The 124155-nt window shown below is 44.5% G+C and overlaps 1 protein-coding gene and 1 long non-coding RNA gene across 2 annotated transcripts; both read right to left on the bottom strand.

Annotated features, from left to right (window-relative positions):
- Window positions 1–8507: 8507 nt before the first annotated feature.
- Window positions 8508–11138, bottom strand: LOC118964991. Its single transcript, XR_005052341.1, has 2 exons — window positions 10716–11138; window positions 8508–10624 (listed from the first exon to the last, which is right to left on the bottom strand). It is a non-coding gene; the product is annotated as an uncharacterized LOC118964991 (long non-coding RNA).
- A 1971-nt stretch (window positions 11139–13109) lies between these two features.
- LOC110519138 (tumor protein p53-inducible protein 11-like) lies at window positions 13110–120808 on the bottom strand. The gene is made up of 7 exons (XM_036981634.1): window positions 120687–120808; window positions 66805–66967; window positions 47410–47468; window positions 36333–36381; window positions 29469–29559; window positions 24153–24254; window positions 13110–13297 (listed from the first exon to the last, which is right to left on the bottom strand). The coding sequence occupies exons 2-7, from the start codon at window positions 66931–66933 to the stop codon at window positions 13140–13142; spliced, it is 588 nt and encodes a 195-aa protein (XP_036837529.1). The 5' UTR covers window positions 66934–66967; window positions 120687–120808; the 3' UTR covers window positions 13110–13139.
- Window positions 120809–124155: the final 3347 nt, after the last annotated feature.

Genomic DNA, 124155 nt, shown 5'->3' with positions numbered 1-124155 from the left:
AGTGATGTCAGGCAGGGCATTAAATACCACAATACAATCGTCCAATCACCTCCAACGTACACAGATGGTACATACAGCATGGCGCTATACTTGTGGTTCAATGGGCTGCTGTGTTCTATCACGGTAATGTAGGATTGTATGAAATGGTCCAGGACAGGGCTCTCTGGTCCCTACAATGGAGAACTGTCTGTTCTGTCTGTCTGTCTGTCTGTCTGTCAGTCAATACACACTACTGAACAGGCCTCAGGTTCCTCTAGAGCAGAGTTGTTCATCAGCTGTGTGTCTTTACCACCCTGTCAGAGAGCCTAACAGCCACGAGGGTATTTGTAACGAGTCCCTCATCTCATCAGTGACCTCTTCTCCCTCTCTCGCTCCTCTTCTCCCTCTCTAGCTCCTCTTCTCCCCCCTCTCGCTCCTCTTCTCCCTCTCTCGCTCCACTTCTCTCTCTCTCGCTCCTCTTCTCCCTCTCTCGCTCCTCTTCTCCCTCTCTAGCTCCTCTTCTCCCCCCTCTCGCTCCTCTTCTCCCTCTCTCGCTCCTCTTCTCCCTCTTTCGCTCCTCTTCTCCCTCTCTCGCTCCTCTTCTCCCCCTCACGCTCCTCTTCTCCCCCTCTCGCTCCTCTTCTCCCCCTCTCGCTCCTCTTTTCCCCCTCTCGCTCCTCTTTTCCCCCTCTCGCTCCTCTTCTCCCCCTCTCGCTCCTCTTCTCCCTCTTTCGCTCCTCTTCTCCCTCTCTCGCTCCTCTTCTCCCCCTCACACTCCTCTTCTCCCCCTCTCGCTCCTCTTCTCCCCCTCTCGCTCCTCTTCTCAGACAGATTATTTCACTTATAATTCACTCTATCACAATTCCAGTGGGTCAGAAGTTTACATACACTAAGTTGACTGTGCCTTTTAACAGCTTGGAAAATTCCAGAAAATTATATGGCTTTAGAAGCTTCTGATAGGCTAATTGACATCATTTGAGTCAATTGGCTAATTGACCTTTAAATTGGAGGTGTACCTGTGGATGTATTTCAAGGCCTACCTTCAAACTCAGTGCCTCTATGCTTGACGTCATGGGAAAATCAAAAGAAATCAGCCAAGACCTCAGAAATAAAATTGTAGACCTCCACAAGTCTGGTTCATCCTTGGGAGCAATTTCCAAACGCCTGAAGGTACCACGCTCATCTGTACAAACAATAGTACGCAAGTATAAACACCATGGGACCACGCAGCCATCATACCGCTCAGGAAGGAGACGCGTTCTGTCTCCTAGAGATGAACCTACTTTGGTGAGAAAAGTGCAAATCAATCCCAGAACAACAGCAAAGGACCTTGTGAAGATGCTGGAGGAAACAGGTACAAAAGTATCGATATCCACAGTAAAATGAGTCCTATATCGACATAACCTGAAAGGCCACTCAGCAAGGAAGAAGCCTCTGCTCCAAAACCGCCAGAAAAAGCCAGACTATGATTTGCAACTGCACATGGGGACAAAGATCGTACATTTGGAGAAATGTCCTCTGGTCTGATGAAACAAAAATATAACTGTTTGGCCATAATGACCATTGTTATGTTTTGAGGAAAAAGGGGGAGGCTTGCGAGCGGAAGAACACCATCCCAACCGTGGAGCACAGGGGTGGCAGCATAATGTTGTGGGGGTGCTTTGCTGCAGGAGGGACTGGTGCACTTCACAAAATAGATGGCATCATGAGGGAGGACAATTACGTGGATATATTGAAGCAACATCTCAAGACATCAGTCAGGAAGTTTAATCTTGGTCGCAAATGGGTCTTCCAAATGGACAATGACCCCAAGAACACTTCCAAAGTTGTGGCAAAATGGCTTAAGGACAACAAACTCAAGGTATTGGAGTGGCCATCACAAAGCCCTGACCTCAATCCTATAGAAAATATGTGGGCAGAACTGAAAAGGCGTGTGCGAGCAAGGAGGCCTACAAACCTGACTCAGTTACACCAGCTCTGTCAGGAGAAATGGGACAAAATTCACCCAACTTATTGTGGGAAGCTTGTGGAAGGCTACACAAAACTGTTTGACCCAAGTTAAACAATTTAAAGGCAATGCTACCAAATACTAATTGAGTGAATGTAAACTTCTGACCCACTGGGAATGTGATGAAAGAAATACAAGCTGAAATAAATCACTCTCTCTACTATTATTCGGACATTTCACATTCTTAAAATAAAGAGGTGATCCTAACTGATGTAAGAGAGGGAATTTGTACTAGGATTCAATGTCAGGAATTGTGAAAATGTATTGTAATGTGTATGTAAACTTTTGACTTCAACTGTTGGCAGTGTCCCAAATTGTGCCCTATTCCCTCTAGTGAATAGTTCACTACTTTTGACCAGAGCACTATGGGCCCTGGTCAACACTAGTGCACTAAATAGGGAATAGGTTACCATTTGGGATGCAGGCTTAAGTCATTTTCCCCCCATAGTGACCTCTATGCCCTCTCTGTCTTACTCATAGAAACAGAGTTCTACTAACATTCTAGAATTCCATGTGTTACTCATAGAAACAGAGTTCTACTAACATTCTAGAATTCCATGTGTTACTCATAGAAACAGAGTTCTACTGACATTCTAGAATTCCACGTGTTACTCCTCCTAGTGACAGTGACCTTCGACGGCATCGTACTGGCAGAGATCGTGGTGTATTCAATCCCACTACTCCAGATTCTCCACTTGCAAACTTCCTGCCATTGATTTAAAAGTATTGCATTGGTGGAAGAATTGGCTGGAGGGAGTTTCCGCCATTGTTAAATCCATGTTTTACAGAGATCGTGGTGTATTCAATCCCACTACTCCGGATTGTTAAATCCATGTTTTACAGAGATCGTGGTGTATTCAATCCCACTACTCCGGATTGTTAAATCCATGTTTTACAGAGATCGTGGTGTATTCAATCCCACTACTCCAGATTGTTAAATCCATGTTTTACAGAGATCGTGGTGTATTCAATCCCACTACTCCGGATTGTTAAATCCATGTTTTACAGAGATCGTGGTGTATTCAATCCCACTACTCCGGATTGTTAAATCCATGTTTTACAGAGATCGTGGTGTATTCAATCCCACTACTCCGGATTGTTAAATCCATGTTTTACAGAGATCGTGGTGTATTCAATCCCACTACTCCGGATTGTTAAATCCATGTTTTACAGAGATCGTGGTGTATTCAATCCCACTACTCCGGATTGTTAAATCCATGTCTTACAGAGATCGTGGTGTATTCAATCCCACTACTCCGGATTGTTAAATCCATGTTTTACAGAGATCGTGGTGTATTCAATCCCACTACTCCGGATTGTTAAATCCATGTTTTACAGAGATCGTGGTGTATTCAATCCCACTACTCCAGATTGTTAAATCCATGCGAGAAAATGTGCAAATTAATACTTTGGGTGAAGAGAGAATCAGGACGCAGCCTTTCTCTCCCTGCTCTCCCACTAGGGAACTTCTGTTGAGACTTAATGAACAGAAACACGACCATACTACCACACAGTCTAGTGTTGTGATGCCGGGAATAAAACAAAAACATTGTCCCGGGGCCTCCCGAGTGGAGCAGCGGTCTAAGGCACTGCGCTAGAGGCGTCACTACAGACCCGAGTTCGATCCCGGGCTGTATCACAACCGACCGTGATCGAGTGTCCCAATGAGCAGCACACAATTGGCCCAGCGTCGTCTGGGATAAGGGAAGGGTTTGGGCAAGGGGGCGGAGCTTTACTTGGCTTATCGCCCTCTAGCAACTCCTAGTGGCGGGCCGGGCACCTGCAGGCTGACTTTGGTTGTCAGTTGAACAGTGTTTCCTCCAACACATTGGTGCGGCTGGTTTCCGGGTTAAGCGGGCAGGTGTTAAGAAGGTGATTTGGCGGGTGATGTTTCGGAGGACGTATGACTTGACCTTGACACACACACACACACACACTCTCTCTTAGTTCCATCAGGACACTTTACTTTGTGAGGAAAGGGGCCTTTCCTGTACCGGAAACATAGGTAATAAAACATACAGAGGAGGGAGTCGTTACTGTATTACCCATGGAGGGAGTCATTACTGTATTACCCCTGGAGGGAGTCATTACTGTATTACCCCTGGAGGGAGTCATTACTGTATTACCCCTGGACTGTTGCTGGAGGGAGTCATTACTGTATTACCCATGGAGGGAGTCATTACTGTATTACCCATGGAGGGAGTCATTACTGTATTACTCCTGGAGGGAGTCATTACTGTATTACCCCTGGAGGGAGTCATTACTGTATTACCCCTGGACTGTTGCTGGAGGGAGTCATTACTGTATTACCCATGGAGGGAGTCATTACTGTATTACCCCTGGAGGGAGTCATTACTGTATTACCCCTGGACTGTTGCTGGAGGGAGTCATTACTGTATTACCCATGGAGGGAGTCATTATTGTATTACCCCTGGAGGGAGTCATTACTGTATTACCCCTGGAGGGAGTCATTACTGTATTACCCCTGGAGGGAGTCATTGCTTTATTACCTCTGGAGGGAGTCATTACTGTATTACCCCTGGAGGGAGTATTACTGTATTACCCCTGGAGGGAGTCATTACTGTATTACCCCTGGAGGGAGTCATTACTTTATTACCCCTGGACTGCTGCTGGAGGGAGTCATTGCTGTATTACCCCTGGAGGGAGTCATTACTGTATTACCCCTGGACTGCTGCTGGAGGGAGTCATTGATGTATTACCCCTGGAGGGAGTCATTACTGTATTACCCCTGGAGGGAGTCATTACTGTATTACCCATGGAGGGAGTCATTACTGTATTACCCCTGGAGGGAGTCATTACTGTATTACCCCTGGAGGGAGTCATTACTGTATTACCCCTGGACTGTTGCTGGAGGGAGTCATTACTGTATTACCCATGGAGGGAGTCATTACTGTATGACTCCTGGAGGGAGTCATTACTGTATTACCCCTGGAGGGAGTCATTACTGTATTACCCCTGGAGGGAGTCATTACTGTATTACCCATGGAGGGAGTCATTACTGTATTACCCCTGGAGGGAGTCATTACTGTATTACCCCTGGACTGTTGCTGGAGGGAGTCATTACTGTATTACCCATGGAGGGAGTCATTATTGTATTACCCCTGGAGGGAGTCATTACTGTATTACCCCTGGAGGGAGTCATTACTGTATTACCCCTGGAGGGAGTCATTACTGTATTACCTCTGGAGGGAGTATTACTGTATTACCCCTGGAGGGAGTCATTACTGTATTACCCCTGGAGGGAGTATTACTGTATTACCTCTGGAGGGAGTCATTACTGTATTACCCCTGGAGGGAGTCATTACTTTATTACCCCTGGAGGGAGTCATTGCTTTATTACCCCTGGACTGCTGCTGGAGGGAGTCATTGCTGTATTACCCCTGGAGGGAGTCATGACTGTATTACCCCTGGACTGCTGCTGGAGGGAGTCATTGATGTATTACCCCTGGAGGGAGTCATTACTGTATTACCCCTGGAGGGAGTCATTACCTTATTACCCCTGGAGGGAGTCATTACTGTATTACCCCTGGAAGGAGTCATTACTGTATTACCCCTGGAGGGATCATTACTGTATTACCCCTGGAGGGAGTCATTACTTTATTACCCCTGGAGGGAGTCAATGCTTTATTACCCCTGGAGGGAGTCATTGCTGTATTACCCCTGGAGGGAGTCATTGCTTTATTACCCCTGGACTGCTGCTGGAGGGAGTCAATGCTTTATTACCCCTGGAGGGAGTCATTGCTTTATTACCCCTGGACTGCTGCTGGAGGGAGTCATTTCTGTACTACCCCTGGAGGGAGTCATTACTGTATTACCCCTGGACTGTTGCTGGAGGGAGTCATTACTGTATTACCCCTGGAGGGAGTCATTACTTTATTACCCCTGGAGGGAGTCATTGCTTTATTACCCCTGGACTGCTGCTGGAGGGAGTCATTGCTGTATTACCCCTGGAGGGAGTCATTACTGTATTACCCCTGGACTGCTGCTGGAGGGAGTCATTGATGTATTACCCCTGGAGGGAGTCATTACTGTATTACCCCTGGAGGGAGTCATTACTTTATTACCCCTGGAGGGAGTCATTACTGTATTACCCCTGGAGGGAGTCATTACTGTATTACCCCTGGAAGGAGTCATTACTGTATTACCCCTGGAGGGATCATTACTGTATTACCCCTGGAGGGAGTCATTACTTTATTACCCCTGGAGGGAGTCAATGCTTTATTACCCCTGGAGGGAGTCATTGCTGTATTACCCCTGGAGGGAGTCATTGCTTTATTACCCCTGGACTGCTGCTGGAGGGAGTCAATGCTTTATTACCCCTGGAGGGAGTCATTGCTTTATTACCCCTGGACTGCTGCTGGAGGGAGTCATTTCTGTACTACCCCTGGAGGGAGTCATTACTGTATTACCCCTGGACTGTTGCTGGAGGGAGTCATTACTGTATTACCCCTGGACTGCTGCTGGAGGGAGTCATTGCTGTTACCCCTGGACTGTTGCTGTAGGGAGTCTTTACTGTATTACCCCTGGAGGGAGTCATTACTGTATTACCCCTGGACTGTTGCTGGAGGGAGTCATTACTGTATTACTCCTGGAGGGAGTCATTACTGTATTACCCCTGGAGGGAGTCATTGCTGTATTACCCCTGGACTGCTGCTGGAGGGAGTCATTACTGTATTACCCATGGAGGGAGTCATTACTGTATTACCCCTGGACTGTTGCTGGAGGGAGTCATTATTGTATTACCCCTGGAGGGAGTCATTACTGTATTACACCTGGAGGGAGTCATTACTGTATTACCCCTGGAGGGAGACAGTGTGTTGACCATTATACAGAGGAGAAGAGGCGAGAGAGAGAGACAGTGTGTTGACCATTATACAGAGGAGAAGAGGCTAGAGAGAGAGACAGTGTGTTGACCATTACACAGAGAAGAGAGGTGAGAGAGAGAGAGACAGTGTGTTGACCATTACACAGAGAAGAGAGGTGAGAGAGAGAGAGAGAGACAGTGTGTTGACCATTATACAGAGGAGAGAGAGAGAGAGAGACAGTGCGTTGACCATTATACAGAGAAGAGGTGAGAGAGACAGTGTGTTGACCATTATACAGAGAAGAAGAGGTGAGAGAGAGAGACAGTGTGTTGACCATTATACAGAGAAGAGAGAGAGACAGTGTGTTGACCATTATACAGAGGAGAGAGAGAGAGAGACAGTGTGAGGACCATTACACAGAGAAGAAGAGGTGAGAGAGAGAGACAGTGTGTGGACCATTATACAGAGAAGAAGAGGTGAGGGAGAGAGACAGTGTGTGGACCATTATACAGAGAAGAAGAGGTGAGAGAGAGAGACAGTGTGTGGACCATTATACAGAGAAGAAGAGGTGAGGGAGAGAGACAGTGTGTGGACCATTATACAGAGAAGAAGAGGTGAGGGAGAGAGACAGTGTGTGGACCATTATACAGAGAAGAAGAGGTGAGAGAGAGAGACAGTGTGTTGACCATTATACAGAGAAGAAGAGGTGAGGGAGAGAGACAGTGTGTGGACCATTATACAGAGAAGAAGAGGTGAGGGAGAGAGACAGTGTGTGGACCATTATACAGAGAAGAAGAGGTGAGAGAGAGAGAGAGACAGACAGTGTGTGGACCATTATACAGAGAAGAAGAGGTGAGAGAGAGAGACAGTGTGTGGACCATTATACAGAGAAGAAGAGGTGAGGGAGAGAGACAGTGTGTGGACCATTATACAGAGAAGAAGAGGTGAGGGAGAGAGACAGTGTGTGGACCATTATACAGAGAAGAAGAGGTGAGAGAGAGAGACAGTGTGTTGACCATTACACAGAGAAGAAGCGGTGAGAGAGAGAGAGAGACAGACAGTGTGTGGACCATTACACAGAGAAGAAGAGGTGAGAGAGAGAGACAGTGTGTTGACCATTATACAGAGAAGAAGAGGTGAGAGAGAGAGACAGTGTGTTGACCATTACACAGAGAAGAAGAGGAGAGAGACCCATCCAGACATTAACTCTAAACATAACAACATCACCCTCTGGAGGCGAACTACTGCACAACAGGGCTGTGTTCAACAGGGCACAACAGGGCTGTGTTCAGCAGGGCACAACAGGGCTGTGTTCAGCAGGGCACAACAGGGCTGTGTTCAGCAGGGCACAACAGGGCTGTGTTCAGCAGGGCACAACGGGGCTGTGTTCAGCAGGGCACAACAGGGCTGTGTTCAGCAGGGCACAACAGGGCTGTGTTCAGCAGGGCACAACAGGGCTGTGTTCAGCAGGGCACAACAGGGCTGTGTTCAGCAGGGCACAACGACGTGGAGTGTTCAGCAGGGCACAACGACGTGGAGTGTTCAGAAGGAAATAGATGACGTTTAAATCAAAACAGGAATAACAGACAATAGGAATAACTTGGAGATAAGAACTGTTGAGTCTTGAGAAGTTAGAGCATCGCCTGGGCATAACGAGACCACACAAAGAAAAACAGCCACGGGAAAGAAAATAGATTTATTTATTGTTGTTCTGTCTATACATATACAGCATGTGTCTACCTTTATGGCACAATGTACATTTAAAATAGACCCCAACAATAACACGTCATCACATTTCCTAAAGCATTGATGCCGTTCGTGATGACAAATCCACCGTGGTCCCAAACACACTGAAAGATAAGAGACGTGCCTGGATGCAGAGACAGTAAACTTCCTCTATTCTAATATAAGAGATATTCAAATGGCTTGGTGTTCAGGGAAAGTTAAAATCAGGTGTGATACTATACCCCCACCCCCCCCCCCCCCCCAAAAAAAACTACATCTCTGTAGAAGTGTCAAAACAACTTTTTTATTTATTTATTTAAAGCACGTCAGATCCCAACGTGTGACACAAAGTGTCCTAAACCTTCTGTTGTTTTCTGAAGAACGCTTCTAGTATGTTCTCTCTACCTCGATGCAGAAGCAACGGCCCAGTTTCCACGACCCAAAAGCTTAAGTACATCACGATTTTTTAAAAATGTACCTTTTTGATGCACTGCTGGAACATAAAATACCTGTTGAGTGGGAGGATTAAACTGAAACATTGTCCTGATTGATTCGTTTTCCTTGTGTCACATTATCCCAGACTGAAGAATTATCCTTCAGTCAGTCCAGCAAAAAAACATAAACACATGGAAGAATGTTTGAGTCTTACAAAACAAAACCAGTGTTATTGTCCTTTAATACATCATATATTAGTACAGAACAAAACCAGTGTTATTGTCCTTTACTACAACATATATTAGTACAGAACAAAACCAGTGTTATTGTCCTTTAATACAACATATATTAGTACAGAACAAAACCAGTGTTATTGTCCTTTACTACAACATATATTAGTACAGAACAAAACCAGTGTTATTGTCCTTTAATAGAACATATATTAGTACAGAACAAAACCAGTGTTATTGTCCTTTAATACAACATATATTAGTACAGAACAAAACCAGTGTTATTGTCCTTTAATACAACATATATTAGTACAGAACAAAACCAGTGTTATTGTCCTTTAATACAACATATTTGTACAGAACAAAACCAGTGTTATTGTCCTTGAATACAACATTTATTACTACAGAACAAAACCAGTGTTATTGTCCTTTAATAGAACATATATTAGTACAGAACAAAACCAGTGTTATTGTCCTTTAATACAACATTTATTACTACAGAACAAAACCAGTGTTATTGTCCTTTAATACAACATATTTGTACAGAACAAAACCAGTGTTATTGTCCTTTAATACAACATATATTACTACAGAACAAAACCAGTGTTATTGTCCTTTAATACAACATATATTAGTACAGAACAAAACCAGTGTTATTGTCCTTTAATACAACATATTTGTACAGAACAAAACCAGTGTTATTGTCCTTTAATACAACATTTATTACTACAGAACAAAACCAGTGTTATTGTCCTTTAATACAACATATATTAGTACAGAACAAAACCAGTGTTATTGTCCTTTAATACAACATATTTGTACAGAACAAAACCAGTGTTATTGTCCTTTAATACAACATATATTACTACAGAACAAAACCAGTGTTATTGTCCTTTAATACAACATATATTAGTACAGAACAAAACCAGTGTTATTGTCCTTTAATACAACATATATTACTACAGAACAAAACCAGTGTTATTGTCCTTTACTACAACATATATTACTACAGAACAAATCCATCAGGGAACGCAAAGGGAAAAAACTGACATGAGCGTTTCTTATTGGACAGGTAAGTACCCCACTGTTTCACTCTGGTTTTTTTTCTTCTGTTTTGCACCAATATGAACATGACCCAGACCAACATGAAACAGGACATTAGACAACAGTAGTCGTTCTCTGAGCCAGACCTACATGAAACAGGACATTAGACAACAGTAGTCGTTCTCTGAGCCAGACCTACATGAAGGAGGACATTAGACAACACTCTCTGAGCCAGACCTACATGAAACAGGACATTAGACAACAGTAGTCGTTCTCTGAGCCAGACCTACATGAAGGAGGACATTAGACAACACTCTCTGAGCCAGACCAACATGAAGGAGGACATTAGACAACAGTAGTCGTTCTCTGAGCCAGACCTACATGAAGGAGGACATTAGACAACACTCTCTGACCCAGACCTACATGAAGGAGGACATTAGACAACAGTAGTCGTTCTCTGAGCCAGACCTACATGAACAGACAAAGCTGTGTGTCTTAAAATACATATCTTGTACTGCCAATTAAAGTATGTTCACTCTCTACACACAAGTTCTGCCCCCAACCCGGGGTTCCCCAAACAGGCTTATACAAGTTCTACATGACTCACGGGACTTGGTATCTACAGAAGAGACAGTCTGAAAACAACACTGTTCTCTGTCTGCAGGTACATGTTCAGTAACTAGCACGTGTATTTACGTGTCTTGTAATATGTGGCATATCGCAAAATACAATCACCTTATTATTTGGCAATCAGATTTAAAAAGATCCTTTTCTAAACAAAATGAAACCAGAGCTTTATCTGTGAACACAATGGATTTAAGTGGTTGGGGCTGTCTCAACGAAACTGGGATCGAAGTGTGCATGAAAAATGGCACCCTATTATCCCCTATATGGTGGTGCTACTATAGACCAGAGCCCTATTCCCTATATAGTGGTACTACTATAGACCAGAGCCCTATTCCCTATATAGTGGTACTACTATAGACCAGAGCCCTATTCCCTATATAGTACACTATTCTAGACCAGAGCCCTATTCCCTATATAGTGGTACTACTATAGACCAGAGCCCTATTCCCTATATAGTGGTACTACTATAGACCAGAGCCCTATTCCCTATATAGTGTACTACTATAGACCAGAGCCCTATTCCCTATATAGTGCACTACTTCTGAACAGTCCTATGTGGGGTAAGTAATAGGGGGCCATTTGGGCAGCGTGAGCACCAAGCAGTCACGTTGACTGGAGTGCTGCTTTGGAGGCACAATCTAAAGGTTGGGTTTTATCTAAACAGACCGTCAAGGGGCAATCTGCAGTTGAAACAATAACAACGTGTCCACCCCACCACTGTTTTGGTTAAAAGCTGAGGGATGGGGTTGGAGATTTGTAAACACTCTCAAATTCATAAGACAGAGTTATGGATGCAAGGACTGACCATCCATGATATCAAATTGATAGTTCTAACACTGTTTGGGGAGAGGGGGTATAATCAGAACTATGTGTATGGTTCTGGGTCTAATCAGAACTAGATCTATGGTTCTGGGTCTAATCAGAACTATGTGTATGGTTCTGGGTCTAATCAGAACTGTATCTATGGTTCTGGGTCTAATCAGAACTGTATCTATGGTTCTGGGTCTAATCAGAGCTGCTAGATCTATGGTTCTGGGTCTAATCAGAACTAGATCTATGGTTCTGGGTCTAATCAGAGCTGCTAGATCTATGGTTCTGGGTCTAATCAGAACTGTATCTATGGTTCTGGGTCTAATCAGAGCTGCTAGATCTATGGTTCTGGGTCTAATCAGAGCTGCTAGATCTATGGTTCTGGGTCTAATCAGAACTGCTAGATATATGGTTCTGGGTCTAATCAGAACTAGATCTATGGTTCTGGGTCTAATCAGAGCTATATATATGGTTCTGAGTCTAATCAGAGCTAGATCTATGGTTCTGAGTCTAATCAGAGCTAGATCTATGGTTCTGAGTCTAATCAGAGCTATATCTATGGTTCTGAGTCTAATCAGAGCTATATATATGGTTCTGAGTCTAATCAGAGCTATATCTATGGTTCTGAGTCTAATCAGGGCTATATCTATGGTTCTGGGTCTAATCAGAGCTGTTATATCTATGGTTCTGGGTTTAATCAGAGCTGCTATATCTATGGTTCTGGGTTTAATCAGAGCTGTTATATCTATGGTTCTGGGTTTAATCAGAGCTGCTATATCTATGGTTCTGGGTTTAATCAGAGCTGCTAGATATATGGTTCTGGGTTTAATCAGAGCTGCTATATCTATGGTTCTGGGTTTAATCAGAGCTGCTATATCTATGGTTCTGAGTCTAATCAGAACTAGATCTATGGTTCTGGGTCTAATCAGAGCTGTTATATCTATGGTTCTGGGTTTAATCAGAGCTGCTAGATCTATGGTTCTGGGTCTAATCAGAGCTGCTAGATCTATGGTTCTGGGTCTAATCAGAGCTGCTAAATCTATGGTTCTGGGTCTAATCAGAGCTATATATATGGTTCTGGGTCTAATCAGAGCTGCTATATATATGGTTCTGGGTCTAATCAGAGCTATATATATAGTTCTGGGTCGAATCAGAACTAGATCTATGGTTCTGGGTCTAATCAGAGCTATATCTATGGTTCTGGGTCTAATCAGAGCTATATCTATGGTTCTGGGTCTAATCAGAACTGCTATATCTATGGTTCTGGGTCGAATCAGAACTAGATCTATGGTTCTGGGTCTAATCAGAACTGCTATATCTATGGTTCTGGGTCGAATCAGAACTAGATCTATGGTTCTGGGTCTAATCAGAACTGCTATATCTATGGTTCTGGGTCTAATGAGAACAATGTGTATGGTTCTGGGTCTAATCAGAACTATGTATATGGTTCTGGGTCTAATCAGAACTATGTGTATGGTTCTGGGTCTTCTTGGTCCTGCGACCCAGGTGGTAGTAGTAGAGGAGTGTGATGATGAGGAAGAGGACTTCACTGAGGAGGAGGAGGATGGCAGAGTTTGACATCAGACCCAGCTCCACGAGGGTGATGCTGGTCACTGCAACGAGAGAGAGAGAGAGAGAGAGAGAGAGGAGAGAGGAGAGAGAGAGAGAGAGGAGAGGGGAGAGAGAGGAGAGAGGGGAGAGAGGAGAGGAGAGAGAGAGAGGGGAGAGAGGAGAGGGGAGAGGGGATAGAGAGAGAGAGAGGAGAGGGGAGAGAGGAGAGAGAGGAGAGGGGAGAGAGAGAGAGAGAGGAGAGAGAGGAGAGAGAGGAGAGAGAGGAGAGAGAGAGAGGAGAGGGGAGAGAGAGGGGAGAGAGAGAGGGGAGAGGAGAGAGAGAGAGAGAGAGGAGAGGGGAGAGAGAGGAGAGAGAGGAGAGGGGAGAGAGAGAGAGAGAGGAGAGAGAGGAGAGAGAGGAGAGAGAGGAGAGAGAGGAGAGAGAGGAGAGAGAGAGAGAGGAGAGGGGAGAGAGAGAGGGGAGAGGAGAGAGAGAGAGGAGAGAGAGAGGAGAGAGAGAGGAGAGAGAGAGGAGAGAGAGAGGAGAGAGAGAGGAGAGAGAGAGGAGAGAGAGGAGAGAGAGGAGAGAGAGGGGAGAGAGGGGAGAGAAGAGGGGAGATAGAGGAGAGAGGAGAGAGGAGAGAGGAGAGTGGAGAGTGGAGAGTGGAGAGTGGAGAGGAGAGAGAGGACACACATTTTACAACTAGGGTTAAGTGCCTTGCTCCAGGGCACAACGGACTGAATTTACACCTCGTCGGCTAAGGGTTTCATAACCAGCGGCCTTTCAGCTACTGGCCCAATGCTTTTAACCGCCAGGCGTGTTTCCCAACACTGATATATAGGGGACATCTGGGATGCAGCCTATACAAATGTAATGTGTTATACTGATACAGAGGGGATATTTAGGGGACATCTGGGTAATGTAATGTGTTATACTGATACAGAGGGGATATATAGGGGACATCTGGGTAATGTAATGTGTTTTACTGATACAGAGGGGATATATAGGGGACATCTGGGTAATGTAATGTGTTATACTGATACAGAGGGGATATATAGGGGACATCTGGGTAATGTAATGTGTTATACTGATACAGAGGGGATATATAGGTGAGGACTGGGTAATGTAATGTGTTATACTGATACAGAGGGGATATATAGGTGACATCTGGGTAATGTAATGTGTTTTACTGATACAGAGGGGATATATAGGGGACATCTGGGTAATGTAATGTGTTATACTGATACAGAGGGGATATATAGGGGACATCTGGGTAATGTAATGTGTTATACTGATACAGAGGGGATATATAGGGGACATCTGGGTAATGTAATGTGTTATACTGATACAGAGGGGATATATAGGGGAGGACTGGGTAATGTAATGTGTTATACTGATACAGAGGGGATATATAGGGGACATCTGGGTAATGTAATGTGTTTTACTGATACAGAGGGGATATATAGGGGACATCTGGGTAATGTAATGTGTTATACTGATACAGAGGGGATATATAGGGGACATCTGGGTAATGTAATGTGTTTTACTGATACAGAGGGGATATATAGGTGACATCTGGGATGCAGCCTATACAAATGTAATGTGTTATACTGATACAGAGGGGATATATAGGGGACATCTGGGTAATGTAATGTGTTTTACTGATACAGAGGGGATATATAGGGGACATCTGGGTAATGTAATGTGTTATACTGATACAGAGGGGATATATAGGGGACATCTGGGTAATGTAATGTGTTATACTGATACAGAGGGGATATATAGGGGACATCTGGGTAATGTAATGTGTTATACTGATACAGAGGGGATATATAGGGGACATCTGGGTAATGTAATGTGTTATACTGATACAGAGGGGATATATAGGGGACATCTGGGTAATGTAATGTGTTTTACTGATACAGAGAGGATATATAGGTGACATCTGGGATGCAGCCTATACAAATGTAATGTGTTATACTGATACAGAGGGGATATATAGGGGACATCTGGGTAATGTAATGTGTTTTACTGATACAGAGGGGATATATAGGTGACATCTGGGATGCAGCCTATACAAATGTAATGTGTTATACTGATACAGAGGGGATATATAGGGGACATCTGGGTAATGTAATGTGTTTTACTGATACAGAGGGGATATATAGGGGACATCTGGGATGCAGCCTATACAAATGTAATGTGTTATACTGATACAGAGCCATCAGAAAGTATTCAGACCGCTTGACTTTTTACACCTGTTGGTGGGTTAAAGCATTCTAAAATGGATTAAATCGTCCCCCTCCTCTCATCAATCTACACACAATACCCCATAATGACATCACAATACCCCATAATGACATCACAGTACCCCATAATGACATCACAATACCCCATAATGACATCACAGTACCCCATAATGACATCACAGTACCCCATAATGACAAAGTAAACACAGGTTTTTAGAAATTGTTGCTAATTAATAATATATATATACAGTGCCTTGCGAAAGTATTCGGCCCCCTTGAACTTTGCGACCTTTTGCCACATTTCAGGCTTCAAACATAAAGATATAAAACTGTATTTTTTTGTGAAGAATCAACAACAAGTGGGACACAATCATGAAGTGGAACGACATTTATTGGATATTTCAAACTTTTTTAACAAATCAAAAACTGAAAAATTGGGCGTGCAAAATTATTCAGCCCCCTTAAGTTAATACTTTGTAGCGCCACCTTTTGCTGCGATTACAGCTGTAAGTCGCTTGGGGTATGTCTCTATCAGTTTTGCACATCGAGAGACTGACATTTTTTCCCATTCCTCCTTGCAAAACAGCTCGAGCTCAGTGAGGTTGGATGGAGAGCATTTGTGAACAGCAGTTTTCAGTTCTTTCCACAGATTCTCGATTGGATTCAGGTCTGGACTTTGACTTGGCCATTCTAACACCTGGATATGTTTATTTTTGAACCATTCCATTGTAGATTTTGCTTTATGTTTTGGATCATTGTCTTGTTGGAAGACAAATCTCCGTCCCAGTCTCAGGTCTTTTGCAGACTCCATCAGGTTTTCTTCCAGAATGGTCCTGTATTTGGCCCCATCCATCTTCCCATCAATTTTAACCATCTTCCCTGTCCCTGCTGAAGAAAAGCAGGCCCAAACCATGATGCTGCCACCACCATGTTTGACAGTGGGGATGGTGTGTTCAGCTGTGTTGCTTTTACGCCAAACATAACGTTTTGCATCGTTGCCAAAAAGTTCAATTTTGGTTTCATCTGACCAGAGCACCTTCTTCCGCATGTTTGGTGTGTCTCCCAGGTGGCTTGTGACAAACTTTAAACAACACTTTTTATGGATATCTTTAAGAAATGGCTTTCTTCTTGCCACTCTTCCATAATGGCCAGATTTGTGCAATATACGACTGATTGTTGTCCTATGGACAGAGTCTCCCACCTCAGCTGTAGATCTCTGCAGTTCATCCAGAGTGATCATGGGCCTCTTGGCTGCATCTCTGATCAGTCTTCTCCTTGTATGAGCTAAAAGTTTAGAGGGACGGCCAGGTCTTGGTAGATTTGCAGTGGTCTGATACTCCTTCCATTTCAATATTATCGCTTGCACAGTGCTCCTTGGGATGTTTAAAGCTTGGGAAATCTTTTTGTATCCAAATCCGGCTTTAAACGTCTTCACAACAGTATCTCGGACCTGCCTGGTGTGTTCCTTGTTCTTCATGATGCTCTCTGCGCTTTTGACGGACCTCTGAGACTATCACAGTGCAGGTGCATTTATACGGAGACTTGATTACACACAGGTGGATTGTATTTATCATCATTAGTCATTTCGGTCAACATTGGATCATTCAGAGATCCTCACTGAACTTCTGGAGAGAGTTTGCTGCACTGAAAGTAAAGGGGCTGAATAATTTTGCACGCCCAATTTTTCAGTTTTGGATTTGTTAAAAAAGTTTGAAATATCCAATAAATGTCGTTCCACTTCATGATTGTGTCCCACTTGTTGTTGATTCTTCACAAAAAAATACAGTTTTATATCTTTATGTTTGAAGCCTGAAATGTGGCAAAAGGTCGCAAAGTTCAAGGGGGCCGAATACTTTCGCAAGGCACTGTATATATTTTAAACGGACATATTACATTTACATCAGTAATCAGACCTTTTACTCAGTACTTTGTTGAAGCACCTTAGGCAGCGATTACAGCCTTGAGGCTGGGGTATGAATTTACAAGCTTGGCACACCTGTATTTGGGAGGTTTCTCCCATTCATCTCTGCAGATCCTCTCAACCTCTGTCAGGTTGGATGTGGAGCGTCTCTCCAGAGATGTTTGATCCGGTTCAAGTCCAGGCTCTTGCTGGGCCAATCAAGGACATTCAGAGACTTGTCCTGAAGCCCCTCCTGCATTGTCTTGGCTGGGTGCTTAGGGTCGTTGTCCTGTTGGAAGGTGAACCGTAAGCCCAGTCTGAGGTCCTGAGAGCTCTGGAGCAGGTTTTCATCAAGGATCTCTCTGTACTTTGCCCCGTCCATCCTTGCCTCAATCCTAACTAGTCTTCCAGTCGCTGCCGCTAAAAATCATCCCTACAGTATGATGCTGCCACCATCATGCTTCACCGTAGGGATGGTGCCAGGTTTCCTCCAGATGTGACGCTTGGCATTTAGGCCAAAGAGTTCAATCTTGGTTTCATCAGACCAGAGAATCTTGTCTTTAGGTGCCTTTTGGCAAACTCCAAGCGGGCTGTCATGTGCCTTCTACTGAGGAGTGGCTTCCGTCTGGCCACCCAACCATAAAGGCCTGATTGGTGGAGTGCTGCAGAAATAGTTGTCCTTCTGGAAGGTTCTCCCATCTCCACAGAGGAACTCTGGAGCTCTGTCAGAGTGACCATCAGGTTCTTGGTCACCTCCCTGACCAAGGCCCTTCACCGATTGCTCAGTTTGTCAGGGCGGCCAGCTCTAGGAAGAGTCTTGGTGGTTCCAAACTTCTTCCATTTAAGAATAATGGAGGCCAGCTGTGTTCTTGGGGACCTTAAATGCTACAGAAATGTTTTGGTACCCTTCCCCAGATCTGTGCCTCGACACAATCCTGTCTCTGAGCTCTACGGACAATTCCTTTGACCTCATGGCTTGGTTTTTGCTCTGACATGCAGTGTCAACTGTGGGACCTTATATAGACAGGTGTGAGGGCCTTTCCAAATCATGTCCAATCAATTGACTTTACCACAGTTGGACTCCAATCAAGTTGTAGAAACATCTCAAGGATGATCAACGGAAACAAGATGCACCTGAGCTCAATTTCGAGTCTCATAGCAAAGAGTCTGAATACTTATGTAAAGAAGGTATTTCAGTTGAATTTGTTATAACATTTGCAAAAATGTTCTAAAAACCTGTTTACGCTTTGTCATTATGGGGTATTGTGTTTAGATTATTTTCAATGACGGCCTAGTAACAGTGGGTTAACTCCCTGTTCAGGGGCAGAAAGACAGATTTTTACCTTGTCAGCTCGGGGATTTGAACTTGCAACCTTCCGGTTACTAGTCCAACACTCTAACCACTAGGCTACCCTGCTGCCCCTCCACTCTAACCACTAGTCTACCTGCTGGTTACTGACCCAACTCTCTAACCACTAGACTACCCTGCCGCCCCATTGTGTTTAGATTGGTAAGGATTTTTTTTTATGAATCCATTTTAGAATAAGGCTTTATAACGTAGCAAAATGTAGAAAAAGTCAAGGGGTCTGGAATACCTTCTGAAGGCACTGTATATGTGATCATCTGGACCACTAGATGGAACTTCACTCTCAGTCAATTCAATTGAATTCAAAGGGCTTTACTGTCATGGGAAACACATGTTTACATTGCCAAAGCAAGTGAAATAGATAAACAAAACAATCAAAAATGAACAATAAACATTACACTCACAAAATTTCAAAATGTCATATTATAATGTCTATATAGAGTGTTGTAACGATGTGCAAATAGTTAAAAGTACAAAAGGGGAAAATAAATAAACATAAATATGGGTTGTATTTACAATGGTGTTTGTTCTTCACTGGTTTGACCTTTTCTCGTGGCAACACCCTCATCCTGCAGTTCACTTCATATCAAGCATCTCAGAGCAGGAGTACTGATCTAGAATCAGATCCCTCGTTGTCTCTGTGATCTTACTCATAACACTCTAAAAAAGGTTAAACTGATCCCAGATCAGCAGTCCTACTTTGACACAGTACATACGGCTCCTGGTCCCCTCGTCCATGTAATGTTATTCATTACAATCTAAAAGGTTAAACTGATCCCAGATCAGCAGTCCTACTTTGACACAGTACATACGGCTCCTGGTCCCCTCGTCCATGTAATGTTATTCACTACAATCTAAAAGGTTAAACTGATCCCAGATCAGCAGTCCTACTTTGACACAGTACATACTGGTCCCCTCGTCCATGTAATGTTATTCATTACAATCTAAAAGGTTAAACTGATCCCAGATCAGCAGTCCTACTTTGATACAGTACATACTGGTCCCCTCGTCCATGTAATGTTATTCACTACAATCTAAAAGGTTAAACTGATCCCAGATCAGCAGTCCTACTTTGACACAGTACATACGGCCCCAGACTTCCCTTCAGTCGACACCGCAGGACTGAACAGAGATTGACGTTCCACTGATGTGTGAATGTCTCTTATTGAAGTATTAGAGGAGACGGGAGGAGATAACATGGACTCTCAGTCCCTCCCTAAATACACACTACTGTTACTGAGGGAGGAGATAACATGGACTCGCCTGGACTCTCAGTCCCTCTCTAAATACACACTACTGTTACTGATCATAGACACTACTGTTACTGATCATAGACACTACTGTTACTGATCATAGACACTACTGTTACTGAGGGAGGAGATAACATGGACTCTCCTGGACTCTCAGTCCCTCTCTAAATACACACTACTGTTACTGATCATAGACACTACTATTACTGATCATAGACACTACTGTTACTGATCATAGACACTACTGTTACTGATCATAGACACTACTGTTACTGATCATAGACACTACTGTTACTGAGGGAGGAGATAACATGGACTCTCCTGGACTCTCAGTCCCTCTCTAAATACACACTACTGTTACTGAACATAGACACTACTGTTACTGATCATAGACACTACTGTTACTGATCATAGACACTACTATTACTGATCATAGACACTACTATTACTGATCCTAGACACTACTATTACTGATCATAGACACTACTGTTACTGATCATAGACACTACTGTTACTTATCATAGACACTACTATTACTGATCATAGACACTACTGTTACTGATCATAGACACTACTATTACTGATCATAGACACTACTATTACTGATCATAGACACTACTATTACTGATCCTAGACACTACTGTTACTGATCCTAGACACTACTGTTACTGAACATAGACACTACTGTTACTGATCCTAGACACTACTATTACTGATCATAGACACTACTATTACTGATCATAGACACTACTGTTACTGATCATAGACACTACTGTTACTGATCATAGACACTACTGTTACTTATCATAGACACTACTGTTACTGATCATAGCCACTACTGTTACTGATCATAGACACTACTATTACTGATCATAGACACTACTGTTACTGATCATAGACACTACTGTTACTGATCATAGACACTACTGTTACTGATCATAGACACTACTGTTACTGATCATAGACACTACTGTTACTGATCATAGACACTACTGTTACTGATCATAGACACTACTGTTACTGATCATAGACACTACTGTTACTGTAACCAACTGATCATAGACACTACTGTTACTGATCATAGCCACTACTGTTACTGATCATAGACACTACTATTACTGTAACCAACTGATCATAGACACTACTGTTACTGATCATAGACACTACTGTTACTGAACATAGACACTACTATTACTGATCATAGACACTACTGTTACTGATCATAGACACTACTATTACTGATCATAGACACTACTATTACTGATCCTAGACACTACTGTTACTGAACATAGACACTACTGTTACTGATCCTAGACACTACTATTACTGTAACCAACTGATCATAGACACTACTGTTACTGATCATAGACACTACTATTACTGATCATAGACACTACTATTACTGATCATAGACACTACTGTTACTGAACATAGACACTACTATTACTGATCATAGACACTACTATTACTGATCATAGACACTACTGTTACTGATCATAGCCACTACTGTTACTGATCATAGACACTACTATTACTGATCATAGACACTACTGTTACTGTAACCAACTGATCATAGACACTACTGTTACTGATCATAGCCACTACTGTTACTGATCATAGACACTACTATTACTGATCATAGACACTACTGTTACTGATCATAGACACTACTATTACTGATCATAGACACTACTGTTACTGATCATAGACACTACTGTTACTGTAACCAACTGATCATAGACACTACTGTTACTGATCATAGACACTACTGTTACTGATCATAGACACTACTGTTACTGATCATAGACACTACTATTACTGATCATAGACACTACTGTTACTGTAACCAACTGATCATAGACACTACTGTTACTGATCATAGCCACTACTGTTACTGATCATAGACACTACTGTTACTGATCATAGACACTACTGTTACTGATCATAGACACTACTGTTACTGATCATAGACACTACTGTTACTGATCATAGACACTACTGTTACTGATCATAGACACTACTGTTACTGATCATAGACACTACTATTACTGATCATAGACACTACTATTACTGATCATAGACACTACTGTTACTGATCATAGACACTACTGTTACTTATCATAGCCACTACTGTTACTGATCATAGACACTACTATTACTGATCATAGACACTACTGTTACTGTAACCAACTGATCATAGACAATCCTGTTACTGATCCTAGACACTACTGTTACTGTAACCAACTGATCATAGACAATCCTGTTACTGATCATAGACACTACTATTACTGATCATAGACACTACTATTACTGATCATAGACACTACTATTACTGATCATAGACACTACTATTACTGATCATAGACACTACTGTTACTGTAACCAACTGATCATAGACACTACTGTTACTGATCATAGACACTACTATTACTGATCATAGACACTACTATTACTGATCATAGACACTACTATTACTGATCATAGACACTACTATTACTGATCATAGACACTACTGTTACTGATCATAGACACTACTATTACTGATCATAGACACTACTGTTACTGATCATAGACACTACTATTACTGATCATAGACACTACTGTTACTGATCATAGACACTACTATTACTGATCATAGACACTACTGTTACTGATCATAGACACTACTGTTACTGATCATAGACACTACTGTTACTGATCATAGACACTACTGTTACTGATCATAGACACTACTATTACTGATCATAGACACTACTATTACTGTAACCAACTGATCATAGACACTACTATTACTGATCATAGACACTACTGTTACTGATCATAGACACTACTATTACTGATCATAGACACTACTATTACTGATCATAGACACTACTATTACTGATCATAGACACTACTATTACTGATCATAGACACTACTGTTACTGATCATAGACACTACTATTACTGATCATAGACACTACTGTTACTGATCATAGACACTACTATTACTGATCATAGACACTACTGTTACTGATCATAGACACTACTATTACTGATCATAGACACTACTGTTACTGATCATAGACACTACTGTTACTGATCATAGACACTACTATTACTGATCATAGACACTACTATTACTGATCATAGACACTACTGTTACTGATCATAGACACTACTGTTACTGATCCTAGACACTACTGTTACTGATCATAGACACTACTATTACTGATCCTAGACACTACTGTTACTGATCATAGACACTACTATTACTGATCATAGACACTACTATTACTGAACATAGACACTACTATTACTGATCATAGACACTACTATTACTGATCATAGACACTACTGTTACTGATCAGACACTACTGTTACTGATCATAGACACTACTGTTACTGATCCTAGACACTACTGTTACTGATCATAGACACTACTGTTACTGTAACCAACTGATCATAGACACTACTGTTACTGATCATAGACACTACTATTACTGATCATAGACACTACTGTTACTGATCATAGACACTACTGTTACTGATCATAGACACTACTGTTACTGATCATAGACACTACTGTTACTGATCATAGACACTACTGTTACTGATCATAGACACTACTATTACTGATCCTAGACACTACTGTTACTGATCATAGACACTACTGTTACTGATCATAGACACTACTATTACTGATCATAGACACTACTGTTACTGTAACCAACTGATCATAGACAATCCTGTTACTGATCATAGACACTACTATTACTGATCATAGACACTACTATTACTGATCATAGACACTACTGTTACTGTAACCAACTGATCATAGACAATCCTGTTACTGATCATAGACAATCCTGTTAGTGATCATAGACACTACTATTACTGATCATAGACACTACTATTACTGATCATAGACACTACTGTTACTGATCATAGACACTACTGTTACTGATCCTAGACACTACTATTACTGATCATAGACACTACTATTACTGATCATAGACAATCCTGTAACCTACAGATCGTTTGTAAAGAACAACTCCGATGACATGTTCCAAACATAAACCAATAGGAGAAGCCCAGTGCATCCTTACTGCACAGTCGTTAGTTGGTGTTGTTAGTAAATGGATATTAGGACAGAACAACGGATCCCTCACCCAGGAACTGGACAGACAAGAGGCAGGCCTCGGTCAGCAGGGTCCACTGGATAATGGCCTTCTCTGCTGTGTACAGACCTTTCCACATGATCAATGAGACACCTGGTGGGGGGGGGGAGAAAAGAAAAGAGAGAGAGAGAGAGAGAGAGAGAGAGAGAGAGAGAGAGAGAGAGAGAGGGAGAGAGAGGAGAGAGAGAGAAGAGAGAGAGAGAAGAGAGAGAGAGAAGAGAGAGAGAAGAGACAGAGAGGAGAGAAGAGACAGAGAGAAGAGACAGAGAGAAGAGACAGAGAGAAGAGACAGAGAGAGACAGAGAGAGAGACAGAGAGAGAGACAGAGAGAGAGACAGAGAGAGAGAGAGGAGAGAGAGAGAGAGAGAGGAGAGAGAGAGAGACAGAGAGAGAGAGAGAGAAAGAGAGAGAGATGAGAGAGAGAGAGAGAGAGAGAGAGAGAGAGAGAGAGAGAGAGAGAGAGAGAGAGAGAGAGAGAGAGAGAGAGAGGAGAGACAGAGAGAGACAGAGACAGAGATGTTTAGCATTAGGGTGAGGACTACAGTCGTCTAGTGTGTAGCCAGCCTTCTAAAACCCTGTTGTCTCGATCATTCCACTACCGGAAGTACTGTGAGAGGTCTGGGTTTCCGAGGTCAGGTCCACATCGGTTCACATCAGAACGGATCCAGACAACCAGATCTCTCAGATACTAATTCCTTCCTTCCTGGAAGTGGCTGGATTTTAACACTGTACTAGAGTAGGGCGGACATCCTGTCCATCAGGAAGTAGTGAGCCCTTCTGATGACCCCAGCCTACACAGAGCCTTGGATAGATACAGTATAATACTATATTTAGAACTATATAGTACATCTGTGGCTCTGCTCCAACCAAGGCTGTTACTGAACAGACAGTAGAGGAACTGTGTCGATGTTCCAAAAGGCACCCTATTCCCTATTAGTGCGCACTACTTTCAACCAGAGCTCTATGGAACCTGGACAAAAGTAGTGCACTATAAAACATGGAATAGGGTGCCATTTGGGACGAACACTGTATCTTCACCCCTTGTTTCCTACAGCTTTCCGCTGTTAAGGGATTATCCTCTCTTCCTTCCTGTCTTTCTCAGTCGGGTTCCGCCTTCCATCCATCCATCCCTCTATCTCTCTCTCCCTCAGAGGGGGACTGTACAGTCACGCCTTGCTGTACTCAAATGCACTCACTCATCATGTAATACTGTAAAACATGGCAGACTGAATTACAAACCTCTTCATACCCTGTGACAAAAACTATTAAAGTAGTCATGATTATTACCATCTTATTTAGCTAGGTAAGCCCTCAGCTGGTTCTACCTGTTATTTAGCTAGGTAAGCCCTCAGCTGGTTCTACCTGTTATTTAGCTAGGTAAACCCTCAGCTGGTTCTGGTCTTACCTGTTATTTAGCTAGGTAAACCCTCAGCTGGTTCTACCTGTTATTTAGCTAGGTAAACCCTCAGCTGGTTCTGGTCATACCTGTTATTTAGCTAGGTAAACCCTCAGCTGGTTCTACCTGTTATTTAGCTAGGTAAACCCTCAGCTGGTTCTGGTCCTACCTGTTATTTAGCTAGGTAAGCCCTCAGCTGGTTCTGGTTCTACCTGTTATTTAGCTAGGTAAACCCTCAGCTGGTTCTGGTCCTACCTGTTATTTAGCTAGGTAAGCCCTCAGCTGGTTCTGGTCCTACCTGTTATTTAGCTAGGTAAGCCCTAAACTGGTTCTGATCCTACCTGTTATTTAGCTAGGTAAGCCCTCAGCTGGTTCTGGTCCTACCTGTTATTTAGCTAGGTAAGCCCTAAACTGGTTCTGATCCTACCTGTTATTTAGCTAGGTAAGCCCTCAGCTGGTTCTGGTCCTACCTGTTATTTAGCTAGGTAAGCCCTCAGCTGGTTCTGGTCCTACCTGGTATTTAGCTAGGTAAGCCCTCAGCTGGGTCTGGTCCTACCTGTTATTTAGCTAGGTAAACCCTCAGCTGGTTCTGGTCCTACCTGTTATTTAGCTAGGTAAGCCCTAAACTGGTTCTGGTCCTACCTGTTATTTTAGCTTTGTAAACCCCCAGCTGGTCCTCCCTGGTATTTAGCTAGGTAAACCCTCAGCTGGTTCTGGTCCTACCTGGAATTTCGCTAGGTAAGCCCTAAACTGGTTCTGGTCCTACCTGTTATTTAGCTAGGTAAGCCCTAAACTGGTTCTGGTCCTACCTGGAATTTCGCTAGGTAAGCCCTAAACTGGTTCTGGTCCTACCTGTTATTTAGCTAGGTAAGCCCTAAACTGGTTCTGGTCCTACCTGTTATTTTAGCTTTGTAAACCCCCAGCTGGTCCTCCCTGTTATTTAGCTAGGTAAACCCTCAGCTGGTTCTGGTCCTACCTGTTATTTAGCTAGGTAAGCCCTAAACTGGTTCTGGTCCTACCTGTTATTTTAGCTTTGTAAACCCCCAGCTGGTCCTCCCTGGTATTTAGCTAGGTAAACCCTCAGCTGGTTCTGGTCCTACCTGGAATTTCGCTAGGTAAGCCCTAAACTGGTTCTGGTCCTACCTGTTATTTAGCTAGGTAAGCCCTAAACTGGTTCTGGTCCTACCTGGAATTTCGCTAGGTAAGCCCTAAACTGGTTCTGGTCCTACCTGGTATTTAGCTAGGTACACCCTCAGCTGGTTCTGGTCCTACCTGGAATTTCGCTAGGTAAGCCCTAAACTGGTTCTGGTCCTACCTGGTATTTAGCTAGGTAAGCCCTCAGCTGGTTCTGGTCCTACCTGGTATTTAGCTAGGTAAGCCCTAAACTGGTTCTGGTCCTACCTGTTATTTAGCTAGGTAAGCCCTAAACTGGTTCTGGTCCTACCTGTTATTTAGCTAGGTAAACCCTAAACTGGTTCTGGTCCTACCTGGTATTTAGCTAGGTAAACCCTAAACTGGTTCTGGTCCTACCTGTTATTTAGCTAGGTAAACCCTCAGCTGGTTCTGGTTCTACCTGGTATTTAGCTAGGTAAACCCTAAACTGGTTCTGGTCTTACCTGTTCCATCTAAAAGGCGACACAAAGTGAGATTCCATGACATAATGTGTTCTCATTGTGATCTGGAGATGAACATGTTTGATGTATAATTGAATAAGGTTATATAGCAGGGGGTCTTTTCAGCCCAGTTAAATAGATGCGTTTCTTTACCGGCAGGAAAACCCCCTCTAGACATCTGGACGTTGTCCTCTTATCATACCTGGTCCTTCTTTCTGGGCCAACAAGTCACTCAACACGAACTACAGGATCCAGAATGCATTGCTTCATGTCCTCACTTTAACACTGTTCATCAACGACAAGTGTACTCTACCCTAGAGGAGTTAGTCAGGAACTCGACAGGACCATTAAATATTAAGAAGTACAGATGTTGAATCATTAATAGCTGGTGAGACGGAGCGGTTTCCTTGGCAGAGAAGTGACAGTAGACAGGCCTTACTGAGTAGTGCTCCTTCATAGTCTGATACTGTCACAGTAGACAGCCCTTACTGAGTAGTGCTCCTCCTCCCTAGAGTCTGATACTGTCACAGTAGACAGCCCTTACTGAGTAGTGCTCCTCCTCCCTAGAATCTGAGACTGTCACAGTAGACAGCCCTTACTGAGTAGTGCTCCTCCTCCCTAGAATCTGAGACTGTCACAGTAGACATCCCTTACTGAGTAGTGCTCCTCCTCCCTAGAATCTGAGACTGTCACAGTAGACAGCCCTTACTGAGTAGTGCTCCTCCTCCCTAGAGTCTGATACTGTCACAGTAGACAGCCCTTACTGAGTAGTGCTCCTCCTCCCTAGAATCTGATACTGTAACAGTAGACAGCCCTTACTGAGTAGTGCTCCTCCTCCCTAGAATCTGATACTGTAACAGTAGACAGCCCTTACTGAGTAGTGCTCCTCCTCCCTAGAATCTGAGACTGTCACAGTAGACAGCCCTTACTGAGTAGTGCTCCTCCTCCATAGAGTCTGATACTGTCACAGTAGACAGCCCTTACTGAGTAGTGCTCCTCCTCCATAGAGCCTGATACTGTAACAGTAGACAGCCCTTACTGAGTAGTGCTCCTCCTCCCTAGAGTCTGATACTGTCACAGTAGACAGCCCTTACTGAGTAGTGCTCCTCCTCCATAGAGCCTGATACTGTCACAGTAGACAGCCCTTACTGAGTAGTGCTCCTCCTCCCTAGAGTCTGATACTGTCACAGTAGACAGCCCCTACTGAGTAGTGCTCCTCCTCCATAGAGTCTGATACTGTCACAGTAGACAGCCCTTACTGAGTAGTGCTCCTCCTCCCTAGAGTCTGATACTGTCACAGTAGACAGCCCTTACTGAGTAGTGCTCCTCCTCCCTAGAATCTGATACTGTAACAGTAGACAGCCCTTACTGAGTAGTGCTCCTCCTCCATAGAGTCTGATACTGTCACAGTAGACAGCCCTTACTGAGTAGTGCTCCTCCTCCATAGAGCCTGATACTGTAACAGTAGACAGCCCTTACTGAGTAGTGCTCCTCCTCCCTAGAGTCTGATACTGTCACAGTAGACAGCCCTTACTGAGTAGTGCTCCTCCTCCATAGAGCCTGATACTGTCACAGTAGACAGCCCTTACTGAGTAGTGCTCCTCCTCCCTAGAGTCTGATACTGTAACAGTAGACATCCCTTACTGAGTAGTGCTCCTCCTCCATAGAGCCTGATACTGTCACAGTAGACAGCCCTTACTGAGTAGTGCTCCTCCTCCATAGAGTCTGATACTGTCACAGTAGACAGCCCTTACTGAGTAGTGCTCCTCCTCCCTAGAGTCTGATACTGTCACAGTAGACAGCCCTTACTGAGTAGTGCTCCTCCTCCCTAGTCTGATACTGTCACAGTAGACAGCCCTTACTGAGTAGTGCTCCTCCTCCCTAGAGTCTGATACTGTCACAGTAGACAGCCCTTACTGAGTAGTGCTCCTCCTCCATAGTCTGATACTGTCACAGTAGACAGCCCTTATTGAGTAGTGCTCCTCCTCCATAGAGCCTGATACTGTAACAGTAGACAGCCCTTATTGAGTAGTGCTCCTCCTCCATAGAGCCTGATACTGTAACAGTAGACAGACCTTACTGAGTAGTGCTCCTCCTCCCTAGAGTTGGATACTGTCACAGTAGACAGCCCTTACTGAGTAGTGCTCCTCCTCCCTAGAGTCTGATACTGTCACAGTAGACAGCCCTTACTGAGTAGTGCTCCTCCTCCCTAGAGTCTGATACTGTCACAGTAGACAGCCCTTACTGAGTAGTGCTCCTCCTCCCTAGTCTGATACTGTCACAGTAGACAGCCCTTACTGAGTAGTGCTCCTCCATAGAGTCTGATGGAGATCCTGGTGGTCCTGAGCTCAAACACAAACTCATAGAGCTGACTGGGGAACACTAGAGCCTGTAGAGACAGACAGGGAGGAAGAGAGAGAGAAAGAAAGAGAGAGAGGGGAAAGAGGTGGGAGAGAGGGAGGGAGGGAGAGAGAGAGGGGACAGAGGAGGGAGAGAGAGAGAGGGGACAGAGGAGGGAGAGAGAGAGAGGGGACAGAGGTGGGAGAGAGAGAGCGAGAGGGGAAAGAGGTAGGAGAGGAAGAGAGGTGGGAGAGAGGGAGGGAGGGAGAGAGAGAGGGGACAGAGGAGGGGGAGAGAGAGAGGGGACAGAGGAGGGAGAGAGAGAGAGAGGGGACAGAGGTGGGAGAGAGAGGGAGGAGAGAGGAAGAGAGAGAGAGGTGGGAGAGAGAAGAAGAGCTCAGTGTTACAGATGCTGTAAAATAATAATAACAACATTGTATAATAAGGCTTTTGATAGACCCAGAGACACTTGACAACCCATCCAGCAGTAGTGTCTTCTGTCCTGGTTCTGGGTTCACCGGGGTTACAGGCTTTTCCCCCCCAACCAGGTAACAACACTCCTGATTCAACTAATCAACAAGACCTTGATGAGTCAAATCAGATGTTGTTGTTGTTAGTGTGGGGCTGGAGAACAAGCCTGCACACCCGGTCCATTCCCCAGGACCAAGATGGAACCATGAGGTCAAAGGAATTGGACTGGGAGATTTCTATACAGTACAGCAGAGGTTGACTAATGTACACTACTTACCAGTAAGGCTATGGTTTAGTCCAGTTGACTAGTGTACACTACTTACCAGTAAGGCTATGGTTTAGTCCAGTTGACTAGTGTACACTACTTACCAGTAAGGCTATGGTTTAGTCCAGTTGACTAATGTACACTACTTACCAGTAAGGCTATGGTTTAGTCCAGTTGACTAGTGTACACTACTTACCAGTAAGGCTATGGTTTAGTCCAGTTGACTAATGTACACTACTAAGGCTATGGTTTAGTCCAGTTGACTAGTGTACACTACTTACCAGTAAGGCTATGGTTTAGTCCAGTTGACTAGTGTACACTACTTACTATTAAGGCTATGGTTTAGTCCTGTCATGTACTGTCATGTTGTGTCTTGTCTCTGTCCTTTCCCTTCACCCTGTCTCCCTCTGCTGGTCGTTGTTAGGTTACCTTTTCTCCCCCGCTTTCCCCCAGCTGTTCCTTGTCTCCTCTAACTACCCATTCACCCCGTTTCCCACCTGTTCCCTTTTTCCCTCTGATTAGGTCCCTATATCTCTCTCTGTTTCTGTTCCTGTCCTTGTCGGATTCTTGTTTGTTGTGTTTCATGCCTGAGCCAGACTATCGTCATGTTTGCTGTAACCTTGTCCTGTCCTGTCGGAATCTGCCGGTCTATCTGAGCCTACCTATGTTTGGTTATTAAAGAAGCTCTGTTTAAGTTAGTTCGCTTTTGGGTCCTCATTCACTCACCATAACAGAAGAATCCGACCAAGAATGGACCCAGCGACTTCGGATCCTCTCCACTCAGCCGTCGGGATCCAGGGAGCGATGCTAGGCAGACACGAGCAGGAAGTGTCTGCTGCTCGACATGCCGTTGAGACCCTGGCCACCCAAGTCTCCAACCTCACAGAACAGGTTCACCATCTCCGCCTCGATCCACCGGCCACTTCCAGGGCTTTCGAATCTCCGGAGCCCAGAATCAATAACCCGCCGTGTTACTCTGGGGAGCCCACTGAATGCCGCTCGTTCCTCACCCAGTGTGATATTGTGTTTTCTCTCCAGCCCAACACTTACTCCAGGAGCACTGCTCGTGTCGCCTACGTCATATCTCTCCTTATTGGACGGGCTCGTGAGTGGGGCACGGCAATCTGGGAGGCAAGGGCTGAGTGTACTAACCAGTATCAAGACTTTAAGGAGGAGATGATACGGGTTTTTGATCGATCTGTTTTTGGGGAGGAGGCTTCCAGGGCCCTGTCTTCCCTATGTCAAGGCAATCGATCCATAACAGACTACTCTATTGAGTTTCGCACTCTTGCTGTCTCCAGTGGCTGGAACGAGCCGGCCTTGCTCGCTCGTCTTCTGGAGGGTTTCCGCGCAGAGGTAAAGGATGAGATTCTCTCCCGGGAGGTTCCTTCCAGCGTGGATTCCTTGATTGAACTCGCTATTCGCATTGAGCGACGGGTTGATCTTCGTCACCGAGCTCGTGGAAAGGAGCTCGCGCTCTCCGTCGCCTCCCTCTCCGCATCACTACCATCTTCCTCTGCCGGCTCGGGTGCTGAGCCCATGCAGCTGGGAGGTATCCGCATCTCGACTAAGGAGAGGGAACGGAGAATCACCAACCGCCTCTGTCTCTATTGCGGTTACGCTGGTCATTTTGTCACTTCATGTCCAGTAAAAGGCCAGAGCTCGTCAGTAAGCGGAGGGCTACTGGTGAGCGCTACTACTCCTGTCTCTCCTTCAAGATCCTGCACTACCTTGTCGGTCCATCTACGCTGGACCGGTTCGTCAGCTTCCTGCAGTGCCTTAATAGACTCTGGGGCGGAGGGCTGTTTTATGGACGAGACCTGGGCTCGGGAACATGACATTCCTCTCAGACAGTTAAAGGAGCCCACGGCCTTGTTCGCCCTGGATGGTAGTCCTCTCCCCAGGATTCAGCGTGAGACGCTACCTTTAACCCTCACTGTTTCTGGTAATCATAGTGAAACCATTTCTTTTTTAATTTTTCGTTCACCTTTTACACCTGTTGTTTTGGGCCATCCCTGGCTAGTTTGTCATAATCCTTCCATTAATTGGTCTAGTAATTCTATCCTCTCCTGGAACGTCTCTTGTCATGTGAAATGTTTAATGTCTGCTATCCCTCCTGTTTCCTCTGTCTCTTCTTCACAGGAGGAGCCTGGTGATTTGACAGGGGTGCCGGAGGAATATCACGATCTGCGCACGGTGTTCAGTCGGTCCAGGGCCACCTCTCTTCCTCCACACCGGTCGTATGATTGTAGTATTGATCTCCTTCCGGGAACCACCCCCCCCCCGGGGTAGACTATACTCTCTGTCGGCTCCCGAACGTAAGGCTCTCGAAGATTATTTGTCTGTAGCTCTTGACGCCGGTACCATAGTCCCCTCCTCCTCTCCCGCCGGAGCGGGGGTTTTTTTTGTCAAGAAGAAGGACGGGTCTCTGCGCCCCTGCATAGATTATCGAGGGCTGAATGACATAACAGTGAAGAATCGTTATCCGCTTCCTCTTATGTCTTCAGCCTTCGAGATCCTGCAGGGAGCCAGGTTTTTCACTAAGTTGGACCTTCGTAACGCTTACCATCTCGTGCGCATCAGGGAGGGGGACGAGTGGAAGACGGCGTTTAACACTCCGTTAGGGCACTTTGAATACCGGGTTCTTCCTTTCGGCCTCGCTAACGCTCCAGCTGTCTTTCAGGCATTAGTCAATGATGTCCTGAGAGACATGCTGAACATCTTTGTTTTCGTTTACCTTGACGATATCCTGATTTTTTCACCGTCACTCCAGATTCATGTTCAGCACGTTCGACGTGTCCTCCAGCGCCTTTTAGAGAATTGTCTTTTTGTGAAGGCTGAGAAGTGCACTTTTCATGCCTCCTCCGTCACATTTCTCGGTTCTGTTATTTCCGCTGAAGGCATTAAGATGGATCCCGCTAAGGTCCAAGCTGTCATTGATTGGCCCGTCCCTAAGTCACGCGTCGAGCTGCAGCGCTTTCTCGGCTTCGCGAACTTCTATCGTCGTTTCATCCGTAATTTCGGTCAGGTGGCAGCTCCTCTCACAGCCCTTACTTCTGTCAAGACGTGCTTTAAGTGGTCCGTTTCCGCCCAGGGAGCTTTTGATCTCCTCAAGAATCGTTTTACATCCGCTCCTATCCTTGTTACACCTGACGTCTCTAGACAGTTCGTTGTCGAGGTTGACGCGTCAGAGGTGGGCGTGGGAGCCATCCTTTCTCAGCGCTCCCTCTCTGACGACAAGGTCCACCCATGCGCGTATTTTTCTCATCGCCTGTCGCCGTCGGAACGTAACTATGATGTGGGTAACCGCGAACTGCTCGCCATCCGGTTAGCCCTAGGCGAATGGCGACAGTGGTTGGAGGGGGCGACCGTTCCTTTTGTCGTTTGGACTGACCATAGGAACCTTGAGTACATCCGTTCTGCCAAACGACTTAATGCGCGTCAGGCGCGTTGGGCGCTGTTTTTCGCTCGTTTCGAGTTCGTGATTTCTTATCGTCCGGGCTCTAAGAACACCAAGCCTGATGCTTTGTCTCGTCTCTTCAGTTCTTCAGTAGCCTCCACTGACCCCGAGGGGATTCTCCCTGAGGGGCGTGTTGTCGGGTTGACTGTCTGGGGAATTGAGAGGCAGGTAAAACAAGCGCTCACTCACACTCCGTCGCCGCGCGCTTGTCCTAGGAACCTTCTTTTCGTTCCCGTTCCTACTCGTCTGGCCGTTCTTCAGTGGGCTCACTCTGCCAAGTTAGCCGGCCACCCTGGCGTTCGGGGTACGCTTGCTTCCATTCGCCAGCGTTTTTGGTGGCCCACCCGGGAGCATGACACGCGTCGTTTCGTGGCTGCTTGTTCGGTCTGCGCGCAGACTAAGTCCGGTAACTCTCCTCCTGCCGGCCGTCTCAGGCCGCTTCCTATTCCCTCTCGACCGTGGTCTCACATCGCCTTAGATTTTGTCACCGGACTGCCTTCGTCAGCGGGGAAGACTGTTATTCTTACGGTTGTCGATAGGTTCTCTAAGGCGGCTCATTTCATTCCCCTTGCTAAGCTTCCTTCTGCTAAAGAGACGGCACAAATCATCATCGAGAATGTTTTCAGAATTCATGGCCTTCCGTCAGACGTCGTTTCGGACAGAGGTCCGCAATTCACGTCTCAATTTTGGAGGGAGTTTTGCCGTTTGATTGGGGCTTCCGTCAGTCTCTCTTCCGGCTTTCACCCCCAGTCTAACGGTCAAGCAGAACGGGCCAATCAGACTATTGGTCGCATCTTACGCAGTCTTTCTTTTCGTAACCCTGCGTCTTGGTCAGAACAGCTCCCCTGGGCAGAATACGCCCACAACTCGCTTCCTTCGTCTGCGACCGGGCTATCTCCTTTTCAGAGTAGCCTCGGGTACCAGCCTCCGCTGTTCTCATCTCAGTTCGCCGAGTCCAGCGTCCCCTCCGCTCAGGCTTTTGTCCAACGTTGCGAGCGCACCTGGAAGAGGGTCAGGTCTGCACTTTGCCGTTATAGGACGCAGACTGTGAGGGCTGCTAATAAGCGTAGAACTAAGAGTCCTAGATATTGTCGCGGTCAGAGAGTTTGGCACTCCACTCAGAACCTTCCCCTTAAGACGGCTTCTCGCAAGTTGACCCCGCGGTTCATTGGTCCGTTCCGTATTTCTCGGGTCATTAATCCTGTCGCAGTTCGACTTCTTCTTCCGCGATACCTTCGTCGCGTCCACCCGGTCTTCCATGTCTCCTGCATCAAGCCCGTCCTTCGCGCCCCCGCTCGTCTTCCCCCCCCCCCCCCCATCCTTGTCGAGGGCGCACCCATCTACAGGGTCCGTAGAATTTTGGACATGCGTCCTCGGGGCCGTGGTCACCAGTACCTCGTAGATTGGGAGGGGTACGGTCCTGAGGAGAGGAGTTGGGTTCCCTCTCGGGACGTGCTGGACCGTGCGCTGATCGAGGATTTCCTCCGTTGCCGCCAGGTTTCCTCCTCGAGTGCGCCAGGAGGCGCTCGGTGAGTGGGGGGGTACTGTCATGTACTGTCATGTTGTGTCTTGTCTCTGTCCTTTCCCTTCACCCTGTCTCCCTCTGCTGGTCGTTGTTAGGTTACCTTTTCTCCCCCGCTTTCCCCCAGCTGTTCCTTGTCTCCTCTAACTACCCATTCACCCCGTTTCCCACCTGTTCCCTTTTTCCCTCTGATTAGGTCCCTATATCTCTCTCTGTTTCTGTTCCTGTCCTTGTCGGATTCTTGTTTGTTGTGTTTCATGCCTGAGCCAGACTATCGTCATGTTTGCTGTAACCTTGTCCTGTCCTGTCGGAATCTGCCGGTCTATCTGAGCCTACCTATGTTTGGTTATTAAAGAAGCTCTGTTTAAGTTAGTTCGCTTTTGGGTCCTCATTCACTCACCATAACAGTCCAGTTGACTAGTGTACACTACTAAGGCTATGGTTTAGTCCAGTTGACTAGTGTACACTACTTACTATTAAGGCTATGGTTTAGTCCAGTTGACTAATGTACACTACTTACTATTAAGGCTATGGTTTAGTCCAGTTGACTAATGTACACTACTAAGGCTATGGTTTAGTCCAGTTGACTAATGTACAGTACTTACCAGTAAGGCTATGGTTTAGTCCAGTTGACTAGTGTACACTACTAAGGCTATGGTTTAGTCCAGTTGACTAGTGTACACTACTTACTATTAAGGCTATGGTTTAGTCCAGTTGACTAATGTACACCACTTACCAGTAAGGCTATGGTTTAGTCCAGTTGACTAATGTACACTACTTACCATTAAGGCTATGGTTTAGTCCAGTTGACTAATGTACACTACTTACCAGTAAGGCTATGGTTTAGTCCAGTTGACTAGTGTACACTACTTACTATTAAGGCTATGGTTTAGTCCAGTTGACTAATGTACACCACTTACCAGTAAGGCTATGGTTTAGTCCAGTTGACTAATGTACAGTACTTACCATTAAGGCTATGGTTTAGTCCAGTTGACTAATGTACACTACTTACCATTAAGGCTATGGTTTAGTCCAGTTGACTAATGTACACTACTTACCAGTAAGGCTATGGTTTAGTCCAGTTGACTAGTGTACACTACTTACTATTAAGGCTATGGTTGTGAACAGAACAGCAGACATGAGAATCCATATCCTAGACAGAAAACACAGAAGAAAGACATAAATACATTGTATTGATCAGAAACACAGGAGAGGAATAAACACAGATATTGATCATCAGAAACACACTAGACAGAGCTCAGAGAACAATGGGAATCCATTGGGCTATTCAGGACGCAGACAGAGAGAGACTGATCCAGCTGCATGTACTTCATCCTGTATTCTCCCACAGTACAACTATCATATCAAATAGGTAACAGGAAGTAACTGCTGAATATTCTGTCTGTTGATGGTTCTATAAAGATACTATATTCTGTTGATGGTTGTATGAGGATCCTATATTCTGTTGATGGTTGTATGAGGATCCTATATTCTGTTGATGGTTCTATAAGGATCCTATATTCTGTTGATGGTTCTATAAGGATCCTATATTCTGTTGATGGTTCTATAAGGATCCTATATTCTGTTGATGGTTGTATGAGGATCCTATATTCTGTTGATGGTTGTATGAGGATCCTATATTCTGTTGATGGTTCTATAAGGATCCTATATTCTGTTGATGGTTGTATGAGGATCCTATATTCTGTTGATGGTTCTATAAGGATCCTATATTCTGTTGATGGTTCTATAAGGATCCTATATTCTGTTGATGGTTCTATAAGGATCCTATATTCTGTCTGATGGTTCTATAAGGATCCTATATTCTGTTGATGGTTGTATGAGGATCCTATATTCTGTTGATGAGGATCCTATATTCTGTTGATGGTTGTATGAGGATCCTATATTCTGTTGATGGTTGTATAAGGATCCTATATTCTGTTGATGGTTCTATAAGGATCCTATATTCTGTTGATGAGGATCCTATATTCTGTTGATGGTTCTATAAGGATCCTATATTCTGTTGATGAGGATCCTATATTCTGTTGATGGTTCTATAAGGATCCTATATTCTGTTGATGGTTGTATGAGGATCCTATATTCTGTTGATGGTTGTATGAGGATCCTATATTCTCTTGATGGTTGTATGAGGATCCTATATTCTGTTGATGGTTGTATAAGGATCCTATATTCTGTTGATGGTTGTATGAGGATCCTATATTCTGTCTGATGGTTCTATAAGGATCCTATATTCTGTTGATGGTTGTATAAGGATCCTATATTCTGTTGATGGTTGTATGAGGATCCTATATTCTGTTGATGGTTCTATAAGGATCCTATATTCTGTTGATGGTTCTATAAGGATCCTATATTCTGTTGATGGTTCTATAAGGATCCTATATTCTGTTGATGGTTGTATGAGGATCCTATATTCTGTTGATGGTTGTATGAGGATCCTATATTCTGTTGATGGTTGTATGAGGATCCTATATTCTGTTGATGGTTGTATGAGGATCCTATATTCTGTTGATGGTTGTATGAGGATCCTATATTCTGTTGATGGTTGTATGAGGATCCTATATTCTGTCTGATGGTTCTATAAGGATCCTATATTCTGTTGATGGTTGTATAAGGATCCTATATTCTGTCTGATGGTTGTATGAGGATCCTATATTCTGTTGATGGTTCTATAAGGATCCTATATTCTGTTGATGGTTCTATAAGGATCCTATATTCTGTTGATGGTTCTATAAGGATCCTATATTCTGTTGATGGTTGTATGAGGATCCTATATTCTGTTGATGGTTGTATAAGGATCCTATATTCTGTTGATGGTTGTATGAGGATCCTCTATTCTGTTGATGGTTCTATAAGGATCCTATATTCTGTTGATGGTTCTATAAGGATCCTATATTCTGTTGATGGTTCTATAAGGATCCTCTATATTCTGTTAATGGTTGTATGAGGATCCTATATTCTGTTGATGGTTGTATGAGGATCCTCTATATTCTGTTAATGGTTGTATGAGGATCCTATATTCTGTTAATGGTTGTATGAGGATCCTATATTCTGTTGATGGTTGTATGAGGATCCTATATTCTGTTGATGGTTGTATGAGGATCCTATATTCTGTTGATGGTTGTATGAGGATCCTATATTCTGTTGATGGTTGTATAAGGATCCTATATTCTGTTGATGGTTCTATAAGGATCCTATATTCTGTTGATGGTTGTATAAGGATCCTATTCTCTTCACACTACAACAACCATATGAAAGGGCCTACTGGTGGTAGAGAATGTAAGCCTACCAAATGGCACACCTCTTCCCTTATCAAGTACACTACTTTTGAACAGGGTTCTTGTAAAAAAATAAATAATAGTAGTGCACTATATAGGGAATAGGGTGCCATTTGGGACACATAGGAAGGAACTAAATGACAGAGTACATCTAATGTCTGCTACCTGTCTGTATAATGAATCTTCTGTAAAGATCACAACACCTTTTTATGTCTGGCTGCTGAGAGCAGTAAACACTGGCAGCATCCCAAACGGAAACCTATACCCTACATAGTCCCTTTGGGCCCAGGTCTAAAGGAGTGCACTATATATGGACTAGGGTGGCATCGGGCCTGGAGTCAGTGGACATTCATTTTCCTTTCATGTCCTGCTTCTCCATCACTCCCACTTTGATGTGTACACTTTCCATTACCTTAGTAAGGGAGAGGGGGGGGGGGGGGGGGGTACGGCCGGCGAGACATTTATAAAAATGTATTAAATATGATTATATTTGAGTTAAGATTTTTGGCCTAAAATGACTCATTCCATGATATACAAACATCCCCCACTAGATGGCGCTGTAGCCTGGTAACGTGCACTGTATTTCAGCCTACAGTCGGATTCAGAATGCGCTCAGTCATCGTGGCCACTTCATTGCTTGACGACTTTTGATGTGAAAAATAAGTGCCGCGAAAATTGGGACTCTGAATGTTGTATATTTAAAGAAAAATGGACAGCAACATTTACATCTTTTTTTTTATTACTAATATTGGACATAAGGCGGTATTGTCTGATATGCCAAGAAAGTGTTGCCATTTTTAAGGAATATAATCTCAAATCGTCATTTTTCAAGCAAGCATGCTAACTACGCTAGCTATCTGTCCTCTCAGGAACTAGCCAGGAAATAGCCAAAACTTAAAAGCCCAACTAAATCCGTTTACAAAAACGGTACTCTACTCCAGCCTCCGTAACTAAGGCAACCTACGTAGCGGCACATACAAATATAGTACAGCAAACCTTTTACTGAAGGGGAGTCTGTGGTGGAGACTGCTGGTATAATTTTGTCCTGAGAAAAAAAGCCAATTTGAGAAAATTAGCTTATCACTCAGAACCATCACCAGGCGCGTGTGGCAGTGATAGGGGAGGAGCTCATCTCCGAGTTGAAGAAAGAAAGAAAGAAAAGCAGATGGCTTTGATGAGATATGTATGAGAGTAGTGACATCAGAGACACCGCTCCACTTTACACGTTCCTCAGAGGAATTAAAAGAGAACTTTTGAGGTAACAAGAGGAACTTCTTGTGATGGAATCAATGATGGGAACAACCAGGGGGCTCTGACTTTTATGACAGGGTATCTTGTCTGCATGGGGGGGGGGGGGGGGGGGGGGGGCGGATGAATCTACCGTGGAGAAAACTGACAAACGTCACAACAGATGGATCACCAAATCTAACCGGTAAAAACATTGGGCTACTAAAAAGATTATAAAAGACAAAGTAAAAGAAGAAATATTGATATACACTGCTCAAAAAAATAAAGGGAACACTTAAACAACACAATGTAACTCCAAGTCAATCACACTTCTGTCAAATCAAACTGTCCACTTAGGAACCAACACTGATTGACAGTACATTTCACATGCTGTTGTGCAAATGGAATAGACAACAGGTGGAAATTATAGGCAATTAGCAAGACACCCCCAATAAAGGAGTGGTTCTGCAGGTGGTGACCACAGACCACTTCTCAGTTCCTACGCTTCCTGGCTGATGTTTTGGTCACTTTTGAATGCTGGCGGTGCTTTGACTCTAGTGGTAGCATGAGACGGAGTCAACAACCCACACAAGTGGCTCAGGTAGTGCAGCTCATCCAGGATGGCACATCAATGCGAGATGTGGCAAGAAGGTTTGCTGTGTCTGTCAGCGTAGTGTCCAGAGCATGGAGGCGCTACCAGGAGACAGGCCAGTACATCAGGAGACGTGGAGGAGGCCGTAGGAGGGCAACAACCCAGCAGCAGGACCGCTACCTCCGCCTTTGTGCAAGGAGGAGCAGGAAGAGCACTGCCAGAGCCCTGCAAAATGACATCCAGCAGGCCACAAATGTGCATGTGTCTGCTCAAACGGTCAGAAACAGACTCCATGAGGGTGGTATGAGGGCCCGACATCCACAGGTTGGGGGTTGTGCTTACAGCCCAACACCGTGCAGGACATTTGGCATTTGCCAGAGTACACCAAGATTGGCAAATTCGCCACTGGTGCCCTGTGCTCTTCACAGATGAAAGCAGGTTCACACTGAGCACGTGACAGACGTGACAGAGTCTGGAGACGCCGTGGAGAACGTTCAGCTGCCTGCAACATCCTCCAGCATGACCGGTTTGGCAGTGGGTCAGTCATGGTGTGGGGTGGCATTTCTTTGGGGGGCGGCACAGCTCTCCATGTGCTCGCCAGAGGTAGCCTGACTGCCAGTAGGTACCGAGATGAGATCCTCAGAACCCTTGTGAGACCATATGCTGGTGCGGTTGGCCCTGGGTTCCTTCTAATGCAAGACAATGCTAGACCTCATGTGGCTGGAGTGTGTCAGCAGTTCCTGCAAGAGGAAGGCATTGATGCTATGGACTGGCCCGCCCGTTCCCCAGACCTGAATCCAATTGAACACATCTGGGATATCATGTCTCGCTCCATCCACCAACGCCACGTTGCACCACAGACTGTCCAGGAGTTGGCGGATGCTTTAGTCCAGGTCTGGGAGGAGATCCCTCAGGAGACCATCCGCCACCTCATCAGGAGCATGCCCAGGCATTGTAGGGAGGTCATACAGGCACGTGGAGGCCACACACACTACTGAGCCTCATTTTGACTTGTTTTAAGGACATTAAATAGCCAGAAATCTTGCTTGTTTGTAGGTGACCTAATACTTATTTTCCACCATAATTTGCAAATAAATTCATAAAAAATCCTACAATGTGATTTTCTGAATTTTTTTTCTCATTTTGTCTGTCATAGTTGAAGTGTACCTATGATGAAAATTACAGGCCTCTCATCTTTTTAAGTGGGAGAACTTGCACAATTGGTGGCTGACTAAATACTTTTTTGCCCCACTGTATATACATATAGTATGTGGCCCTTCAATTGGCTTCAAAAAGTCAACGTGGCCCTTGAGCCAAAAGGTTTGCCCACCCTGCCTTAACTAAACCACTATACCACTTCATTACCTTAGACTATACCACTATACCACTATATTACCTTAGACTATACCACTTCATTACCTTAGACTATACCACTATACACCTCATTACCTTAGACTATACCACTATACCACTTCATTACCTTAGACTATACCACTTCATTACCTTAGACTATACCACTTCATTACCTTAGACTATACCACTATACCACTTCATTACCTTAGACTATACCACTACATTACATTAGACTAAACCACTATACCACTTCATTACCTTAGACTATACCACTATACCACTTCATTACCTTAGACTATACCACTATATTACCTTAGACTATACCACTTCATTACCTTAGACTATACCACTATACACCTCATTATCTTAGACTAAACCACTATACCACTTCATTACCTTAGACTATACCACTATACCACTACATTACATTAGACTAAACCACTATACCACTTCATTACCTTAGACTATAACACTATACCACTTCATTACCTTAGACTATGACACTTCATTACCTTACACTATACCACTATACCACTTCATTACCTTAGACTATACCACTACATTACATTAGACTAAACCACTATACCACTTCATTACCTTAGACTATACCACTATACCACTTCATTACCTTAGACTATACCACTATACCACTTCATTACCTTAGACTATACCACTATACCACTTCATTACCTTAGACTATACCACTATACACTTCATTACCTTAGACTATACCACTATACCACTTCATCACCTTAGACTAAACCACTATACCACTATACCACTTCATTACCTTAGACTATACCACTATACACTTCATTACCTTAGACTATACCACTATACCACTATACCACTTCATTACCTTAGACTATACCACTATACACTTCATTACCTTAGACTATACCACTATACCACTTCATTACCTTAGACTATACCACTACATTATCTTAGACTAAACCACTATACCACTTCATTACCTTAGACTATACCACTACATTATCTTAGACTAAACCACTATACCACTTCATTACCTTAGACTATACCACTATACCACTACATTACATTAGACTAAACCACTATACCACTTCATTACCTTAGACTATACCACTATACACTTCATTACCTTAGACTATACCACTATACCACTATACCATTTCATTACCTTAGACTATACCACTATACACTTCATTACCTTAGACTATACCACTATACCACTATACCACTTCATTACCTTAGACTATACCACTATACCACTATACCACTTCATTACCTTAGACTATACCACTATACACTTCATTACCTTAGACTATACCACTATACCACCTCATTACCTTAGACTATACCACTATACACTTCATTACCTTAGACTATACCACTATACCACTATACCATTTCATTACCTTAGACTATACCACTATACACTTCATTACCTTAGACTATACCACTATACCACTATACCACTTCATTACCTTAGACTATACCACTATACCACTATACCACTTCATTACCTTAGACTATACCACTATACACTTCATTACCTTAGACTATACCACTATACCACCTCATTACCTTAGACTATACCACTTCATTACCTTAGACTATACCACTTCATTACCTTAGACTATACCACTTCATTACCTTAGACTATACCACTATACACTTCATTACCTTAGACTATACCACTATACCACTTCATTACCTTAGACTATACCACTATACACTTCATTACCTTAGACTAAACCACTATACACTTCATTACCTTAGACTAAACCACTATACCACTTCATTACCTCAGACTATACCACTATACACTTCATTACCTTAGACTAAACCACTATACCACCTCATTACCTTAGACTATACCACTTCATTACCTTAGACTATACCACTTCATTACCTTACACTAAACCACTATACCACTACATTACCTTAGACTATACCACTTCATTACCTTAGACTATACCACTTCATTACCTTAGACTATACCACTTCATTACCTGACTATACCACTATACACTTCATTACCTTAGACTATACCACTATACCACTACATTACCTTAGACTAAACCACTATACCACTTCATTACCTTAGACTAAACCACTATAACACTATACCACTTCATTACCTTAGACTATACCACTACATTACCTTAGGCTATACCACTATACCATTTCATTACCTTAGACTATACCACTATACACTTCATTACCTTAGACTATACCACTATACCACTTCATTACCTTAGACTATACCACTATACCACTATACCACTTCATTACCTTAGACTATACCACTATACACTTCATTACCTTAGACTATACCACTATACCACCTCATTACCTTAGACTATACCACTTCATTACCTTAGACTATACCACTTCATTACCTTAGACTAAACCACTATACCACTTCATTACCTTAGACTATACCACTATACACTTCATTACCTTAGACTAAACCACTATACCACTTCATTACCTTAGACTATACCACTATACACTTCATTACCTTAGACTAAACCACTATACCACCTCATTACCTTAGACTATACCACTATATTACCTTAGACTATACCACTATATTACCTTAGACTACACCACTTCATTACCTTAGACTATACCACTTCATTACCTTAGACTATACCACTTCATTACCTTAGACTATACCACTATACACTTCATTACCTTAGACTATACCACTATACCACTATACCATTTCATTACCTTAGACTATACCACTATACACTTCATTACCTTAGACTATACCACTATACCACTTCATTACCTTAGACTATACCACTATACCACTATACCACTTCATTACCTTAGACTATACCACTATACACTTCATTACCTTAGACTATACCACTATACCACCTCATTACCTTAGACTATACCACTATACACTTCATTACCTTAGACTATACCACTATACCACTATACCATTTCATTACCTTAGACTATACCACTATACACTTCATTACCTTAGACTATACCACTATACCACTATACCACTTCATTACCTTAGACTATACCACTATACCACTATACCACTTCATTACCTTAGACTATACCACTATACACTTCATTACCTTAGACTATACCACTATACCACCTCATTACCTTAGACTATACCACTTCATTACCTTAGACTATACCACTTCATTACCTTAGACTATACCACTTCATTACCTTAGACTATACCACTATACACTTCATTACCTTAGACTATACCACTATACCACTTCATTACCTTAGACTATACCACTATACACTTCATTACCTTAGACTAAACCACTATACACTTCATTACCTTAGACTAAACCACTATACCACTTCATTACCTCAGACTATACCACTATACACTTCATTACCTTAGACTAAACCACTATACCACCTCATTACCTTAGACTATACCACTTCATTACCTTAGACTATACCACTTCATTACCTTAGACTATACCACTTCATTACCTTACACTAAACCACTATACCACTACATTACCTTAGACTATACCACTTCATTACCTTAGACTATACCACTTCATTACCTTAGACTATACCACTTCATTACCTGACTATACCACTATGCACTTCATTACCTTAGACTATACCACTATACCACTACATTACCTTAGACTAAACCACTATACCACTTCATTACCTTAGACTAAACCACTATAACACTATACCACTTCATTACCTTAGACTATACCACTACATTACCTTAGGCTATACCACTATACCACTATACCATTTCATTACCTTAGACTATACCACTATACACTTCATTACCTTAGACTATACCACTATACCACTTCATTACCTTAGACTATACCACTATACCACTATACCACTTCATTACCTTAGACTATACCACTATACACTTCATTACCTTAGACTATACCACTATACCACCTCATTACCTTAGACTATACCACTTCATTACCTTAGACTATACCACTTCATTACCTTAGACTAAACCACTATACCACTTCATTACCTTAGACTATACCACTATACACTTCATTACCTTAGACTAAACCACTATACCACTTCATTACCTTAGACTATACCACTATACACTTCATTACCTTAGACTAAACCACTATACCACCTCATTACCTTAGACTATACCACTATATTACCTTAGACTATACCACTATATTACCTTAGACTACACCACTTCATTACCTTAGACTATACCACTTCATTACCTTAGACTATACCACTTCATTACCTTACACTAAACCACTATACCACTACATTACCTTAGACTACACCACTTCATTACCTTAGACTATACCACTTCATTACCTTAGACTATACCACTTCATTACCTTAGACTATACCACTTCATTACCTGACTATACCACTATACACTTCATTACCTTAGACTAAACCACTATACCACTTCATTACCTTAGACTATACCACTATACCACTTCATTACCTTAGACTATACCACTATACCACTTCATTACCTTAGACTATACCACTTCATTACCTTAGACTATACCACTTCATTACCTGACTATACCACTATACACTTCATTACCTTAGACTATACCACTTCATTACCTGACTATACCACTATACACTTCATTACCTTAGACTAAACCACTATACCACTTCATTACCTTAGACTAAACCACTATAACACTATACCACTTCATTACCTTAGACTATACCACTTCATTACCTTAGACTATACCACTTCATTACCTTAGACTATACCACTTCATTACCTTACACTAAACCACTATACCACTACATTACCTTAGACTACACCACTTCATTACCTTAGACTATACCACTTCATTACCTTAGACTATACCACTACATTACCTTAGGCTATACCACTATAACACTATACCACTTCATTACCTTAGACTATACCACTATGATCAATACACTTCAGGGGGGGGGGGGATCCTAGATCAGGAATCTTACTCTGAGATGTTTGTTATATACAATCTCCGGTCTTACCTGAGGACTAATCACTACAGTAGATCAGGAATCTTACTCTGAGATGTTTGATACATACAATCTCTGTTCTGACCTGAGGACCAATGACTACAGTAGATCAGGAATCTTACTCTGAGATGATTGTTATGTACAATCTCCGGTCTTACCTGAGGACTAATCACTACAGTAGATCAGGAATCTTACTCTGAGATGTTTGATACATACAATCTCTGTTCTGACCTGAGGACCAATGACTACAGTAGATCAGGAATCTTACTCTGAGATGTTTGTTATATACAATCTCCGGTCTTACCTGAGGACTAATCACTACAGTAGATCAGGAATCTTACTCTGAGATGTTTGATACATACAATCTCTGTTCTGACCTGAGGACCAATGACTACAGTAGATCAGGAATCTTACTCTGAGATGTTTGTTATATACAATCTCCGGTCTTACCTGAGGACTAATCACTACAGTAGATCAGGAATCTTACTCTGAGATGTTTGATACATACAATCTCTGTTCTGACCTGAGGACCAATGACTACAGTAGATCAGGAATCTTACTCTGAGATGTTTGTTATATACAATCTCCGGTCTTACCTGAGGACTAATCACTACAGTAGATCAGGAATCTTACTCTGAGATGTTTGTTATATACAATCTCCGGTCTTACCTGAGGACTAATCACTACAGTAGATCAGGAATCTTACTCTGAGATGTTTGTTATATACAATCTCCGGTCTTACCTGAGGCCTATTGGCTCTCGTACGCCAAACCTCATCTGATTTCCGAGCATCTGACTGATCTGTAAGACGAATAGAAAACACAATACATCTTGATTTAATAAACCATTTAAACATTCTACAAGCAAAGGGACTCATGAGCCCAACGTCGAGCACTTGGTGACAACTGTTTCTGCTGAAAGTGCTATTCAAATATACACTGATTGATGGACTTGCCTTTAACACGGCAACAAACAGTAATACCACTGTTATCTCTTCACTATTCAATATCCCTTTCAGCTCACGTCGACAGGGTGGAACCCCAGCTAGTAAGGGTCAGGGTTCAGCTGGAGAGACAGAGACAGTAACAGAGACAGAGTAACACAGGCAGAGTAACACAGGCAGAGAAACACAGGCAGAGAAACACAGGCAGAGTAACACAGGCAGAGTAACACAGGCAGAGTAACACAGGCAGAAAAACAGAAACACATGTAGAGTAACAGAGAAACACAGACAGAGTAACAGAGAAACACAGGCAGAGTCACAGAGTAACACAGGCAGAAAAACATGCAGAGTAACAGAGAAACACAGGCAGAGTAACAGAGAAACACAGGCAGAGTAACAGAGAAACACAGGCAGAGTAACAGAAACACAGGCAGAGAAGCACAGGCAGGGTAACAGAGAAACACAGGCAGAGTAACAGAGAAACACAGGCAGAGTAACAGAGAAACACAGGCAGAGAAACACCGGTATAGTAACACAGGCAGAGTAACAGAGAAACACAGGCAGAGAAACACAGGCAGAGTAACACAGGCAGAGCAACAGAGAAACACAGGCAGAGTAACAGAGAAACACAGGCAGAGAAACACAGGCAGAGTAACAGAGAAACACAGGCAGAGTAACACAGGCAGAGTAACACAGGCAGAGTAACAGAGAAAAACAGGCAGAGTAACAGAGAAACACAGGCAGGGTAACACAGGCAGAGTAACACAGGCAGAGTAACACAGGCAGAGTAACAGAGGAACAAAGGCAGAGTAACAGAGGAACACAGGCAGAGTAACAGAGAAACACAGGCAGAGTAACAGAGAAACACAGGCAGGGTAACAGAGGAACACAGGCAGGGTAACAGAGGAACACAGGCAGGGTAACATAGACACACAGGCAGAGTAACACAGGCAGGGTAACAGCGAAACACAGGCAGAGTAACACAGGCAGTAAGAGAGACAGTAACAGAGTATTGGAACCAGGGACTGTAGTGACGCCTCTTGCACTGAGATGAGGTGCAGTATCCTAGAAAGCTGCGCCACTGGGGAGCCCAGGGTTCTCTCCATCCCTGATACAATCTAATACACCTGGTACAGGTCCCCTCCACCCCTGATACAATCTAATACACCTGGTACAGGTCCCCTCCACCACTGGTACAATATAATACACCTGGTACAGGTCCCCTCCACCACTGGTACAATATAATACACCTGGTACAGGTCCCCTCCACCCCTGATACAATATAATACACCTGGTACAGGTCCCCTCCACCCCTGATACAATCTAATAGACCTGATACAGGTCCCCTCCAACCATGGTACAATCTAATAGACCTGGTACAGGTCCCCTCCACCCCTGGTACAATCTAATAGACCTGGTACAGGTCCCCTCCACCCCTGATACAATCTAATAGACCTGATACAGGTCCCCTCCAACCATGGTACAATCTAATAGACCTGGTACAGGTCCCCTCCACCCCTGATACAATCTAATAGACCTGATACAGGTCCCCTCCACCCCTGGTACAATCTAATAGACCTGATACAGGTCCCCTCCAACCATGATACAATCTAATAGACCTGATACAGGTCCCCTCCACTCCTGATACAGGTCCCCTCCACCCCTGATACAATCTAATAGACCTGATACAGGTCCCCTCCAACCATGATACAATCTAATATACCTGATACAGGTCCCCTCCACTCCTGATACAGGTCCCCTCCACCCCTGATAAAATCTAATATACCTGGTACAGGTCCCCTCCACCCCTGGTACAATCTAATAGACCTGATACAGGTCCCCTCCACCCCTGGTACAATCTAATAGACCTGATACAGGTCCCCTCCACCCCTGGTACAATCTAATAGACCTGATACAGGTCCCCTCCACCCCTGGTACAATCTAATAGACCTGATACTGGTCCCCTCCACCCCTGATACAATCTAATAGACCTGGTACAGGTCCCCTCCACCCCTGGTACAATCTAATAGACCTGGTACAGGTCCCCTCCACCCCTGATACAGGTCCCCTCCAACCATGGTACAATCTAATATACCTGATACAGGTCCCCTCCACCCCTGATACAATCTAATAGACCTGGTACAGGTCCCCGCCAACCATGATACAATCTAATAGACCTGATACAGGTCCCCTCCACCCCTGATACAATCTAATAGACCTGATACAGGTCCCCTCCACCCCTGATACAGGTCCCCTCCACCCCTGGTACAATCTAATAGACCTGATACAGGTCCCATCCACCCATGGTACAATCCAATAGACCTGATACAGGTCCCCTCCACCCATGGTACAATCTAATAGACCTGATACAGGTCCCCTCCACCCATGGTACAATCTAATAGACCTGATACAGGTCCCCTCCACCCATGGTACAATATAATAGACCTGATACAGGTCCCCTCCACCCATGGTACAATCTAATAGACCTGATACAGGTCCCCTCCACCCCTGATACAATCTAATAGACCTGATACAGGTCCCCTCCAAGCATGATACAATGTAATAGACCTGATACAGGTCCCCTCCACCCATGGTACAATCTAATAGACCTGATACAGGTCCCCTCCACCCCTGATACAGGTCCCCTCCACCCCTGGTACAATCTAATAGACCTGGTACAGGTCCCCTCCACCCCTGGTACAATCTAATAGACCTGGTACAGGTCCCCTCCACCCCTGATACAATCTAATAGACCTGATACAGGTCCCCTCCACCCCTGGTACAATCTAATATACCTGATACAGGTCCCCTCCACCCCTGGTACAATCTAATAGACCTGATACAGGTCCCCTCCACCCCTGATACAATCTAATAGACCTGGTACAGGTCCCCTACAACCCTGGTACAATCTAATAGACCTGATACAGGTCCCCTCCACCCCTGATACAATCTAATAGACCTGGTACAGGTCCCCTCCACCCCTGGTACAATCTAATAGACCTGATACAGGTCCCCTCCACCCCTGATACAATCTAATAGACCTGATACAGGTCCCCTCCACCCCTGGTACAATCTAATAGACCTGATACAGGTCCCCTCCACCCATCGTACAATCTAATAGACCTGATACAGGTCCCCTCCACCCCTGGTACAATCTAATAGACCTGATACAGGTCCCCTCCACCCATGGTACAATCTAATAGACCTGATACAGGTCCCCTCCACCCCTGATACAATCTAATAGACCTGATACAGGTCCCCTCCAACCCTGGTACAATCTAATATACCTGATACAGGTCCCCTCCACCCCTGGTACAATCTAATAGACCTGATACAGGTCCCCTCCACCCATCGTACAATCTAATAGACCTGATACAGGTCCCCTCCACCCGTGATACAATCTAATAGACCTGATACAGGTCCCCTCCACCCCTGGTACAATCTAATACACCTGGTACAGGTCCCCTCCACCCCCTGGTACAATCTAATATACCTGGTACAGGTCCCCTACAACCCTGGTACAATCTAATAGACCTGGTACAGGTCCCCTCCACCCCTGGTACAATCTAATAGACCTGGTACAGGTCCCCTCCACCCCTGATACAATCTAATAGACCTGATACAGGTCCCCTCCAACCATGGTACAATCTAATAGACCTGGTACAGGTCCCCTCCACCCATCGTACAATCTAATAGACCTGATACAGGTCCCCTCCACCCGTGATACAATCTAATAGACCTGATACAGGTCCCCTCCACCCCTGGTACAATCTAATACACCTGGTACAGGTCCCCTCCACCCCCTGGTACAATCTAATATACCTGGTACAGGTCCCCTACAACCCTGGTACAATCTAATAGACCTGGTACAGGTCCCCTCCACCCCTGGTACAATCTAATAGACCTGGTACAGGTCCCCTCCACCCCTGATACAATCTAATAGACCTGATACAGGTCCCCTCCAACCATGGTACAATCTAATAGACCTGGTACAGGTCCCCTCCACCCCTGATACAATCTAATAGACCTGGTACAGGTCCCCTCCACCCCTGGTACAATCTAATAGACCTGGTACAGGTCCCCTCCACCCCTGGTACAATCTAATAGACCTGGTACAGGTCCCCTCCACCCCCTGGTACAATCTAATAGACCTGGTACAGGTCCCCTCCACCCCTGGTACAATCTAATAGACCTGGTACAGGTCCCTTCCACCCCTGGTACAATCTAATAGACCTGGTACAGGTCCCCTCCACCCCTGATACAATCTAATAGACCTGATACAGGTCCCCTCCAACCATGGTACAATCTAATAGACCTGGTACAGGTCCCCTCCACCCCTGATACAATCTAATAGACCTGGTACAGGTCCCCTCCACCCCTGGTACAATCTAATAGATCTGGTACAGGTCCCCTCCACCCCTGGTACAATCTAATACACCTGGTACAGGTCCCCTCCACCCCCTGGTACAATCTAATATACCTGGTACAAGGTCCCCTACAACCCTGGTACAATCTAATAGACCTGGTACAGGTCCCCTCCACCCCTGGTACAATCTAATAGACCTGGTACAGGTCCCCTCCACCCCTGGTACAATCTAATAGACCTGATACAGGTCCCCTCCAACCATGGTACAATCTAATAGACCTGGTACAGGTCCCCTCCACCCCTGATACAATCTAATAGACCTGGTACAGGTCCCCTCCACCCCTGGTACAATCTAATAGACCTGGTACAGGTCCCCTCCACCCCTGGTACAATCTAATATACCTGGTACAGGTCCCCTCCACCCCCTGGTACAATCTAATAGACCTGATACAGGTCCCCTCCACCCCTGGTACAATCTAATAGACCTGATACAGGTCCCCTACAACCCTGGTACAATCTAATAGACCTGATACAGGTAACCTCCAACCATGATACAATCTAATACAACTGGTTCCTGCTGTCTTCGTCCCCTGGTCTGCTCTACCCTTTTAAAAAGGGCCCATCTGCAGTTGAAACAGTAACAAAGTGTACTGTTTCGGTAAGAAGAATGAGGGACGGGGCTGGAGAAAAGTACCTCCTGTCAAATGCGTAGCCCGAGCTGTGGATGCAGGGACTAACCTGATCGTTTTGAGTCTATACGACGTTTGTTTACATTAACTTTGTCCACCAACATCGGAGTAAAACAAGCTTGTATTTTGGGTTGAACTTTGGGCTGATGAGGCATTTATAAAAGTTATGTTCTTTTACGAATCAATGGGTACATGTCATTAACAATGGGTACATGTCATTAACAAATGGGTACATGTCATTAACAATGGGTACATGTCATTAACAATGGGTACATGTCATTAACAATGGGTACATGTAATTAACAAATGGGTACATGTCATTAACAAATGGGTACGTGTCATTAACAATGGGTACATGTCATTAACAATGGGCACATGTCATTAACAAATGGGTACGTGTCATTAACAAATGGGTACATGTCATTAACAATGGGTACATGTCATTAACAATGGGCACATGTCATTAACAATGGGTACATGTCATTAACAATGGGCACATGTCATTAACAATGGGTACATGTCATTAACAATGGGCACATGTCATTAACAAATGGGTACATGTCATTAACAAATGGGCACATGTCATTAACAATGGGTACATGTCATTAACAATGGGTACATGTCATTAACAAATGGGTACGTGTCATTAACAATGGGTACATGTCATTAACAATGGGCACATGTCATTAACAATGGGTACATGTCATTAACAATGGGCACATGTCATTAACAAATGGGTACATGTCATTAACAAATGGGTACATGTCATTAACAATGGGTACATGTCATTAACAATGGGCACATGTCATTAACAATGGGTACATGTCATTAACAATGGGCACATGTCATTAACAAATGGGTACATGTCATTAACAAATGGGTACATGTCATTAACAAATGGGTACATGTCATTAACAATGGGTACATGTCATTAACAATGGGTACATGTCATTAACAATGGGTACATGTCATTAACAAATGGGTACGTGTCATTAACAAATGGGTACATGTCATTAACAATGGGTACATGTCATTAACAATGGGCACATGTCATTAACAAATGGGTACATGTCATTAACAAATGGGTACATGTCATTAACAATGGGTACATGTCATTAACAATGGGTACATGTCATTAACAAATGGGTACATGTCATTAACAATGGGCACATGTCATTAACAATGGGTACATGTCATTAACAATGGGCACATGTCATTAACAAATGGGTACATGTCATTAACAAATGGGTACATGTCATTAACAATGGGCACATGTCATTAACAATGGGTACATGTCATTAACAAATGGGTACATGTCATTAACAATGGGCACATGTCATTAACAATGGGCACATGTCATTAACAATGGGTACATGTCATTAACAAATGGGTACATGTCATTAACAATGGGTACATGTCATTAACAATGGGTACATGTCATTAACAATGGGCACATGTCATTAACAATGGGCACATGTCATTAACAATGGGTACATGTCATTAACAAATGGGTACATGTCATTAACAATGGGTACATGTCATTAACAATGGGTACATGTCATTAACAATGGGCACATGTCATTAACAATGGGCACATGTCATTAACAATGGGCACATGTCATTAACAATGGGCACGTGTCATTAACAAATGGGTACATGTCATTAACAATGGGTACATGTCATTAACAATGGGTACATGTCATTAACAAATGGGTACATGTCATTAACAATGGGTACATGTCATTAACAATGGGTACATGTCATTAACAATGGGCACATGTCATTAACAATGGGCACATGTCATTAACAATGGGCACGTGTCATTAACAATGGGCACGTGTCATTAACAAATGGGTACATGTCATTAACAATGGGTACATGTCATTAACAATGGGCACATGTCATTAACAATGGGTACATGTCATTAATGTATACGTTCACAATGGATGTAGCAACACTATTGAAAGTCAGGTCCAAAACCCCCAGCATGCATCTCTATCTGACTGGGCTAAATCACTTCTTTAGTCAATCTTCTCCTCCCATTTCCTCCATAATGTTTATTTCCAGATTTGGTGCCTGATATAACTCTGATATCAGGGATATCAGAGTATTTCTCAAGAGCCACGTGAGGAGATTCAGACACAGTAGACGGAGGGATCCAGGATTGACGTGATATCCTCACAATAGGTTGTGAGGCTGAGACAGAAAATAGTGAACAGGAAGTGGCACAAACAGTAAAAAAAATATCAAACTCTCTTGTGGACATGTTCACACACCCGTTCGTTATATATAAATTTATTTACGATGAGGTTTGCAGCAAAGTATAATACCACATTTGTTTTATTTAATTTAAACGTTTATTTAACTAGGCAAGTCAGTTAAAGAAACAAATTCTTATTTACAATGACGGCTTACACCCCGGCCAAACACGGACGACGCTGGGACAATTGTGTGCCGCCCCTATGGGACTCTCAATCACGGCCCGGTTGTGATACAGCCTTGATACGTGACTTGGAAGGGTGAGAAAAATGAAATGGTGTGTGTTGAAAAGGGCCCCATCTCTCACAAAATAGAAGGAAACACAATAGAGGTTTTGGCCTGAAATAAGAGCCAAGAACATCTCCAGCTCTCAGACAGAGAGAAGAACTACAGCATGTCAAAAGCCATGTGTCCCCAAAGTCAAATACATGTATTGTAGGCCTATCTGGGTGACTAACTATATTGTAGGCCTATCTGGGTGACTAACTATATTGTAGGCCTATCTGGGTGACTGAATATATTGTAGGCCTATCTGGGTGACTAACTATATTGTAGGCCTATGTGGGTGACTAAATATATTGTAGGCCTATCTGGGTGACTAAATATATTCCAGGCCTATCTGGGTGACTGAATATATTGTAGACCTATCTGGGTGACTAAATATATTCCAGGCCTATCTGGGTGACTGAATGTACTGTAGGCCTATCTGGGTGACTGAATATATTGTAGACCTATCTGGGTGACTAAATATATTCCAGGCCTATCTGGGTGACTGAATATATTGTAGACCTATCTGGGTGACTGAATGTACTATAGGCCTATCTGGGTGACTGAATGTACTGTAGGCCTATGTGGGTGACTGAATGTATTGTAGGCCTATCTGGGTGACTGAATGTATTGTAGACCTATTGTAGACCTATCTGGGTGACTGAATATATTGTAGACCTATCTGGGTGACTGAATGTATTGTAGACCTATTGTAGACCTATCTGGGTGACTGAATATATTGTAGACCTATCTGGGTGACTGAATGTATTGTAGACCTATCTGAGTGACTGAATGTATTGTAGACCTATCTGGGTGACTGAATGTATTGTAGACCTATTGTAGACCTATCTGGGTGACTGAATATATTGTAGACCTATCTGGGTGACTGAATGTATTGTAGACCTATCTGGGTGACTGAATGTATTGTAGACCTATCTGGGTGACTGAATGTATTGTAGACCTATCTGGGTGACTGAATGTATTGTAGACCTATCTGTGTGACTGAATGTATTGCAGGCCTATCTGGGTGACTGAATGTATTGCAGGCCTATCTGGGTGACTGAATGTATTGTAGACCTATCTGGGTGACTGATGGATTCTGACAAGTGAAACAGACTGTCTGGAAAACAACGTCACGTTTTCAGCCCGTATGATTGAGAGCAGAGAGTTGACTGTGACAGGCAACACGGTTGCCTTGGCTACCTGGGTCTTTAACACTCAGGGGTTCTATGTTCCTCTGGAGCGAAGGAGGCGCACGTGGTCGAACGCACGTTAGTTTGCAATTTCATCTTGTAAAAAAAAACTGGCGCACTTGCATTTTCCAGCCTTTAACGCTGGTTCGGAAACCCATCTGTCTAATATCAGCTTCTGCTGAGGTGGGACAGGTACAAATATGAGATATCTCCTGAAGATATATATATATATATTTCAGTCAGCGCAACTAGAGATATTTAAGAACGACTAACGGCGGGTCTTAGCGGTAACCGGGTGTTACGCCAGTCGCAGGCCCACTGCCTTACGTTCCTCACAGATGTTCTATTAAAACATCCCCCCCCCCCCCCCTTTTCATTCATATATTGGGACATTATGTTTGTCCAGCATCTGGGAAAAGGTTTGGAGTCATCGTTGTGCGACGCCCACTGCATGAAAGGTGTCAGTGACCCGTCGGAAGCCTGTTCGCGATCATCAGGTTATTTAAACAGACGTCTTATTGTGTTTAGTTCTTCCTCTGTTTGACCCAACTGTCAAATCTGTCCGTGGTGCTGAATCCACTTGTAAAGGCCTCAACTGAAAGCTTCGTTAAATAGTACCCGCAAAACACCAGTCTCAACGTCAACAGTGAAGAGGCGACTCCGGGGTGCTGGCCTTCTAGGCAGAGTTGCGAAGAAAAAGCCATATCTCAGACTGGCCAATAAAAAGTAAAGATTAGATGGGCAGAAGAACACAGACACTGGACAGAGGAACTCTGCCTAGAAGGCCAGCATCCCGGAGTCACCTCTTCACTGTTGACGTTGAGACTGGACAGAGGAACTCTGCCTAGAAGGCCAGCATCCCGGAGTCACCTCTTCACTGTTGACGTTGAGACTGGACAGAGGAACTCTGCCTAGAAGGCCAGCATCCCAGAGTCGCCTCTTCACTGTTGACGTTGAGACTGGACAGAGGAACTCTGCCTAGAAGGCCAGCATCCCGGAGTCGTCTCTTCACTGTTGACGTTGAGACTGGACAGAAGAACTCTTCCTAGAAGGCCAGCATCCCGGAGTCACCTCTTCACTGTTGACGTTGAGACTGGACAGAGGAACTCTGCCTAGAAGGCCAGCATCCCAGAGTCACCTCTTCACTGTTGACGTTGAGACTGGACAGAGGAACTCTGCCTAGAAGGTCAGCATCCCGGAGTCGTCTCTTCACTGTTGACGTTGAGACTGGTGTTTTGCGGGTACTATTTAACGAAGCTGCCAGTTGAGGACTTGTGAGATGTCTGTTTCTCAAACTAGACACTCTAATGTACTTGTCCTCTTGCTCAGTTGTGCACCGGGGCCTCCCACTCCTCTTTCTATTCTGGTTAGGGCCAGTTTGCGCTGTTCTGTGAAGGGAGTAGTACACAGCGTTGTACGAGATCTTCAGTTCCTTGACAATTTGTCACATGGAATAGCCTTCATTTCCCAGAACAAGAAGAGACTGATGAGTTACAGAAGAAAGTTTTGTTTCTGGCCATTTTGAGCCTGTAATCGAACCCACAAATGCTGATGCTCCAGATACTCAACTAGTCTAAAAAAAAAAGGCCAGTTTTATTTCCTTCTTTAACCAGAACAACAGTTTTCAGCTGTGCTAACATAATTGCTATAAGGGTTTTCTAATGACCAATTAGCCTTTTAAAATGCTAAACTTGGGTTAGCTAACACAACGTGCCATTGGAACACAGGAGTGATGGTTGCTGGTAATGGGTCTCTGTAGATATTATTCATTCATTTTGTATTATTACATTTTTTTATCTGTCGTTTCCAGCTACAATAGTCATTAACAATGTCTACACTGTATTTCTGATCAATTTGATGTTATTTTAAACGGACAACAAATTTGCTTTTCTTTCAAAAACAAGCACATTTTAAAGTGACCCCACATTTTTGGAACGGGTAGTGTATAAATATTTTGGGTTTAAGTTGGTTGAGTGCCTTCTAGTCCTTTCCTAATCGAATGCATTTGCACTGTTGAGGAAGGGCAGTAGGGTATCTCACTGTATCGTTACACCCTCTGTGTTCTGTGTTCTGTGACAAAACAAACTCAGATTGTGTCATAAAGACTTGATCTCCAGAAATATTTCAATAATAATTATATAACGAATCCAAAAATCGCACCATGCTGACAGAGCATGAATATTCCTCCCAAAACTGTGTTCAGCATTTCATTTATTTATTAATACCTGTTGTGGTATTAGAGAGAGAGAGAGAGACAGAGAGACAGAGAGGGAGAGAGGGAGAGATCCAAAGAGAGGCAGAGCAGAGCAGAGGTCAGGATCAGAGCTCCTGCATTTTTCAGCATTTTCTTTAAAAAAGATAGGTTAGGAGTTAGATAAACTTGGATTTTTTGTCAGGAACACATACTGGATTCTACCCTCTTCAACATAACCCCTACTTCAAATCAAAACTTAAAACCTACAACCTCATTTTGGACGGAATTACGGAATCACCTGGAAAGTTCACAACAACCAAGGATTTTTTACCCTATACAGCAAATTCTCTGGAAAACAACAGAAACCTGAAAACACCATCCAACCTGGAACTGAGTGAGTAATGTTTAGTCTGAAACAATATTTTATTTCCAAAAGCCAAGAAGAAAAATACACAACATTACTTTATAAGGACTGAATTCTAACATAATTCTGCCAAGCTTGATACAGCTTCAACTAGCACTGACGTGTCAAGTGAGAGGTGTCAAAGCTCATTAGCCCAACAATGGCAGGAGAGTCACACAGTCTACCCCAACCAAATGGAGAGGCCTTAGAAGCTCCCTCCCGCTGTTCAGAGGTAATTAAAATACAGTACCCTTTGCATGTAAAGAATGATAAGGCAAGAAAAGACCACAAGAAGAAGCTCCTTATGGGAAATCAAGAGACACTTTTTGCTGACTATTACAAAAATGGGAACATCAGCAACCTCATCTTCCACACAAACCATCCCCTGGCATGGCACAGTGCTATATTAGCACACTACCCCTTTGTTACGAGAGGGGGGATTAACGAGGGGTGGAAACTCAGAATACTTGATAACGAGGACTCTGAGTTAAGTAATATAAATATCTATAAATCCGGATCAGTAATGGTACAGAATAACCACAAACAGTTTCAGCTGGACTTTCACCTAATCAAAGAATTAGCCCAGCAGGAGAAGCTCTGCCTTGATAATGATACCCCCACACAGAGCGGGTCAGACCAGACCTCTTCATTATGTAACCCCACAGATGAGCAACCCCCAGTGGAGAGTCAACCTCCCAGCACAGATTACCACTCCCTCATTGAAATGAAGGACAAATTCACCCAGCTGGAGGTAAGACAGGTGGAGCTGGAACAGCAGGTGATTACACTTCAGTCAGCGCAGACCCAGACAACAGTCCAGCACAACAACAGCCCCTTAACCAGACCCGGAGAGCTGGAGGTGGACAGAGACATATCTGCACTTTGGACAGTGGTGAGACAAATACAACAGGAGAAAGAGGAGCAGAACAGAGCACTAGAGGAGAGTATCAGACTGCTGGTGGAGGAGAGGTTGAGGGGGATGGAGGAGAAGTTGATGGGGACGGCGTGTGACAGAGAACAACCCACTAGAGAGGTGGCCACCCCCACAGAGAAGCCAGCAGAACAGCCCACTTCAGCACCCAACAAAAGTCTCGACACCACAGCAGAACAGTCCACACCAGACCCTGAACATAGAGTCGACACCACAGCAGAACAGTCCACACCAGACCCTGACCATAGAGTCGAAATCACAGCAGAACAGACAAATGAAGAACCCCAAGCCCAGAGGCTCTCACCCCCTCTGAGCACCCCCCCTGTCAGCCACCCTGATAGCCCTTTTGACAACCCCCCCACACCCACTGAGGACAAACACAAGACACAGATTGTACTACTTATGGACTCAAATGGGAAATATATAGAAGAAAAAAAACTTTTTCCCAAACACAGTGTGTCTAAACTCTGGTGTCCAAACACCCAGCGTGCCCTCGACCTTCTGTCTGAGGCCAAACTAGGCTCACCCAGCCACATAATAATACACACAGGCACAAACGACCTGAGAGCACTGCAGGAAAGAGTGGCCACAGCACTGAAGAGAGTGATTGAAAAGGCTTCTTCTACTTTCCCCAACGCACAAGTGGTTATCTCCACCCTGCTACCACGAAAAGACTTCCACCCTGCCACAATACAGCGGGTAAATGCAAGTATTTCCCGTGACTGTGCCTCAAAACCAAACGTTTTCCTGGCCCACCACTCCACCCTGGACTTGAACAGCCTCTATGACCAGGTCCACCTCTACAAGGCAGCAGTGCCCACCTTTGCCCGAACTCTAAAGGACATCGCTCTCAAACGTATCCCCAACACTTCACACAGGAGCAACAGATCAATAGACACCCCATCCAGACCAGCGAGACACCCTCCCAGATCTGCAGGACCCCCCCCTGGACCTACACATAGAGGACCCACGCCAAGAGGAATTACATCCAGACCACAGTACACCCAGACACATCCACACCCCCACCCCAACCAATCAACACCCCCCCACGTCAACCATGCCCACACCCCATTTAGGCCCACCCAGGTCAGACCTATGCCACTCCTGCCCACCCCATGCACCCCACCCCCGCAAAGAGGGCCTCAACATGGAAGCCACACATACGCCCAGGTAGTGAGCGGGAAAACAGTCCCAACCCCCACTCTCACACTCGCCGAAGCCAATGGCATGTACCAGATGCTCAGCAGGCTCTGCTCACACTTACTGGCCTGAGGCCAAACCACGACCAACAACATTGGACACTTCATGGAACACAAAGCCTTCACTATATTATCATGGAATATCCAAGGCCTGAGGTCATCTGCCTTTGGCCTAAAGAGCAGAAACCCGGACTTCACCAAAGAAATCGGTAATACAGACATTGTCATCCTGCAAGAAACCTGGTATAGAGGAGACGGACCCACTGGTTGCCCTCTAGGTTACAGAGAGCTGGTAGTCCCATCCACCAAACTACCAGGTGTGAAACAGGGAAGGGACTCAGGGGGTATGCTAATTTGGTATAGAGCAGACCTAACTCACTCCATTAAATTAATCAAAACAGGAACATTTTACATTTGGCTAGAAATTCAAAAAGAAATTATCCTAACAGAGAAAAATGTCCTCCTGTGTGCTACCTATATCCCCCCACTAGAATCCCCATATTTTAATGAAGACAGCTTCTCCATCCTGGAGGGGGAAATCAATCATTTCCAGGCCCAGGGACATGTACTAGTCTGTGGCGACCTAAATGCCAGAACCGGACAAGAACCTGACACCCTAAGCACACAGGGGGACAAACACCTGCCTGGAGGTGACAGCATTCCCTCCCACATATGCCCCCCTAGGCACAACTATGACAACATAACCAACAAAAACGGGTCACAACTCCTGCAGCTCTGTCGCACGCTGGGTATGTACATAGTCAACGGTAGGCTTCGAGGGGACTCCTATGGTAGGTACACCTATAGCTCATCTCTTGGCAGTAGTACTGTAGACTACTTTATCACCGACCTCAACCCAGAGTCTCTCAGAGCGTTCACAGTCAGCCCACTGACACCCCTATCAGACCACAGCAAAATCACAGTCTACTTAAACAGAGCAATAATCAATCATGAGGCATCAAAGCCAAAGGAACTGAGTAACATTAAGAAATGCTATAGATGGAAGGAATGCAGTTTGGAAACCTACCAAAAAACAATTAGGCAACAACAAATTCAATCCCTTTTAGACAATTTCCTGGACAAAACGTTCCGCTGTAATAGTGAAGGTGTAAACTTGGCAGTAGAAAATCTTAACAGTATATTTGACCTCTCAGCTTCCCTATCAAATCTAAAAATCTCAAATAGAAAACCGAAGAAAATTAACAATAATGACAAATGGTTTGATGAAGAATGCAAAAATCTAAGAAAGAAATTGAGAAACCTGTCCAACCAAAAACATAGAGACCCGGAAAACCTGAGTCTACGCCTTCACTATGGTGAATCACTAAAACAATACAGAAATACACTACGGAAAAAGAAGGAACAGCATGTCAGAAATCAGCTCAATGCAATTGAAGAATCCATAGACTCTAACCACTTCTGGGAAAATTGGAAAACACTAAACAAACAACAACAAGAAGAATTATCTATCCAAAATGGAGATGTATGGGTAAACCACTTCTCCAATCTTTTTGGCTCTATAACAAAGAACAAAGAGCAAAAACATATACATGATCAAATAAAGATCTTAGAATCATCTATTAAAGACTACCAGAACCCACTGGATTATCCAATTACATTGAATGAGTTACAGGACAAAATAAAAACCCTCCAACCCAAAAAGGCCTGTGGTGTTGATGGTATCCTCAATGAAATGATCAAATATACAGACAACAAATTCCAATTGGCTATACTAAAACTCTTTAACATCATACTTAGCTCTGGCATCTTCCCCAATATTTGGAACCAAGGACTGATCACCCCAATCCACAAAAGTGGAGACAAATTTGACCCCAATAACTACCGTGGAATATGTGTCAACAGTAACCTTGGGAAAATCCTCTGCATTATTATTAACAGCAGACTCGTACATTTCCTCAATGAAAACAATGTACTGAGCAAATGTCAAATTGGCTTTTTACCAAATTACCGTACAACAGACCATGTATTCACCCTGCACACCCTAATTGACAACCAAACAAACCAAAACAAAGGCAAAGTCTTCTCATGCTTTGTTGATTTCAAAAAAGCCTTCGACTCAATCTGGCATGAGGGTCTGCTATACAAACTGATGGAAAGTGGTGTTGGGGGTAAAACATACGACATTATAAAATCCATGTACACAAACAACAAGTGTGCGGTTAAAATTGGCAAAAAACACACACATTTCTTCACACAGGGTCGTGGGGTTAGACAGGGATGCAGTTTAAGCCCCACCCTCTTCAACATATATATCAACGAATTGGCGCGGGCACTAGAAAAGTCTGCAGCACCCGGCCTCCCCCTGCTAGAATCCGAAGTCAAATGTCTGCTGTTTGCCGATGATCTGGTGCTTCTGTCACCAACCAAGGAGGGCCTACAGCAGCACCTAGATCTTATGCACAGATTCTGTCAGACCTGGGCCCTGACAGTAAATCTCAGTAAGACCAAAATAATGGTGTTCCAAAAAAGGTCCAGTCACCAGGACCACAAATACAAATTCAATCTAGACACTGTTGCCCTAGAGCACACAAAAAACTATACATACCTTGGCCTAAACATCAGCGCCACAGGTAACTTCCACAAAGCTGTGAACGATCTGAGAGACAAGGCAAGAAGGGCATTCTATGCCATCAAAAGAAACATAAATTTCAACATACCAATTAGGATTTGGCTAAAAATACTTGAATCAGTCATAGAGCCCATTGCCCTTTATGGTTGTGAGGTCTGGGGTCCGCTCACCAACCAAGACTTCACAAAATGGGACAAACACCAAATTGAGACTCTGCACGCAGAATTCTGCAAAAATATCCTCCGTGTACAACGTAGAACACCAAATAATGCATGCAGAGCAGAATTAGGCCGATACCCACTAATTATCAAAATCCAGAAAAGAGCCGTTAAATTCTACAACCACCTAAAAGGAAGTGATTCACAAACCTTCCATAACAAAGCCATCACCTACAGAGAGATGAACCTGGAGAAGAGTCCCCTAAGCAAGCTGGTCCTGGGGCTCTGTTCACAAACACAAACACACCCTACAGAGCCCCAGGACAACAGCACAATTAGACCCAACCAAATCATGAGAAAACAAAAAGATAATTACTTGACACATTGGAAAGAATTAACAAAAAAACAGAGCAAACTAGAATGCTATTTGGCCCTAAACAGAGAGTACACAGCGGCAGAATACCTGACCACTGTGACTGACCCAAAATTAAGGAAAGCTTTGACTATGTACAGACTCAGTGAGCATAGCCTTGCTATTGAGAAAGGCCGCCGTAGGCAGACATGGCTCTCAAGAGAAGACAGGCTATGTGCTCACTGCCCACAAAATGAGGTGGAAACTGAGCTGCACTTCCTAACCTCCTGCCCAATGTATGACCATATTAGAGAGACATATTTCCCTCAGATTACACAGATCCACAAAGAATTCGAAAACAAATCCAAATTTGAAAAACTCCCATATCTACTGGGTGAAATTCCACAGTGTGCCATCACAGCAGCAAGATTTGTGACCTGTTGCCACGAGAAAAGGGCAACCAGTGAAGAACACACACCATTGTAAATACAACCCATATTTATGCTTATTTATTTTATCTTGTGTCCTTTAACCATTTGTACATTGTTAAAACACTGTATATATATATATAATATGACATTTGTAATGTCTTTACTGTTTTGAAACCTCTGTATGTGTAATGTTTACTGTTAATTTTTGTTGTTTTTCACTTTATATTTTCACTTTGTATGTTGTCTACCTCACTTGCTTTGGCAATGTTAACACATGTTTCCCATGCCAATAAAGCCCTTGAATTGAAATTGAATTGAATTGAATTGAGAGAAACAGAAAACAGATAGAGAAACACAGAGAGAGATGGAGAGCGAGAGAGAGAGAGAGAGATGGAAATACAGAGAGAAACAGAAAACCGAGAGAAACAGAGAGAGAGAGATGGAGAGAAAGAGAGAAACACAGAGAGAGATGGAGAGAGAGAGAGAGATGGAGATAAACAGAGAGAGAGAAAAACAGAGAGAAACAGAGAGAGAGAAACACAGAGAGAAATGGAGAGAAACACAGAGAGAGTGTATTTACGTGCAGCGATAGAGGTGAGGTGACATGGAGTCAGGTGTTTGAAGCCTGATCAAAGGCCATCTCTGTACACAGAGAGCCATCTGCTGTGTCTGCTGTTGACACTATGAACATGTGTCCATGCTATCAAATTCACTTTCAAAGGCTGTCTCTACAAGCAAGGCCCCTGGATTGAATTCTACACCAAGTCTCCATGTCTGCTATGACTCTAACATGCAGACCACACCGCTCGCGTCGCAAAACACGTTATTCAAATCACTGCACCCACACTGCTCGCGGTGCGTCTGCGCGCTGCAAGTCCGGCCTCTCCCCTCTCCTCATTGGTTTTTAGGAGCATATCTCCACGTGGGTGATTGAAAGATGAACTGAGGTGGGTTGTAGTAATGCACCGTAAAGTTGGTTGCCAACCGCCAAGAAAAGAAAATGTTTGCCTTCAGGAAGTATCCACACCCTTTGACTTATTTCACATTGTGTTACAGCATGAATTCAAAATATAATACTTTCTACAAATATGTATTATACTAATCTACACACAGAAGACCCAGTAATAACAAAGTGAACACGTTTTTTATACATCTTTTGCACATTAATTTTAGAAACACCTTTGGCTTTTAAAGATTAAAGCTGTGAGCCTTTTAGTCTCCTGGCTTGTGCAACATTTGCCCATCATTCTTTTTTTCAAATTCTTCAAGCCAAATGTCAAATTGGTTGTTGATCATCGCTAGACAACCATTTTCAGATCTTATCGTAGATTTTCAAGTAGATTTAAGCGAAAACTGTAACTTGGTCACTCAGGAAAACATTCACTGTCTTCTTGGTAAGCAACTCTCTTTTTTTTTTATCCTGAAAAACTCCCCAGTCCTTAACAAAAAGCATGCCCATTACATGATGCAGCCACCACTATTTTATTCAGAACAAAACGTTGATTTCTTTGCCACATTTTTTTGCAGTATTACTTTAGTAACAGGATGCATGTTTTGGAATATTTTTATTATGTACAGGCTTCCTTCTTTTCACTCAATTTGGTTAGTATTGTGGAGTAACTACAATGTTGTTGATCCATCCTCAGTTTTCTCCTATCACAGCCATTAAACTCTAACTGTTTTAAAGTCACCATTGGCTTCATGTTGAAATACCTGAGCAGTTTCCTTCCTCTCCGGCAACTGAGTTAGGAAGGACGTCTGTAACTCTGTAGTGACTGGGGTGTATTGATACACTGAGTTAGGAAGGACGTCTGTATCTCTGTAGTGACTGGGGTGTATTGATACACTGTCATGTTAAAAACACTATTATTACATAGTGAGTCCCATGTAACTTATTATGTGACTTGTTAAGCATATTTTTACTCCTGAAGTTATTTAGGCATTTAAGCTTTTCATTTTTCTATTAATTCGTAAATATTTCTAAAAACATAATAACACTTTTACATTCTGGGGTATTGTGTGTAGGCCAGTGACCCAACGCCCTGCCAAAAAATCTAAATTTGATCCATTTTAAATTCAGGCTGTAACACTACAAAATGTGGGAAAAGAAAATGGGGTGTGAATACTTTCTGAAGGCCCTGTAGAATCAGCATACTACTGACCTTCGACCTGTGTATCTCTCCGTCATCGTCCTCTCCTCCGACGCCCAGTATCTTCCTGGTCTTCAGCCGGCTCACCAGATCTGTCTGGCTGTGTTTCTTCATCAGAGGGGGTTGGGGTTTGCTGCTCATAGCTGATAGGGGGGGCGGTTACGACCTATGACTCCTAAAAAACACAAAAATCAGAAACTTTGTCCAAAAATGATGCAGAAAAAATTAATCCATGCTTTTGTTACTTCTAGGTCAATGCTCTACTTTCTGGATACCCGGATAAAGCACTAAATAAACTTCAGTTAGTGCTAAATACGGCTGCTAGAATCCTGACTAGAACCAAAAAATGTGATCATATTACTCTAGTGCTAGCCTCCCTACACTGGCTTCCTGTTAAGGCAAGGGCTGATTTCAAGGTTTTACTGCTAACCTACAAAGCATTACATGGGCTTGCTCCTACCTATCTCTCTGATTTGGTCCTGCCGTACATACCTACACGTACACTACGGTCACAAGACGCAGGCTGGAAGCAGGGCTTTCTCCTATAGAGCTCCATTTTTATGGAATGGTCTGCATACCCATGTGAGAGATGCAAACTCGGTCTCAACCTTTAAGTCTACTGAAGACTCATCTCTTCAGTGGGTCATATGATTGAGTGTAGTCTAGCCCAGGAGTGAGAAGGTGAACGGAAAGGCTCTGGAGCAACGAACCACCCTTGCTGTCTCTGCCTGGCCGGTTCCCCTCTCTCAACTGGGATTCTCTGCCTCTAACCCTATTACAGGGGCTGAGTCACTGGCTTACTGGTGCTCTTTCATGCCATCCCTAGGAGGGGTGCGTCACTTGAGTGGTTTGAGTTACTGACGCGATCTTCCTGTCTGGGTTGGCGCCCCCCCCTTGGGTTGTGCCGTGGCGGAGGTCTTTGTGGGCTATACTCAGCCTTGTCTCAGGATGGTAAGTTGGTGGTTGAAGATATCCCTCTAGTGGCGTGGGGGCTGTGCTTTGGCAAAGTGGGTGGGGTTATATCCTTCCTGTTTGGCCCTGTCCGGGGGTATCATCGGATGGGGCCACAGTGTCTCCTGACTCCTCCTGTCTCAGCCTCCAGTATTTATGCTGCAGTAGTTTATGTGTCTGGGGGCTAGGGTCAGTTTGTTATATCTGGAGTACTTCTCCTGTCTTATCCGGTGTTCTGTGTGAATTTAAGTATGCTCTCTCTAATTCTCTCTTTCTTTCATGTCTCAGGACTACCTGGCATGATGACTCCTTGCTGTCCCCAGTCCACCTGGCCGTGCTTCTGATCCAGTTTCAACTGTTCTGCCTGTGGCTATGGAATCCTGACCTGTTCACCGGACGTGCGACCTGCCCCAGACCTGCTGTTTTCAACTCTCTAGAGACAGCAGGAGTGGTAGAAATACGCTTAATGATTGGCTATGAAAAGCCAACTGAGGTGCTGATTTGCTGCACCCTCAACAACTCCTGTGATTATTATTATTGGACCATGCTGGTCATTTATGAACATTTGAACATCTTTGCCATGCTCTGTTGTAATCTCCACCCGGCACAGCCAGAAGAGGACTGGCCACCCCACATAGGAAGAAACCTAGAGAGGAACCAGGCTAGGTTTTAGCCTTTCTAGGGAGTTTTTCCTAGCCAACGTGCTTCAACACCTGCCTTGCTTGCTGTATATATTTTTAAACCAGAATATTCAGTTAATATTGCCTGCTAACATGAATTTCTTATAATTAGGGAAATTGTGTTATGTCTCTTGCGTTCCGTGCAAGCAGTCAGGGTATATGCAGCAGTTTGGGCCGCCTGGTTCGTTGTGAACTGTGTGAACACCTTTTCTTCCTGACAAAGACCGTAATTAATTTGCCATAATTGTATATAATTATGACATAACATTGAAGGTTGTACAATGTAACAGCAATATTTAGACATCGGGATGCCACCCGTTAGATAAAATACGGAACGGTTCCGTATTTCACAGAAAGAATCAATGACCAAAGGCTCGTATTTCTGTGTGTTATTATGGTATAATTAAGTCTATGATTTGATAGAGCAGTCTGACTGAGCGGTGGTAGGCAGCAGCAGGCCTGTAAACATTCATTCAAACAGCACTTTTGTATGTTTGCCAGCAGCTATTCGCAATGCTTCAAGCATTGAGCTGTTTATGACTTCCAGCCTATCAACTCCCGAGATTAGGCTGGTGTAACCGATGTGAAATGGCTAGCTAGTTAGCGGGGTGCACGCTAATAGCGTTTCCAATCAGTGACATCAATCGCTCTGAGACGGAGTAGTTGATCCCCTAGCTCTGCAAGGGCTGCAGCTTTTGTGGGGCGATGGGTAACGATGCTTCAAGGGTGGCTGTTGTCGATGTGTTCCTGGTTCGAGCCCAGGTAGGGCCGAGGAGAGGGACGGAAGCTATACTGTTACACTGGCAATACTAAAGTGCCTATAAGAACATCCAATAGTCAAAGGTTAATGAAATACAAATGGTATAGAGGGAAATAGTCCTATAATTCCTATAATAACTGCAACCTAAAACTTCTTACCTGGGAATATTGAAGAGCTTTCATATTCTGTTCATGTTCATGTTCTGAGCAAGGAACTGAAACGTTAGCTTTCTTACATGGCACATATTGCACTTTTACTTTCTTCTCCAACACTTTGTTTTTGCATTATTTAAACCAAATTGAACATGTTTCATCATTTATTTGAGGCTAAATTGATTTTATTGATGTATTATATTATGTTAAAATAGGTGTTCATTCAGTATTGTTGTAATTGTCATTATTAAAAATAAATAAAAATCGTCCGATTAATCGGTTATCGGCTTTTTTTTGGGTCCTCCAATAATCGGTATCGGCGTTGAAAAATCATAATCGGTCGACCTCTATATAATACTACCATGGATTTATGTGCAGAGAGAAATGGATCAATCTGGAGTGTTTGTCTGTGTAATCCTAAATAGAGCCCAACCCAACTCCACATAAGGCTGTGTGTGTGTCAGTGCTTTCTGTAAAACAGAGCCAGAGAGAGGAGTTGTTTCACGCTTCAGTCTGATCTCTCTCTGTCATCAAACCGTCTCCATACAAAGCAAGTATCAGCCTGTTTCCACTCCTAGAATAACAGAGGACCTACAACACATATCTACAGCTGGAGACATCTCATCTGTCATCAGATTCCCTCTGGAAAGCCAATAACACCGTGTTTACATCAGAACAACAGGTAGCAGCATAACTACCATGGAGTTATTAGGGAAAACAAAGCTTGTATTTACTAAAGTAAAATGTTTACATCAGGACAACAGGTAGCAGCATAACTACCATGGAGTTATTAGGGAAAACAAAGCTCGTATTTACTAAAGTAAATGTTTACATCAGGACAACAGGTAGCAGCATAATGTGGTAGGTGGTAGGCAGCAGGGAGTTATTAGGGAAATCAAAGCACGTATTTACTAGAGTAAAATGTTTACATTTTGATATTTATTTATTTAACTAGGCAAGTTAGTTAAGAACAAATTTCTTATTTTCAATGACGGCCTAGGAACAGTGGGGTTAACTGTCTGATCAGGGGCAGAACGACAGATTTGTACCTTGTCAGCTCGGGGGTTTGAACTTGCAACCTTCCGGTTACTAGTCCAACGCTCTAACCACTAGGCTACCCTGCCGCTCCATCAGGACAACGGGTAGTTATTAGGGAAAACAAAGCTCGTATTTACTAAAGAAAAGTTCTCATTTCAATAATCCATGTTCAGTACCATTACCGATGGGGAAAGTATTTTTGGAGACTGGGGGATGTTTATGAGAGTGGGCCTGAGGTAAATGTTCAGTACTATTACCGATGGGGAAAGTCTTTTTGGAGACTGGGGGATGTTTATGAGAGTGGGCCTGAGGTAAATGTTCAGTACTATTACCGATCGGGAAAGTCTTTTTTTGAGACTGGGGGATGTTTACGAGAGTGGGCCTGAGGTAAATGTTCAGTACTATTACCGATGGGGAAAGTATTTTTGGAGACTGGGGGATGTTTACGAGAGTGGGCCTGAGGTAAATGTTCAGTACTATTACCGATGGGGAAAGTATTTTTGGAGACTGGGGGATGTTTACGAGAGTGGGCCTGAGGTAAATGTTCAGTACTATTACCGATGGGGAAAGTCTTTTTGGAGACTGGGGGATGTTTATGAGAGTGGGCCTGAGGTAAATGTTCAGTACTATTACCGATGGGGAAAGTCTTTTTGGAGACTGGGGGATGTTTACGAGAGTGGGCCTGAGGTAAATGTTCAGTACTATTACCGATGGGGAAAGTCTTTTTGGAGACTGGGGGATGTTTATGAGAGTGGGCCTGAGGTAAATGTTCAGTACTATTACCGATGGGGAAAGTATTTTTGGAGACTGGGGGATGTTTACGAGAGTGGGCCTGAGGTAAATGTTCAGTACTATTACCGATGGGGAAAGTCTTTTTGGAGACTGGGGGATGTTTACGAGAGTGGGCCTGAGGTAAATGTTCAGTACTATTACCGATGGGGAAAGTATTTTTGGAGACTGGGGGATGTTTATGAGAGTGGGCCTGAGGTAAATGTTCAGTACTATTACCGATGGGGAAAGTATTTTTGGAGACTGGGGGATGTTTACGAGAGTGGGCCTGAGGTAAATGTTCAGTACTATTACCGATGGGGAAAGTCTTTTTGGAGACTGGGGGATGTTTACGAGAGTGGGCCTGAGGTAAATGTTCAGTACCATTATCAATGGGGAAAGTCTTTTTGGAGACTGGGGGATGTTTACGAGAGTGGGCCTGAGGTAAATGTTCAGTACCATTATCAATGGGGAAAGTCTTTTTGGAGACTGGGGGATGTTTACGAGAGTGGGCCTGAGGTAAATGGATTGTAAACCAACCTTGAACTGCTTCTCAACGAGACGAAGGAAGGATTTTTAAAAAAGGTTTCAAGTGCATGGAGTTGCTTGAATGGTTATGGAAACTGTTGTAATTCCAAAATGTAATTAGATTGTACCGTGAATGATGAAAGGAGTGTTTCTTCTTTCTTCTAGGAGACGTTTCTAGATTACTCAGAGTAAACCTGCCCTTTAGGCTCTGTGTCTTTTCAACCCTGAACACATACGAGAACAAGCCTCTGGTCACGCTCCAAATACTGGTTCCCCTGCCTGGTTTCATTTAGAACACACACACACACACACACACACACACACACACACACAGAGAGCCCATGCAATATGCATGTCCCTGAATCCACCCAGATCAACGCTGACCTTTCAGCTGAGCGGAAACAGTAGTTGCCATGGTGTCGAGGGCGGTATGTGTGTGTGGCTTGGGAACAGAGGATTTGACACATTAAAGATTAGGCCTAAAAAAAATCTAAATGTTTTTCTCTTCTTAGTATAATTTAGTATAGCTGTTGTTTTAGTATTCGTTTTTCATACAGGAAGACGTCGTTATGGTCCTGATGTTTTCCAGAAGTTCATCTGACCGACTTCAGTCAGACTTCCTGGGTCGGCAGCCGTGTTTAAACAGCAGCAGGAGGTTAATGACCAGATTACTGCCAACCTGTTTACTCCGGGTCAAGGTGCCAATGGCAGTGGGACTGCCCGTTACCAAGCAACCACAACCAAGGAAAAAAAGGGAACGCAGCACTCGTTCCTGTCCTCCGTACCCTCTTTCCTCCCTGACCCCCATGTACCCTATTTCCTCCCTGACCCCCATGTACCCTCTATCCTCCCTGTCCCTCATGTACCCTCTATCCTCCCTGTCCCACCCCCCCGTACCCTCTTTCCTCCCTGCCCCCCCCCCGTACCCTCATTCCTCCCTGCCCCCCCCCGTACCCTCTTTCCTCCCTGATCTCCCCCCCCCCCCCCCCCCCCCAATACACCATGACCCCCTTGTACCCTCTGACCCACCCCCCCCCCCCCCCCCCCCCTCCCCTCTTTGCTGTAGTAACTACTAACACTGGGGTCTTTAGTGAAATGATTGATCCATCAGGGAAATGGCTGTTAGTCCATGGATCATTACACCTAAAGAGGATCCATGTGGACTCTCAGAATGGGACAATATATTGACCTAATGGCTGTGAAGGAGTCCCATATGGCGCCCTATTCCCTATATAGTGCACTAATTTTGACCAGGGCCTAATAGGACTCAGGTCAGAAGTAGTGCACTATATAGGGGCCCAGTTGGGACGTACCATGTACACAGACTGTAAACAGACTGCCATTAGTTGGTTCAGCAGTGTGACGTATAGCCACTACCACCCAGCCATACTGTATGGAAAATAGAAGGCTGCAATAGCTTGTATCCCAAATAGCACCATATCACCTATAAAACTAAACTGCCATTATCCAATGCAGTGCACTATAAAGAGAAAAGGGTGCTATTTGGAACACAGCCACTGGTTTAGTACACAAGCCACTGGTTTAGTACACAGCCACTGGTTTAGTACACAGCCACTGGTTTAGTACACCAGCCACTGGTTTAGTACACCAGCCACTGGTTTAGTACACCAGCCACTGGTTTAGAACAGAAGCATATTAATAATGCCCATCTAAACGCATGTTAGTGTTGAGCCGTCCAACGCACCTTGGCCTCCCGAGTGGCGCAGCGGGTATGAGAGCAGGAACATCTGGATACCACCCCACACACCCACACCTGATTATAAACACTAGCTGCAGGTAGGGAGGTTGGAAGGCAGAGAGGAAGGGAGGTAGGGAGAGAAGGGAAGGAGACAGAGAGGGAGGGGAAGGAGGTAGGGAGGGGAGGGGAGGCAGAAAGGGAGGGGTAGGAGGCAGAGAGGGAGGGGAGGGAGGTAAGGAGGGGAGGGAGGCAGAAAGGGAGGGGAAGGAGGTAGGGGAAGGGGGTGAGGAAGAGGAGGGAAAGAGGGACTGCAGGTGAATCTCCTCTTGAAACAGAGTGAAATCTGGGACCAATGACATCTCATAAACGTATGACTGACTGAAGAGGCATCTTTCTGGGTGAAGTGAATCAAACCCACGACCCTGGCCTTGATGCCTTTATCCATTCAGTCCATGTGACCCCAGACGGAATCAAACCCACGACCCTGACCTGGCTAACGCCTCGCGCTTACCAACAAAGCTACACAGGAGCACTGCTGAATCCAGGGATTGACTACAGTGAGTGTGATAGAAGAGTTGCCACACAGTTCCACACTTCGGCCTAATGGGTTTGGCATATGAATATTTGGTCCATTAATATGATCCATTAACAATGCATTTTCACTGTGAATTTATTTTTTAACAAAACTAATGCATTTTCACTCTGAATGTCTTGCTTAGAAAGTCTCCTGCCCCTCTACCTAACTTAAATCAATGGGTTTTTAGATGGAGAGGCTAGCCAGGGCTCCAGATATACCACTTTATATCACATCTCAGTATGTCATTTTTCATCTCAGTAGGTCTCCTGTATGCTGCATGACGATGTCGCCACTCCTATTTGCCATAGCTTCTTCAATCTATGCCTATTAGAAAGTGTATGCCCTCAGGCCTGGAGGGAAGCTAAAGTTATTCCCCTACCTAAGAATAGTAAAGCCATTTTACTGGCTCAAATAGCCAACAAATCAGCCAGTTACCAACCCTTAGTAAACATTAGGAAAAAACATGGTGCTTGACCAAATACAATGCTATTTTACTGTAAACAAATTGACAACAGACTTTCAGCACGCTTAAAGGGAAGGACATTCAACAAGCACAGCACTTACACAAATCACTGATTGGCTGAGAGAAATTGATGACAAGAAGATTGTGGGGACTGTCTTGTTAGACATTTTACTGTGGCTTATGACATTATGGATCATAGTCTGCTGAAGGAAAGGGGTAAAGAAAGCTTTTGTTCGGGCGCCAGGCAGGTATTAACCATGCCGAAAGGAAAAGAGTAGACTAGAGAGAACCACTACCAGACCCACACACATCAGCAGAAGAGACTGCCTAGAGTGTAGCCTGTTTACCAGATAGCCAGTGGAGAGAAAAAATAATACACACCATTTAAAACCCACATCACAGCACAGGGGTAACCCCAACAAGATTACCTCATACAATAATACTAATACTAATAATGGCAGAGCAATTCAACAGCAACTTCATACAAGAACGAACCCAGTCATCAACATAGGATTTGCAATAATCTGTATTATTTTCTAGTGGATGAGTGCAGAGGGTATGAATGTGGGGGGTGTTCATCGACACAACAAAGGCCTTAAAAATGTCCACAGTCTTCTCGGCCACATGTCATTAGTACACCTCAATACAGTTCACATAACAATACACAACTTGCAAGCAACCTCCCTTTTAACTGAAATGTCCAAATACTTCTGGCAGGGCAATAATAGTCCAGCTCTAATGAACTTCAATAGGAAGTGCATTGGAAAAATAGAGAGTCTGTGGCAGGGTAAAGCACTGGAACGATAGAGGGAAGAGAAAAAGAGAAAGAGAGATCTTAGCTGTGGTCTTCAGGCGTGCAGGTGTACTGTCTGACTGTCCGATGGTTTGTTGGTTTGTATGTTAAAGCTTCGCAACAATGTTGCTACTAATCCATGCGATCCATAACGGGCGCGGTCCCAAACGAAAACAACCACGACCTAGAGCGATTACACCGATGATTGAGTTAAACACTCTATAAACTCCACACGCTGAAAACAAACAAAACTTCTGCAGCACAGCACACACAATCAAACTGTCGCGCCACCAAAGAGCCCCCCCCCCAAAGAGCTGAACGAGCTCTCTTTATTTTCTCCTTCCTTACTGCTCATGCGCTCTTAAAGTGGCAGTGCACGGTGAAGGCTCCGTGCAGATTCCGCCACAAACGTATGTGTCATGGCTTTACACCCTCTGCTATAATGTGGATAAAGAGTTACCGGTCTAACAGAACACAGAGGGTGTTCTTTAATGGAAGCCTCTACAACATAATCCTGGTAGAATCAGGAATTCCCCAGGGCAGCTGTCTAGGCCCCTTAGTTTTTAAAATCTTTACTAATGACTTAGGTAAAGCCAGTGTGTCTATGCATGCAAATTGGTTGCAAGGAAGAAGTTAGTCCTAAATATTTCTAAAAACTAAAAGCGTTGTATTTGGGACAAATCATTCACTAAACCCTAAACCCTAACTCTTGTAATAAATAATGTGGAAATTGAGCAAGTTGAGGTGACTAAACTGCTTGGAGTAACCCTGGATTGTAAACTGTCTTGGTCAAAACATACTGATACAACAGTAACTGAAATGGGGAGAAGTCTGTCCATAATAAAGCGCTGCTCTGCCTTTTATAAACAGCACTATCAACAAGGCAGGTCTTACAGGCTCTAGTTTTGTCACACCTGGACTACTGTTCAGTCAGCTGCTACAAATTGTAAAAAATTACAATTGGCACAGTACTACATAGAGCCATGACTACATGGAACTCTATTCCACAGTACTACATAGAGCCATGACTACATGGAACTCTATTCCACAGTACTACATAGAGCCATGACTACATGGAACTCTATTCCACAGTACTACATAGAGCCATGACTACATGGAACTCTATTCCACAGTACTACATAGAGCCATGACTACATGGAACTCTATTCCACAGTACTACATAGAGCCATGACTACATGGAACTCTATTCCACAGTACTACATAGAGACATGACTACATGGAACTCTATTCCACAGTACCACATAGAGTCATGACTACATGGAACTCTATTCCACAGTACTACATAGAGCCATGACTACATGGAACTCTATTCCACAGTACTACATAGAGACATGACTACATGGAACTCTATTCCACAGTACTACATAGAGCCATGACTACATGGAACTCTATTCCACAGTACCACATAGAGTCATGACTACATGGAACTCTATTCCACAGTACCACATAGAGACATGACTACATGGAACTCTATTCCACAGTACTACATAGAGCCACGACTACATGGAACTCTATTCCACAGTACTACATAGAGACATGACTACATTGAACCTTATTCCACATCATGTAACTGATGCAAGAGGTAGAATCATTTAGAAAACAGATAAAAATACACCTTATGGAACAGCGGGGACTGTGAAGAGACACACACAGACACACATACACATGATAAGACATACACATGGATGTTGTGTTGTAGATATGTGATAGTAGAATAGTGGCCAGAGGGAATACACAATGTGTTGTAGATATGTGATAGTAGAGTAGTGGCCAGAGGGAACACAATGTGTTGTAGATATGTGATAGTAGAGTAGTGGCCAGAGGGAACACAATGTGTTGTAGATATGTGATGGTAGAGTAGTGGCCAGAGGGAACACAATGTGTTGTGAAAAGTCTTATGAAATGTAATGTCAGGTATTATTTTAAAACTGCACAGAACTGCCTTAATGTTGCTGGACCCCAGGAAGAGTAGCTGCTGCCTTGGCATTCAAATGGCATTCGGTTAGTCTGCTCTGCTGGCCATTCAGTCAGTCTGCTCTGCTGGCCATTCAGTTAGTCTGCTCTGCTGGCCATTCAGTCAGTCTGCTCTGCTGGCCATTCGGTTAGTCTGCTCTGCTGGCCATTCGGTTAGTCTGCTCTGCTGGCCATTCGGTCAGTCTGTTCTGCTGGCCATTCAGTCAGTCTGCTCTGCTGGCCATTCGGTTAGTCTGCTCTGCTGGCCATTCAGTTAGTCTGCTCCGTTGGCCATTCAGTTAGTCTGCTCTGCTGGCCATTCAGTTAGTCTGCTCTGCTGGCCATTCGGTCAGTCTGTTCTGCTGGCCATTCGATAGAGTCTGCTCTGCTGGCCATTCGGTCAGTCTGCTCTGCTGGCCATTCGGTCAGTCTGCTCTGCTGGCCATTCGGTCAGTCTGCTCTGCTGGCCATTCGGTCAGTCTGCTCTGCTGGCCATTCGATAGAGTCTGCTCTGCTGGCCATTCAGTTAGTCTGCTCTGCTGGCCATTCGGTCAGTCTGCTCTGCTGGCCATTCAATAGAGTCTGCTCTGCTGGCCATTCGGCCAGTCTGCTCTGCTGGCCATTCGGTCAGTCTGCTCTGCTGGCCATTCGATAGAGTCTGCTCTGCTGGCCATTCAGTTAGTCTGCTCTGCTGGCCATTCGGTCAGTCTGCTCTGCTGGCCATTCGATAGAGTCTGCTCTGCTGGCCATTCAGTTAGTCTGCTCTGCTGGCCATTCGGTCAGTCTGCTCTGCTGGCCATTCGGTCAGTCTGCTCTGCTGGCCATTCGATAGAGTCTGCTCTGCTGGCCATTCAGTTAGTCTGCTCTGCTGGCCATTCAGTTAGTCTGCTCTGCTGGCCATTCAGTCAGTCTGCTCCGCTGGCCATTCGGTCAGTCTGCTCTGCTGGCCATTCGGTCAGTCTGCTCCGCTGGCCATTCGGTCAGTCTGCTCTGCTGGCCATTCAGTTAGTCTGCTCTGCTGGCCATTCGGTCAGTCTGCTCCGCTGGCCATTCGGTCAGTCTGCTCTGCTGGCCATTCGGTCAGTCTGCTCTGCTGGCCATTCGGTCAGTCTGCTCCGGTGGCCATTCGGTCAGTCTGCTCCGGTGGCCATTCGGTCAGTCTGCTCTGCTGGCCATTCGGTCAGTCTGCTCTGCTGGCCATTCAGTTAGTCTGCTCTGCTGGCCATTCGGTCAGTCTGCTCTGCTGGCCATTCGGTCAGTCTGCTCCGCTGGCCATTCGGTCAGTCTGTTCTGCTGGCCATTCGGTCAGTCTGCTCTGCTGGCCATTCGGTCAGTCTGCTCTGCTGGCCATTCGGTCAGTCTGCTCTGCTGGCCATTCGGTCAGTCTGCTCTGCTGGCCATTCAGTTACCTATTCTCTGTCTCACACCAGTGGACAGGGTTAATCCACACACAGTATCAGCACCTTTTCTCTCTCACTAACACTGTCACACTTCACTCTCCTCAGAGAGCCTTCAAAACCGGTCAGAATAACAGGTCTGCCAAGCACCACCATCCTGGCAGACACCTTGTGATTCACCTGACAACATTACCAACACCTCAGAGAAATAGAGAGACAGAGAGAGAGAGGGAGAAGGGGACAGAGACAGAGAGAGGGAGAGGGAGAAAGAGACAGAGACAGAGAGAGGGAGAGAGAGAGAGAGAGAGAGTCAAAGAGAGACTTTACCAGAGAGAGAGAGATAGATATGAAAAGAGAGAGAAATGAAAAAAGAGAAATAAAGAGAGAGACATGGAGAGATAAAGAGAGCGAGACAGAGAGAGGAGAGGGAGAACAAGATCAAGAGAGAGAGAGACAGAAAGTGAAAGAGAGTGCCACGGAGAGAGAGATGCCACACAGCACTACACAGTCACTAAATGACTCTCAACAGGTTTGTCAAGTGGCAGAACTAGCAGCACTTGAATTGATAAGTCCTACTGTCTGTGAATGATAAAGACCTTGGTAAAGGGCAGTGACGACACAACGACTAGCCGAAGCAGAGATCAGAAGTATTTTAGTTGGTCCAATTCTAACCCACATTCACACGGATAGGTCGGTAGTAATGTACACAGAGTGGACAAAATATTAGGAACACCTGCTCTTTCCATGACATAGCTTCACCTGGTCAGTCTATGATCCCTTATTGATGTCTCTTGTTAAATCCACTTCAAAATCAGTGTAGATGAAGGGGAGGAGACAGGTGGTTAAAGAAGGATTTTTAAGTCTTGAGACATTTGAGACATGGATTGTGTATGTGTGCCATTCAGAGGGTGAATGGACAAGACAAAATATTGAGGTGCCTTTGAACAGGGTATGGTGGTAGGTGCCAGGTGCACTGGTTTGTGTCAAGAACTGCAACGATGCTGGGTTTTTCACGCTCAACAGTTTCCTGTGTGTATTGAGAATGGTCCACCAACCAAAGGACATCCAGCCAACTTGACACAACTGTGGGAAGCATTGGAGTCAACATGGGCCAGCATCCCTGTGCAAGGCTTTCAACACCTTGTAGAGTCCCTGTGGAAGGCTTTCAACACCTTGTAGAGTCCCTGTGGAAGGCTTTCAACACCTTGTAGAGACCCTGTGGAAGGCTTTCAACACCTTGTAGAGTCCCTGTGGAAGGCTTTCAACACCTTGTAGAGTCCCTGTGGAAGGCTTTCAACACCTTGTAGAGTCCCTGTGGAAGGCTTTCAACACCTTGTAGAGACCCTGTGGAAGGCTTTCAACACCTTGTAGAGTCCATGCCCCGACAAAGTGAGGCTGTTCTGAGGACAAAAGGGAGGAAGGTGTTCCTAATGTTTTGTACACTCAGTGTTGATGTCCACACTATGAGGTTGGAATAATACCGTGAAGTGTAAAAATGATGAAAATGCCCTTTTAGTTTAAGTGCTGTTTGAGTATGGGATGGAGTTCTGGTCGGCCCGGTAACATCCTCTTTAACCACGATGAGACCAGGCTGTTTGAGTCTGGGATGGAGTTCTGGTCGGCCCGGTAACATCCTCTTTAACCACGATGAGACCAGGCTGTTTGAGTCTGGGATGGAGTTCTGGTCGGCCCGGTAACATCCTCTTTAACCACGATGAGACCAGGCTGTTTGAGTCTGGGATGGAGTTCTGGTCGGCCCGGTAACATCCTCTTTAACCACGATGAGACCAGGCTGTTTGAGTCTGGGATGGAGTTCTGGTCGGCCCGGTAACATCCTCTTTAACCATGATGAGACCAGGCTGTTTGAGTCTGGGATGGAGTTCTGGTCGGCCCGGTAACATCCTCTTTAACCATGATGAGACCAGGCTGTTTGAGTCTGGGATGGAGTTCTGGTCGGCCCGGTAACATCCTCTTTAACCACGATGAGACCAGGCTGTTTGAGTCTGGGATGGAGTTCTGGTCGGCCCGGTAACATCCTCTTTAACCACGATGAGACCAGGCTGTTTGAGTCTGGGATGGAGTTCTGGTCGGCCCGGTAACATCCTCTTTAACCATGATGAGACCAGGCTGTTTGAGTCTGGGATGGAGTTCTGGTCGGCCCGGTAACATCCTCTTTAACCACGATGAGACCAGGCTGTTTGAGTCTGGGATGGAGTTCTGGTCGGCCCGGTAACATCCTCTTTAACCACGATGAGACCAGGCTGATGGAGTTCTGGTCGGCCCGGTAACATCCTCTTTAACCATGATGAGACCAGGCAGATGGAGTTCTGGTCAGCCCGGTAACATCCTCTTTAACCATGATGAGACCAGGCTGATGGAGTTCTGGTCGGCCCGGTAACATCCTCTTTAACCACGATGAGACCATGCTGTTTGAGTCTGGGATGGAGTTCTGGTCTGCCCGGTAACATCCTCTTTAACCACGATGAGACCAGGCTGATGGAGTTCTGGTCGGCCCGGTAACATCCTCTTTAACCACGATGAGACCAGGCTGTTTGAGTCTGGGATGGAGTTCTGGTCGGCCCGGTAACATCCTCTTTAACCACGATGAGACCAGGCTGTTTGAGTCTGGGATGGAGTTCTGGTCGGCCCGGTAACATCCTCTTTAACCACGATGAGACCAGGCTGTTTGAGTCTGGGATGGAGTTCTGGTCGGCCCGGTAACATCCACTTTAACCACGATGAGACCAGGCTGTTTGAGTCTGGGATGGAGTTCTGGTCGGCCCGGTAACATCCTCTTTAACCACGATGAGACCAGGCTGTTTGAGTCTGGGATGGAGTTCTGGTCGGCCCGGTAACATCCTCTTTAACCATGATGAGACCAGGCTGATGGAGTTCTGGTCGGCCCGGTAACATCCTCTTTAACCACGGTGAGACCAGGCTGATGGAGTTCTGGTCGGCCCGGTAACATCCTCTTTAACCACGATGAGACCAGGCTGATGGAGTTCTGGTCGGCCCGGTAACATCCTCTTTAACCATGATGAGACCAGGCTGACGGAGTTCTGGTCGGCCCGGTAACATCCTCTTTAACCACGATGAGACCAGGCTGTTTGAGTCTGGGATCGAGTTCTGGTCGGCCCGGTAACATCCTCTTTAACCATGATGAGACCAGGCTGATGGAGTTCTGGTCGGCCCGGTAACATCCTCTTTAACCACGATGAGACCAGGCTGTTTGAGTCTGGGATGGAGTTCTGGTCGGCCCGGTAACATCCTCTTTAACCACGATGAGACCAGGCTGTTTGAGTCTGGGATGGAGTTCTGGTCGGCCCGGTAACATCCTCTTTAACCACGATGAGACCATGCTGTTTGAGTCTGGGATGGAGTTCTGGTCTGCCCGGTAACATCCTCTTTAACCACGATGAGACCAGGCTGATGGAGTTCTGGTCGGCCCGGTAACATCCTCTTTAACCACGATGAGACCATGCTGTTTGAGTCTGGGATGGAGTTCTGGTCGGCCCGGTAACATCCTCTTTAACCACGATGAGACCACGCTGTTTGAGTCTGGGATGGAGTTCTGGTCGGCCCGGTAACATCCTCTTTAACCATGATGAGACCAGGCTGATGGAGTTCTGGTCGGCCCGGTAACATCCTCTTTAACCACGATGAGACCAGGCTGTTTGAGTCTGGGATGGAGTTCTGGTCGGCCCGGTAACATCCTCTTTAACCATGATGAGACCAGGCTGATGGAGTTCTGGTCGGCCCGGTAACATCCTCTTTAACCACGATGAGACCATGCTGTTTGAGTCTGGGATGGAGTTCTGGTCGGCCCGGTAACATCCTCTTTAACCACGATGAGACCAGGCTGTTTGAGTCTGGGATGGAGTTCTGGTCGGCCCGGTAACATCCTCTTTAACCACGATGAGACCAGGCTGTTTGAGTCTGGGATGGAGTTCTGGTCGGCCCGGTAACATCCTCTTTAACCATGATGAGACCAGGCAGATGGAGTTCTGGTCAGCCCGGTAACATCCTCTTTAACCATGATGAGACCATGCTGATGGAGTTCTGGTCGGCCCGGTAACATCCTCTTTAACCATGATGAGACCAGGCTGATGGAGTTCTGGTCGGCCCGGTAACATCCTCTTTAACCACGATGAGACCAGGCTGTTTGAGTCTGGGATGGAGTTCTGGTCGGCCCGGTAACATCCTCTTTAACCATGATGAGACCAGGCTGATGGAGTTCTGGTCGGCCCGGTAACATCCTCTTTAACCACGATGAGACCAGGCTGTTTGAGTCTGGGATGGAGTTCTGGTCGGCCCGGTAACATCCTCTTTAACCATGATGAGACCAGGCTGATGGAGTTCTGGTCGGCCCGGTAACATCCTCTTTAACCACGGTGAGACCAGGCTGATGGAGTTCTGGTCGGCCCGGTAACATCCTCTTTAACCAAGATGAGACCAGGCTGTTTGAGTCTGGGATGGAGTTCTGGTCGGCCCGGTAACATCCTCTTTAACCACGATGAGACCAGGCTGTTTGAGTCTGGGATGGAGTTCTGGTCGGCCCGGTAACATCCTCTTTAACCATGATGAGACCAGGCTGTTTGAGTCTGGGATGGAGTTCTGGTCAGCCCGGTAACATCCTCTTTTACCACGATGAGACCAGGCTGTTTGAGTCTGGGATGGAGTTCTGGTCGGCCCGGTAACATCCTCTTTAACCATGATGAGACCAGGCTGATGGAGTTCTGGTCGGCCCGGTAACATCCTCTTTAACCACGGTGAGACCAGGCTGATGGAGTTCTGGTCGGCCCGGTAACATCCTCTTTAACCACGATGAGACCAGGCTGATGGAGTTCTGGTCGGCCCGGTAACATCCTCTTTAACCATGATGAGACCAGGCTGACGGAGTTCTGGTCGGCCCGGTAACATCCTCTTTAACCACGATGAGACCAGGCTGTTTGAGTCTGGGATCGAGTTCTGGTCGGCCCGGTAACATCCTCTTTAACCATGATGAGACCAGGCTGATGGAGTTCTGGTCGGCCCGGTAACATCCTCTTTAACCATGATGAGACCAGGCTGTTTGAGTCTGGGATGGAGTTCTGGTCGGCCCGGTAACATCCTCTTTAACCATGATGAGACCAGGCTGACGGAGTTCTGGTCGGCCCGGTAACATCCTCTTTAACCACGATGAGACCAGGCTGTTTGAGTCTGGGATCGAGTTCTGGTCGGCCCGGTAACATCCTCTTTAACCATGATGAGACCAGGCTGATGGAGTTCTGGTCGGCCCGGTAACATCCTCTTTAACCATGATGAGACCAGGCTGTTTGAGTCTGGGATGGAGTTCTGGTCGGCCCGGTAACATCCTCTTTAACCATGATGAGACCATGCTGATGGAGTTCTGGTCGGCTCGGTAACATCCTCTTTAACCACGGTGAGACCAGGCTGATGGAGTTCTGGTCGGCCCGGTAACATCCTCTTTAACCACGGTGAGACCAGGCTGATGGAGTTCTGGTCGGCTCGGTAACATCCTCTTTAACCACGGTGAGACCAGGCTGATGGAGTTCTGGTCGGCCCGGTAACATCCTCTTTAACCACGGTGAGACCAGGCTGATGGAGTTCTGGTCGGCCCGGTAACATCCTCTTTAACCACGATGAGACCAGGCTGTTTGAGTCTGGGATGGAGTTCTGGTCGGCCCGGTAACATCCTCTTTAACCATGATGAGACCAGGCTGATGGAGTTCTGGTCGGCCCGGTAACATCCTCTTTAACCACGGTGAGACCAGGCTGATGGAGTTCTGGTCGGCCCGGTAACATCCTCTTTAACCATGATGAGACCACGCTGTTTGAGTCTGGGATGGAGTTCTGGTCGGCCCGGTAACATCCTCTTTAACCACGATGAGACCAGGCTGATGGAGTTCTGGTCGGCCCGGTAACATCCTCTTTAACCATGATGAGACCAGGCTGTTTGAGTCTGGGATGGAGTTCTGGTCGGCCCGGTAACATTCTCTTTAACCACGATGAGACCAGGCTGATGGAGTTCTGGTCGGCCCGGTAACATCCTCTTTAACCATGATGAGACCAGGCTGTTTGAGTCTGGGATGGAGTTCTGGTCGGCCCGGTAACATTCTCTTTAACCACGATGAGACCAGGCTGATGGAGTTCTGGTCGGCCCGGTAACATCCTCTTTAACCATGATGAGACCAGGCTGATGGAGTTCTGGTCGGCCCGGTAACATCCTCTTTAACCGTGATGAGACCAGGCTGATGGAGTTCTGGTCGGCCCGGTAACATCCTCTTTAACCATGATGAGACCACGCTGATGGAGTTCTGGTCGGCCCGGTAACATCCTCTTTAACCACGATGAGACCACGCTGTTTGAGTTCTGGTCGGCCCGGTAACATCCTCTTTAACCATGATGAGACCAGGCTGATGGAGTTCTGGTCGGCCCGGTAACATCCTCTTTAACCACGATGAGACCAGGCTGATGGAGTTCTGGTCGGCCCGGTAACATCCTCTTTAACCATGATGAGACCAGGCTGATGGAGTTCTGGTCGGCCCGGTAACATTCTCTTTAACCATGATGAGACCAGGCTGATGGAGTTCTGGTCGGCCCGGTAACATCCTCTTTAACCACGATGAGACCAGGCTGATGGAGTTCTGGTCGGCCCGGTAACATCCTCTTTAACCATGATGAGACCAGGCTGATGGAGTTCTGGTCGGCCCGGTAACATCCTCTTTAACCACGATGAGACCATGCTGATGGAGTTCTGGTCGGCCCGGTAACATCCTCTTTAACCATGATGAGACCAGGCTGATGGAGTTCTGGTCGGCCCGGTAACATCCTCTTTAACCACGATGAGACCATGCTGATGGAGTTCTGGTCGGCCCGGTAACATCCTCTTTAACCATGATGAGACCAGGCTGATGGAGTTCTGGTCGGCCCGGTAACATCCTCTTTAACCATGATGAGACCAGGCTGATGGAGTTCTGGTCGGCCCGGTAACATCCTCTTTAACCATGATGAGACCAGGCTGTTTGAGTCTGGGATGGAGTTCTGGTCGGCCCGGTAACATCCTCTTTAACCACGATGAGACCAGGCTGTTTGAGTCTGGGATGGAGTTCTGGTCGGCCCGGTAACATCCTCTTTAACCATGATGAGACCAGGCTGTTTGAGTCTGGGATGGAGTTCTGGTCGGCCCGGTAACATCCTCTTTAACCATGATGAGACCACGCTGTTTGAGTCTAGGATGGAGTTCTGGTCAGCCCAGTAACATCCTCTTTAACCATGATGAGACCAGGCTGATGGAGTTCTGGTCGGCCCGGTAACATCCTCTTTAACCATGATGAGACCAGGCTGATGGAGTTCTGGTCGGCCCGGTAACATCCTCTTTAACCACGATGAGACCACGCTGTTTGAGTCTGGGATGGAGTTCTGGTCGGCCCGGTAACATCCTCTTTAACCGTGATGAGACCAGGCTGATGGAGTTCTGGTCGGCCCGGTAACATCCTCTTTAACCGTGATGAGACCAGGCTGTTTGAGTCTGGGATGGAGTTCCGGTCGGCCCGGTAACATTCTCTTTAACCACGATGAGACCAGGCTGTTTGAGTCTGGGATGGAGTTCTGGTCGGCCCGGTAACATCCTCTTTAACCATGATGAGACCAGGCTGATGGAGTTCTGGTCGGCCCGGTAACATCCTCTTTAACCACGATGAGACCATGCTGTTTGAGTCTGGGATGGAGTTCTGGTCGGCCCGGTAACATCCTCTTTAACCACGATGAGACCAGGCTGTTTGAGTCTGGGATGGAGTTCTGGTCGGCCCGGTAACATCCTCTTTAACCATGATGAGACCAGGCTGTTTGAGTCTGGGATGGAGTTCTGGTCGGCCCGGTAACATCCTCTTTAACCACGATGAGACCAGGCTGTTTGAGTCTGGGATGGAGTTCTGGTCGGCCCGGTAACATCCTCTTTAACCATGATGAGACCACGCTGTTTGAGTCTAGGATGGAGTTCTGGTCAGCCCAGTAACATCCTCTTTAACCATGATGAGACCAGGCTGATGGAGTTCTGGTCGGCCCGGTAACATCCTCTTTAACCATGATGAGACCAGGCTGATGGAGTTCTGGTCGGCCCGGTAACATCCTCTTTAACCACGATGAGACCACGCTGTTTGAGTCTGGGATGGAGTTCTGGTCGACCCGGTAACATCCTCTTTAACCGTGATGAGACCAGGCTGATGGAGTTCTGGTCGGCCCGGTAACATCCTCTTTAACCATGATGAGACCAGGCTGATGGAGTTCTGGTCGGCCCGGTAACATCCTCTTTAACCACGATGAGACCACGCTGTTTGAGTCTGGGATGGAGTTCTGGTCGGCCCGGTAACATCCTCTTTAACCGTGATGAGACCAGGCTGATGGAGTTCTGGTCGGCCCGGTAACATCCTCTTTAACCGTGATGAGACCAGGCTGTTTGAGTCTGGGATGGAGTTCTGGTCGGCCCGGTAACATTCTCTTTAACCACGATGAGACCAGGCTGTTTGAGTCTGGGATGGAGTTCTGGTCGGCCCGGTAACATCCTCTTTAACCATGATGAGACCAGGCTGATGGAGTTCTGGTCGGCCCGGTAACATCCTCTTTAACCACGATGAGACCATGCTGTTTGAGTCTGGGATGGAGTTCTGGTCGGCCCGGTAACATCCTCTTTAACCACGATGAGACCAGGCTGTTTGAGTCTGGGATGGAGTTCTGGTCGGCCCGGTAACATCCTCTTTAACCATGATGAGACCAGGCTGATGGAGTTCTGGTCGGCCCGGTAACATCCTCTTTAACCAAGATGAGACCAGGCTGTTTGAGTCTGGGATGGAGTTCTGGTCGGCCCGGTAACATACTCTTTAACCGTGATGAGACCAGGCTGTTTGAGTCTGGGATGGAGTTCTGGTCGGCCCGGTAACATCCTCTTTAACCATGATGAGACCAGGCTGTTTGAGTCTGGGATGGAGTTCTGGTCGGCCCGGTAACATCCTCTTTAACCACGATGAGACCATGCTGTTTGAGTCTGGGATGGAGTTCTGGTCGGCCCGGTAACATCCTCTTTAACCACGATGAGACCAGGCTGTTTGAGTCTGGGATGGAGTTCTGGTCGGCCCGGTAACATCCTCTTTAACCATGATGAGACCACGCTGTTTGAGTCTAGGATGGAGTTCTGGTCAGCCCAGTAACATCCTCTTTAACCATGATGAGACCAGGCTGATGGAGTTCTGGTCGGCCCGGTAACATCCTCTTTAACCATGATGAGACCAGGCTGATGGAGTTCTGGTCGGCCCGGTAACATCCTCTTTAACCACGATGAGACCACGCTGTTTGAGTCTGGGATGGAGTTCTGGTCGACCCGGTAACATCCTCTTTAACCGTGATGAGACCAGGCTGATGGAGTTCTGGTCGGCCCGGTAACATCCTCTTTAACCATGATGAGACCAGGCTGATGGAGTTCTGGTCGGCCCGGTAACATCCTCTTTAACCACGATGAGACCACGCTGTTTGAGTCTGGGATGGAGTTCTGGTCGGCCCGGTAACATCCTCTTTAACCGTGATGAGACCAGGCTGATGGAGTTCTGGTCGGCCCGGTAACATCCTCTTTAACCGTGATGAGACCAGGCTGTTTGAGTCTGGGATGGAGTTCTGGTCGGCCCGGTAACATTCTCTTTAACCACGATGAGACCAGGCTGATGGAGTTCTGGTCGGCCCGGTAACATCCTCTTTAACCATGATGAGACCAGGCTGATGGAGTTCTGGTCGGCCCGGTAACATCCTCTTTAACCATGATGAGACCACGCTGATGGAGTTCTGGTCGGCCCGGTAACATCCTCTTTAACCACGATGAGACCACGCTGTTTGAGTCTGGGATGGAGTTCTGGTCGGCCCGGTAACATCCTCTTTAACCATGATGAGACCACGCTGATGGAGTTCTGGTCGGCCCGGTAACATCCTCTTTAACCATGATGAGACCAGGCTGATGGAGTTCTGGTCGGCCCGGTAACATCCTCTTTAACCATGATGAGACCAGGCTGATGGAGTTCTGGTCGGCCCGGTAACATCCTCTTTAACCACGATGAGACCAGGCTGATGGAGTTCTGGTCGGCCCGGTAACATCCTCTTTAACCATGATGAGACCAGGCTGATGGAGTTCTGGTCGGCCCGGTAACATCCTCTTTAACCACGATGAGACCATGCTGATGGAGTTCTGGTCGGCCCGGTAACATCCTCTTTAACCATGATGAGACCAGGCTGATGGAGTTCTGGTCGGCCCGGTAACATCCTCTTTAACCACGATGAGACCATGCTGATGGAGTTCTGGTCGGCCCGGTAACATCCTCTTTAACCATGATGAGACCAGGCTGATGGAGTTCTGGTCGGCCCGGTAACATCCTCTTTAACCATGATGAGACCAGGCTGATGGAGTTCTGGTCGGCCCGGTAACATCCTCTTTAACCATGATGAGACCAGGCTGTTTGAGTCTGGGATGGAGTTCTGGTCGGCCCGGTAACATCCTCTTTAACCACGATGAGACCAGGCTGATGGAGTTCTGGTCGGCCCGGTAACATCCTCTTTAACCAAGATGAGACCAGGCTGTTTGAGTCTGGGATGGAGTTCTGGTCGGCCCGGTAACATACTCTTTAACCGTGATGAGACCAGGCTGTTTGAGTCTGGGATGGAGTTCTGGTCGGCCCGGTAACATCCTCTTTAACCATGATGAGACCAGGCTGTTTGAGTCTGGGATGGAGTTCTGGTCGGCCCGGTAACATCCTCTTTAACCATGATGAGACCACGCTGTTTGAGTCTAGGATGGAGTTCTGGTCAGCCCAGTAACATCCTCTTTAACCATGATGAGACCAGGCTGATGGAGTTCTGGTCGGCCCGGTAACATCCTCTTTAACCATGATGAGACCAGGCTGATGGAGTTCTGGTCGGCCCGGTAACATCCTCTTTAACCACGATGAGACCACGCTGTTTGAGTCTGGGATGGAGTTCTGGTCGGCCCGGTAACATCCTCTTTAACCGTGATGAGACCAGGCTGATGGAGTTCTGGTCGGCCCGGTAACATCCTCTTTAACCGTGATGAGACCAGGCTGTTTGAGTCTGGGATGGAGTTCCGGTCGGCCCGGTAACATTCTCTTTAACCACGATGAGACCAGGCTGTTTGAGTCTGGGATGGAGTTCTGGTCGGCCCGGTAACATCCTCTTTAACCATGATGAGACCAGGCTGATGGAGTTCTGGTCGGCCCGGTAACATCCTCTTTAACCACGATGAGACCATGCTGTTTGAGTCTGGGATGGAGTTCTGGTCGGCCCGGTAACATCCTCTTTAACCACGATGAGACCAGGCTGTTTGAGTCTGGGATGGAGTTCTGGTCGGCCCGGTAACATCCTCTTTAACCATGATGAGACCAGGCTGATGGAGTTCTGGTCGGCCCGGTAACATCCTCTTTAACCAAGATGAGACCAGGCTGTTTGAGTCTGGGATGGAGTTCTGGTCGGCCCGGTAACATACTCTTTAACCGTGATGAGACCAGGCTGTTTGAGTCTGGGATGGAGTTCTGGTCGGCCCGGTAACATCCTCTTTAACCATGATGAGACCAGGCTGTTTGAGTCTGGGATGGAGTTCTGGTCGGCCCGGTAACATCCTCTTTAACCACGATGAGACCATGCTGTTTGAGTCTGGGATGGAGTTCTGGTCGGCCCGGTAACATCCTCTTTAACCACGATGAGACCAGGCTGTTTGAGTCTGGGATGGAGTTCTGGTCGGCCCGGTAACATCCTCTTTAACCATGATGAGACCACGCTGTTTGAGTCTAGGATGGAGTTCTGGTCAGCCCAGTAACATCCTCTTTAACCATGATGAGACCAGGCTGATGGAGTTCTGGTCGGCCCGGTAACATCCTCTTTAACCATGATGAGACCAGGCTGATGGAGTTCTGGTCGGCCCGGTAACATCCTCTTTAACCACGATGAGACCACGCTGTTTGAGTCTGGGATGGAGTTCTGGTCGACCCGGTAACATCCTCTTTAACCGTGATGAGACCAGGCTGATGGAGTTCTGGTCGGCCCGGTAACATCCTCTTTAACCATGATGAGACCAGGCTGATGGAGTTCTGGTCGGCCCGGTAACATCCTCTTTAACCACGATGAGACCACGCTGTTTGAGTCTGGGATGGAGTTCTGGTCGGCCCGGTAACATCCTCTTTAACCATGATGAGACCAGGCTGATGGAGTTCTGGTCGGCCCGGTAACATCCTCTTTAACCGTGATGAGACCAGGCTGTTTGAGTCTGGGATGGAGTTCTGGTCGGCCCGGTAACATTCTCTTTAACCACGATGAGACCAGGCTGATGGAGTTCTGGTCGGCCCGGTAACATCCTCTTTAACCACGATGAGACCACGCTGTTTGAGTCTGGGATGGAGTTCTGGTCGGCCCGGTAACATCCTCTTTAACCATGATGAGACCAGGCTGATGGAGTTCTGGTCGGCCCGGTAACATCCTCTTTAACCATGATGAGACCACGCTGATGGAGTTCTGGTCGGCCCGGTAACATCCTCTTTAACCATGATGAGACCACGCTGATGGAGTTCTGGTCGGCCCGGTAACATCCTCTTTAACCATGATGAGACCACGCTGATGGAGTTCTGGTCGGCCCGGTAACATCCTCTTTAACCATGATGAGACCACGCTGTTTGAGTCTGGGATGGAGTTCTGGTCGACCCGGTAACATCCTCTTTAACCATGATGAGACCAGGCTGATGGAGTTCTGGTCGGCCCGGTAACATCCTCTTTAACCACGATGAGACCACGCTGTTTGAGTCTGGGATGGAGTTCTGGTCGACCCGGTAACATCCTCTTTAACCATGATGAGACCACGCTGTTTGAGTCTGGGATGGAGTTCTGGTCGGCCCGGTAACATCCTCTTTAACCATGATGAGACCACGCTGATGGAGTTCTGGTCGGCCCGGTAACATCCTCTTTAACCATGATGAGACCAGGCTGATGGAGTTCTGGTCGGCCCGGTAACATCCTCTTTAACCATGATGAGACCACGCTGATGGAGTTCTGGTCGGCCCGGTAACATCCTCTTTAACCATGATGAGACCAGGCTGATGGAGTTCTGGTCGGCCCGGTAACATCCTCTTTAACCATGATGAGACCACGCTGATGGAGTTCTGGTCGGCCCGGTAACATCCTCTTTAACCATGATGAGACCAGGCTGATGGAGTTCTGGTCGGCCCGGTAACATCCTCTTTAACCATGATGAGACCACGCTGATGGAGTTCTGGTCGGCCCGGTAACATCCTCTTTAACCATGATGAGACCAGGCTGATGGAGTTCTGGTCGGCCCGGTAACATCCTCTTTAACCACGATGAGACCACGCTGTTTGAGTCTAGGATGGAGTTCTGGTCAGCCCAGTAACATCCTCTTTAACCATGATGAGACCAGGCTGATGGAGTTCTGGTCGGCCCGGTAACATCCTCTTTAACCATGATGAGACCAGGCTGATGGAGTTCTGGTCGGCCCGGTAACATCCTCTTTAACCACGATGAGACCACGCTGTTTGAGTCTGGGATGGAGTTCTGGTCGGCCCGGTAACATCCTCTTTAACCATGATGAGACCAGGCTGATGGAGTTCTGGTCGGCCCGGTAACATCCACTTTAACCATGATGAGACCACGCTGTTTGAGTCTGGGATGGAGTTCTGGTCGGCCCGGTAACATCCTCTTTAACCATGATGAGACCACGCTGTTTGAGTCTGGGATGGAGTTCTGGTCGGCCCGGTAACATCCTCTTTAACCATGATGAGACCAGGCTGATGGAGTTCTGGTCAGCCCAGTAACATCCTCTTTAACCATGATGAGACCAGGCTGATGGAGTTCTGGTCGGCCCGGTAACATCCTCTTTAACCATGATGAGACCACGCTGTTTGAGTCTGGGATGGAGTTCTGGTCGGCCCGGTAACATCCTCTTTAACCATGATGAGACCACGCTGATGGAGTTCTGGTCGGCCCGGTAACATCCTCTTTAACCATGATGAGACCAGGCTGATGGAGTTCTGGTCGGCCCGGTAACATCCTCTTTAACCATGATGAGACCAGGCTGTTTGAGTCTGGGATGGAGTTCTGGTCGGCCCGGTAACATCCTCTTTAACCATGATGAGACCACGCTGTTTGAGTCTAGGATGGAGTTCTGGTCAGCCCAGTAACATCCTCTTTAACCATGATGAGACCAGGCTGATGGAGTTCTGGTCGGCCCGGTAACATCCTCTTTAACCATGATGAGACCAGGCTGATGGAGTTCTGGTCGGCCCGGTAACATCCTCTTTAACCACGATGAGACCACGCTGTTTGAGTCTGGGATGGAGTTCTGGTCGGCCCGGTAACATCCTCTTTAACCGTGATGAGACCAGGCTGATGGAGTTCTGGTCGGCCCGGTAACATCCTCTTTAACCGTGATGAGACCAGGCTGTTTGAGTCTGGGATGGAGTTCCGGTCGGCCCGGTAACATTCTCTTTAACCACGATGAGACCAGGCTGTTTGAGTCTGGGATGGAGTTCTGGTCGGCCCGGTAACATCCTCTTTAACCATGATGAGACCAGGCTGATGGAGTTCTGGTCGGCCCGGTAACATCCTCTTTAACCACGATGAGACCATGCTGTTTGAGTCTGGGATGGAGTTCTGGTCGGCCCGGTAACATCCTCTTTAACCACGATGAGACCAGGCTGTTTGAGTCTGGGATGGAGTTCTGGTCGGCCCGGTAACATCCTCTTTAACCATGATGAGACCAGGCTGATGGAGTTCTGGTCGGCCCGGTAACATCCTCTTTAACCAAGATGAGACCAGGCTGTTTGAGTCTGGGATGGAGTTCTGGTCGGCCCGGTAACATACTCTTTAACCGTGATGAGACCAGGCTGTTTGAGTCTGGGATGGAGTTCTGGTCGGCCCGGTAACATCCTCTTTAACCATGATGAGACCAGGCTGTTTGAGTCTGGGATGGAGTTCTGGTCGGCCCGGTAACATCCTCTTTAACCACGATGAGACCATGCTGTTTGAGTCTGGGATGGAGTTCTGGTCGGCCCGGTAACATCCTCTTTAACCACGATGAGACCAGGCTGTTTGAGTCTGGGATGGAGTTCTGGTCGGCCCGGTAACATCCTCTTTAACCATGATGAGACCACGCTGTTTGAGTCTAGGATGGAGTTCTGGTCAGCCCAGTAACATCCTCTTTAACCATGATGAGACCAGGCTGATGGAGTTCTGGTCGGCCCGGTAACATCCTCTTTAACCATGATGAGACCAGGCTGATGGAGTTCTGGTCGGCCCGGTAACATCCTCTTTAACCACGATGAGACCACGCTGTTTGAGTCTGGGATGGAGTTCTGGTCGACCCGGTAACATCCTCTTTAACCGTGATGAGACCAGGCTGATGGAGTTCTGGTCGGCCCGGTAACATCCTCTTTAACCATGATGAGACCAGGCTGATGGAGTTCTGGTCGGCCCGGTAACATCCTCTTTAACCACGATGAGACCACGCTGTTTGAGTCTGGGATGGAGTTCTGGTCGGCCCGGTAACATCCTCTTTAACCATGATGAGACCAGGCTGATGGAGTTCTGGTCGGCCCGGTAACATCCTCTTTAACCGTGATGAGACCAGGCTGTTTGAGTCTGGGATGGAGTTCTGGTCGGCCCGGTAACATTCTCTTTAACCACGATGAGACCAGGCTGATGGAGTTCTGGTCGGCCCGGTAACATCCTCTTTAACCACGATGAGACCACGCTGTTTGAGTCTGGGATGGAGTTCTGGTCGGCCCGGTAACATCCTCTTTAACCATGATGAGACCAGGCTGATGGAGTTCTGGTCGGCCCGGTAACATCCTCTTTAACCATGATGAGACCACGCTGATGGAGTTCTGGTCGGCCCGGTAACATCCTCTTTAACCATGATGAGACCACGCTGATGGAGTTCTGGTCGGCCCGGTAACATCCTCTTTAACCATGATGAGACCACGCTGATGGAGTTCTGGTCGGCCCGGTAACATCCTCTTTAACCATGATGAGACCACGCTGTTTGAGTCTGGGATGGAGTTCTGGTCGACCCGGTAACATCCTCTTTAACCATGATGAGACCAGGCTGATGGAGTTCTGGTCGGCCCGGTAACATCCTCTTTAACCATGATGAGACCAGGCTGATGGAGTTCTGGTCGGCCCGGTAACATCCTCTTTAACCACGATGAGACCACGCTGTTTGAGTCTGGGATGGAGTTCTGGTCGACCCGGTAACATCCTCTTTAACCATGATGAGACCACGCTGTTTGAGTCTGGGATGGAGTTCTGGTCGGCCCGGTAACATCCTCTTTAACCATGATGAGACCACGCTGATGGAGTTCTGGTCGGCCCGGTAACATCCTCTTTAACCATGATGAGACCAGGCTGATGGAGTTCTGGTCGGCCCGGTAACATCCTCTTTAACCATGATGAGACCACGCTGATGGAGTTCTGGTCGGCCCGGTAACATCCTCTTTAACCATGATGAGACCAGGCTGATGGAGTTCTGGTCGGCCCGGTAACATCCTCTTTAACCATGATGAGACCACGCTGATGGAGTTCTGGTCGGCCCGGTAACATCCTCTTTAACCATGATGAGACCAGGCTGATGGAGTTCTGGTCGGCCCGGTAACATCCTCTTTAACCATGATGAGACCACGCTGATGGAGTTCTGGTCGGCCCGGTAACATCCTCTTTAACCATGATGAGACCAGGCTGATGGAGTTCTGGTCGGCCCGGTAACATCCTCTTTAACCACGATGAGACCACGCTGTTTGAGTCTAGGATGGAGTTCTGGTCAGCCCAGTAACATCCTCTTTAACCATGATGAGACCAGGCTGATGGAGTTCTGGTCGGCCCGGTAACATCCTCTTTAACCATGATGAGACCAGGCTGATGGAGTTCTGGTCGGCCCGGTAACATCCTCTTTAACCACGATGAGACCACGCTGTTTGAGTCTGGGATGGAGTTCTGGTCGGCCCGGTAACATCCTCTTTAACCATGATGAGACCAGGCTGATGGAGTTCTGGTCGGCCCGGTAACATCCACTTTAACCATGATGAGACCACGCTGTTTGAGTCTGGGATGGAGTTCTGGTCGGCCCGGTAACATCCTCTTTAACCATGATGAGACCACGCTGTTTGAGTCTGGGATGGAGTTCTGGTCGGCCCGGTAACATCCTCTTTAACCATGATGAGACCAGGCTGATGGAGTTCTGGTCAGCCCAGTAACATCCTCTTTAACCATGATGAGACCAGGCTGATGGAGTTCTGGTCGGCCCGGTAACATCCTCTTTAACCATGATGAGACCACGCTGTTTGAGTCTGGGATGGAGTTCTGGTCGGCCCGGTAACATCCTCTTTAACCACGATGAGACCACGCTGTTTGAGTCTGGGATGGAGTTCTGGTCGGCCCGGTAACATCCTCTTTAACCATGATGAGACCACGCTGTTTGAGTCTGGGATGGAGTTCTGGTCGGCCCGGTAACATCCTCTTTAACCATGATGAGACCACGCTGTTTGAGTCTAGGATGGAGTTCTGGTCAGCCCAGTAACATCCTCTTTAACCATGATGAGACCAGGCTGATGGAGTTCTGGTCGGCCCGGTAACATCCTCTTTAACCATGATGAGACCACGCTGTTTGAGTCTGGGATGGAGTTCTGGTCGGCCCGGTAACATCCTCTTTAACCATGATGAGACCACGCTGATGGAGTTCTGGTCGGCCCGGTAACATCCTCTTTAACCATGATGAGACCACGCTGATGGAGTTCTGGTCGGCCCGGTAACATCCTCTTTAACCACGATGAGACCAGGCTGTTTGAGTCTGGGATGGAGTTCTGGTCGGCCCGGTAACATCCTCTTTAACCACGATGAGACCAGGCTGTTTGAGTCTGGGATGGAGTTCTGGTCGGCCCGGTAACATCCTCTTTAACCATGATGAGACCAGGCTGATGGAGTTCTGGTCGGCCCGGTAACATCCTCTTTAACCATGATGAGACCACGCTGATGGAGTTCTGGTCGGCCCGGTAACATCCTCTTTAACCATGATGAGACCACGCTGTTTGAGTCTGGGATGGAGTTCTGGTCGGCCCGGTAACATCCTCTTTAACCACGATGAGACCACGCTGATGGAGTTCTGGTCGGCCCGGTAACATCCTCTTTAACCATGATGAGACCACGCTGATGGAGTTCTGGTCGGCCCGGTAACATCCTCTTTAACCACGATGAGACCATGCTGATGGAGTTCTGGTCGGCCCGGTAACATCCTCTTTAACCATGATGAGACCAGGCTGTTTGAGTCTGGGATGGAGTTCTGGTCGGCCCGGTAACATCCTCTTTAACCACGATGAGACCAGGCTGTTTGAGTCTGGGATGGAGTTCCGGTCGGCCCGGTAACATCCTCTTTAACCATGATGAGACCAGGCTGTTTGAGTCTGGGATGGAGTTCTGGTCGGCCCGGTAACATTCTCTTTAACCACGATGAGACCAGGCTGATGGAGTTCTGGTCGGCCCGGTAACATCCTCTTTAACCATGATGAGACCAGGCTGATGGAGTTCTGGTCAGCCCGGTAACATCCACTTTAACCATGATGAGACCAGGCTGATGGAGTTCTGGTCAGCCCGGTAACATCCACTTTAACCATGATGAGACCAGGCTGATGGAGTTCTGGTCGGCCCGGTAACATCCTCTTTAACCACGATGAGACCATGCTGATGGAGTTCTGGTCGGCCCGGTAACATCCTCTTTAACCATGATGAGACCAGGCAGATGGAGTTCTGGTCAGCCCGGTAACATCCTCTTTAACCACGATGAGACCATGCTGATGGAGTTCTGGTCGGCCCGGTAACATCCTCTTTAACCATGATGAGACCAGGCTGATGGAGTTCTGGTCGGCCCGGTAACATCCACTTTAACCATGATGAGACCACGCTGTTTGAGTCTGGGATGGAGTTCTGGTCGGCCCGGTAACATCCTCTTTAACCACGATGAGACCACGCTGTTTGAGTCTGGGATGGAGTTCTGGTCGGCCCGGTAACATCCTCTTTAACCAAGATGAGACCACGCTGTTTGAGTCTGGGATGGAGTTCTGGTCGGCCCGGTAACATCCTCTTTAACCACGATGAGACCACGCTGTTTGAGTCTGGGATGGAGTTCTGGTCGGCCCGGTAACATTCTCTTTAACCATGATGAGACCAGGCTGATGGAGTTCTGGTCGGCCCGGTAACATCCTCTTTAACCATGATGAGACCAGGCTGATGGAGTTCTGGTCGGCCCGGTAACATCCTCTTTAACCACGATGAGACCATGCTGATGGAGTTCTGGTCGGCCCGGTAACATCCTCTTTAACCATGATGAGACCAGGCTGATGGAGTTCTGGTCAGCCCGGTAACATCCTCTTTAACCACGATGAGACCATGCTGATGGAGTTCTGGTCGGCCCGGTAACATCCTCTTTAACCATGATGAGACCAGGCTGATGGAGTTCTGGTCGGCCCGGTAACATCCTCTTTAACCACGATGAGACCATGCTGATGGAGTTCTGGTCGGCCCGGTAACATCCTCTTTAACCATGATGAGACCATGCTGATGGAGTTCTGGTCGGCCCGGTAACATCCTCTTTAACCATGATGAGACCACGCTGTTGCTGCTTCTTGTTCTCTGCTCCTTCAATACTGTAATATTTCAGTTCTAAAAGCTGCAGAGGGAGTCGGTTATGGACCAGGGATACTACAGTTCAACTGACAAGGACAGACAGACAAAGAAAGAGAGACAAACAGAGAAAGACAAGACACAGACAGAGAAAGAGAGACACAGACAGAGAAAGAGAGACACAGACAGAGAAAGAGAGACACAGACAGAGAAAGAGAGAGAGACACATACAGAGCAATCGGACAAAAATGGGACAAACACCAAATTGAGACTCTGCATTGAAGAATTCTGCAAAAAAATATCCTCTGTGAACAACGTGAAACACGTAATGCCTACAGAGCAGAATTAGGCCGATGCCCACTAATTATCAAAAATCCAGAAAAGAGCCGTTAAATTCTACAACCACCTAAAAGGAAGTGATTCCCAAACCTTCCATAACAAAGCCATCACCTACAGAGAGATGAACCTGGAGAAGAGTCCCCTAAGCAAGCTGGTCCTGGGGCTCTGTTCACAAACACAAACACACCCTACAGAGCCCCAGGACAACAGCACAATTAGACCCAACCAAATCATGAGAAAACAAAAAGATAATCACTTGACACATTGGAAAGAATTAACAAAAAAACAGAGCAAACTAGAATGATATTTGGCCCTAAAAGGAGAGTACACAGCGGCAGAATACCTGACCACTGTGACTGACCAAAACTTAAGGAAAGCTTTGACTATGTACAGACTCAGTGAGCATAGCCTTGTTCTCAAGAGAAGACAGGCTATGTGCTCACTGCCCACAAAATGAGGTGGAAACTGAGCTGCACTTCCTAACCTCCTGCCCAATGTATGACCATATTAGAGACACATATTTCCCTCAGATTACACAGATCCACAAAGAATTCGAAAACAAATCCAATTTTGAAAAACTCCCATATCTACTGGGTGAAATACCACAGTGTGCATCACAGCAGCAAGATGTGTGACCTGTTGCCACGAGAAAAGGTCAACCAGTGAAGAACAAACACCATTGTAAATACAACCCATATTTATGCTTATTTATTTTCCCTTTTGTATTTTAACTATTTGTACATCGTTACAACACTGTATATAGATACATAATGACCTTTAACATTTCTATTATTTTGAAACTTTTGTGAGTGTAATGTTTACTGTTAATATTTGATAGATAATAAACAAAAGTGAAATAAGCTATTTCACTTGCTTTGGCAATGTTAACATATGTTTCCCATAAAGCCCCTTGAATTGAAAATGAGAGAGAGAGAAAGACAGACAGAGAGAGAGAGACGAGACAGAGAAAGTGACAGAGACAGAGAGACGAGGCAGAGAGACAGAGACAGAGAGACGAGGTAAAGAGACAGAGAGAAGAGACAGAGACGAGGTAGAGAGACAGAGACAGAGAGACATAGAGAGAGACAGACAGAGAGACATAGAGAGAGACAGAGACAGAGAGACAGAGACATAGAGAGAGACAGAGACATAGAGACAGAGGGAGAGAGTGGGACAGACAGAGAGAGACAGAGAGACGAGGTAGAGAGACAGAGACAGAGGGAGAGAGACGAGGTAGAGAGAGAGACAGAGGGAGAGAGACAGAGAGAAGAGACAGAGAGACGAGGTAGAGAGACAGAGACAGAGAGAGAGAGAGAGAGACAGACAGAGAGAGAGACAGAGGGAGAGAGAGAGAGAAGAGACAGAGACGAGGTAGAGAGACAGAGACAGAGGGAGAGAGACAGAGACAGAGAGAGACAGAGACATAGAGACAGAGGGAGAGAGTGGGACAGACAGAGACAGAGACATAGAGAGAGACAGAGACAGAGAGACGAGGTAGAGAGACAGAGACAGAGGGAGAGAGACGAGGTAGAGACAGAGACAGAGGGAGAGAGACGAGGTAGAGAGAGAGACAGAGGGAGAGAGAGAGACAGAGGGAGAGAGACGAGGTAGAGAGAGGGACAGACAGAGACAGAAACAGGGAGAGAGAGAGAGAGACAGAAACAGGGAGAGACAGAGACAGAGACAGAGAGAGAGAGAGAAGAGACAGAGACGAGGTAGAGAGACAGAGACAGAGAGACAGAGGGAGAGAGACAGAGACAGGAGACGAGGTAGAGAGACAGAGACAGAGACATAGAGAGAGACAGAGGCATCAGGCTTTGTTTCCTGATCAAAGCTAATCAACAACAGAAGTTTATATATGTCCTGCCAGTTTTAACGTATTTACTTCCTGTTCTTTGATGTTTTGACGGTGTTACTGTAGTTCTAACACATTCATCTATTCAAGCTTCGATGACATGGTTCCTCAGAGAGCTCAGAGAGAAGCACTCAGGACGAGATGAGTAGGCAGACAGGACGTGTGAATCAATCAGTGAGAAGCGCTCTCCTCTCTCTCTTTCCTTCTCCCTCGTCTCCTGTCTCTCTGTCCTTCCACCTTCCTCCCTCTGTCTTTCTCCTCTCCCCCCCATCTCTCTCTCTCTCTCAATTCAATTCAAGGGGTTTTATTCACATGGGAAACATATGTTAACATTGCCAAAGCAAGTGAGGTAGATAATATACAAAAGTGAAATAAACAATACAAAAATTAACAGTAAACATTAAACATACAGAAGTTTCAAAAGAATAAAAGACATTACAGACGTCATATTACGTCTATATATATACAGTGTTGTCTCTCCCTTTCTCCCTGTCCTGAATGACTTGGCAACTTCAGCCAGCCAAACACGTGGCTAGTTGGCTCTATCAGACACATAATGAGTGGCATTGTGAGAAGCACAAAGCCAAACACATTACTAGCTGTGTCAAAACCAGATGAATACAACTGGCTCAGTTGGCACCAGAATACTGCTGCTATTGAGATTAAATACAACCCAAGTCTGAGTCAGGATCATTAAAAATACAACTTTTAAATGAATGATGTCTAGGTGATAACCCATTATAATCTTAGTTCAACTGTATTCTACCATCAGAACCCATTATAATCTTAGTTCAACTGTATTCTACCACCAGAACCCATTATAATCTTAGTTCAACTGTATTCTACCACCAGAACCCATTATAATCTTAGTTCAACTGTATTCTATCACCAGAACCCATTATAATCTCAGTTCAACTGTATTCCACCACCAGAACCCATTATAATCTCAGTTCAACTGTATTCCACCACCAGAACCCATTATAATCTTAGTTCAACTGTATTCTACCATCAGAACCCATTATAATCTTAGTTCAACTGTATTTCACCAGAACCCATTATAATCTTAGTTCAACTGTATTTCACCACCAGAACCCATTATAATCTTAGTTCAACTGTATTTCACCACCAGAACCCATTATAATGTTAGTTCAACTGTATTCTACCAGAACCCATTATAATCTTAGTTCAACTGTATTCTACCACCAGAACCCATTATAATCTTAGTTCAACTGTATTCCACCACCAGAACCCATTATAATCTTAGTTCAACTGTATTCCACCAGAACCCATTATAATCTTAGTTCAACTGTATTCTACCACCAGAACCCATTATAATCTTAGTTCAACTGTATTTCACCACCAGAACCCATTATAATCTTAGTTCAACTGTATTTCACCACCAGAACCCATTATAATCTTAGTTCAACTGTATTCTACCAGAACCCATTATAATCTTAGTTCAACTGTATTCTACCACCAGAACCCATTATAATCTTAGTTCAACTGTATTTCACCAGAACCCATTATAATCTCAGTTCAACTGTATTCTACCACCAGAACCCATTATAATCTTAGTTCAACTGTATTCTACCACCAGAACCCATTATAATCTTAGTTCAACTGTATTCTACCACCAGAACCCATTATAATCTTAGTTCAACTGTATTCTACCACCAGAACCCATTATAATCTTAGTTCAACTGTATTTCACCACCAGAACCCATTATAATCTCAGTTCAACTGTATTTCATCACCAGAACCCATTATAATCTTAGTTCAACTGTATTCCACCAGAACCCATTATAATCTTAGTTCAACTGTATTCTACCACCAGAACCCATTATAATCTTAGTTCAACTGTATTCTACCACCAGAACCCATTATAATCTTAGTTCAACTGTATTCCACCAGAACCCATTATAATCTTAGTTCAACTGTATTCTACCACCAGAACCCATTATAATCTTAGTTCAACTGTATTCTACCACCAGAACCCATTATAATCTTAGTTCAACTGTATTCCACCAGAACCCATTATAATCTCAGTTCAACTGTATTCCACCACCAGAACCCATTATAATCTTAGTTCAACTGTATTCTACCACCAGAACCCATTATAATCTTAGTTCAACTGTATTTCACCAGAACCCATTATAATCTTAGTTCAACTGTATTCTACCACCAGAACCCATTATAATCTTAGTTCAACTGTATTCCACCAGAACCCATTATAATCTTAGTTCAACTGTATTCTACCACCAGAACCCATTATAATCTTAGTTCAACTGTATTCTACCACCAGAACCCATTATAATCTTAGTTCAACTGTATTCTACCACCAGAACCCATTATAATCTTAGTTCAACTGTATTTCACCACCAGAACCCATTATAATCTTAGTTCAACTGTATTTCACCAGAACCCATTATAATCTTAGTTCAACTGTATTTCACCACCAGAACCCATTATAATCTTAGTTCAACTGTATTTCACCAGAACCCATTATAATCTTAGTTCAACTGTATTTCACCAGAACCCATTATAATCTTAGTTCAACTGTATTCTACCACTAGAACCCATTATAATCTTAGTTCAACTGTATTCTACCAGAACCCATTATAATCTTAGTTCAACTGTATTCTACCACTAGAACCCATTATAATCTTAGTTCAACTGTATTCCACCACCAGAACCCATTATAATCTTAGTTCAACTGTATTCTACCACCAGAACCCATTATAATCTTAGTTCAACTGTATTCCACCAGAACCCATTATAATCTTAGTTCAACTGTATTTCACTACCAGAACCCATTATAATCTTAGTTCAACTGTATTCTACCAGAACCCATTATAATCTTAGTTCAACTGTATTCTACCACCAGAACCCGTTATAATCTTAGTTCAACTGTATTTCACTACCAGAACCCATTATAATCTTAGTTCAACTGTATTCTACCACCAGAACCCATTATAATCTTAGTTCAACTGTATTCTACCACCAGAACCCATTATAATCTTAGTTCAACTGTATTCCACCATCAGAACCCATTATAATCTTAGTTCAACTGTATTCCACCACCAGAACCCATTATAATCTTAGTTCAACTGTATTCTACCAGAACCCATTATAATCTTAGTTCAACTGTATTCTACCAGAACCCATTATAATCTTAGTTCAACTGTATTCTACCACCAGAACCCATTATAATCTTAGTTCAACTGTATTCTACCACCAGAACCCATTATAATCTTAGTTCAACTGTATTCCACCACCAGAACCCATTATAATCTTAGTTCAACTGTATTCTACCAGAACCCATTATAATCTTAGTTCAACTGTATTCTACCACCAGAACCCATTATAATCTTAGTTCAACTGTATTCTACCACCATAACCCATTATAATCTTAGTTCAACTGTATTCTACCACCAGAACCCATTATAATCTTAGTTCAACTGTATTCTACCACCAGAACCCATTATAATCTTAGTTCAACTGTATTCTACCACCAGAACCCATTATAATCTTAGTTCAACTGTATTCTATCACCAGAACCCATTATAATCTTAGTTCAACTGTATTCTACCACCAGAACCCATTATAATCTTAGTTCAACTGTATTCTACCACCAGAACCCATTATAATCTTAGTTCAACTGTATTCCACCATCAGAACCCATTATAATCTTAGTTCAACTGTATTCCACCAGAACCCATTATAATCTTAGTTCAACTGTATTCTACCACCAGAACCCATTATAATCTTAGTTCAACTGTATTTCACCACCAGAACCCATTATAATCTTAGTTCAACTGTATTTCACCACCAGAACCCATTATAATCTTAGTTCAACTGTATTCTACCAGAACCCATTATAATCTTAGTTCAACTGTATTCTACCACCAGAACCCATTATAATCTTAGTTCAACTGTATTTCACCAGAACCCATTATAATCTCAGTTCAACTGTATTCTACCACCAGAACCCATTATAATCTTAGTTCAACTGTATTCTACCACCAGAACCCATTATAATCTTAGTTCAACTGTATTCTACCACCAGAACCCATTATAATCTTAGTTCAACTGTATTCTACCACCAGAACCCATTATAATCTTAGTTCAACTGTATTTCACCACCAGAACCCATTATAATCTCAGTTCAACTGTATTTCATCACCAGAACCCATTATAATCTTAGTTCAACTGTATTCCACCAGAACCCATTATAATCTTAGTTCAACTGTATTCTACCACCAGAACCCATTATAATCTTAGTTCAACTGTATTCTACCACCAGAACCCATTATAATCTTAGTTCAACTGTATTCCACCAGAACCCATTATAATCTTAGTTCAACTGTATTCTACCACCAGAACCCATTATAATCTTAGTTCAACTGTATTCTACCACCAGAACCCATTATAATCTTAGTTCAACTGTATTCCACCAGAACCCATTATAATCTCAGTTCAACTGTATTCCACCACCAGAACCCATTATAATCTTAGTTCAACTGTATTCTACCACCAGAACCCATTATAATCTTAGTTCAACTGTATTTCACCAGAACCCATTATAATCTTAGTTCAACTGTATTCTACCACCAGAACCCATTATAATCTTAGTTCAACTGTATTCCACCAGAACCCATTATAATCTTAGTTCAACTGTATTCTACCACCAGAACCCATTATAATCTTAGTTCAACTGTATTCTACCACCAGAACCCATTATAATCTTAGTTCAACTGTATTCTACCACCAGAACCCATTATAATCTTAGTTCAACTGTATTTCACCACCAGAACCCATTATAATCTTAGTTCAACTGTATTTCACCAGAACCCATTATAATCTTAGTTCAACTGTATTTCACCACCAGAACCCATTATAATCTTAGTTCAACTGTATTTCACCAGAACCCATTATAATCTTAGTTCAACTGTATTTCACCAGAACCCATTATAATCTTAGTTCAACTGTATTCTACCACTAGAACCCATTATAATCTTAGTTCAACTGTATTCTACCAGAACCCATTATAATCTTAGTTCAACTGTATTCTACCACTAGAACCCATTATAATCTTAGTTCAACTGTATTCCACCACCAGAACCCATTATAATCTTAGTTCAACTGTATTCTACCACCAGAACCCATTATAATCTTAGTTCAACTGTATTCCACCAGAACCCATTATAATCTTAGTTCAACTGTATTTCACTACCAGAACCCATTATAATCTTAGTTCAACTGTATTCTACCAGAACCCATTATAATCTTAGTTCAACTGTATTCTACCACCAGAACCCGTTATAATCTTAGTTCAACTGTATTTCACTACCAGAACCCATTATAATCTTAGTTCAACTGTATTCTACCACCAGAACCCATTATAATCTTAGTTCAACTGTATTCTACCACCAGAACCCATTATAATCTTAGTTCAACTGTATTCCACCATCAGAACCCATTATAATCTTAGTTCAACTGTATTCCACCACCAGAACCCATTATAATCTTAGTTCAACTGTATTCTACCAGAACCCATTATAATCTTAGTTCAACTGTATTCTACCAGAACCCATTATAATCTTAGTTCAACTGTATTCTACCACCAGAACCCATTATAATCTTAGTTCAACTGTATTCTACCACCAGAACCCATTATAATCTTAGTTCAACTGTATTCCACCACCAGAACCCATTATAATCTTAGTTCAACTGTATTCTACCAGAACCCATTATAATCTTAGTTCAACTGTATTCTACCACCAGAACCCATTATAATCTTAGTTCAACTGTATTCTACCACCATAACCCATTATAATCTTAGTTCAACTGTATTCTACCACCAGAACCCATTATAATCTTAGTTCAACTGTATTCTACCACCAGAACCCATTATAATCTTAGTTCAACTGTATTCTACCACCAGAACCCATTATAATCTTAGTTCAACTGTATTCTACCACCAGAACCCATTATAATCTTAGTTCAACTGTATTCTACCAGAACCCATTATAATCTTAGTTCAACTGTATTCTACCAGAACCCATTATAATCTTAGTTCAACTGTATTCCACCATCAGAACCCATTATAATCTTAGTTCAACTGTATTCTACCACCAGAACCCATTATAATCTTAGTTCAACTGTATTTCACCACCAGAACCAATTATAATCTTAGTTCAACTGTATTCCACCACCAGAACCCATTATAATCTTAGTTCAACTGTATTCCACCAGAACCCATTATAATCTTAGTTCAACTATATTCCACCAGAACCCATTATAATCTTAGTTCAACTGTATTCCACCACCAGAACCCATTATAATCTTAGTTCAACTGTATTCCACCAGAACCCATTATAATCTTAGTTCAACTGTATTCCACCACCAGAACCCATTATAATCTTAGTTCAACTGTATTCCACCACCAGAACCCATTATAATCTTAGTTCAACTGTATTTCACCACCAGAACCCATTATAATCTTAGTTCAACTGTATTCTACCACCAGAACCCATTATAATCTTAGTTCAACTGTATTCTACCACCAGAACCCATTATAATCTTAGTTCAACTGTATTCTACCACCAGAACCCATTATAATCTTAGTTCAACTGTATTTCTCCACCAGAACTGATTATAATCTCAGTTCAACTGTATTCCACCACCAGAACCCATTATAATCTTAGTTCAACTGTATTCCACTAGAACCCATTATAATCTCAGTTCAACTGTATTCCACCAGAACCCATTATAATCTTAGTTAAACTGTATTCTACCACCAGAACCCATTATAATCTTAGTTCAACTGTATTCCACCACCAGAACCCATTATAATCTTAGTTCAACTGTATTCTACCACCAGAACCCATTATAATCTTAGTTCAACTGTATTCCACCAGAACCCATTATAATCTTAGTTCAACTGTATTCCACCACCAGAACCCATTATAATCTCAGTTCAACTGTATTCCATCAGAACCCATTATAATCTTAGTTCAACTGTATTTCTCCACCAGAACCCATTATAATCTCAGTTCAACTGTATTCCATCAGAACCCATTATAATCTTAGTTCAACTGTATTCCACCAGAACCCATTATAATCTTAGTTCAACTGTATTCTACCACCAGAACCCATTATAATCTTAGTTCAACTGTATTCTACCACCAGAACCCATTATAACCTTAGTTCAACTGTATTTCTCCACCAGAACCCATTATAATCTTAGTTCAACTGTATTTCACCATCAGAACCCATTATAATCTTAGTTCAACTGTATTCCACCAGAACCCATTATAATCTTAGTTCAACTGTATTCCACCACCAGAACCCATTATAATCTTAGTTCAACTGTATTCCACCACCAGAACCCATTATAATCTTAGTTCAACTGTATTCCACCATCAGAACCCATTATAATCTCAGTTCAACTGTATTCTACCACCAGAACCCATTATAATCTTAGTTCAACTATATTCTACCACCAGAACCCATTATAATCTTAGTTCAACTGTATTCTACCCTCAGAACCCATTATAATCTCAGTTCAACTGTATTCTATCACCAGAACCCATTATAATCTTAGTTCAACTGTATTTCTCCACCAGAACCCATTATAATCTTAGTTCAACTGTATTCCACCACCAGAACCCATTATAATCTTAGTTCAACTGTATTCCACCACCAGAACCCATTATAATCTTAGTTCAACTGTATTCTACCAGAACCCATTATAATCTTAGTTCAACTGTATTTCACTACCAGAACCCATTATAATCTTAGTTCAACTGTATTCCACCAGAACCCATTATAATCTTAGTTCAACTGTATTTCTCCACCAGAACCCATTATAATCTTAGTTCAACTGTATTCCACCAGAACCCATTATAATCTTAGTTCAACTGTAATTCTCCACCAGAACCCATTATAATCTTAGTTCAACTGTATTCCACCACCAGAACCCATTATAATCTTAGTTCAACTGTATTCCACCACCAGAACCCATTATAATCTTAGTTCAACTGTATTCTACCACCAGAACCATTATAATCTTAGTTCAACTGTATTCTACCAGAACCCATTATAATCTTAGTTCAACTGTATTCTACCACCAGAACCCATTATAATCTTAGTTCAACTGTATTCCACCATCAGAACCCATTATAATCTCAGTTCAACTGTATTCCACCACCAGAACCCATTATAATCTTAGTTCAACTGTATTCCACCACCAGAACCCATTATAATCTTAGTTCAACTGTATTCTACCACCAGAACCCATTATAATCTTAGTTCAACTGTATTCTACCAGAACCCATTATAATCTTAGTTCAACTGTATTCTACCAGAACCCATTATAATCTTAGTTCAACTGTATTCCACCATCAGAACCCATTATAATCTTAGTTCAACTGTATTCTACCACCAGAACCCATTATAATCTTAGTTCAACTGTATTTCACCACCAGAACCAATTATAATCTTAGTTCAACTGTATTCCACCACCAGAACCCATTATAATCTTAGTTCAACTGTATTCCACCAGAACCCATTATAATCTTAGTTCAACTATATTCCACCAGAACCCATTATAATCTTAGTTCAACTGTATTCCACCACCAGAACCCATTATAATCTTAGTTCAACTGTATTCCACCAGAACCCATTATAATCTTAGTTCAACTGTATTCCACCACCAGAACCCATTATAATCTCAGTTCAACTGTATTCCATCAGAACCCATTATAATCTTAGTTCAACTGTATTTCTCCACCAGAACCCATTATAATCTCAGTTCAACTGTATTCCATCAGAACCCATTATAATCTTAGTTCAACTGTATTCCACCAGAACCCATTATAATCTTAGTTCAACTGTATTCTACCACCAGAACCCATTATAATCTTAGTTCAACTGTATTCTACCACCAGAACCCATTATAACCTTAGTTCAACTGTATTTCTCCACCAGAACCCATTATAATCTTAGTTCAACTGTATTTCACCATCAGAACCCATTATAATCTTAGTTCAACTGTATTCCACCAGAACCCATTATAATCTTAGTTCAACTGTATTTCTCCACCAGAACCCATTATAATCTCAGTTCAACTGTATTCCATCAGAACCCATTATAATCTTAGTTCAACTGTATTCCACCAGAACCCATTATAATCTTAGTTCAACTGTATTCTACCACCAGAACCCATTATAATCTTAGTTCAACTGTATTCCACCACCAGAACCCATTATAATCTTAGTTCAACTGTATTCCACCACCAGAACCCATTATAATCTTAGTTCAACTGTATTCCACCATCAGAACCCATTATAATCTCAGTTCAACTGTATTCTACCACCAGAACCCATTATAATCTTAGTTCAACTATATTCTACCACCAGAACCCATTATAATCTTAGTTCAACTGTATTCTACCCTCAGAACCCATTATAATCTCAGTTCAACTGTATTCTATCACCAGAACCCATTATAATCTTAGTTCAACTGTATTTCTCCACCAGAACCCATTATAATCTTAGTTCAACTGTATTCCACCACCAGAACCCATTATAATCTTAGTTCAACTGTATTCCACCACCAGAACCCATTATAATCTTAGTTCAACTGTATTCTACCAGAACCCATTATAATCTTAGTTCAACTGTATTTCACTACCAGAACCCATTATAATCTTAGTTCAACTGTATTCCACCAGAACCCATTATAATCTTAGTTCAACTGTATTTCTCCACCAGAACCCATTATAATCTTAGTTCAACTGTATTCCACCAGAACCCATTATAATCTTAGTTCAACTGTAATTCTCCACCAGAACCCATTATAATCTTAGTTCAACTGTATTCCACCACCAGAACCCATTATAATCTTAGTTCAACTGTATTCCACCACCAGAACCCATTATAATCTTAGTTCAACTGTATTCTACCACCAGAACCCATTATAATCTTAGTTCAACTGTATTCCACCACCAGAACCCATTATAATCTTAGTTCAACTGTATTCCACCACCAGAACCCATTATAATCTTAGTTCAACTGTATTCCACCACCAGAACCCATTATAATCTTAGTTCAACTGTATTCTACCACCAGAACCATTATAATCTTAGTTCAACTGTATTCTACCAGAACCCATTATAATCTTAGTTCAACTGTATTCTACCACCAGAACCCATTATAATCTTAGTTCAACTGTATTCCACCATCAGAACCCATTATAATCTCAGTTCAACTGTATTCCACCACCAGAACCCATTATAATCTTAGTTCAACTGTATTCCACCACCAGAACCCATTATAATCTTAGTTCAACTGTATTCTACCACCAGAACCCATTATAATCTTAGTTCAACTGTATTCTACCAGAACCCATTATAATCTTAGTTCAACTGTATTCTACCAGAACCCATTATAATCTTAGTTCAACTGTATTCCACCATCAGAACCCATTATAATCTTAGTTCAACTGTATTCTACCACCAGAACCCATTATAATCTTAGTTCAACTGTATTTCACCACCAGAACCAATTATAATCTTAGTTCAACTGTATTCTACCACCAGAACCCATTATAATCTTAGTTCAACTGTATTTCACCACCAGAACCCATTATAATCTTAGTTCAACTGTATTCTACCACCAGAACCCATTATAATCTTAGTTCAACTGTATTCTACCACCAGAACCCATTATAATCTTAGTTCAACTGTATTCTACCACCAGAACCCATTATAATCTTAGTTCAACTGTATTTCTCCACCAGAACTCATTATAATCTCAGTTCAACTGTATTCCACCACCAGAACCATTATAATCTTAGTTCAACTGTATTCCACCACCAGAACCCATTATAATCTTAGTTCAACTGTATTCCACTAGAACCCATTATAATCTCAGTTCAACTGTATTCCACCAGAACCCATTATAATCTTAGTTCAACTGTATTCTACCACCAGAACCCATTATAATCTTAGTTCAACTGTATTCCACCACCAGAACCCATTATAATCTTAGTTCAACTGTATTCTACCACCAGAACCCATTATAATCTTAGTTCAACTGTTTAGGCCCTTTGGCAGCCATGAAAAAGCACTTTGTCTGTGAGAGGTGGAGAGATCAGCAGAGCAGAGGTCTGCATTGAAAACGGCAAACTATTCCCTTCATAGTACACTACTATAGAGCCCTATTCCCTTCATAGTACACTACTATAGACCAGAGTCCTATTCCCTATATAGTGGTACTACTATAGACCAGTGCCCTATTCCCTATATAGTGGTACTACTATAGACCAGAGCCCTATTCCCTATATAGTGGTACTACTATAGACCAGAGCCCTATTCCCTATATAGTACACTACTATAGACCAGAGTCCTATTCCCTATATAGTGGTACTACTATAGACCAGAGCCCTATTCCCTATATAGCGGTACTACTATAGACCAGAGCCCTATTCCCTATATAGTGGTACTACTATAGACCAGAGCCCTATTCCCTATATAGTGGTACTACTATAGACCAGGGCCCTATTCCCTATATAGTACACTACTATAGACCAGAGCCCTATTCCCTATATAGTTGTACTACTATAGACCAGAGCCCTATTCCCTATATAGTGGTACTACTATAGACCAGAGCCCTATTCCCTATATATTGGTACTACTATAGACCAGAGCCCTATTCCCTATATAGTGGTACTACTATAGACCAGAGCCCTATTCCCTATATAGTGGTACTACTATAGACCAGAGCCCTATTCCCTATATAGTGGTACTACTATAGACCAGAGTCCTATTCCCTATATAGTGTACTACTATAGACCAGAGCCCTATTCCCTATATAGTGGTACTACTATAGACCAGAGCCCTATTCCCTATATAGTGGTACTACTATAGACCAGTGCCCTATTCCCTATATAGTGGTACTACTATAGACCAGAGCCCTATTCCCTATATAGTGGTACTACTATAGACCAGAGCCCTATTCCCTATATAGTGGTACTACTATAGACCAGAGCCCTATTCCCTATATATTGGTACTACTATAGACCAGAGCCCTATTCCCTATATAGTGGTACTACTATAGACCAGAGCCCTATTCCCTATATAGTGGTACTACTATAGACCAGAGCCCTATTCCCTATATAGTGGTACTACTATAGACCAGAGCCCTATTACCTATATAGTGGTACTACTATAGACCAGAGCCCTATTCCCTATATAGTGGTACTACTATAGACCAGAGCCCTATTCCCTATATAGTGGTACTACTATAGACCAGTGCCCTATTCCCTATATAGTGGTACTACTATAGACCAGGGCCCTATTCCCTATATAGTGGTACTACTATAGACCAGTGCCCTATTCCCTATATAGTGGTACTACTATAGACCAGGGCCCTATTCCCTATATAGTGGTACTACTAGGGAACAGAGCACTATTCCCTATATAGTGGTACTACTATAGACCAGAGCCCTATTCCCTATATAGTACACTACTATAGAACAGAGCACTATTCCCTATATAGTGGTACTACTATAGACCAGTGCCCTATTCCCTATATAGTGGTACTACTATAGACCAGAGCCCTATTCCCTATATAGAGCACTACTATAGACCAGAGCCCTATTCCCTATATAGTGGTACTACTATAGACCAGTGCCCTATTCCCTATATAGTGGTACTACTATAGACCAGTGCAATATTCCCTATATAGTGGTACTACTATAGACCAGAGCCCTATTCCCTATATAGTGGTACTACTATAGATCAGAGCCCTATTCCCTATATAGGGGTACTACTATAGACCAGAGCCCTATTCCCTATATAGTGGTACTACTATAGACCAGAGCCCTATTCCCTATATAGTGGTACTACTATAGACCAGAGCCCTATTCCCTATATAGTGGTACTACTATAGACCAGAGCCCTATTCCCTATATAGTGGTACTACTATAGACCAGAGCCCTATTCCCTATATAGTGTACTACTATAGACCAGAGCCCTATTCCCTATATAGTGGTACTACTATAGACCAGAGCCCTATTCCCTATATAGTGGTACTACTATAGACCAGAGCCCTATTCCCTATATAGTGTACTACTATAGACCAGAGCCCTATTCCCTATATAGTGGTACTACTATAGACCAGAGCCCTATTCCCTATATAGTGGTACTACTATAGACCAGAGCCCTATTCCCTATATAGTGGTACTACTATAGACCAGAGCCCTATTCCCTATATAGTGCACTACTATAGACCAGAGCCCTATTCCCTATATAGTGCACTACTATAGACCAGAGCCCTATTCCCTATATAGTGGTACTACTATAGACCAGAGCCCTATTCCCTATATAGTGGTACTACTATAGACCAGAGCCCTATTCCCTATATAGTGCACTACTATAGACCAGAGCCCTATTCCCTATATAGTGGTACTACTATAGACCAGAGCCCTATTCCCTATATAGTGGTACTACTATAGACCAGAGCCCTATTCCCTATATAGTGGTACTACTATAGACCAGAGCCCTATTCCCTATATAGTGTACTACTATAGACCAGAGCCCTATTCCCTATATAGTGCACTAGTTTTGACCAGGAATGCTAATCGTATCTGTTTCTACCTCCAGAAAGGATGTCGGACCAATCTGAGATGGTGGGTGAGGAAGCGGTCTTCCTCGTGGTCTTCCTCTTCCTCGTGAGGTGGAATGACCCAACTACCTTCCTGTCACCATGATGATGGAGGAGCGGGTCATTATATACACACACACACACCATCACACACACCATCACCCACAATCACCCACACACCATCACACACACCATCACAATCACACACACACACCATCACCCACACACACACACCATTACCCACACACCATCACACACACACACCACACACACACCATCACACTCACACACACCATCACAATCACACACATACCATCACACACAATATCACAATCACACACACACAAAAACGTGCAGACACACACACACAAAAACGTGCACACACACAGACACACACAAAAACGTGCAGACACACACACACACAAAAACGTGCAGACACACACACACACACAAAAACGTGCACACACACACACACACACAAAAACGTGCACACACACACACACACACACACACAAACGCGCACACACACACACAGAATATTTGACATGTAGTTCTCCTAAACTTAGTGAGTTAATACTCTTAGCCCTCTTAACTGTGAGTTACAGCTTCCACAGTCCCTGGGTCTATAAAGGCACAATCACAAACACAAAGTGGCCCAACCAGAGAGTCCTGGCCGTATAATGACTTTCCTGCACCTGCAGCCCAACCACTTTATATACAGATACCTTACACACACACACACACACACTACATTGGCACACCCACAGAAAACCCAAACACATTCACACACACCGACACAGCACAAACACACACTCTTCATTTGTTATTATCTATCCTGATGTCTAGTCACTTTACCCTGCCTTCATGTGCATATCTACCTCAAATACCTTATTATTATCTCTCCTGATGTCTAGTCACTTTACCCTGCCTTCATGTACATATCTACCTCAAATACCTCATTATTATCTATCCTGATGTCTAGTCACTTCACCCTGCCTTCATGTACATATCTACCTCAAATACCTTATTATTATCTATCCTGATGTCTAGTCACTTCACCCTGCCTTCATGTACATATCTACCTCAAATACCTTATTATTATCTATCCTGATGTCTAGTCACTTCACCCTGCCTTCATGTGCATATCTACCTTATTATTATCTATCCTGATGCCTAGTCACTTCACCCTGCCTTCATGTACATATCTACCTCTAATACCTCGTACCCCATCACATTGATCTGGTACTGGGACTTCCTGTATATAGGTCCACATTGATCTGGTACTGGTACTCCCTGTATATAGGTCCACATTGATCTGGTACTGGTACTCCCTGTATATAGGTCCACATTGATCTGGTACTGGTACTCCCTGTATATAGGTCCACATTGATCTGGTACTGGTACTCCCTGTATATAGGTCCACATTGATCTGGTACTGGTACTCCCTGTATATAGGTCCACATTGATCTGGTACTGGTACTCCCTGTATATAGGTCCACATTGATCTGGTACTGGTACTCCCTGTATATAGGTCCACATTGATCTGGTACTGGTACTCCCTGTATATAGGTCCACATTGATCTGGTACTGGTACTCCCTGTATATATATATGCAAAATCTTTACACTCTCTTTGGATAATTCATTCCAATCATTTAAAAGTTAACAGCAGGTATTTTGCATGTATATATATATATAAGAGAGAGAGATAAAGCCCTGAACAGAGAGGGTGAACAACAGAGAGAGAGATAAAGCCCTGAACAGAGAGGGTGAACAACAGAGAGAGAGATAAAGCCCTGAACAGAGAGGGTGAACAACAGAGAGAGAGATAAAGCCCTGAACAGAGAGGGTGAACAACAGAGAGAGAGATAAAGCCCTGAACAGAGAGGGTGAACAACAGAGAGAGAGATAAAGCCCTGAACAGAGAGGGTGAACAACAGAGAGAGAGATAAAGCCCTGAACAGAGAGGGTGAACAACAGAGAGAGAGATAAAGCCCTGAACAGAGAGGGTGAACAACAGAGAGAGAGATAAAGCCCTGAACAGAGAGGGTGAACAACAGAGAGAGAGATAAAGCCCTGAACAGAGAGGGTGAACAACAGAGAGAGAGATAAAGCCCTGAACAGAGAGGGTGAACAACAGAGAGAGAGATAAAGCCCTGAACAGAGAGGGTGAACAACAGAGAGAGAGATAAAGCCCTGAACAGAGAGGGTGAACAACAGAGAGAGAGATAAAGCCCTGAACAGAGAGGGTGAACAACAGAGAGAGAGATAAAGCCCTGAACAGAGAGGGTGAACAACAGAGAGAAAGATAAAGCCCTGAACAGAGAGGGTGAACAACAGAGAGAGAGATAAAGCCCTGAACAGAGAGGGTGAACAACAGAGAGAGAGATAAAGCCCTGAACAGAGAGGGTGAACAACAGAGAGAGAGATAAAGCCCTGAACAGAGAGGGTGAACAACAGAGAGAAAGATAAAGCCCTGAACAGAGAGGGTGAACAACAGAGAGAGTGAACAGCAGAGAGAGAGAGATAAAGCCCTGAACAGAGAGAGAGAGAGAGATAAAGCCCTGAACAGAGAGGGTGAACAACAGAGAGAGTGAACAGCAGAGAGAGAGAGATAAAGCCCTGAACAGAGAGAGAGAGAGAGAGAGAGATAAAGCCCTGAACAGAGAGGGTGAACAACACAGAGAGAGAGAGAGAGAGAGATAAAGCCCTGAACAGAGAGGGTGAACAACACAGAGAGAGAGGGAGAGATAAAGCCCTGAACAGAGAGGGTGAACAACACAGAGAGAGAGGGAGAGATAAAGCCCTGAACAGAGAGGGTGAACAACACAGAGAGAGAGAGAGAGATAAAGCCCTGAACAGAGAGAGAGAGAGAGATAAAGCCCTGAACAGAGATAGAGAGAGAGATAAAGCCCTGAACAGAGAGGGCGAACAACACAGAGAGAGAGAGAGAGATAAAGCCCTGAACAGAGAGGGTGAACAACACAGAGAGAGAGAGAGAGATAAAGCCCTGAACAGAGAGAGAGAGAGAGATAAAGCCCTGAACAGAGAGGGTGAACAACACAGAGAGAGAGGGAGAGATAAAGCCCTGTGAACAGTGGGGGGATTATGTAGTATGACTTCACTCCCAGTCACAGTCAGTCTCACAAAGGGACATTGATTTGAGATGTAACCAATGAAAGGACTCCAACAGTAGCCTACACTGTGACAATCTCAGAAGGTGCAACTGTTTGGATGTGTCCCAAATGGAACAGTATTCCCTATATAGTGGTACTACTATAGACCAGAGCCCTATTCCCTATATAGTGGTACTACTATAGACCAGAGCCCTATTCCCTATATAGTGGTACTACTATAGACCAGAGCCCTATTCCCTATATAGTGGTACTACTATAGACCAGAGCCCTATTCCCTATATAGTGGTACTACTATAGACCAGAGCCCTATTCCCTATATAGTGGTACTACTATAGACCAGAGCCCTATTCCCTATATAGTGTACTACTATAGACCAGAGCCCTATTCCCTATATAGTGGTACTACTATAGACCAGTGCCCTATTCCCTATATAGTGGTACTACTATAGACCAGAGCCCTATTCCCTATATAGTGTACTACTATAGACCAGAGCCCTATTCCCTATATAGTGGTACTACTATAGACCAGTGCCCTATTCCCTATATAGTGGTACTACTATAGACCAGAGCCCTATTCCCTATATAGTACACTACTATAGACCAGAGCCCTATTCCCTATATAGTGTTACTACTATAGACCAGAGCCCTATTCCCTATATAGTGGTACTACTATAGACCAGAGCCCTATTCCCAATATAGACCAGAGCCCTATTCCCTATATAGTGGTACTACTATAGACCAGAGCCCTATTCCCTATATAGTGGTACTACTATAGACCAGAGCCCTATTCCCTATATATTGGTACTACTATAGACCAGAGCCCTATTCCCTATATAGTGGTACTACTATAGACCAGAGCCCTATTCCCTATATAGTGGTACTACTATAGACCAGAGCCCTATTCCCTATATAGTGGTACTACTATAGACCAGAGCCCTATTCCCTATATAGTGGTACTACTATAGACCAGAGCCCTATTCCCTATATAGTGTACTACTATAGACCAGAGCCCTATTCCCTATATAGTACACTACTATAGACCAGAGCCCTATTCCCTATATAGTGTTACTACTATAGACCAGAGCCCTATTCCCTATATAGTGGTACTACTATAGACCAGAGCCCTATTCCCAATATAGACCAGAGCCCTATTCCCTATATAGTGGTACTACTATAGACCAGAGCCCTATTCCCTATATAGTGGTACTACTATAGACCAGAGCCCTATTCCCTATATAGTGGTAATACTATAGACCAGGGCCCTATTCCCTATATAGTGGTACTACTATAGACCAGAGCCCTATTCCCTATATAGTGGTACTACTATAGACCAGAGCCCTATTCCCTATATAGTGGTACTACTATAGACCAGAGCCCTATTCCCTATATAGTGGTACTACTATAGACCAGAGCCCTATTCCCTATATAGTGGTACTACTATAGACCAGAGCCCTATTCCCTATATAGTGGTACTACTATAGACCAGAGCCATATTCCCTATATAGTGGTACTACTATAGACCAGAGCCCTATTCCCTATATAGTGGTACTACTTTAGACCAGAGCCCTGTTCCCTATATAGTGGTACTACTATAGACCAGAGCCCTATTCCCTATATAGTGGTACTACTATAGACCAGAGCCCTATTCCCTATATAGTGGTACTACTATAGACCAGAGCCCTATTCCCTATATAGTGGTACTACTATAGACCAGAGCCATATTCCCTATATAGTGGTACTACTATAGACCAGAGCCCTATTCCCTATATAGTGGTACTACTTTAGACCAGAGCCCTGTTCCCTATATAGTGGTACTACTATAGACCAGAGCCCTTTTCCCTATATAGTACACTACTTTAGACCAGAGCCCTATTCCCTATATAGTACACTACTTTAGACCAGAGCCCTATATAGTAGTACTAGAGCCCTCACTACCCGACTAAAAGCAGGTAAAACCCACTACCTGACTAAAAGGAGAGGTAAAACTTACTACCTGACTAAAAGCAGGTAAAACCCACTACCAGACTAAAAGGAGAGGTAAAACTCCCTACCCGACTAAAAGGAGAGGTAAAACTCCCTACCCGACTAAAAGGAGAGGTAAAACTCCCTACCCGACTAAAAGGAGAGGTAAAACTCCCTACCCGACTAAAAGGAGAGGCCAAACTCACTACCTGACTAAAAGGAGAGGCCAAACTCCCTACCTGACTAAAAGGAGAGTTAAAACTCACTACCTGACTAAAAGGAGAGTTAAAACTCACTACCTGACTAAAAGGAGAGGCCAAACTCACTACCTGACTAAAAGGAGAGGCCAAACTCCCTACCTGACTAAAAGGAATCCACGGATTACGGTACATACTTCTGCGCGCGAAATCCTCGTCATACCTGAACAGCAGACATTTTTAACATATATTCAATGGTTCATTGGATCAGTCTAAAACGTTGCACATACACTGCCGCCATATAGTTGCCAAAGTCTAAATTGCACCTGGGCTGGAATAATACATTATGGCCTTTCTCTTGCATTTCAAAGATGATGGTACAAAACAAATGTCTTTGGCCAATTTCTTTGTATTTTCTTTTACCAGATCTATTATGTTATATTCTACTAAATTAATTTAACCTTTCCACAAACTTCAAAGTGTTTCCTTTCAAATGGTACCAAGAATATGCATATCCTTGCTTCAGGTCCTGAGCTACAGTCAGTTAGATTTGGGTATGTCATCTCAGGCGAAAATTGAAAAAAAAGGGGCGGATGCTTGGTTAATGTACATGACATTATGTGATGACTGTATAGTGCTAATGTATAGGCAGCTGTCCAACATCATTGGATGTGGATGAGAGGAGGACGAGAAGGGGGAAGGGGATGACATACCACATTATTAACCCGGAGATATCCGCCTCCTGGCTGTTGTAAGACACGTGGGAATGAGAACAATTCAGGCTGCGTAGTCTGGTGTAGTAAAGAGTAGACGCTTCTCCATAGTAAGAATTAGCCATACAATTACAAGACAACAGCAAACAAGTGTACTGTATCCTACACACGCGGGACAACAGTCAAATGCGGATGAAAAGCTAAATAACATGTTGAAATCAATGAAAACCTATCAACAATGATGTTTTCTCTGTAATATTTAGGAGGATTTGATATATATTTACGAGTTGTTCAATGCGTAAATGCAATCATTTAGCCCATGTCGCCCAGTCTGTATGAAAGTTAAGTCATGTGTGTAAAAACACAACATTGTTTACATAAATCGTCTGTTCACTGCACTTCGTGTCTATAAATGAAACCTTGTAACGTTTCATAAAATAACATACCCACAATAACACCACGAACACCTATTCTATTTTTTTTTTTTAAGTAGTAAACGTAGTTGTTTTTCGAGCGCCTTACCTTGTAGACAAGGAACTTTCCTTCCAATAGTTTACAGATCCAAGGCAGTATGTCTCTCGCAGAGCGCCACGCTGACTCCCGTCCAAACAGAACCCAACACATTTACCGTAAAGGTATGACAAGCGGATTGCGCGGCGCAAAGGTATGTACCGTAATCCGCGGACTACACAACGCCTTCGAATAATTATTGATTGACAGGTTGAATGAATGCCATATTTCATGAATCAAAATCGTCCATTTTAGTTTTTAATCTGAATATATACAGTTATAATATACAGGTATATGCAACATATAGAGCTTACTTTACATAAAAATATATTGACAACCTTGCTATGATTAACATATCCAGTATTATAGCTCGTTTTTTCAGTTCGCTGCAGCTAGCGACAGGAAAGAGCTGCAACAAAACACTCAAACTGGACAGTTTTATCCTCATCTCTTCATTCAAAGACTCAATCATGGACACTTACTGACAGTTGTGGCTGCTTTGTGTGATGTATTGTTGTCTCTGCCTTTGTGCTGTGGTCTGTGCCCAATAATGCTACCATGTAATGTTGTGTCTCTCTTGTCCTGATGTGTGGTTTTTATCCCAGCCCCGGTCCCGCAGGAGGCCTTTTACCTTTTGGTGGGCCGTAATTGTAAATAATAATTTGTTCTCAACTGACTTGCCAAGTTAAATAATGATTAAATAAATAAAATAGCTTGTGGGGGAAAATTTATGTTGAGAAAGGCTAATGAAGGGAAGGTAGAAATATATATATATATATATATATATATATATATATATATATATATATAAAAAATAGATCCCACAGATACAATATTGATGTAGACAATAGGTAAAATACACAATATATATAATAGATACAATATAGATAATAGGTCAAATATACTATATAGATATAGACAATATAAACAATATAGACAATAGATATATAGATATAATATACGATATACAATACCAGTCAAAAGTTTTAGAACACCAACTCAAGGGTTTTTCTTTATTTTCTACATTGTAGAATAATAGTGAAGACATCAAAACTATGAAATAACACATATGGAGTCATGTAGTAACCAAAAAAAAAAGTGTTAAACAAATCCAAATATATTTTATATTTGAGATTCTTCAAAGTAGCCACTTTGCCTTGATGACAACTTTGCACACTCTTGGCATTCTCTCAACCAGCTTCACCTGGAATGCTTTTCCAACAGTCTGGAAGGAGTTCCCACATATGCTGAGAACTTGTTGGCTGCTTTTCCAACTCATCCCAAACCATCTCAATTGGGTTGAGGTCGGGGGATTGAGGAGGCCAGATCATCTGATGCAGCACTCCATCACTCTCCTTCTTGGTCAAATAGCCCTTACACAGCCTGGAGGTGTGTATGGGCAAATGATAGTCCCACTAAAACAAATGATAGTCCCACCAAGCCCAAACCAGAAGGGATGGCATAATCGCTGCAGAATGCTGTGGTAGCCATGCCGGTTAAGTGTGCCTTGAATTCTGTAGACTGTCTCATCGTCGCTGGTGATCAGGCCTACCACCGTCATGTCGTCAGCAAACTTGATGATGTTGTTGGAGTCGTCGTGGGTACACAGGGAGTACAGGAGGGGACTAAGCACATACCCCTGTCAGCGATGCCTACCCTCCCCACCCGGGGCCAGCCTAGCAGGAAGTCTAGCATCCAGTTGCAGAGGGAGGTGTCCAGCCCCAGGGTCTCAAGCTTGGAGGGGACTAAGCACATACCCCTGTCAGCGATGCCTACCCTCCCCACCCGGGGCCAGCCTAGCAGGAAGTCTAGCATCCAGTTGCAGAGGGAGGTGTTCAGCCCCAGGGTCTCAAGCTTGGAGGGGACTAAGCACATACCCCTGTCAGCGATGCCTACCCTCCCCACCCGGGGCCAGCCTAGCAGGAAGTCTAGCATCCAGTTGCAGAGGGAGGTGTCCAGCCCCAGGGTCTCAAGCTTGGAGGGGACTAAGCACATACCCCTGTCAGCGATGCCTACCCTCCCCACCCGGGGCCAGCCTAGCAGGAAGTCTAGCATCCAGTTGCAGAGGGAGGTGTTCAGCCCCAGGGTCTCAAGCTTGGAGGGGACTAAGCACATACCCCTGTCAGCGATGCCTACCCTCCCCACCCGGGGCCAGCCTAGCAGGAAGTCTAGCATCCAGTTGCAGAGGGAGGTGTCCAGCCCCAGGGTCTCAAGCTTGGAGGGGACTAAGCACATACCCCTGTCAGCGATGCCTACCCTCCCCACCCGGGGCCAGCCTAGCAGGAAGTCTAGCATCCAGTTGCAGAGGGTCCAGCCCCAGGGTCTCAAGCTTGGAGGGGACTAAGCACATACCCCTGTCAGCGATGCCTACCCTCCCCACCCGGGGCCAGCCTAGCAGGAAGTCTAGCATCCAGTTGCAGAGGGAGGTGTCCAGCCCCAGGGTCTCAAGCTTTGAGGGGACTATGGTGTTGAACGCTCTGTAGTTAATGAACAGCATTCTCACATAGGTATTTTCCTCTCATCTAGGTGGGTGAGGGCAGTGTGGAGTTGCAACTGAGATTGTGTAGTCAATGGGTCTGATGGGGGCGGTATGCAAATCGGAGTGGGTCTGCGATGATGGAGTTGATGTGTGCCATAGCCAGCCTTTCAAAGCACTTCCTGATTACAGATTGTGAGTGCTACAGGGCTGTAGTCGTTGTGGCAGGAAGCCCTTAAAGAGCTCTTGGGAACAGGAACGAGGGTGGTCAACTTGAGGACGTGGGGATTAACAGACTGGGACAAGGACAGGTTGAAAAAAAATGACCATGAATATGCCTGCCAGCTGTTTTCTTCGCGTGCTCTGAAAATGCGCCATGGGATACCGTCCGGCCTCGCGGCCTTGTGAGTGTTGACCTGATTAAAGCCTTACGACACGTGGGCCTCGGAGAGTGAGATCACCTAGTCCCCTTGCTCGGCCGGGGGGCTCATGCACGGTTCTGTGTTTTTTGTCAAAGTGTGCATAAAATTAGTCTGGCCTTTTGGTAGATGACGGCTGGGTCTTCCTTTGAATTCCGTAATGGACTCTAGCCCCTGCCACATGGGTCGGGCATCAGAGCCTGTTATAATAGGATTCCATCCTTGTTCCTATACGGTCCTTTTGCTTGTTTGATGGCTCTGCGGAGGACGTAGAGGGACTTTTTGTACCTGTTCGTATCTTCAGCCGTAGCCTCTGGGTTGGCTGCGATAGCCCTGTGTGCAGTAGCAGTCCTGTAGCGTAGCCTCTGGGTTACCTATTCCCTATATAGTGGTACTACTATAGACCAGAGCCCTATTCCCTATATAGTGGTACTACTATAGACCAGAGCCCTATTCCCTATATAGTGGTACTACTATAGACCAGAGCCCTATTCCCTATATAGTGCACTACTATAGACCAGAACCCTATTCCCTATATAGTGGTACTACTATAGACCAGAGCCCTATTCCCTATATAGTACACTAC

This window comes from Oncorhynchus mykiss, chromosome 6 (genome assembly GCF_013265735.2).
Source record: "Oncorhynchus mykiss isolate Arlee chromosome 6, USDA_OmykA_1.1, whole genome shotgun sequence".
NCBI classification, from domain to species: Eukaryota; Metazoa; Chordata; class Actinopteri; order Salmoniformes; family Salmonidae; genus Oncorhynchus; species Oncorhynchus mykiss.
Note: the sequence above shows the minus strand (reverse complement) of the source record. Positions and strands in the feature narration are given on the sequence as shown.

What these genes read in the sequence shown, in the direction of transcription:
- LOC110519138 (XM_036981634.1), bottom strand. Translation starts at nt 66,933, where the DNA reads ATGAGCAGCAAACCCCAACCCCCTCTGATGAAGAAACACAGCCAGACA. An exon ending in TCACAACCATAGCCTTAATA is followed by an intron (nt 29,560 to 36,332) that starts GTAAGTAGTGTA and finishes CTGTCTCTACAG; the next exon opens with GCTCTAGTGTTCCCCAGTCA. An exon ending in CTATGGAGGAGCACTACTCA is followed by an intron (nt 24,255 to 29,468) that starts GTAAGGGCTGTC and finishes CCCCCCCACCAG; the next exon opens with GTGTCTCATTGATCATGTGG.